The 144,179-nt window shown below is 47.8% G+C and overlaps 1 pseudogene; it reads right to left on the minus strand.

Moving 5' to 3' along the window:
* Positions 1-1,079: 1,079 nt before the first annotated feature.
* Positions 1,080-103,925, minus strand: LOC146860724 (uncharacterized; annotated as a pseudogene).
* Between the last annotated feature and the right edge of the window lie 40,254 nt (positions 103,926-144,179).

Consider the following 144,179-nt stretch of genomic DNA (forward strand, 5'->3'; position numbering starts at 1 on the left):
GCAAAATCAGCCCTCCCTTCTAGATGAAAAAACAGATTACAAGACAAGTTAAAAAGACCAAAAACACAGCACCTAAAAGAAATTATTATGCAGTTGCAGGTAGGTAACGTGTCCTTAATTTAACATTAGGTTCTTGAAAATGAGAACAACATTCAAAATTAGCATCCACCGATGAAACTCAAAACGAGACCGGTGAAGTGTCCCTTGTTCAACATCGTGGGCAGATAACACAACCCTGATTGGCACCAAGTTTTTGGAAAAGAGAAGAACGTGCAGATATTGTGCCCGCAACAAGGTATACATCGTAACAGGTAAGATGTCCCTAGTTCGACATTAAGTTCTTAGTAATGACTGGAAGATCAAATAAATTGAAAAATAATAAATAATAATGACATTGGTAGCATCTTATGGCATTTAAGTTTCGCGCTCCCTGATATATTCTCATATGTTATACTATGGTCTGTCCCTTATTAAGATTAGTATTGATACAGAGGCAGTAAAATAGAGCTATGCAAGCTGTCAAAAAACCAGTTTGTTTACATACCCAGTCTGTCAGGGATAGTCCGAGAGAGTTATTAGTATGGGAGTAAATCGTAATCCTGGTAACTCTTACTATTGAAAAAATAATGCCAATGGGCGGATACTGAATGAGAGACGGGTATTTATTGAGATGGTTATATCAGTTGATTCCCAGATGCAAACATTTATTGGAAATCCAAAGGGGATGATATCTACAAGTTCGGCAATTTTTAAAGAGGAAAGAGAGGTACTGACCCTTAGGTCGGAATTTCATCAAAAATCGCAATAGCGTGCATTAAAACCCACAGAAAAACAATATTTGGCGTTTTCCGGATGTGGCATGCGGGAGGGGAAATGACATCTCGATTTAGGCAAATTCAAAAGAAGGGAAATGACCCTAAAGCTGGACCCTCATCATATACTCTCAGTAGCATACATAGAGATCAAATGGAGAGACAACAAAAGAAACAACATTTTAGTGTTTTACCGGGTGTAGCAAGGATACCCATACAGAGAAACGAACCAACATTTTAGCGTTCTCGAATGTAGCAAGGAATACCTTAAATGTTCATTCGGAGGGTTACATCAAATAGGGTAGACTGTGCCCGCTCTTTAAAAAGAAAAGAAAGGAATTAAGAATTCGAATACTTAACGTCTTTCCATCGGCGTCCTCGTGCGCTCGGAGCAATACCTTTGTGGCGGCAATACGTGACTTGTTCTGTCACTGCTTCTCTTCTCCTGGTCTGTTGCACTTCGTTACCGGGTCAAAAATAAATAAAGGGAAAGTCAAAGACAACAAAAGAGGACTAGTGTCAAACCTCTGTCTCATAGTTGGTCACCTGTGTGAGCACTTACAGTTTGGTATCTAATGAGGTCAAAAAGATCATAAATAAAAACTGGAAAATCCTCACGTCAGGCTCTCTGAAATGGCCAAAACCAAGATTTTCAAGCAAACGAACCAAAAATCTGAAAGATATGCTGGTGCACACCAGACCATCGCCAAAACCGAGTCTGGCCATTACTTCTAGCCTCTGGAACTACACACCAGTAACCGGCCATTACCCTTGTGGTTCCTGTTCAGTTTGCCATCTAACTGAAGCTACTAAGACCCTGCAACTATTGCCAGACTTAAAATGGACTATGAGGAGCCACACGAATTGTAACACTACCCACGTGATATATATGATCACCTGCCCATGCAAATTACGTTACATAGGTATGACCTGTCGCAAAGTCAAGATCCGACTCTGCGAACACAAGAGCAACGTTAAGTGCAAGAAAAGTACAACTAAGATGAGTAGTCACTATCTTGAGAAAGGACACACAGTTGATCATCTGCGATGGGTGGTTCTAGAGACACTAACCATGAAGGACGTCAATGCAGAAAACATCTTGTTCGAAAAAGAGCAGAGGTGGGTTTATCGCTTGCGCACACATACTCATGGACTAAATGATAATATCCCGTGGCTGAGCATCAAAAGATGAGCATTTGACAGTAAATATCACAGGGCGTACTTTTTAAGAACAATATTTTTATGACGGAATTCAAAAGCATATTACAGCTGTAGTAGTGATCACCAAACAAACAGTACCACACCCTATACGTGGTCACTATACTACGTTATTTCAAAGTTGGAAAATATCAAATGATGACAATTGACACCTTGTGTGTTAGAATACGACGACACTACTTGTTCTGGCAGGAACACACCAGGATAACGATATTGTGGGATTTTTTCGAATTTCTCTATTATTTCAACCATCCGGGGCTCATCCATTATGAATGAAACAGGATCTCCGCCCACGTCTTTACCCTTTGTTCCATCTCAACCATGACATCAATCTGATTGGTGCAAACAAAGTATTGCCCTACAGAGTACAGCTCCGTAATTACACATCCTCTAATAATTATTGTATTTAAATTAGTGACACTACACCTTACAGCGGATAATCTGAAATTACGAACACTTGCAAAAGGAGATCGTAAAATATTCGGAGTTCTAATCACGTAAACACGACCAACTATGAGACAGAGGTTTGACACTAGTCCTCTTTTGTTGTCTTTGACTTTCCCTTTATTTATTTTTGACCCGGTAACGAAGTGCAACAGACCAGGAGAAGAGAAGCAGTGACAGAACAAGTCACGTATTGCCGCCACAAAGGTATTGCTCCGAGCGCACGAGGACGCCGATGGAAAGACGTTAAGTATTCGAATTCTTAATTCCTTTCTTTTCTTTTTAAAGAGCGGGCACAGTCTACCCTATTTGATGTAACCCTCCGAATGAACATTTAAGGTATTCCTTGCTACATTCGAGAACGCTAAAATGTTGGTTCGTTTCTCTGTATGGGTATCCTTGCTACACCCGGTAAAACACTAAAATGTTGTTTCTTTTGTTGTCTCTCCATTTGATCTCTATGTATGCTACTGAGAGTATATGATGAGGGTCCAGCTTTAGGGTCATTTCCCTTCTTTTGAATTTGCCTAAATCGAGATGTCATTTCCCCTCCCGCATGCCACATCCGGAAAACGCCAAATATTGTTTTTCTGTGGGTTTTAATGCACGCTATTGCGATTTTTGATGAAATTCCGACCTAAGGGTCAGTACCTCTCTTTCCTCTTTAAAAATTGCCGAACTTGTAGATATCATCCCCTTTGGATTTCCAATAAATGTTTGCATCTGGGAATCAACTGCTATAACCATCTCAATAAATACCCGTCTCTCATTCAGTATCCGCCCATTGGCATTATTTTTTCAATAGTAAGAGTTACCAGGATTACGATTTACTCCCATACTAATAACTCTCTCGGACTATCCCTGACAGACTGGGTATGTAAACAAACTGGTTTTTTGACAGCTTGCATAGCTCTATTTTACTGCCTCTGTATCAATACTAATCTTAATAAGGGACAGACCATAGTATAACATATGAGAATATATCAGGGAGCGCGAAACTTAAATGCCATAAGATGCTACCAATGTCATTATTATTATTTATTATTTTTCAATTTATTTGATCTTCCAGTCATTACTAAGAACTTAATGTCGAACTAGGGACATCTTACCTGTTACGATGTATACCTTGTTGCGGGCACAATATCTGCACGTTCTTCTCTTTTCCAAAAACTTGGTGCCAATCAGGGTTGTGTTATCTGCCCACGATGTTGAACAAGGGACACTTCACCGGTCTCGTTTTGAGTTTCATCGGTGGATGCTAATTTTGAATGTTGTTCTCATTTTCAAGAACCTAATGTTAAATTAAGGACACGTTACCTACCTGCAACTGCATAATAATTTCTTTTAGGTGCTGTGTTTTTGGTCTTTTTAACTTGTCTTGTAATCTGTTTTTTCATCTAGAAGGGAGGGCTGATTTTGCCGTAACTGCATTAGAATGAGTATGAACAGGCCAAATCGGCTGTGTTACATGTAATAAGCATTGCCATGTTTATAATTGCTACGACAATTGATGTCTCAAATTTTGAACATCGTGACAACATGCATATAGACTGTAATCTTACATTTTTCTTCCTCTTTTTTTTTTTTTTTTTTTTTTCACCCAATATTTCATTTACAGATATCTGTTCAAATTGAACACAGACATTTTGGTGAAACAACTGTATTCACCTCTTTTCACGAGGAGGATTCCCTACAAATAGAGAGTCTTCAACACATATACTAGGGTCCTGATGAAAGCCTATATGACCCCTCGGGGCATGACAAAAGGCTGAAACATGTCGACCTATTTTTTGGACACATATTGTTAGTGCACTAGACCCTAAATAGTCTGTCCTGTGCACGAAAAATTCTTTTAAACGTATTTGAATCCAGTCTTATTAAAATTATAAACTGGCTCTTTCAAGTCTTTTAACTTTTCCCTATTTTTTCACTCACTGTTTAGCACTTCACTAAAACACCCAACACGGTTCTCTGATCACAACTGAAAAAACCAGAGGAATTACCTCCGGGTGGAGGAAGCATTCATTAACCCGATGATGATGCTGTCACGCTGTTAAGTAGCGGATAATCGAACATACCGCTAGAATTCCACCTGTGAATCAACACGTGATTGAGGGTTTCTTAACAGTACTCTGTACTGTAGCTATTAACCCTGGTTCTTTCAGGACCTGTGATCCACTCTCCATTTGATATTTAAACGTTGAAGATAAAGAAGCTGAGTGGGTCATACCCCTTCTTTCTCCCTCCATTGATTTATACATACCTCTGCGGAGCTGCTGCTGCTCTTCAATGACGCACTTTCAGAAGTTCTTTTGGACACCTGGTTCAGGCCCAACACAGGGGCTCCTGTGGATAGGAACGTGGCCCGATTGCTGAAGGGAGAGATGCAGCCAAGTTCACGATTTGTTGTGGTCTTGACACCGCCGACTCGCTGGGCAGAGCGATTTCCACGACAGTGGCGCTATGCCGTCACGCCTGGCTGAGGACTACTGAGAACACTCTGATGGACATGCCTTTTGATTGCACTAGCTCTTTAAGGACTCGCAGGCTACGGCCAAGTCCCTGGGCCTTTCAGCCACGTGCACTCCTTCGGGCTTCTTCTTTTCGCTTCTTTCGTGGCCAAGGAAGGGGGGTCCAAACAATTTTGTTTCAGAGCCACAGGTCTGCGCAGCAACAGTGTCGGCGCAGCCACAAACGTGGGACCTGCCGAGGTGGGTCACGGGGCCAGCGGGCGGGTCAGTCCACCACCACCCATGCCACCACTGCCTCCAAACCTTCCTAGTCCGGTGTTTCAGGCCCATCAAACACCAGTGGGCGGCAGGATTCGCCATCACCTCCCCCACTGGCGCACCATCACTTCGGACAGGTGGTTTTTACAGATGGTCCGAAGAAGCTACTCCCTCCCCTTCGAGTCTACCCTCCAGCTATGCCACCTCCATTCCACCGCATGTCGGGAGATCACTTGACACTTCTCCAGCAGGAAGTTGTGACCCTCTTGGCCAAGGGGGCAATTGAGCGCGTTCCGACGCCAGAAGTGGGTCGTATTCCCGCTACTTCCTGGTTCCAAAGAAGGACAAGGGCCTGCGGCCTATCTTAGACCTTCGGAACGTCAATCGCTTCCTCCGGAAGGAGGAGTTCAAGATGCTCACACTTGCTCAGGTCTTGTCTGCCCTAGACCCGCAAGACTGGATGGTAGCGTTGGACTTGCAGGACGCTTCCATTCATATCCCCGTCCTGCTGGCCCACTGGCATTACCTGCGGTTCACGATAGGCCACGAGCACTTTCAATTCACCGTGCTCCCTTTTGGCATTACCAGCGCCCCTCGGGTGTTCACGAAAGTGATGGCGGTGGTCGCAGCTCATCTGCACAGATCAGGGGTTTCAGTCTTCCCCCTATCTCAACGACTGGCTGTTAAAGGCGGGCTGGCCCCAGGCAGTCATCTCCCACCTCCAGACTATGACCGGCCTCCTGCATTTGGTGGGGTTCTCCATCAATGTGCCGAAGTCGCACCGGATTCCCTCTCAGAGGCTCCTCTTCATCGGAGCAGTTCTGGATACAGCGCAGTTTTGGGTTTATCCTCCCTAACAGTGAGTCCGGGACATTCGGGCTATGATTCCGATCTTTTGGCCCTGGTCATGGGTTTCGGTCAGGAAGACACTGAGCTGCTGGGCCTCATGGCCTCCTGCATCCTGCTGATCGATCATGCCAGATGGCATATGCGGGCTCTGCAGTGGGACCTGAAGTTCCAGTGGACGCAGCATCAGGGGAACCTGTCCGACTACGTCCTGATCTCAGAGAGCACTGCACAGGACTTGCAGTGGTGACTCATGAACCAGCGTTGGGTCAGCGGCAGATCCCTCTCCCTTCCCCAACGGAGCACACAGTGGTGACGAATGCGTGCCTCCTGGGATGGGGCGGCCACATGGGAGAGGCGGAGATCAGAGGCCTCTGGTCTCCGGCAGAGTTCAGGCTCCATTTCAACCTTTTGGAGCTCAGGGTGATCCTACTTGCACTAAAGGCATTCCTTCCCTCTGTCAAGGGGAGAGTAGTGCAGGTGTTCTCAGACAACACCACCGCCATGGAGTACTGCAACAAGCAGGGTGGGGTGGGGTCATGGACCCTATGTCAGGAGGCTCTGCGTCTCTGGACATGGCTGGAACATCAAGTTATTTCCTTGGTGGTTCAACACCTGGCAGGTTAACTGAACGTCAGGCCAGACGAACTCAGCCGCAGGTGCATGATGGATCATGAATGGTTTCTTCACTCGGAGGTGGAGCAAGGTCTCTTTCAGCAGTGGGGAGAACCTTGGTTAGATCCATTCGCCACCAAAGAGACCATGCAATGTCAGCAGTTCTGCGTGTTGGAGTTTCCAAGGCGACACTCGCTCGGCGACACTGTTCATCATGAGTGGAGTTGCGGTCTATTTTACGCCTTTCCGCCTATATCACTTCTACCCAGAGTGCTGAAGAAGATCAGGCACGACCGGGCCCAAGTCAATCTTGTGGCCCTGGACTGGGCTCGAAGAGTTTGGTATCCCGAGCTACTCAGTATGAGCGTGGATCCCTGATCTGACTGCCTCTTCGGGAGGATCTCCTGTCGCAGCAACAGGAGATGGTCCTCCACCCGAACCTGTCCAGCCTCCACCTCCTTGCGTGGAGATTAAGCGGCAACAGTTGATTCCATTTGACCTGCCTCCTGAAGTCTGTGATATCATTCTGGCAGCCATGCGTCCCTCCACTAAATCTGTATACACCTGTAGGTGGAACAAATTTGTGGCATGGTGCACAGCAAAAGCCCCTCTTTCAGAAGTCCTTTTGTTCCCTCTTTCTTTGGCCCGGCAGGGCTCTGCTCTGGGCACTATTAAGGGCTACCTTTTTGCAATTTTACCCTTTCTCAGGCTCCCTGATCAGCCCTCTCTGTTCAAGTCCCCTGTTGTAAAAAGATTTGTCAAAGGCATTACTCACCTTTTCCCTCCTATTCCTTTTGTGATGCTGCAGTGGGACTTAAATCTCGTTCTTACCTATTTGATGTGCGCTCCCTTTGAGCTGCTGCACAACTGTCCTCTTTGTTTATTGACTTTCAAGACTGCTTTCCTGGTTGGCATCTCCTCCGCTAGGCGTGTGAGTGAGCTCCAGGCTCTTTCTTGTAAACCTCCTTTTCTATCTGTTCATCCGAACAAGGTTGTGCTCCGCACTTTTCCTTCCTTTTTGCCGAAGGTTGTTACTGCCTTGCATATTGGGCAATCTAGCACCTTGCCCACTTTCTTTCCGCCTCCGCACCCTTCCAGAAAGGGAGAGAGGCTCCACCGTCTGGACCCAAAACGTGCACTCTCCTTTTACCTGAATCTCAAACAGTTCCGAGTGGATGACCAGCTCTTTGTTGGCTACGTAGGCGCCAAGAATGGCCGGGCTGTACACAAGAGGACTAGCTCCCGCTGGGTCATCTTGTATATAAAAGCCTGTTATTCTCTGGCTAAAAAGGAGCCTCCGGTGGGTCTGCGCGCCCATTCCACCAGGGCGACAGCAGCTACTACCGCATTGGGACGTGGTGTTCCCTTGCAAGACATCTGTCAGGGAGCCACGTGGGCCTCGCTGCACAGTTTTACTAAGCATTATTGCCTTGACAGCCAAGTCCAGGAGAGACGACTTCATAGGCCTTTCTGTTCTCCGTGACTTTCTGGTGTGATCTTGGTTCGCAGACCCAACACCGGAGTTGGTATCTATTCTAAAGTAAGGAATCTATCACTAACCTGTCTCTTTCAGATGCACAAGTTACTTACCTTTGGTAACGATATATCTGTAAGAGACAATAGTTAATGATACATTCCTTACCGCCTAACTCATCCTCCCCGTTCTGCGAACTGATTTCTAGGGTTAAGGTCATCCCTTTCAGGGCCCTAGTTTTAATGCAACAGTGGTCAGTCTCTTGCATGGCTCTGCGTTCCGGGCGCGGAAAGTTATGTACAGAACTAACATCCGCGCGCAATGACGGCGTCTTAGTAGCTGCCGCGACATCATCCCGGTAATCAGGATGCCTACGACGGACGCGGAGTCGCACAACGCCACCTTCTGAAGCGCAGGGGTACTGCTGACGAAAACTTTCCGGATCCAGTCTGACGCCGGGGGGTAATTCTAAGGTAAGGAATTTATCACTAACTAATGTCTCTTACAGCTATATCGTTACTGAAGGGAAGTAACTTGTGCATTAATCCTAACTTGCGATCTGAATTTGCTATTACTGTATCCCCCACTCCAGGAATGTGAGCAAATGGTATATTCTGTGCATCTAACTTGTAGGAGTACATGAGTGGAAAGCCTTTCTGCAGAGGAGTGTCATTGCAAACAGCATTGACAGCCGTAATGATGTCTGTCTATTCTTGTGCAAGAACGAGTCATTGCTGCGACTGCACTAGTTCGCACTGTTGCTTTTGCAGCTTCATCATCCAATGAATTCCCTGCAACATGTACGCCAACACACTGAAGACTCAATCTGTGGATTATATGAGTCTGTGTAAAGCAATCTTTCAGCTTTGCTACCTGTTCCCAAAGCATGTTGTGCTTTGTCCTTTGATAGGCACCCTTTTAAATCTCGGTATCTATTCTGGCTCAAGTAGTTTAATTATTCATTATAAGATTGGACAGTCAGACGAATCACACACTGAGTATGGGGAGTCCGTAGTTTCCAGTGCCAGTATTAGAGCCCTGAGTTCGGTGTGTAGGTTTTTGCACGATTGAATTGTCCATCCTGCATGCACCCCTTTATAATAGTGCATGCTGATGAATATTGATGCTTTGCCCCCAGGTTGTGCAGGACAGTCCGAATATATGATATAATCCTAATGTTCTAGAGGCATAATTTCATTAGGCAGAGGATATTCTTTTTTTTTTTGTTTGTTTGTTTTTGTTTTTTACATATTGTCCTCATTTATACGATCTTTATGATTATGGCAACCGGGTCATCTCGTAATCCTGCACGAAGTAAACGCCCAGGGAGCCAAGATGAGGCCATGTCATAAAAAAACAGCAAGTTCCATTGAGTTTTGAAACCACAGAGTACCGTCGTAAAGAAACCCGAGAGCTTACTTGATCGTGTTGTTTTAAATCATTGGACGTCCCTCCCCTACCCTACCACTTAGCTCTATCCCAGAGTTCCCAATATTTTGTGCGTTTGCTGTTGCCTCTCAGTTCGTCCAAGTTTCTAAACTTTTTTATTGCTCTGACCCAATCCTCTACTTTAGGAGGTGATGGAAGAATCCAATTTTTACACACCTCACGTCTTGCTAGTAACATAGCAGTAAATAGAAAATGATTCTGATTTTTACCTAAATGAGTGCTAGAATCATCGTTATCTAAAGTGCCAAATATAATAGTGAAAGAGCTTACCTTTATATTAATGTCTTAGACTTTGTCAATGATCTTACCAACTGCGTGCCAGTAGGTGTCGAGGTAAACGCATGAGTAAAACATGTATATCGTTAGCTTTCATCTCGCCGCATTTGGGACACTTTTTTCACCACCTGTGTATTCATCTAGACAATTTTTCAGGTGTCCAGTACGACCTGTGCAAAGTAAAAAGATGATTTTTCCTGAGAGGTGCAAAAACAATAATGTGTCATAAAGTGCAAGGTACTTGCCAATGTTGAAAGTCTTGAGCCGGAAAGGTTTTCTTCCATACGGCGTCGGGTATGTCGAAATCGGCCTCGTTTCCCTCGATCAGGTGCCAGTACCACATCGATACTTCTTTTCGAGTTGAATTTTTCTGTATGTCTTCCTCCAGCTTGCTGCAGGGATCCAGTAATGTAACTTGTTCTCTAGCCCAGCTGGCCATCTGATAGTATTTGAATCTCGATATTTAATTATTAGTTTTTTCCATTAAAACGTCCCAGCGCTTAAGATTCCCATTTTCAAGAAGGTCACCCCACTTTTCTATTCCTGCTTTTTTCAGAGGGCCTGCTAGGGAGTCTTTTAGACATTCTGGTGTACCTGGCGAGTTCCAAATTGGAGCCAAAGGACTATAATACGGAAACTTCCATATTTTCCTTATCTCGAACCAGATTTTATATGCTGATCTTAAAACATTCAGTCCGATCTTTTTGAAGTTTTTAGGGTGGCCGAACTTGTAGAGACATTGGTCATAGTCAGTTACAGCTTTCTAGTAGGCGGGATAGAACTCATGGGCACGAAAAAGAATCCTAATATTTTTTTAATTGAAAAGCTTTGTAGTACATGGTTAAGTCTGGGCTAGCAAATTCCCCCTCCCCCTATTCTTCTTTTGGCAGAGCTTTCTCCAAGCTATTCTTACCCCTTAAGATGCCCAAATAAAGGTATTGATTTTGCTCTGTATCTTTCTTATACCAACTGAATTGAACTCTAGGGGCATTGCATTAAATATGAATGTGAATTTTGTTAAAATGGTAATTTTAATGACATTTGCTCTCCCCATGAAGGTGAGATGTAGGCAGCTCCATGATTTTAACAATTTCCTCATTTTTTTAGTTTTAAGGTCGAGATTAACTTGAGCAGTTTCTTCGATATTTCTTAGGATTTCTATCCCCAAGTATTTGAATTTATTTTTAGATTCTATTAGAGGGGTCGTTATATTCCAGTGCATGACTTCAGTTTTTTATGGTTAATCTGGTAGCCGGAAATCCTCCCGAATTCTAATAAGCTGTTTATGCTAGCAAGAGATTCATTCAGGCTACTCGTATAGATCATTAAGTCGTCGGCATATAACGCCACTTTCAAGACCCAACCATTAAAACTAAAAAGTGTAATATCTTTGGAAGACCTTAACATGTTGGCTAAATGTTCTATATATAGGTTGAAGAGATGTGGGGAGAATGGGCAACCCTGCCTAGTGCCTCATCAAATCTGGAAACCTTTTGATACTCTACCATTTACAAGTATTTTCCCCACCGGGGCTGAGTATATATTCGCTATGACCCTTAAGAAATTCCGCCCTAGATCAAAATGAAGGATAACCTTCTGCAGGTATGTCCAGTTTATGCGGTCAACTGCTTTTGCTGCGCCGAATGTAAAAACCGCAAGGGGGACTTTTTCCTGAGTTACAATATCAATGGCTCCAATGAGTTGGTGCGTAAGCTCGTGTAACTGTCTCCCTCTCATAAAGCCCTTTTGATCTTGGTGGATTACATTTTTAGAGACAGACCCAAGCATTTGTGCCAGAATCTGGGTGAATATTTTATAATCGTTGTTGAGGAGTGATATGGGCCTGTAAGATTCACATTTTAAAGGGTCTTTCCCAGTTTTTAAAATCAGACTGATGGTTGCCTCATTCCATGTTTTTGGGATTGGAGATCCCTCTAGGTAAATAGAATTAAAAAGGTCTATTAATTTAGGGGCCAGTGATTCCTTCAAGACTAGGTAGATCTCATTAGGAATTGCATCAGGCCCAGCCACTTTTCCCCTTTTCAAGCACTTAATTACTTGCAAGACCTCCTCTACCGTGATTGCAGCGTTTAGTGATTTGCGAGAATCGAAGTCCAGCTTTGGAGGTTGTGACATCTTTAAATATGAATCTACCAGGGAAGGTGAAGGGGAGAGATCTTCATCATACAAAAGTTGAAAAAAGTCCATGAAGGCTTCTTCTATATCAGCCCTGTCTTCTACCTCTTCCTTCCCGTTAGCCTTATATATTGTCATAATATTGTTTCTGTTGGACTCAGTTTTGAGTTTCCACGCTAAGAGTTTGCCGCTGTTTTCTCCAAATTCGTAGTTCAATAGGGAACTGGCCTGTCATCTCTTCCATACCCTGTCCTCCAGATAAGAAGCTAATTTTTGTTTCATTTTTATTATATCTTCCTTTATTTTATTCTGGTCTTCCTCGTTGCGAGTGGCCTCCAACCTCACTTGTTTCCCTAATATGTCAGCCTCTAGCTGTGCTAGTTTGTTTTTTCTCTTTGTTCTTGAATGTTGCGAGGCTAATTATGGCTCCTCTGAGAACTACTTTAAATGCGTCCCAAGTTACCATCTTAGAGAGTTCCCCATCGATATTATCTATAAAGTAATTTAGCGTGATAGCACTTAACTTATCTATTACTTGATGGACCAGTAATAATGTACGGTCCAAAGTCCATCTTTTCTCTCCCTGCATGTGGTTTGTGACTAATTCAAGATGTACTAGGGAATGGTCTGAAAGATGAGCAGGCGTATGAGATACCTTAGTAACATTATTGCTTAAGGTCTTATCAATTAGAAAGAAATCAATCCTTGATGCGTGACCGTATTTGTAATTTCTATAAGTAAAATTATTAATCATGTCTCCTTTGACTCTTCAAATGTCAGTTAACCCCAGGTCATCTTTGAATCTATTCAGACATTCTCTCATTTTTGGGAGGTTTAGGGCCCTACCAGGGGGATAACTAGCCTTTTTGGGGTCTATTAAGATAATAAGATCTCCACCTAGTATAATTGGGTAAGACAAAGTTAGCAAGTTACCATAGAGGGATTGAAGGGGGCACTGGGTCATCTGTGTTAGGACCATAGTATCCAACCACCAATAAAGAGATGTCAGCCGACTTTATGTTGGCTATGGCCCACCTACCTCTTGAGTCCACACTTTCCCCCAATAATGTTAAGTTTGCTGTCTTTTTTAAAATAATTGCTACTCCTTTCATATTACAAGCTTGGTTTGTACAAACTCTCTCTCCAACCCATTTTTTGTGTTTTATAATTTTGAGCCACTCTTCTTTAATAAGATGAGTTTCTTGTAATATAATTATGACGCAATTTTTAGATTTAGATACTCAAAAATCTTTTGTCGCCTAGCCTTTGTTCTTAGCCTGTTTACATTCCATGTTACTAACTTAAGATTACTCATCTAGCTAAATGGTTTATTGCTCCGCTTTACACCTTGACCCTGGTTACTAATGATTTTGTATATTGGACTATTATTTTTTTTTATTTTTTCCCGAATGCTCCCCACCCCACACAAAAAAGTGTATGAAGTGCACAAGAGAAAGAATGATACCCCTAAAACCACCCCTACTCCTAACCTGGAGAACCCTAACTGACTTCATTTGGGCAAGTTTGGTTGCCCTATTTGAGGTCCGAAGTTGGGGGCTATTACACCTCATGGCTCTATGAATTTTCCAGTTTGCTACTTTTTACTATGTATTCTCATTTGCTCTAGGAGCGACTCTACTTCTATCGGTTCTCTGATGTTGTAAGTTTTATTGTTACACGCTATTCGTAAGAGAGCTGGAAATTTCAATTGAACAGTTACGCCTTCCGCCCTCAGGTCTTGCATGTATTTACCTAGGGCCCATTGCCTGTCGGCCGTGGCTTTAGAAATATCTGAACGGATTTTGTAGTTGAAACCATCTTTTGAGAGAGTGCCAGATTTCAGGGCCTTATTCAAGATTTGTTCCTTTAAGGAATAGGATTTAAAGTTAACAAGCACTTTTCAAGGGTTTTTCCTATCTTTATTTAGCCTAAAGGAGGCTGAGGATGTTCTTGTTCATATTGCAGAAAGCCTTGTGTTTGCAATGTAGAGTCAAATCTGCATCTGTTGCAGAGACTGAGTTAGCCTATTGTATCAAACGTGGTTGCAGTGCTTTTGGTTTGGCATACTTGCTCATTTGGCAGCCTCGAAGGTCGGTACAGTGGTCACGACAATAATTTGTTTACCCTGAGCCAGTGCTCTCTCCCTCACCACAGCAGTCTGTACTGCTGTATTTTTTCTGTGGGTGCAAAATGCATATCTGAAAGAGACACATTAGTGATAGATTCCTTACCTTAGAATATCCCCAGGCGTCAGACTGGATCCGGAAAGTTTTCGTCAGTAGTACCCCTGCGCGTCGGAAGGTGGCATCGTGCAGCTCTGCGTCTGTCGTAGGCGTCGTGATCACCGGGATGACGTCGCAGCAGCTACTTGGACACCACCCTCGAGCGCTGACGTCAGTTTGTTCTTTTTCTGCACCAGCAAGCGCAGATTCGGTGAGAGCGGTACCCCCAGTCAATTTTTGACTGAGTTTTTGGGGACTTTTTGTCTCTGTTCGCTTGAGTCTTTGACTCCTGGTGTATAGGAATGCCCAGTTTTAAGTCTTGCGAGGCTTGCCTCTGCATGATGTCGGTGACGGACCCGAGTGTCTCTACTGCCTGGGGCGCAAACACGACCCCTCGTCGTGGTCCTGAAAGTTGCTTGAGGCCCGGGAGTCAGCTCCGCGCCATTCAAGGTCCCCATCCCATGGGAGGTCGAGGGAACGGTCGCCGAGTCGCCATCATCATTTGACAAAGTCTTCGCACTCTGGGTCAGTTAAGACGAAGCAACAAGAATTCGAAGAATTGGCATCGCTCTTCGCCTACCCTGTCGCGCGACACGGTTGAGGGTGCGGGTGGTGCCACCCCCGCGGCTCTGGAAAAGCTTAGGCAGTTCCCGACAGCCTACCCGCCTTTCCTGGGTCCGTCAACTCCGGCCCAGCTGCAGGTATTCCTGTCTGCTATGGCCTGCCTTTTTGGCCCGTAGGGCCCCGACGGCATGCCTTCGGGTCTCACTGGCCCTCTTCCTTCGTCGCCGGCCCGGTCGTCGTCGACCGCTCCGGCCTCAGCGCCACAAGACCCCTGTGGATCCATGCCTGGATCACAGCCTATGCCGGTTGGCCTCATACGACCTCCATCGACACCTATGGCGACCAGGTGGGTTTTGCAGATAGTCCGAAGGGGCTACTCCCTCCCCTTCGAGATTACACCTCCAGCCATGCCACCTTCGTACCACTGCATGTCGGGGGATCACTTGGCACTTCTCCAGCAGAAAGTTGCGCCCCTTTTGGCCAAGGGGGCCATCGAGCGTGTTCCAACGCCAGAAGTAGGTTGTGGTTGTTCTTCCCACTACTTCTTGATTCCAAAGAGGGACAAGGGCCAGTGTCCTATCTTAGACCTTCGGAACGTCAATCGCTTCGAGATTCTCACACTTGCTCAGGTCTTGTCTGCCCTAGACCCGCAAGACTGGATGGTAACGTTGGACTTGCAGGACGCTTTCTTTCATATCTCCGTCCTGCCGGCCCACCGGCATTACCTGCGGTTCACGGTAGGCCATGAGCACTTTCAGTTCACAGTGCTCCCTTTTGACCTTACCAGCGCCCCTCGGGTGTTCACGAAAGTGATGGCCGTGGTTGCAGCTCATCTGCGGAGATCAGGGGTTTAAGTCCACCCCCATCTCGATGAACGGTTGTTGAAGGCGGGCTTGCCCCAGGCAGTCGTCTCCCACCTCCAGACTACGGCCGACCGCCTGCATTTGGTGGGATTCTCCATCAATGTGCCGAAGTCGCACCTGATTCCCTCCCAGAGGCTACTCTTCATCGGAGCAGGTTTGGACACGGCACAATTATGGGTTTATCCTCCCGAACAGCGAGTTTGGGACATTTGGGCTATGATTCTGATCTTTCGGCCCTTGTCCTGGGTTTCGGTCAGGCTGACCTTAAGGCTGCTGGGCCTCATGGCCTCCTACATCTTGCTGACAAATCATGCCAGATGGCATATGCGGGCTCTGCAGTGGGACCTGAAGTTCCAGTGGGCACAGCATCAGGGCAACCTGTTAGAGTACGTCCAGATCTCGGAGGGCACTGCACAACAGTTGCAGTGGTGGCTCACAAACCAGCATTGGGTCAGCTGCATATCACTCTCCCTTCCCCAACCGGAGCACACAGTGGTGACGGATGCGTCCCTCCTGGGATGGGGCGGCCACATGGGAGAGGCGGAGATCAGAGGCCTCTGGTCTCCGGCGTAGTCCAGGCTCCATTTCAACCTTCTGGAGCTCTGGGCGATCCTACTTGCACTGAAGGCATTCCTTCCCTCTGTCAAGGGGAGAGTAGTGCAGGTGTTCACAGACAACACCACTGCCATCTGGTACTGAAACTAGCAAGGTGGGGTGGAGTTGTGGACCCTATGTCAGGAGGCTCTGCGTCTCTTGACATGGCTGGAACGTCAAGGCGTTTCCTTGGTGGTTCAACACTTGGCAGGTTCTTTGAACACCAGGGCAGACCAACTCAGCTGCAGATGCATGTTAGATCATGAATGGCGTCTTCACTCGGAAGTGGCGCGGGTCTCTTTCGACAGTGGGAATAGCCTTGGTTAGATCTATTTGCCACCGAAGAGAACGTGCAATGTCAGCAGTTCTGCACGTTGGAATTTCCAAGGCAGCACTCGCTCGAAGACGCTTTTTGTCACGAGTGGAGTAGCGGTCTATTGTACGCCTTTCCACCTATACCACTTCTACCCAGAGTGCTGAAGAAGATCAGGCACGACCAGGCCCAAGTCATTCTTGTGGCCCTGGACTGGGCTCAAAGAGTTTGGTGTCCCGAGTTACTCAGTATGAGCGTGGATCCCCCGATCCGTCTGCCTCTTTGGAAGGATCTTCTGTTGCAGCAGCAGAGAACGGTCCTCCACCTGAACCTGTCCAGCCTCCACCTCCTTGCGTGGAATTTAAGCGGCGACAGTTTATTCCATTTGACTTGCCTCCTGAAGTCTGTGATATCATTCTGGCAGCCAGGCGTTCCTCCACTAAATCGGTACACGACTGCAGGTGGAACAAATGTGTGGCATGGTGCACAGCAAAGGCTGTGGATCCCCTTTCTGCCCCTCTTTCAGAAGTCCTTTTGTTCCTTCTGTCTTTGGCCCGGCAGGGCTCTGCTCTGGACACTATTAAAGGCTACCTTTCTGCAATCTCTTAATACAACATCAACGATGAGGGCTTAGCACTTGTGCACTAGTAACGTTATAAATTATTGTAGTGGTTTGGTGTTGATGCTCTACTCTCAGCGGTCCACCGCTTCAGGCCACTATTTCAAATGACAATTCAAGTGAAAGGAGCGTCTTAGTATCACAAGCTATATCAATCCATAATTCCTAAATGTCCAAAGAACGATCAGCAGGCCAGGTTCCAAATATAAAGAATTTTTTTTTCTCACTTTAATTCCAGTAATTTCAACAAAACATTTTCATGTTCACTATACAACGATCTTGACAGCCTACTATTGTGACTTCTGCCACGCTGTCGAGCATTGTCACTGTTCACTCCCTGCTCAGAAGTAGTGTCCTCAATATCCATGGCATGCCTGACCGTAAGTCCAGCTACCTTCTTTTTGAATTGAGGTTTTGTTGTTTTAGGTTTATCTTCCCATTTAATGATTTAGTCACATGAGCTTTGTGAGTCCTTCGGTTTCACGTGCTCCTCCGATCTGCGCTCTGACCGTCGTCCTCTCTCAGAACATTTATCAGATAACTGCTGAAAGGAACAAGACTAACGTGTATCAGTATCCTGACACATGTCAGGTGGTCTAATATCACGGTTACACAGATTGTAGCGTTTCTAAGAGGCTTCCTGAGGGGGAGACCCACCCAGTGATTTAGTTATGTCTTTGTTTTTCTTATTATCCCACTTCTTCTTTGTGGAAGATTTAGATGCTTCAGCAGAGTTCTACTTTTCAGCATTACTTCCAAAGTATCTACCCAGCGTAGCATAGGTTTCTCCGATAATTTTAGGTAATTTGTGTTCTGTTGTCCAGGAGCATAGGCATTGGCATATAGCCAATGCTGCTAACCCCCCCACTCCCCTGGTACGTAACATATTGCCGGATACGCAGCAAATTTGCCCATCAGTTTCATCTCCAAATCCAGGCCAGGTGCTGTCCTGTGCTCATTTTGAATCTGTTTAAGCACTTCTGGCAAAACAGCTAATGAAGGGGTACTGTGTGTTCTGGTATACAATGCAGCAAAGACTGTATCCCACATGGTGCAGTCTTCCACAGGGGGAGCCATCTCATTGGGCAAGCAAATGTGATAATATTCTGTGTTTTTATTGCGGGCCAGTCAGAGAAAACACTGCTTTAAGCTGACTTGTTTTTCGTTCAATCCAGAACAGAATCTGCTCCTGTCTGGTGGGAACCTTACCTGTTACTGCATTTAGTATTTGTGGGCTGATGCCCGGTGTAGCCAATTGTAGTTGTGCAACTTAAGCAATCCGCACAGGGTTCAGTGCCAATGTTCATATAACTAATTGTCACACATCTGTATATTGTTACTAAGTGCAATTGTGCTGCTGACAAATTATCAACATTAGAATGTGCCATGTAGTCAGCTAAGACTGGCCATGTTGCTCCCTCATAACTGAGGGGACCTAGTCGAACATCTTCTGTTGTGTGTGGTAGCGTGCCATCAAATCAATTTCTGTGTTCTTGGTATGAAAAAAGTATATTTATTTTTTCATGTGGTTTGTATTTATTTGGAACTTCGTCTTGTTTGTATTTGTGAAACAGCCCTGCTGTGTTGTCTGCTGCCAGGAATGTAACCCATGAACAGAACACCTCTGTCCAATATGCTTGTGAGCCTCAACCGCGAAAGTAACATCTCCACCCGTAAGTGTGAGACCATGTTGTAATACTTTCTGAGTAAACTGCATGTCTGCAGTTCTCAGCAATGTTGAGTGTCAGTGTTGTTGTCTCCTGACATAATGGATTACAGAGAGGGTAACACAATTGGAATTAATCCTGTTGAAGTCTTTAAGCTTAAACAACCTGCAGCCAAAATATCGTTTTATGCACTGGCACCTTAAAGGCAGACTTGTTAGCTTTGTTGTGATTGCTCGAGTCATGCTTTTTCGAGAGAAAAGAGCTGGGGTGGCTGGATTCTTTTGTGCTTTTCCGCACTTGGACATGTTGCATGATTCTATATTAGACTGTAGATGGCGCTGCAGCACCGTTAGCGGCCGAATCCTAATTTAGCCCGCACACAACTAAAGCAGCAGCTCACTTTCTGCTTGTAACTCTGGCATGGTAGTGTTTTTTTAACAGAACGCCTGGACTATGAAGGCCTCTAACGCTGGAATGTGGATGTTATGCTCACTTGCACGAATTACCGTTCTTTATTCTCTTAGAGGCTAGAAATGAGTACAGTTCTGTGACGCATGCTCATTAACCTAATAACTCCCATATCTCCCGCTCGGAAAGGGTACAAGCAATATCTAAGGCCAGCCTCCACTACACCAGCAGTGCCCCCCCCCCCCCCCCCCCCCCCAACTCTTTATTCCACGGATTATCCCACTGTGTAGGCAAGTAGGCAACTGGTTTACTGATAAATCAGGGATTTCGACCGCCTGCAGGGTCTCTGAAGGGAGGATATACCCGGACCACGGACAGACGGGTACCAGAGCGGTGATCCTCAGAGGGCGCGAGGCTTGGGGCACAGTCAGTTACATTAAAAACTGGCGCCTCTCAAAGGGCCATAAATCAAAAATTATCAGCCACTACTATACATACCAACATTTTAGAGCAGGCTAGTGTGTTTGATGTATTCCCTATTGACTTAGATTGAAGCAGAGGTGATGGTCGGAATCGGGTCTATTGATATGCAAGGTAACAGACAATCAGCATTTCATTTTTGTCAGTTTAATAACAAAGCGCAAACAAAAACTGCGTTTTTGTATACGCTATGTAAGACTGACATAAATTAAAAGTCGAAGCATGTCTCCCCCTCCAAGAATTAAGGGCAACGTGTTCTGACTCAGGATACCCACTGTACACCCACCATTATTTGGCGGAATGGATATGGCTCATTTGCTACCCTTCGTGTGATACTTGGATTTTTCACAACCTCCGTGACTTCACTGATGTAGCATTGACACCAGCACCCCTGTATATCTGTGTAGCCCAAAAGTGCGAGGCAGGTTATGTAGGCCATGGAGCTAGTGAGACTGCCGACCCCTCTGCTAGTGAGACTGCCCCGGCCCCTCTGCTAGTGAGACTGATGACTCCTCTGCTCGTGAAGAATCATACATAGCAGAATTGTTGGCAGGACTTATTTAGGTCCTATTTAAAACATCTGTGCAACATACCTTATAAAACACATCTGCATAGAGCTTATAAAAGAATGCAGTGCCCTTGTGCTGGACATGTAAACAAGAGAGCCCTTTTCGTCCAGACCACAAAGGCCCAAAGTGCATAAGAATAAACCCCGGGCCGCCCAATAGTTTCTGGTTGCGGCTCAATTTTAGAGCCACTTGGACAATACGTCGATTTCTTTTCATCAAGGACTTTGTCCCTCACACTGAGTGTTACATTCGCGACAGCATGGCCATGATTAACATCATAGAAAACCACCCTTTCAATCCCATTATGGACACTTTGTGTACTTTGGACGTGGAGTCCTTGTACACAAATATCCCCCAAATTGACTCCTTACTAGTGATGGAGACCATTCTCAACAACCGTCCACGCCCCCATGCTGACCCCCCAGTCTTCATACTTCAGCTTTTAGAGATCTGCCACACCAGTAATTTTTTCCTATTCGATGAGCTGTATTATCAACTGGTGAAGGGCACATCAATGGGGGCTGTTTTTGCCCCGACGTAGCGATACTGTATATGGATTCCCTTGAGGAAAAAACGCCTCTTGTCACCTTTTAATCCATTCCACGATGGTATTATTAAGGGGAAGAGATACATAGATGATATTTTCATAATTTGGCAAGATACAGAAACGACCCTGCATTTATTTCTCCACTGGCTTAATAACAATTGCGAGGGCCTCAATTTTACATTGACACACAACAAAGCTTCCATTCCTTGATCTCAATGTCCTTCATAAAGACTGGGTACTAATTACCAGTTTTTTCCGCAAACCTACCAAGCGCAATACATTATTAAGATACAACAGCCACCATCCCCGTGCCCACAGAGACTCTTTACCCTACTCTCAGTTCCTCCGGATTAGGAGGAATTGTTCACTCAAAGAAGATTATTTCCATGAGGCTAAGGTGCTGAGTAACAAACTGACAAGCAGAGGGTATCCACGTAGGCTAGTCTGTAATGCAATGAAAATTGCCTGGTACTATCCTCGAGACGTACTCCTTGAACCAAGAGCAAAACCCTCCAAAAATCGCTTAGTTTGCGTCACAACCTTTTCCCCGGTTTCTAACATTATATGCAAAACCATTATTAAGAATTGGGGGGGGTCTTGAATGCTGGTACACTTAATCTTGAACGTCCGATGTTTGCTTTCAATAAAAATAAAAATATTAAAGACCATCTCATACGTGCAGCCTTACCCAATACCAAGCCCTCAAGCACCCTCAATGAACACCGGGGCCTTGCACCTCTTATTGGGCACGCTAAATGTGGAAACTGCATTGTATGTGACCTTACCATTGAATGTAAAGCATTTGTTTTTGAAAATTCAAAAATCGAACTAAGATCGTTCTCCAATTGCAACACATGCAATGTTGTTTATGCTATTTTATGTCCATGTAACAAAATCTATATTGGGCAAACTACTCAAAAGTTACGCATCAGGATCTGTCAACACCACAGCAGAGTATGCTGCAAGACACAGCATGTCCCCCACCTTGTCGAACATTTTCAGGAAACCGGGCATACTGAGAATGACATATGCTGGACTATTAAAAGTATGGTTAAGCCACCCCCGAGAGGTGGGTACATCGCCAAACTACTCAATAAGGAAGATTTAAAATGGATCCTAAAGACTAACCGCATACACACAGGTCTGTAATGTAATTGTGGTTTGTATGTATAACGCCTGTAACCTTTCATGCAAGTATGACTATCTTTACACCAACGTATATATAGCACTGTGGCCGTGCCTTCCTATTGCTTTTATGTTATTGGTTCTCCACCCTTTTCTGCTGTACGTCTCTATATAAAGCCGCATTTTATGAATTTATCTTGAGGCTTAGGCCTCCCTCTACCTTCCCAAATCTCTATGTATTCTTTTTTCTTAATCTCTTGATATCATTCTTTTCTTTCCCTCTTCTTTTTTCTATTTCCTTATCTCGTTATCTTTCTAATGCTCTCGCTATTAGAGTGGTTTTCAACACTCTATTACTTTGCCAACTTTCTTACCTGCTTAAGATGGCCGCCACCCTTTTTATCCTCCCCAGTCCCTCTTCCATCCATAATTAGAGACCACGTGACTATTTCTGTCCAATCACGTAACACCACCCGCCCTAAAACCCAGCCAGCTAAGGACTCATTATCCCGCATCCTGGAAGCCGGCACACATTGCCTGCCACCTAGGAACCCGGATCAAGGTAAGCACTCTCTCCTCACCTGCGATCTACTGCAACACTTGAAGATACCACCATTCTTGAAGCTTGACCCCTTGCTTTCCTTACAGAAAACCCTCTGTCTGGACTCAGGAGCACGTGGCTGCGGCTCCCTCCCCCATTCTGGAAATATACGCCACCGAGCATTACCCTTCCCATCAATGGATGGGTAAGCAATCCTTTCCTTCATTTATTGCTTTTCAGGTGATTGCTCAACACACTCCTTATTTTTCCCTTGATATATTTAACCTTGTTGCACAGGTCATTATTAGTTAACACTGCACCATCGCCTTTGATGCCCTAAGCGGTCCGGTTTCCCCCAATACATCTCCAATTTATTTTACCTGGTAAGCACCTGTCCGTTCATCCTGCGGCATCCAAGCCAATTTACCCCCTTTTCCTACAGTTCTTCTATTTTTCCTTCTTTAGGTCTTGCTGTTCGCCATCAGCTTTACATCTACCACTATCCACACGGGATTTGCCAACGCGTATGTGTCTCTCTAATGTGTCTATTCACGACCAAGCTTACTGAATGCGTGCGCGCTTATTCTTTCCAGCTGACATCGTAGTTGTCAAGCGCAGAATGGTACTACATTTTTCCTTCCTTCCTTGATTTTTACCTCTACTCGCACTGCCTCCTTCATCCTTGATCATTAAGGAAAATGCTTGGTTGTAATCTGCACGTAGTGCTCCTAAACCTTGATACCTGAAAATGACTAGCCTGTAATTCATTTTAATGTGTGTACCTGAATTGGTGCTCTCTTTTAATTAGTATTTCCTCCCCCCCCCCCTCTCTTTTTTTCTCCCCATTGTATCTCAGTTATTACAGGCAATTGTACACAGGCATGTTTATTTTAAATGTCCTGATGATGATCCATCTATTGTTTATATGGATCGAAACGCCGTCAACACTCTACACACCTTATCCACTGCTCTAATTTGCCATTTAATGGGTAAAGGTGTTTCCTTGCGATTTGTTTGTTACATTGAAAGATTGTGTGTTTAACAAACCTACAGCCTTGCCTGAGCCTTCTGTGTTTCCCATTGTTTGTCCCTCCTGGTCTATTAGGATGCAGGCTTGTGTCTCACTTACAAAAATTGTTTCTGTATTGCTCCTATTTGATTAAAAAATATTAAATATCAGACCTCTCTCCAGCTGGACAAGTTCTACAAATACAGTACTGACTGGGTCTCTATTCATTCTCCCGTTCCTATTGTTTCTCTAGGGACCACTTGTTAGACCTGTCAGCCCTTTGGGTGGTCCCTCCTCATCATTATTTATTTTGTCCCACTTTTGCCTCAAACCCTGTTTGAATTTTTCCTTTTTGGGAACCACCAGACTTTTTAGTGTTGCTGCAGATTCAGGGAGCCATTTTAGCTACCCCTGAAACTTCTGTCTGAGGGCCTGGAGCACAAAATGGTGGCCACCTGTGACATCACCAGCATCCACTGGAACCTACCAGCACCTTCCAGAACATTCCAGAACCCTGTGACAGTTGGAGGCGGTGTAGAATGTTGGGGAGTTAAGAGAGAGAGAGTTGGCAGTTGGAGCTGGCAGTTGGCACCTGACTGGTGAAGAGTGAGCAGCAGAAACTTGAAGGAGGAAGGAGTGAGGCAGCAGGGGTGGAAACTTGTGCCTGGAGTGGGGTCCATAAACCCACCCTTGATACTAGTCCCTACTGACTGAGCCCAGCCTGGAGCCCTGTGTGGGAAGAAGCAAGAAAACCCATCCTAAGGACCTGGACAGCAGGAACAGGCCTTGGAAACAGAGAACAGCAAAATCCTGACCTGGAAACTGGTTTTCCTGGAGTCCGACGTCGAGTAGCCTGAGACCGGGAGCCCGAGGTGGAGAAGCGGCGCCGACTGGAAAGCGGACGTCGTACCCGGAGCCGCCAGAGGTCGAGAGAGGGCACCGTCAGAGGTCGTGAGGAATACCAGAGGTCGAGGAGGAAGTCACCCGAGGTCGAGTGAGCGGCGTCATCGGAGGAGTGAAGTCCGCCCTCCGGAGTCGCCGGAGACCGAGGTGAAGCGTGCCGGAGGTCGGGAGTGGAGATCGCACTCCGGAGTCGCCGGAATCTGAGAGAATCGTGCCGGAGGTCGGGAGTGGAGGTCGCACTCCGGTGTCGCCGGAAACCTAAGGAGAGGAGCACCGGAGGTCGGGAGTGAGGATCGCACTCCGGAGCCGCCGGAAGTCGACATCGAGTTAAGGCCGGCCGACGTCATCGAATCCGAGGTCGCCATCGGACCGGAGCCGCCCGAAGTCGACATCGAGTAAAGACTGCCCGACGCCATCGAATCGGAGGTCGAGATCGAGCCGAGGCCGCCGACATCGATCCGGAACCGCCTACCGGCGTCGTCAGGAACTGACATTGTGCCGAGGCCGCCGACATCGAACCGGAACCGCCTCACGGCGTCGACACGACTCCACCGGTGTCGGAGCATCAGAAAAAGGGCAGTAAGTGGAGTAGAGGGCGCCGAAGGCCCTGTGGAGACCTGAGAGACTGCTCTAAGGGGCTAGGGAGGTGCTGGAACCAACCTGACTGTGCCAGGGGTGAGCTGGGACTAATCTAGAGAGGTTGTGTGGAGAGAGAGAGCCAGGTCTCTGGTATTCCCCCCCTTGATCTACCTCAGTTTAGGCCTCAGCCTTGTCCAAGCCAGGGAGTAGACACCCTCAAGCCTTCCACATCCCCACAAGCTGTGCCTGGGCCAAATCAGCCCTTAGGAATTCAAATGTGATCTGATTCTATGAGTGTCACTGTCAGCTTTTAAGTATTTATTAGGGGCACTGTATTTATTGTATTTAACCTATTTATTGATTCACTGTATTTATTGATGCACAATATTTATTGGTTTACAGTATTTATTGCCTCAGAATATTTAATTGCCTGTATGTATTGCACTTATATTTATGCCTTCTTTATTTATGATCACCCCTATTTATTGAATCATTAAGCCAGTATTTATTTGACCTGCACTATTTAAAGTTTGTATATTGTGATTGTTATTTATTTATCCAATCAGCAACTAAGAGAAAAAGAAGATAAAGAAAGATATTTTCATAATTTTTACGGTGTAGAGTCGTTTTTGGAACGGATGCACGCATGGTTATTGTTTGGGTATGTCGTATGCTTAGCACGGAGCCTGATTCCTGACCACTCGAGCCAAGCTACCACAGTGTGTCCGGAAGACCACCACCACCCTTCCAGTGTGGGTGTGGTTTTCCAACATTAATTGGTGTTCAGTGGTGGGATAGAGCTGTGCCTACGTATACTCAACAATAACTGTGGGTAGTCCATAGGCCTACACCGGGAGTTTTCTCAAAGCGGCCTTCCTAATTGTGGGTTTTTGTTTTTTCCAAATTTACTCTGGTGGTGGGAGGAGGTATTATATAAGGTACCCCCCTGCATAGTTACTGCACAAAACCTGTCCTCTAACCTGAGTGGGCGAGATGGAGTTTGTACTAGAAAATCTAGAAACGTACACTGTGGCCCAACTCAGGGAGTTTTGCCAGCGGGAGGGGGTGTACTGTCCCCCAGGAGCAAAGAAGGGTGCACTCCAAACCAGCTTAAGGGCTTGGGGGGAGGCACGACGGGAAAGCAAGGCTGAGGAGGAAGACAGGGATGGAGAGCCTGACACCGAGGGGGCTGAGATGTACCAACCTGAGGTGGGGAACCTGTCAGCGGGGCCCAGAACCATTTCCAGGAAGGGCAGCAGTGCCTCTAGCGGTGGCTTGTCTGAAGTGGAGTTAACAGACCGGAGGGAGAAAAGACAGCTCACATGGGACTTAGCAAGGCTGGAGAAGGAGAAGGAGGAGCAGAGGATGGCCCATGAATTACGACTGAAAGAAATAGATCTTCAGATCCTGAGAATCGGGGCACAACCTGTTCCTAATGGTGGCAGCCAAACCCAAGAGATCACCAGGGAACCTAAACCCTACCTGCCAAAGGACATAGTAGCTAGCTATGGGGTTGGTGACGACATCGCCAAGTGGCTAGCGGCCTATGAGGTCTCGTTGAGGGCCCATGGGGTTCCAGAGAAGTACTGGGGAGGGGGATTGTACAAGTACATGCCTCCAGCTGGTAGGGATGCTTTATTGGCCCTCGAAGAGGATGAGCAGACCCACTACCCCACCATGAAACTGGCGCTCATAAGGAAGTTTGGACTAACACCCGAAAAGTACAGACAGAAGTTCAGGGGTAGTCACAAACTGAGCACACAGAATTGGGTGGACTTCCTGGACTATGCAAAGAAGGCACTGGAAGGTTGGATTCAGGGCAGTGAAGTGAGGAACTACGAGGGGTTGTTTGACCTAGTACTGAAGGAACACCTGCTCGAGAAATGTTTCCCTGAACTGCGGCAACACCTGGTGGATAGCAAGCTGACCAGTCCCCGGAAGCTTGCTGAGGAGGCGGACATTTGGGCTAGTACCCGGGTGTCCACAAGGGGGACTGGAGGGGATACTCAAAAGGCCGGACAGGGCGCCCCCCAGAAGAACGAGGGAGGGGAAAAGAAGGAGTTCTCCAAAGGCCCCCAAAATAACTTCCAAGGGAAGGGAACAGGATTCACCCCTAGGGCTAACCCATCCAGAAACCCTAATCCTGGCCAGAGTCAGCAGCCAAGGGTTGTCCATTGCTATGAGTGCGGTGGCGTTGGACACTATAAAGGAGATCCGAAGTGCTTGAAACGACCACCCCCTCCCACTGGAGGAAAGACCCCCGGAGTAGCTAGTGTAGTGCTCGGGGAGGAGATGCCCTTAACTAAGGGAAGGGAGTGGGCGGGTGTCACTTTAGTGTCCCTGGGAGAACGGGAGATGGTTCCTAAGATCCAGGTGCCCGCAAATACCGCAAAGTATGGGCAGTGGGTCACCATCAACGGCCAAAGAGGGGAGGCTCTGAGAGACACAGGAGCCAGTATGACTATGGTGCGTAGTCAACTGGTGTCTCCAGAGCAGGTAATTCCCAATGTACTCCACCCAGCCGCGATGGCTGACGGCAGAACAGGCCACTATCCAGTGGCTGAGGTTCCCTTTGAATGGGGGGGGGGGGGTTGCAGGTTCACTTCGAGTTGCCGTAAGCCCTGCCGTGCCAGTCGATTGTCTGCTGGGGAATGACATGGAGCACAACGCTTGGAAGGAGGTGGAATACCGGACTCACACGGAGATGCTGGGTACACCTGATTGGGCCTGTGTTAGCACAAGGTCCGCGACTACCCGAAGAGGGAGTTCATTTCGGCTGGAGCCTGGAACAAAGGCCCAGCCAGCTGCCAGTCAAGGGAAGAACCGAGGACAGGAGGAGCCTGCCTCGGCGTCCCCACCCCGTAGGACGGATAGGCCACCGGAGGTGGTGGACCAGGAGTCTGCGGTGGGGGACGTTACCAACCTGGAGGACCTACCCATCCCGGCCGAGTGGCACGTGGAGGGAGGCCCGTCCAGGGAGGAATTCTGCCAGGGCCAGAGGGAGTGCCCTACCCTTGAGGGGCTGAGGCGACAGGCCGAAGCCCAGGCAGCAGGGAACGTTGAAGGGAACTACAGTGTTTACTGGGAGGATGGCCTCCTCTACAGTGAACCCAAGGCACCCCTACATGGATCGTCACGAGCCTTGGTAGTCCCTCAACGTTATCGAGCCTTCCTTCTGGAGTTGGCTCACGAGATACCATTGGCAGGACACCTGGGGCAAGACAAGACCTTCGCCCGTCTTGTCCCACACTTTTATTGGCCTCAGATGAAAGTGTCGTCCGATACCTACTGCCGGACATGTGTGTCTTGCCAAGCCAGTGGGAAAACAGGGGTGAAGCTGAAAGCTCCCCTGGAACCACTTCCTGTCGTTAGCACCCCCTTTGAAAGGGTGGGCATCGACATTGTGGGTCCGTTAGATCCGCCAACGTCAGCTGGTCACAGGTTTATCCTGGTTCTGGTGGATCATGCCACACGGTACCCAGAGGCAATACCTCTGAGGACCATAACAGCACCTGTTGTGGCTAGGGCCCTGATGGGAATCTTTACCCGAGTGGGTTTTCCCAAGGAAGTTGTGTCCGACAGGGGGACCAACTTCATGTCAGCGTATATGCGGGCAATGTGGAAGGAGTGTGGAGTGACATACCGGTTCACCACTCCTTACCACCCCCAGACAAATGGTCTGGTGGAGAGGTTTAACAAAAACTTGAAGGGCATGATCAGAAGTCTGCCTGAAAGCCTGCGGAGGAAATGGGACGTCCTCCTACCCTGTTTACTTTGTTCCTACAGGGAAGTGCCACAGAAGGGAGTGGGCTTCAGCCCCTTCGAGCTTCTGTATGGGCACCCTGTACGTGGACCTCTCAACCTGGTGAGAGACGGATGGGAAAGAACTCCCAGAAAGCTTCCCCAGGATGTGGTGAGCTACATGCTGGCCTTCCGGAGCCAAATGGCTAAGTTGTGGAAGCAAGCTTCTGACAACTTGGAAGCCAGCCAAGCAGTGATGAAGGCGTGGTATGACCACAATGCTCACCCGGTGGAGTTGGAGCCTGGCCAGAAGGTGTGGGTGATCGAACCGGGAGAGCTTAGTGCCCTCCAGGATCGCTGGTCAGGACCCTTTGAGGTGTTGGAGAAGAAGGGTAAGGCTACCTACTTGTTGGACCTGAAGACCCCTCGTCAGCCCCTGCGGGTGCTGCATGCCAACCGCCTCAAACCCCACCACGAGAGGCCCGAAGTCATCTTGATGATGGTGACTGACGGAGGAGAGGACGTGGAAAGCGAGCCTCTCCCTGATCTGTTTGCGTCTCAAGAGAAGGATGGGTCGGTGGAGGGAGTGATTCTCTCCCCATCTCTAACTCCTGAACAGCAGGAGGACTGTCGCCAGGTCTTGGGGCAGTACTCCTCGTTGTTCTCCCTTGTCCCGGGTAGGACTCACCTGTGCGTCCATGACGTGGACACAGGAGACAGCCCACCTGTGAAGTCCAAGATCTACCGGATGTCAGACAAGGTGAAGGCCAGCATTCATAGTGAAGTCACTAAGATGCTGGAGCTAGGAGTGATCGAACCTTCTAGCAGCCCCTGGTCCAGTCCGGTGGTGTTAGTACCAAAAGCTGCACCACCGGGTGCCCAACCAGAACTGAGGTTCTGTGTGGACTATCGGGGACTGAATTCAGTGACCAAAACTGATGCTCATCTGATCCCTAGGGCGGATGAATTGATTGACCGGCTGGGAGCTGCCCAATATCTAAGTACCTTTGACCTTACTTCTGGGTACTGGCAGATCTCTTTGACTGATGGAGCAAGGGAAAGGTCAGCCTTCTCCACGCCCAATGGCCACTACCAGTTCTGTGTGATGCCCTTTGGGCTCAAGAACGCACCTGCCACGTTTCAGCGCCTGGTAAACCAGATCCTCACCGGAATGGAGAGTTTCTCTGCTGCTTATCTGGATGACATAGCCGTCTTCAGTAACAGCTGGGAGGATCACTTGCGTCACCTGCAATCTGTTCTCCAGGCCCTGAGACAAGCTGGATTGACGATCAAGGCCAGCAAGTGCCAGATCGGGCAGGGGTCGGTAGTGTACCTTGGACACTTGGTGGGTAGGGGAGCGGTGCAACCCCTCCAGGCGAAGATCGAGGCCATCATGGCCTGGGAACCCCCCAAGACACAGACTGAGGTCCGAGCATTTTTGGGCCTCACGGGATACTACCGCCGCTTCGTGAAGGGGTACGGTACCATCGTAGCCCCCCTCACGGAGCTCACGTCCAAGAAACAACCTCGACGGGTAGTCTGGACGGAGGCTTGTCAGCAAGCCTTTGAGAGATTGAAGAAAGCCATGTGCGAGGCCCCGGTCTTAAGGGCCCCAGACTTTTCCAAGGAGTTCATTGTCCAGACAGATGCATCAGAACATGGCATTGGGGCAGTGTTATCGCAACTCAACGAAGAGGGTCTGGATCAACCCGTGGTCTTCCTATCCCGGAGACTACTTCCCAGGGAACAGAAGTGGAGTGCAATAGAGCGTGAAGCCTTTGCAGTGGTATGGGCTCTGAAGAAGTTGCGGCCATACCTGTTTGGCTCGCACTTCCTAGTTCAGACCGACCACAGACCCCTTCGTTGGCTGATGCAAATGAAGGGGGAGAATCCCAAGTTGTTGAGGTGGTCTATTTCCCTACAGGGAATGGACTTTCAGGTGGAACATCGGCCTGGAGTGGACCACGCCAATGCAGACGGTCTCTCAAGGTATTTCCGCCTTAGTGATGAGAACTCCCAAGGGGTTGGGTAGCTCTCCCCACTTTCAGCTGGGGGGGACGCGTGTTAGACCTGTCAGCCCTTTGGGTGGTCCCTCCTCATCATTATTTATTTTGTCCCACTTTTGCCTCAAACCCTGTTTGAATTTTTCCTTTTTGGGAACCACCAGACTTTTTAGTGTTGCTGCAGATTCAGGGAGCCATTTTAGCTACCCCTGAAACTTCTGTCTGAGGGCCTGGAGCACAAAATGGTGGCCACCTGTGACATCACCAGCATCCACTGGAACCTACCAGCACCTTCCAGAACATTCCAGAACCCTGTGACAGTTGGAGGCGGTTTAGAATGTTGGGGAGTTGAGAGAGAGTTGGCAGTTGGAGCTGGCTGTTGGCACCTGACTGGTGAAGAGTGAGCAGCAGAAACTTGAAGGAGGAAGGAGTGAGGCAGCAGGGGTGGAAACTTGTGCCTGGAGTGGGGTCCATAAACCCACCCTTGATACTAGTCCCTACTGACTGAGCTCAGCCTGGAGCCCTGTGTGGGAAGAAGCAAGAAAACCCATCCTAAGGACCTGGACAGCAGGAACAGGCCTTGGAAACAGAGAACAGCAAAATCCTGACCTGGAAACTGGTTTTCCTGGAGTCCGACGTCGAGTAGCCTGAGACCGGGAGCCCGAGGTGGAGAAGCGGCGCCGACTGGAAAGCGGACGTCGTACCCGGAGCCGCCAGAGGTCGAGAGAGGGCGCCGTCAGAGGTCGTGAGGAATACCAGAGGTCGAGGAGGAAGTCACCCGAGGTCGAGTGAGCGGCGTCATCGGAGGAGTGAAGTCCGCCCTCCGGAGTCGCCGGAGACCGAGGTGAAGCGTGCCGGAGGTCGGGAGTGGAGATCGCACTCCGGAGTCGCCGGAATCTGAGAGAATCGTGCCGGAGGTCGGGAGTGGAGGTCGCACTCCGGAGTCGCCGGAAACCTAAGGAGAGGAGCACCGGAGGTCGGGAGTGAGGATCGCACTCCGGAGCCGCCGGAAGTCGACATCGAGTTAAGGCCGGCCGACGTCATCGAATCCGAGGTCGCCATCGGACCGGAGCCGCCCGAAGTCGACATCGAGTAAAGACTGCCCGACGCCATCGAATCGGAGGTCGAGATCGAGCCGAGGCCGCCGACATCGATCCGGAACCGCCTACCGGCGTCGTCAGGAACTGACATTGTGCCGAGGCCGCCGACATCGAACCGGAACCGCCTCACGGCGTCGACACGACTCCAGCGGTGTCGGAGCATCAGAAAAAGGGCAGTAAGTGGAGTAGAGGGCGCCTAAGGCCCTGTGGAGACCTGAGAGACTGCTCTAAGGGGCTAGGGAGGTGCTGGAACCAACCTGACTGTGCCAGGGGTGAGCTGGGACTAATCTAGAGAGGTTGTGTGGAGAGAGAGAGCCAGGTCTCTGGTATTCCCCCCTTGATCTACCTCAGTTTAGGCCTCAGCCTTGTCCAAGCCAGGGAGTAGACACCCTCAAGCCTTCCACATCCCCACAAGCTGTGCCTGGGCCAAATCAGCCCTTAGGAATTCAAATGTGATCTGATTCTATGAGTGTCACTGTCAGCTTTTAAGTATTTATTAGGGGCACTGTATTTATTGTATTTAACCTATTTATTGATTCACTGTATTTATTGATGCACAATATTTATTGGTTTACAGTATTTATTGCCTCAGAATATTTAATTGCCTGTATGTATTGCACTTATATTTATGCCTTCTTTATTTATGATCACCCCTATTTATTGAATCATTAAGCCAGTATTTATTTGACCTGCACTATTTAAAGTTTGTATATTGTGATTGTTATTTATTTATCCAATCAGCAACTAAGAGAAAAAGAAGATAAAGAAAGATATTTTCATAATTTTTACGGTGTAGAGTCGTTTTTGGAACGGATGCACGCATGGTTATTGTTTGGGTATGTCGTATGCTTAGCACGGAGCCTGATTCCTGACCACTCGAGCCAAGCTACCACAGTGTGTCCGGAAGACCACCACCACCCTTCCAGTGTGGGTGTGGTTTTCCAACACCACTGTTCTCAAAAATACCCTTTCATGACTCTAGCATTGGACATAGTATTAGTAGTTTGGATGGTTTACTTGGCTGGCATAGTTAAGCAGTACTGTGTTGTAATTACAATTACTTAGCTGGTTTATCCCAGAAGTTAATAGAGTTGCAGTGTTAAAATAGATAGTTGGAGTGACAAGAAATGTGAGAATGGCCTATGATATAGGTAAATCGGGTGATGGCATTAAAACAAATGTTCAATGTAGCTGCCGTGAAGAAGAAAGGTGGCATCTGGACTCACTGGGACAGGTCCTCACCTTGACCCGGCATATTCCATCTAAATAACTCAAGATATGAAGACCAGAACCTCTCATAAACCCCAGGGAAAAGAGAGGTGACTCACTCAAGGGAGTCCCAGGATGGAAGCTTAATCTCCCAGCAAAGGAATGTCAAGGGAGCGCCTTGTGTGGTGGGGAGCTGTGAGGCGAAGTGAACTGAGATTCACCAGAGGTGCCCTCACCCTAACACCCAGGTTCCAGCTGTAACATCCAGCTGCCAGACCACAGAAGGCCGAAGTCATTTGTAAGCAGATATAAAGGTCTGTTTCCGCCGCCAGGCTTCTCCCATGCTGCAAGTGAAAGGACTTACTGAGTGCAGCCTGCTAAGGAGCGAGTCCATAAAAATATTGAAAGGTATTTTCAGGCTGCTTCAGCCAGGGCCTTCGGTTTTCTGGTACAGGGGCAGTGAGGCGAACCCTTCACTCATAAATGAGATGCAAGACAGCTTCATGAAATCACCCCATTGAGCAGGCTATGCTCAAGGGCAGAAGGGACCAGAACAGAGTCACTGCCGCAGAAGTGACCCTATTTTTGCCGGTGGTATAGTCCAAGTGTTGGAAAACGAGGCAGCATCTGTGAGGCCTGCACAAATAACATGACCACATTCGTCCTTCACTGGGAACCAAACACCCAATTGTAGCGCCTGACACTCCGAGGGTAGCGTTGCAGAGCAGTCTGAGGCTTACTCCAGGGAGGTGGTGTGGGCTAGTAATTGCCATTTGCAGGTGCACAAAAATAACACTCAATAATTGTTTGTCCAGTCTGTACTTTGCTTTATAAAAGTAAGAGTACATTTATTAAACACACACACTACTCAATACTATGCACCAATTTACAAATATACATAAGCTGTTGGAATTACTTTGTGACATTGCATAATATATCCACCCCTCCCGGGGGGGGGGGGGGTGGGAGGGGGGTCTAGTACCACCACTCCCATGTATGCACATCAACTTGCCCCCAATGCAGATGGTTGAACATATCCTGGAGCGAGGGCCCTGCGCACTGGCACCATCCCAGTGGCGACCCACCCCATTACCTCAACAAGCATTAAAAAGGGGTACACCTGCCTTGGTGACGCATGACCCTGACTGAGCATCTCCTACGGACCATAAAGTATGCACCTCTATATCTTAAGGGCTAGCAGTCTGGGGTCTTCACCTAAGCGCAGCAGCAAGAATCCATGTTTACGCACACTTTAGAATGACAGTACTCATCACCTTGGTTGATCATTTGAATGCATTGCAATTACAGCCCCTAAAGGCATCACAGATGAAATCACAGGATTACGCATATACAGCCAGACACCCTAGCAGGACTGTCTAGCAACATAACCCCACTTGGCTTATGACATCTCCTTACACATGTGACATACAGTCCCTTCAAAAGAAGTACTCCTGGCAACTACACTTCTCCTGCAGTATGCCTCTTCACTTTAAAAGGAATCACAGGTAAAAGCATGGGATTACATAAATACAGCCAGACCCCCTAGCAGGAAGGTACAGCAACATAAGTCCATTTAGCTTAACATTACCTTACACAGGTACTTCACTTTACACATGTGACTTTCAGTCCACCTAAAAAGAAATAACCACTAGTAAATGCATTTCGGTGCAATTACACCACTTCACCTCCAGGGGATGCACTTCTCCACACATCCCCAAGTCAGCCCTTCACTTCATGATGCACTTCTCCACACATCCTCAGCTGTAGAACAAAAGTTCCAGCCTAGAAGGTGTTTAAATGCTAGCTGAGCCCTTGAGGGGTAGTTTCCTTTAGGTCCCCATGACACTGAGGGTGGGACTTTTCTTTGTGCTAGGGGAGGGGGAGAGACTGCGCTTCTCCAGCAGCTCCCCCCAGCACCTTTTCACAAGTGAGGGTGACCCCCCCCCCCCTCCTCTGGGGGCCACAAAGCACCAAAATGGCAGATTTTCAAATGCCTGGCAAGGCATTATGGGGCGCTTCATGCTCCTCTTTACCAGCCCCAGCCACTGGGAACACTCTTCCCCCACCTTCGGGGTCTCTGAGAGGGTGGATTTATGAGGGAGTTGTCTTCACTGGCTCCCTGCGCCAGCCTTTTGCCTGGCTCTCCTCCTTGGCCTCTCTTCTCCCTGCGCAGAGGCCACTGCTCCTGCACACCAGTCCTGGGCTCTTCTTCTGGTGCTGTTAGGGTCCTGGGGGCAGTCAGGTGGTCTCTCCTTCCAACTACCCATTGCGCTAGGCTCCAGCACCTTCAGCCTCAGCCACTTGGAACACTCTCCTCTGCCCTCGGGGTCTCTGAGAGGGTGGATTCAGCAGGGAGCTGTCTTCACTAGCTCCCTGCGCGAGCCTTTCGCCCGGCTCTCCTCCGTGGCCTCTCTTCTTCCTGCGCAGAGGCCACTGCTCCTGCGCACCGGTCCTGGGCTCTTCTTCTGGTGCTGTTAGGGTCCTGGGGGCAGTCAGGGGGTCTCTCCTTCCAACTGCCCATTGCACCAGGCTCCAGCACCTTCAGCCTCAGCAGACCACACCCCAGAGGGAGCTTCTCTTCCTGGGCAAGCACTTTTTAAAAGTTGAGTAGGGGGCTGGCAGGAAGTCTGTTGGTCCTATCAAACAGCGACACATCACGTCCCTGCCCCTGCTCCCTCCTTCTTGTCCAGCCTCTGGGTTTGTTCAAAATGGCGTTGTCCAGTGTGTGTGGCCACATGTCTCGGAAGCCCCTTCCGCCCACGCTGCCTTCCCTCCTTGGTGCAGCCTGGTGCCTGGCACCCAGCGACAGCGGTTGATGGATCAGGCTCCCCTAAGCCAATCACAACACTGCAATGAAGCGTTGATTGGCTGAGCACTGTGGTTCGGCGCTCAAATGGGGAATGGGAGCATGGGCATGATCTCCACCCAGGATGTAATGCAGCCAGCCTGGGTGGAGAACATGCAAAATGTGCATGAATGTTTGGCTGGCCGTAGAGGGCCGGCCAAACATTCATGCGCACTTAGGAGGGTATCATCATTCCTTCCCCCTGCGCAGTCTACCCCCACCCACAAAACTGCCCCCGCACAGAAAAATAAAATGTTAATAGCATTGCGTTATCACTTTCTTTTTCCTTTTTTGCCATGCTGAAAGGCAGTGGGGCGACGCTCCTCCACCTTAGCGGAGAAGCCGCCCCTGACTGCTCCCATAAGTAGAGAAAACTGCCCCCACCTTTCCTGTGGAATGCAGAGATCCAAATTCAGGCGCACCGACCCCTAAATTTGCAGGTAGATCCGCACATCTTTTTTACAAAAATTCTCTGCTGATTTTAAAGATCCTGACAAAGTTAAAGCCTCAAAAATGATTCATAGTGCAATCATGCATGGCAAACACCCTGAACACTGAGTGCTGTGGACCCCGGGGGCCGGTTTAGGGTCTTGCCATGTCACCAAAGCATACGTGCAGGACTAAAGGCCACATCCAGCGGGTTCTTTTGTATGGGCCGCTACAGTGCCTGGCTTCCGGCCACAGGCCATGCCCTTCAGTCACCACCACTACTGCGCACCGATGTGTGTTCTCACCTGTGAATTCATCAGTGAAGACATTTGAGGTGTCACTCAAGTTCTGTTGTACTGTGTTGCATCGCTGTAGCAGCAGCACCCTGCATGCATTACACACTGCCTACATTATTGCACTTAGACTGTTTTTTAGGAAAGTACCTAGTTCTTTATGTCGTGCAGAAGTTGTTTGCTATGGACATGCCCCGATTGACTGTATCTCGGCTATAGGCAATTGCTGTAGCATATATGCATCGGGGTGTGTTTCTGGCATCGGCAGTTGTGCTATGCATCCGCAGACGACCTACATTCTCGTCCCTTCAAGTTATTCTTGATGTGAACAGACCTCTTGTTTTACTCTTCAGTGGTTGCTACAGGCAACTGTGGTCCACTTGTGTTTAGTTTGTAGGCAGTTTACAATGGCATGGACAGAGTGACCGAGGTCTTTCTTATCCTATGCGGCTGCTAGATGTCATGTGTAATTGGTACAGGCATGCACTGCCACGCTTACCTGTTGGTGGTTTTCCCCGTGTGGACTGGGCCTTGCAATACTGCTGCACCTCCTGAAGCCACCCGTTTGTGTGAAGCAACAGGCAGGCTCTGCGTGGAACTAGGCTAACATATTGACTTTGCCATTTGTAATGCTATGTCAACATTGACCCTGTCATCCACACTGCGCTGTTATTTGTATTTGCAGAGTCAACAGAGCGTGCAAGGTGGGGGCTGAGGAGACGTGGTTCAGAGAAGGGGGGGGGGGGTGGGAATGGACGAGAACGGGGAAAAGGCTAAAATCTGATGGGCGAGGGCCCTGGGACAATCAAGGGCCCAGACCATCAGCAGTGTTGAGGCCCTCCCGGTCCTCAGTCTCCTCCAACACTGTGCACCCTATTCTGGGTTAGCGATTCCCTGGCAGCCATGTGTACCTCTGTTTCCTGCCCCATCCCCCCGCTGCAGCCACAAAGCTTGGGTTTTGGTGCAACTTTCTTTTTTAATCATGACTCTATTTCCTGAGTCCATCTTCTTTCATGGGACTTCTGTTCTTGGTGTTCTTCACTTGTACCCACTGAACGTTCATATATGTAACTTATGATTGGTAAAGGTAAGGTCCAGCAGTCTTAGTGGTCTGAGATGTGACCGCGCAATATGGAGTTTTTTTTACAAAGCCTGGCCACCTGGCACCAGTGCCATCGATGGAGGGAGCTGCTGTGGAGGGGTGTAGTGCAGCAGGAAAATACTGTCTTTGTCTGTGGGGTCATTGAGGCTTCAGGGGTTATGTGTCAGATCCAGCGCTGTGGGGAGAAAACTTGAGGGTGCAAGAGGAGTGTTCTAGTTGGGGACAGTGGAGCTGTTGTGGTGTTGGGGTGCAGTGGTTCTGGGAGATGCACTGTGGGGTGTGTGTAGCAGGGACCACTGGGACAGAGATGCCAGGGTTAGGGGAAAGGTGATGCAAAGATGTTTAACTGCCAATGAGCATTCACCCCCGGTTTTGGGGTCAATTCCTTTGTTTATGGTCCCTCTATTTGTTTTGTTTTTATGATGGTGAGACAGGGCAGGACAGGTGTATGCTGGTTAATTGGAACGTGAGTGTGAAAGGAACACAGAGGCCGCTCTCATAATAGCTAAGTGTTCATTGATTAAAACTCTTCACCACTGTTCAATAAATTGGTGAGAAAATTCACACTCCATCCATTTGAACATTCCATGTTCTAGCCTTCAGGTAATTCCATATTCTGTCTTCTAGGTATGTGATAAAGTGCTCATACTCGGAGGTTTCACACTGCTGTGTGACAATCCTAGGTAGAGGAGTCCACTGAACCTAGCCTTCTGTAGATGTACCTACAAAGGGTCAGGATCTGGGCAAAGAATCTCAAAGCATTCGTGTGAAAACAGTAAAAGCTCTGCTACACTCAAATTGGAATTGTAGAACTAGTCTATTTGCTTGTGTTGTTTGAAGAAGTCTTGATAGTAGATGAAGTCTTAATTTGTATTTTATAAATGTTGGTGCCAAGCTAAAAATGCCTCTATGGGCAACGAAGTAAGCTTTAAAGGCAAACTTCTGCTCTACAGGCTGCGAATGAAGCACTTGCAGATGATCGTGGCAAATGTGGTAAAATTTGATAGCCTGTTACCAGTCTTGACGCTTCTTCTGTGAAACGTTTGCAGCTGTGTCGTGAGTTCCATTGCAGGTCTAAGATGTGGGGAATTGCCACAATCAATAATAGAGCTAACCCTGGTCGCTGTACCCTTGCTTCAGAATTCAAAGAAAATGCAATTTTTCTCCTAGTCCTTAGGTGGTAGAAATAAAACATACCAGATGAGTTCATATAAGGACCCAACAAGAGTGAATTAAGATCAAAAGAAAAATGTCTAACTTGCTGTACTGAAAAAGGGCCTTTCTCAGCTGACTAAAACGGAAACAACCGCAAGTCTTTCCTCCCGGCACCAATAATTCTGCCTCATGCAAATTCAAATTTAGTCAGTAGCATCTTGTCTACCTATGAGTAGAGAACAAACAGGCTTGAAAATGCAAGACCTTCACAGCTAGATCTCCTCTAAACCTCAAGACAATCTGGGTGTCATCAGCGTACATACTGAAGAACTCCTCCAGCAACAGACGATATTCATTAAGCAAGAAGAGTTTGAGGGTAAAGCTTGAGACCCCACAGTCAATGATTTGAATAGAGGAAGGTAATGACAGGACAGCCACAGCTTGAGTCAATTCTCTGCGATAGTAACCTATCCTGTCCATGGCTGTCCACAATAGCCCCATTTCCTAGAGATACTCCGGGAAGATGATGTGGTCGATGGTGTCAAAAGCAGATCAAAAGTCCTATAAGTCAAAGACTAGACACCGCTGGCAACTGTCGCATTGTATTTATCATTTCTGTTGTAATAGAGGCCTTGGAACATCCCATGGGGATTTCCACACTCGACCGATCATGGAATTATCAAATAAGCTGATCAAGACCAGGGAAGTACTCATTCCATTGAGGAATTACACATTGGCCAACCAGTGAATACGGCACTCCACACACCACTGATCTACCATCCCCACGAAGATAGTCGCTATGTCACAATAAGTACTTGCCATGCATTCTCAGGTAAGTTCTGTCCATAGAATGAGATTTTATTATTGACAACCAAGGACCAGAACCGGTCACCGCAATCTCTAGGCGTTTCAGGACGAAGCAAGTCCCCTGCGCTGCCACAGGACCAGCACCAGTCCCCAGACCGCAAACTGCTCCGGAACCCTTGCAGAAAAGCCAGAGTCTGTCTCCAAAGCGGGGCAGCCACAACCCACGGGCCTTCTTCGAGCTCAGCAGCGTCGAAGCTCTGTGTGATCAGTGTCTGCCCTGGGAAGTAAGGAACCTTGATTGATTGGATACATTCCTGTTGCGTAAAAGATCAACAATGTTCTCTGCCAGAATAACTGTTCCTCCCTCCACGTGATGCTTCCGTCCTTTGTTCTAAAACAAACCCCTGCCGGGTTGGGTGCCTTGGACTCACCCTTATCGAGCGATCTGTAGGCTTTAGCCTTCTATCAGTAAGCAAGGGCAGTTCAGTTGGCGAAGCTGCGCTACAGGAGACGACTATTCGTTGATTCCACTAATGATTTGCAACAACCACATGCAGCGCAGCGCAGCGCAGCGCATGGAGGCTCTGTTTGGTCTCCGTTTCTGTCCGTCCTCACTCTTAAGGGTACCACATTGCCACTTTTAGCATCCACATTTCAGCTTCTTTCTCTCGCTAAGGTCTAAGGTCAAATTCCGAGCAGGAGCCCTCAGCCTGATCCCTCCTCCCAGCCAAGCCGAGTCTCTTCATGCACCACGGCTCAGCTGGCGCCTAGAAACGGGAGGACAAGGGCTCAGGCACTGATTTCTTTCATGCTCTTGTTTGAATAAATACAACGGCTAATCCAGCACGTGCCCAAAAGGCTGCAGACACCCCAGGGCCGGTGCAAAGCTGCTAACTCTGCTCTCGAGAGCTCCCTTAATCTCCCCTTGAACCAGGAAGTGCAGCGGATCCAGGAAAACCAATCTCCACCGGCTGCTGATGCGTGTCCCACTCACCGCCGCCTGCCGCGACGCCCTTGCACACGTGCCCTCCTGTGGCAGTATTTACTTTGGGCACCTCTGGTTTCTCAAGGACACCCTTTGAGTACTGTTTGAAGGCTAACCGCACGTGTTCTGGGAATTTTACCAGAGCCTGCGGTCTAGCAGTTTAAGGAAGGCAGGATTTCCCCAGGCCTTGTGGTCTATTAACAAGGCGGGCTTTTTCACGCCCATGGCGCTTTGGTGGCCTACACAGTAGGCTGGTTCACACCATACCCTGTGTTCGTGCACTATTTAATGAATGCCTTTTCTTAACAGGCAGTAATATATGGCAAAACGAGCCCCCACCCATACATTTTAAGATGCCACTAAAACGTGTTTTGAGCTGACCTCCTCGCTGATATAAAACAGGCCCTAAGTCAAGTAGAGGTCCATCTAGGAGTGCACAGTGCGTGCTGCATCTTGGACCAGTGGCTACGGGGGTGTAAACCACATGCAGGGTTGGGCCGTTTTTCACCACGCCCTGTCATCACGGAGCATATAATGATGGCGGATCTCAGGAAGTCAGGCAATCACAGAACCCGTAAGGAAGGAATGCTGGTCCTCTTTAGACATGTAATCCTGTCTTGTAAATCCGTGGCTAGATCTCACCATGCTACCCTGTGGGCGCGCAGCATTTAAACGGGGGCGGCTCTGATTATGCCCTGCAGTCCAGGTGAGAACACGTCAGGCTGGCTTTACTACGCCCTGTAAGCAGGGCTGTCCCAAAGGTTACATCAAATGGCGTTGCACCAGAAGGAGAAGGTACCAGTGTCTATTGCCGCACAGGTTCAGGTCTCATTCCTATCTTTGATTCCTCTTCTAGGCCACGCTGCCGTACACTGGTCTCTTTCTTTCTGGGGAATGCTGTACGTTGCTCTATCCACAGACCTGTGAGAATATACTCCACCTCTACATGCTGCCATTTTAGGGAGTTCACACCACACATAAGGCTGACATTTTGTGGTGAGAACACTTACTTCCTCGTTCGTGCCTTTGCCCGTGGTTGCCATTTTGTGGGTATCCCTGCCTGATGGTTGATACATGCACCTGGGTGTTTATACTGTGTTGTTTAATGAAATGTAGGCTGATTTCCAATATTTTGGGGGAATTGAGTACGTTGTTGTGAACGAGAGCCCTAAGGCTCTTTCCGCCCACTCTCTAAGCCAAGGTGTTTGGGGGACATGAGGTTGAAGGGCATTAGTACCAAGAAATCCCGAACCCTTCACTATCACATAACACTGATGATGGATGAGAGCCCAGAGGGCATCTCTTTTCTTTTTCCTCTGCGAGTTCCTTCTGTTTTTAACATTTTCTACCTCATGGTCTTTGCACCAAAGATCTCCCAGGTGTAATTTCTAAGGCGAGACCAGGCAAAGTTAGACTCTGCCTGGGTGAGGAGCAAACAAAGACCGCTTCCTTTCATTTGTCCAGAGACTCCACCTGATAATTAGTGAGCCCCTGATTGGTGGCAGTACCAAATGGAAGTGATTGGGGTAGGAGCCTTTGTCTTGTACCATTCTAGGTGCAGACTACTAATTCCCTTATATTCCGTGTGGCCACTCGTATGCCAACCTTCTTTCCCTACACTGTGTGCGCGAATGTGTATATACAAAATGGTGCCTCTCCACTCTTGTTTCTATGGTTTCTTCAGAACTCTGGAAGTGCTACTTCTGACAAAGGATGGGGAACTTAACAACTGTGGGGATCGAGAGAGGAAGAGGGAAAACTGGGATATGTTGTGGCCATAGAGAGCCAGAGAACTCAATTTTTCTACTAACTGTATCGACCTGATGCTAAACTGATAAAGTACAATGTTCTAGGTGATAAAATAACAATGAATAAACATATTTAAAAAAGGAAGAATTACTTCTATGTTTCATTCTCCCGCATCCTTGCTCAGGAAGAGGCTGTTCTGTAACATATCTGGATCGTGGGTGGATTGATGGCGCCGTGATCATGGAGACCAGTGGTTCTGATTTGCCAGCATGAGGATAGTCCAAAAATATTTTTTTCTCCTTTTTATAGCCTGTCAACAGATTGTTTAGTCTTACCATGTTCCCTAATGTCGGTATCCCTGTCCAGCCCTCCTGAACTATGACCAGCCCTCCAGGAAGCTGGTGACATCAACTTTGTCAGTGGAATATGTGCATTAGTGCTTCTCAAAATGTGGAGCTGTATACTTCCCAGCTGGGACCAAATTGAGGTGAAACTGTGGCGAAAGGAGTGGCTGCATAACTTGCTGAAGTGCTGCCTGGAGAGGCAGAAGAACCCTAAGTAGGAGCGGACCTCAAAGGTGCAAGACGGCCTGCGGGCTCTGCCCCAGAGACTGCAGCACAGCCTGAGGAAAGGACAAGCAAACGTGCGACAACAGAGGAATAGATCCAGCTTCTCAAAAGAGAACTTTGGAGACAACAAAGAACATTGCGTTGTGCAGCTCTTGAGTAATGGACATCGGTGTTAGGCTCAGTAGTGAACCTGCCTGTCAGACTCCCCCCTTCCCCTCCCCCTGCCCCTAGGGTGTTGAAACCGTCCAAAAGTAGACCGAAGTCTTTAGGGAGCAACTAGTGAACACAATGCGGTCAGTGGGCTTTGAATATTTCAGGGTAGGCCTTAAGATCTTCAAATGGCATTCTGGGACCCATATCATGCAGGCATTGAAATATTTAGACCATAACAGGACAGATTTCTCTCTATTAGCCCCTGAAGTTCATCTGGCAGTCCCAATCGTGAACGGTGAGCAATGGAAGGACCTGGGGTACCCAAGGCAAAATGGTGTCCACTGCCTACTGCCAAATAGTATATGTCTAGCACCAATCCCAGTCGGGGAACTATCGGTTATTTGTGCCTGCACTTGAAAACCTGGATCCACGCTCTCTGAGCTACCTTGACCTAATGAAAACTGAGACTGTGGGGATAGACTATGCAAACACCTCTTTCATTTGAGTATGCTTTCATTGTCTACAAATAACCATAAACACAGTAGTGAACCCGAAGTCCCAAGTTCCTTTGAGAAGTGTTAAAAACAGCCATGCGGTTCCAGTTTAGTCTCCATGGCAAAACACTGGAACATGTTTGGATCATATTTCCCCAACGCAAGTGATGTGCACTTTGGGTTCTCCCCTTTGTGATAAGTATTACCTGCTTTTCCTTTCTATGGTGGAAGACACAGGGCTTCATTTAAAGGGTTTTTGGTGATAGTGCACCCACTGACATCTATTTACAGATACAACACCCATTTTTTTCCCTATAAACTATATTCCTGAGCTTGTGGGAGTTTGTCTTCAGTGAGTGGGGATCACTGTTATCTTTTCCGGTTCACGACTGCTATTCTTTTCGACGACAGTCGCGAGCTGGAAGGTAAAGAGATGGTTCTAATGCTGTTAAGCTGCTAGGCCTGTGGTGGGAGGGCAACCGGCATAGGTTGCAGTCAGCTGAGGCTGTGCCATCGAGAATCAAGCCCTTCCCAACCACATTATGCCAGGAAATGATGCAATGGGGGCATGCGGCATCCATTGTTACCCCTCTCCCCTATCTCTCTATGAGCCATATATTTTTCAGTGAAACACTGGCTGGACAGTCTTCTATACCGAGTGTGATAATGGTGTTACACTCTATCCAAACACAAACATCTAAGTAAGTCTTTACTACTCGACCACCGGTACCACTGGAAAGCCATGAAACTAAGGAAGTCTTGTTTAACCATTGCAAGAAACAGTTTACTGGTCCATGGGACAGTGAGGAGGCACACAACTAAGAAACAGTGATGCTATTCAGTACTCCCACTAAACCCATGACCTAAAAAAATGCCACACCAGGAGGCAACTCTGTGCGCCGCCCGCTATACAACAGTTTGGTTGTAGGTCCTCCCTGTACTCAATCAGTATCCTTTATCAGACACTCAATCAATCAAATCAATCAGGTGTTTGTTAAGCGCGACTACTCACCCGTATTGGGTCTCAAGGCGCTGGGAGAAAGTGGGGGTGCAGGTTCCAGTCCATCAAGGAGGGGGTCTGTCGAAGAGCCAGGTTTGAGGTTTCTCACGAAGATGGGGAGCGATGTCTGTCTGAGGAGGAGCGGAAGGGCGTTCCAGGCTCTGGCAGCGTGGAAGGAGAAGGAGCGGCCTTCTGATCTGGTCTTTCTGGTGCAGGGGACCACGAAGTAGGAGAGCTGGGCTGATCATAGGGTCCTTTGGGGTGCGTGGAATTTGAGTCTGCTGTTCAGGTATGCTGGTCCGGTGTCGTGGAGGGCATTGTGTGCGTGGGTGAGAATCTTGTAGGTGATTCTAGCCTCGATGGGGAGCCAGTGGAGTATGCCCAGGTGCTGGGAGATGTGGCAGTGTCTTGGTAGGTTGAGGACCAGTCTTGCGGCGGCATTCTGGATGTTTTGTAGCTTGCAGGTGAGGTTTTTGTTTATTCCGGCATAGAGTGTGTTGCCGTAGTCGAGTCTGCTGGTGACGAGGGCGCGGGTGACGGTCTTTCTGTGCTCGAGGGGGATCCATTTGGAGGTCTTGCGTAGTAGGCGGAGGGTGTGGAAGCAGACACTGGGCCCATGGACTCTCTCCTTGGCCATGCTCCATGTTGTGATCTATGAAGGAGTCAGAGAGGTATCCACCAACCTCATCTATAGGGCTGCTCCCAGTAAGCAACTTGATCTCACATTCTGTCTAATCACCTCATCCTTAATCTAGATTTCAGTGGCAGCCATTGGGAATTCCCCAATCTTCTTGCCCAAGGTTAACAACTGATGATACAGACAACAGTGGCCCAATCAGAAAAGAATAGAAAGATAACTATGAATCAAGGAGGGCTAAATTATTCAATAGCTTCAAACAATGTATACAAAAAACATCTCCGAATCAATCAATAGATATGGGGTCAAGGCAGGAAAACAGAATAAATCATAGAAATTTGTACACACACATGTATATTAAATCCCAAATATTTTTTTGTTACATTTTTAGGTTAACAACTGTCAGCTTTTTGACCCTTTTAGAAAACTTGCCTGCAGCTCACTGTTGTCATACTTGCTGCTTAGTGAAGTGAGACAAATACCATCTACATTGACAGCCTACAGACCTGCTGAGTGTTGTGTGGAACCTTAATGAGGACATCATATTCCTCTCAACAGACCTCCGACAAAGGCAAGACATGGTTAGCCCTGTGGTGTGGTCCATCAATGATTTCGACCTAGTCACCCACTCAGGAGTCATTGCTCACTGTTTGCCCAACTAGAAAAGTAGATGATGTATCTTGGGGGGTTATTGTATATCTGGGACAGTTGTCCCCACAGCAAAACCAGCCACCTGTGGACCTCCCTTGGGCATCCTTGGGACCCATGACCATTTCACGCTGGCACATTTTCACAGTCCGCTGTGGGAATACGGATGGCTTTGAGGAGTTATTTGAATTTTCAGCCTACATTTTACATATCTGTTTAGCCGCATCGTGGATCACAAGGACCGCAGGGGCGTATTTCACCATCACCCTTGAAGCATACCAAGCAGCGATGAACCCTACAAAGTATAATCTTATAAAATGTACAGGAAAGCCACGCGCCTGAGCCCTGCTACAGCTCCAAACAGATCATACGAGGTACAAGGAAAGTTATCATTCTGAAATCTGGTGCTTGATAAACTGAAGACCTCAGTTCTGGAAGCAGCGACAATAAGGCGAGGACAGTTGGGAAGCTGAGAAGACAATGTGCACAAAAGTCCCCGAGTTCAATATTGTGAAACAGGGTAGTGCTCACCAAAAGCAAAAATCCTGAACAGCAAAGTCTTGGACCAAGAAATCCACAGGCTTCCAGGAATTTGCAACAGGGAGTTATCCAAATCAGCAAGAGAACTCGAAGAGCATTCCATATAAGAAAGCTACGGCCCAGAAGGCGAAATAACAAACCTAAAGAAAAAAGACCTGATCAGAAAGAATTTAGGAAACGTAGCCCGATTTACAGTTTGCAGACGAGTACGCTGTCACAAATGAGATGGATAGTCCACCTTATTACGAGTGCAATATATCATAAGTTTTCTATTGTATTATAATGCACTTGTAATAAGACGAATGGACTACGAGCTCGTATGTGACAGAGTATCCATCCGCCAAGCTGTAAATGAGACTCAAGCAAGCTGAGATCTGACACAAAAGCACTGAACAGGAAGTGTTGTGGAATAAGGGGCTGTTCTTTTATAGTGAACCGGGACTGACTTCTGGAATGTTTACTCCATGCATCTGCTTTTAGAACATGTAATTAGCTACCTGGCCTCGTTTCATGGTCAATGAGCGCAGAGGCTGCAGAGAAATGTGGTTCGCTACCTATGGAGGACTGACTAGGGCTGTTGCCGTTGCATCCTGACTGGTCTTCTTGCCTGCTGATAGCAAAAGCCTCGTGGAGCAGTGGGCCAAGGAAGCACATGGGCCAGGGTAAACAGATCTAAATGCTCACATTTGGTGTCAGTAGCTGCCTGCTCTATTCGAAGGCTAATTTGAGCCAGTGTCTGCTGGAGCTCAGCACTGGCACTTAAGACAGTCCACCACATAGTGGCACTGGTTGTCTATTTTGGTGTTGTGCACATCCACAGTGCTTACTAATTCAATAAACATTAAAAACTGATAATATCAGCAGTCCAGGACATTTTTAAAATGTATTTCTTTGGGTGGACTGGAATAGTCTAAAGTGTCACACTTGTAGGAGTGTGATGGTTAGTAGTTTTGTTGGTACTGGCACTGGAAGCGCTTCAGGGCCCATGGCTGGTGCAAGCTGTGGTGGCCTTCTCAGAAAGGCCCTGACACTTATAGTTCTACAAATAATGCACAGCTCTATTCCTTCTGGTTCATCCTGTTTGCAAACACTCAGCAGACACTGCTATTGCCTTGGGGGTCTTCCATGTATGAGTCAACCAGGCGCCAGTTCAGCTCTGTTGTATCTGTGTCTTGAAGGCTGTTTTAAAAAAAGTTATCAGTGCTTGAAGAAAGAATGAAAATCTCAAATGTCATTTATGAGTTGCCAGAGGTCACTACTATGTTCCCTCAGCCATAGATTACTGCCAAATGTTTGGATATTCCTACCCACCATACAACCAATCATTTAACACCAGAATTTGTGAAGCCCTGTAGGGAAGGTGAAGGTTGGCCACACCCATGCCCCATCATATGTTTACTGGGTGCATTTGTTAAATGCAATTTGCAGGGCCTGATTCGCTCATAGCTGTTAGGCCCAACTTTGGGCACAAAGGGAAGTTTTGTAGCATGTCGAGAAACCTCTGCAAGCCCATCAATTTGAAATAAGATGCTCTGTGTTGAGTAAAAGATTGGCTCACCTACTTAGGTCTTTCTATGTCTTGCCTAACAGTAGAGTGAGATTAAAGCTCCATGTGAGACCTGGTTCTAGGGGAAAATGGATGTCCCAGTATTGAAAGCTAAGCCTGTGCACAGTGATGCAGGACTGCCACTCTGTAAGCGCCCTATCTCTATTAAGCTAGACCAGCAGATATTTTGACCTATTGACCATAAGGCCCGAGGCTTCAGTGTTCAATTTCAAGATGTGATCAGCTGGGGCCCTGTGACTTGGGGTCAGCTCATAAATAGGAGCACATCATCGGTATAGAATGCAGTTCGGTCCTCCAGTTCACCATTTCATCGAAACCCGCACACCTGGGCATCGACCCTAAACCACACTGCCAGTGGTTCTATTGCTAGGGCAAAAAGGAGTAGTGACAAAGGGCACCCTTGGATTGGGAATGGAGATGATAGGGTACTGTTTATTTTCACCTGTGAATGGAGTCACACATATACGGTATAATGAAAAACACAAAGCAGGGTCCAACTCCCATGTGTATCAGTATTCTTTTAAGGAAAGACTAGTCAAGAGAGTCACATGCTTTTTCAGAGTTTATTTTATGTTCTGTTATCTGCAATTGTAAAGTGCATTATAACCCGTGAGGGTATCTTGGCATTGAGCAGTTGTGTGTGCTTACCCCTCCCTAGGGTAGATTGGTTAATTGAAAAGCCAGGTCTTGAGCTGCAGAATTCAAGAAAAGAGGAAGCAACTCTGATGTGGATTTGGAGGTCATTCCTTGCTTTAGAAGTGATATTAGAGGAGACCCTTCTACCTAATCTGGTTCTGTGTATGCGTGGTATATGTGCGAGTAGGAATTCAGCAGAGCGGAGGAGTCTGGTTCGTTGGTGGAAGGAGATGCGACTGTTCAGGTAGGTGGGGGCTAAGTTGTGTAATGGCTTGAATGTGTGTCTGAGGAGTTTGAAATAAGGGTGTTTCTTTATCTGAAGACAGTGTAGCTTCCTGAGGTATGGGATGAGGTGAGTTCTGTGTTGGAGGTTGAGGATGTCTGGCTTCTGAGGTCTGGATTTGTAGTCTTCTGGTGAATTGCTTGGTGATCACAGCATAGTGTATTCCTGTAGCACAACTTGCTGGTGACTATGGTGTGATTTGTTTTTCTGGTGTTGCTTGGGAGCCATTTGAAGTTCTTACTCAGCATCTAAGAGGTGTAGAAGCAGGATGCAGTGCTGGTGTTGACTTGTGCTCTCATGTCCATGAGGGCACTAAGGCCTGTGAGCAAATGGTGCTGTGCCAGGGATATGCGTACCCTTTGAATGCAGTGTTAGGTGCTGAGGTGGAGGATAAATCTGCATTGGTCCGGGTAAAACAGTGAAATCATCACCTGCAAGAGCCGATTGGCCAGGACTATGCCATGGATCTTGCTTTCTACATTTATAAGCGATATTTTGTACAGGAGGTAGGGCAAAGGCCAGAGGTGCGTCCAGGTTAATGAATGTCCATAATTGTGGCGAAGTTTAGTTCGGGGGGGAGGGGGGCATGTACAACCCTTCTCTACAGCTTCTTGGTACATGAGTAATAGGTGAGAGGACTGACTAAATTTTACTATAATACTTAAGGGGAACTCATCTGGTCACCAGTGTTTTACCTGGCTTCATGTCATTAATGGCTGCCTCAAAGCTTTCAACCCTAATAAGTTGCTTCAAGCCGTCTCCATTTAGCGCACTCAGGGGCATATTCTCAAGGACCTATCGCCGCGTTAATGGCACTTTATCGCAGCCAAAATTGCTATAAATGTATCACCCCATTCACAAGCTGGTGCTAACAGCCCATAGCACCAGTTTACCTGCGATAGCAGCCGCAAAAACACATCGCCACAGATGACACAGGCAACTATCGCTAATGAGATGCAGAGTAGGCGTTCCCGTGCAAAAAGCAGCGACAACACCACTCCACAACATTCTCAACAACCAGCCAGATCGGTGAAAAGACCACAAAACATGCGATAAGGCCCGTTAGCAGCAGAAAATTAACACTGGTGTAAAGTCGGACGGCAGCCTGCACCACAAAAGGGAGCCCAGCCCAGAGCCACGCCTGAAGAACAACAGATGCCATGGAGCCACTGAACATGCGTGCCGGACACCCAAGAGGGCCGCAACACCCACCGCCACCACCCCCAGGACCCCCCCTCCCCAGCACCCCTCCCCGGCCAAAGACATGCCACATCAACTACACGGAATCATGTACCAAATAATCCGTCTGATGTCCCACAATCACATCTGGTGACATGCATGTGTCGTCACAAAAATGAGCATCACACATTCACCTTCGAAGCAACAAATGAACATTTAATAAAATAAACACAGAACAGAGATGATGACACAAGGCGGCTCCCCTTGGGACAATCATTGGGCACAGCCTGCAAGACAAAAATCATGATACGAAGGTGTGTCCTGCGCACATCAAGGGACAGAGAGAGAGCGTCTGACAGAGAGGGGGAGAGTGAAATAGACAGACAGAGTGGGGGAGAGAGATATAGACGGACAGAGAGGGGGAGAGAGAGAGAAAAAAAGAAGAGGGGCAGGGAGAGAGAGTGCTGACACTGCGCACCCAGGCCAAACTGCTCACCTGCTGCCACCGGTGTATCTCCAACCACATGCTGGTATGTAGTGCAGTTCATCAGGTCCCACATCTGAGACAGACCGCCATCTGAAACAGAGTCCAGATACATGAATGGCACAGTACATACAATTGCACAAGACATCATCGCCTGACCGCCCCTGCGCACCCAGGCAGATGCAATCCAGCCCCTCCCGCTGCCCAGCGGTGCATGCCCGCCTCTGCGCACCCAGGCAGATGCAACCCAGCGCCTCCCACCGCCCAGCGGTGCATGCCCGCCCCTGCACACCTTCCGCCACCGGCGGCTAGAAAAGAGGGCCCACCACGTGCCGCTGCAAGCAACAAGCCCCAAGCCCGGGGCCCGCGGACATGGCACCCTCCACATCCTGCAGCCCTGTTCCACAGGCCACCAGGTCTCACTTTTGATGCTGGGTCTTGATTTTGCCATGGCCGAGGACATATTAGTGCACAGGGCATCATCGCAGGCTGCACACCCGCTCAGCCCTTGAGGTGCCACTAACTCTGAGACCCGCGAGGCCATGCCACGTGGCGGTAGGCCCCCACTGTCTGCTGGCTCAGGCCTACACTGCGGTCCAGCAGGGTACACAAAACCTGATCAGGCCGGACCGCCGGGAAGGGGCATCATCGCAGGCTGCACACCCGCTCAGCACTTACGGTGCCCCTACCTCAGTGCACCGAAAGTCACTGTCCCGTGGTGGCCGCAGTGTATCAGGTGCCACCAAGTCTGTGCCCCGCAAGTCATGGACACTCTATGATTGGGTATCGTGGTGCGGACGCTATCATGTCACCTCCGGGCCTGCAGAATGTGATGTCGCAGGCCCCTGGACCCCCATGCCTACATGCACACCACACGGATACACCCCGAGAGAGGTTGTAAATGGCGTCGAGCACGTGCACCCGGCCCTTTTTTATTGGCAGGGTCACATGTGCTGTGACGCGTGTGCTGGATGGGTGTGGTGTGGGTGTACACCAGCTGTGAGGGAGTGGCTCTGGCATGCTGACAACTAGACCTGTGAGCAGCAGATCCCTACAGGGGAGACCTGGGACATCTAGCGTTGTTGTCCCCCCTGTAAGCATAAGCAGAGTGGGCTGGCCTGGCGTATGCCAGTCCAGCGTAAGAGTTTATAAATGACCCCGGGGCTCTGGGCGTTGTTCTGTCCGTTACAAGGAAGTAACAAATGCGTGTGTTGCTGTTGTTGCGCCGGCGCCACCCTCATAACATTCGGCAGTCCAACGAAATGAGCCACATTGACGTAAGAGGAATTCACTGACCCTACATTTGTCCATACTACCACACTTGAAAGACCATAGACACAACACATCTGTGATTCGGAATGTTTAATGCACATTCAGTGGAGTGTTGCATCTGGAGCAGTACAGGGCCATGCAAAGCCCACTTTACACTGTTGGCCAGTGGAGGACCAGCCAGAGTCCTTCAGGGAATGACAAGTCCAAAGGAAGAGGAAGCGTTCAGTCCGCAGTCTGATAGCTGTGTCTTTGGCGATCAAACAGAATATGGCAGTCCATTGCGAGGTACAAGATGAGTGTCACAGAGTGCATCGGGGGACAGTGGAAGGTGATGATGCAGAGGGCAGAACCAAGCTGAAACCGGCTATATGGCAGAGATGAATGCTACAGTTTTCTCCGTACCAGTAAGGTGGTTTCATCCACATGTTCGTTCTCTGTTGTCTCATGTGCCTCACGTGTGGGTGGTGCTGGACGTTCGCCAGCACTGTGTGGCAGTGACACGTCAGGGGCCGGAGGTGGAATGTCTGCCGCACTGTGTGGCACTGACACTTCAGGGGGCGGAGATGTGGATGTAGTGGTAGTAGCAGCATGCAGCGGCGCCAGGCCTTGTGGCAGCAATGCCATGAGGATGGTTTTGAGGTTATTGTGGAACCCTGCTACCTCTCGCTGGTGTGCAGCCGTGGAAGCCGCTCTTTGCAAATTGGCCCGCTCCATGGTCTCCATGAGCCTCCGCATGTGTCCCAACTCCAGGGTGAGCTCGCTGGAGCCACTCTGACTAGACAGTCGTTCTTGTCTCAGAGTCAGCACTCTGGCGATGTCAGCCATGGTTTTTTGGAGAGCATGAAGCGGACTGTGGTTGTCCATTAGGGACTGTGAGTGGTCCCTGATGGGACTTAGACACCCACGTGTGGCCTTTAGTTTGTCTGCATTCGGTCGAAGCCCACCCGCACCTGTTCAGCCAGCTGCTCCTGGCATCCCAACACACGGCGTTGGAAGGCCATGTGTTCTTCGTGGGGGTCCTGGGAGGCAGCGGTGGTGGTGGGTGCTGCCTGCTGTGTGGTCTGTGCAGGGGGTGGAGTGTCTTGGAGGGTGTCGGAGTCGAAGCTGTGGTGGTCCTCTTCATCATCGGAGAAGAGAGGTTCGGGCTGCTCTGCAGGAGGTGTTGATTGTCCTTCTGCAATGTGAAGGGGAGATGCAGTTTGACAATGTGTTCACATGTGTGTTGTCGGATTGTACATGTTCACATACAGACTGCATGACTTTGTACATCATGGCTGTTTTGGAGGGGCTGCTTATTTGCTGCGGGACAGTGGACATTTCAACAACATCGCGGATGTGTGTTTAAATTTGTACATTGTCTACTCACATTTCCCTGCAATGCCACTTGTGATTGGCCAGTGTCTACACCCAGTAGGCACCAGTTGTGTCCTGTGTTCTGTTGTGGACGTGTTGCGGTTTGTGCCACTTTGTTGTCAGTGTTGATGTGCTATGTATGTTATGTGTGTGTGCTGCATGGGGGGTGGACCCTGCTGCTCTGTTTTGCTGCCCCTTATCCCTTTCATGCGGTGTGCCTTTGACTTCTGTGCTTGTACAGTGCTGACATGTAGCATACTTGGGTACATTGTTCTCTTGGTGGGAGTTGGGGTCTGGGGCATGGTTTGTCCGCAGATGTGCTCAGCTCAATTGTGCATGTGCGCCAATGTGCCCATCTCCCCCCGTTCCCCCTAGTCCCTTGTCGTTACTCACCCTGGTGCTGTTGTGAACGGTCATGTTGTGCAGTGTCCAGTCCCCCGACTCCAGCCACCGTCTCCCCACTGATGACTGTGGACACCATTTCCTCCATGTCGTCCAGCTCCTCCTGTGGCGCAGGACTCCCACCTCCAGTCTGCATTGCTGCCTTCCGGTTGTTGGCGAGTTTCAGCTTTGTTTTGCACTTGATGTCATTTCAGCGCCTCTTGACCTCTTCCATTGTCCTCTTCAGCACTCCGACTGCATTCACCTTGTACACAATGGACTGCCATAGTACATTTTTTGTTGCCAATGACACAGTGGAGGTGACGAACAGTTGTTGATGGTGTTCTACTACCTCCATTATCAGGATCCTGTTTTCCTGCGGACTGAACCTTTTCTTCCTACTCTTCTTCTCACTGCCCTTCTCTGACCCAGAGGTCCCAGGCAGGTCCTCCGGGGTGCTTGTGGGGTTCTGGTTCTCCACCGTACTTGCTCCGGCAACATCCATTGTGCTTGGCTGTTGTTTGGCATTTGTTTGTAAGTTTTTTTTCTACTTTTATGGTGATTTTTCCCGCCTGACGAGTGTGAATTGCAGGCCTGTAGCTGGTTTTCGCTGATTTTTGTATCGCGATTATCCTCATGGCAGCTTTTTTTGCGTTCGCGTTTTGCATTTTTGCGGCGTGGCGATGATTTTAACGAGGTCAGTTGACGCGTTATCTGGGGAATATCGCATGGTGTCGCAGTGTTGAGAATGCTTCGTTAATAGGGCGTAATTTTCCCGCGATAGACTGCGATGGTCAAGGTTGAGTTAAGTAACTTTTGCGATGGGTATTACACGGTCTTGAGAATATCCCCCTCAGGGTCATCAGGGGGAGATAGTCAATAAGAGGGGAGGCATGCTCCCGTATGGAGCACTCTTATCCTGCATACAGGGATTGGTAGTTCGAGGCAAAGACAAATGTGATGCTTTGGACATTTAATGCTTCCCTTTCACCCTAAGTATACTAGGGAAGACCACTGAGTCAATGGTGAGTTCAAAATAACCTTTTTACACTTGCAATAGAAATTGTGAGCATTGCACGTTAACTAGACACCAAGCATTCATATGCCATATTTGGTAACAGCTCTCCATCGGAGCCCTGTTTTTAATTGAGATTGGGAATGATCTAAAATTCCACAAGGTACGATATTTGCTGCCGTCGTTCCCAGCATGTCTGCGCAGGATGAAATAAGAAATCAATTCTAGACATGGCTTTATGTACAGCTGAGATGTGGGTGTATTCCATAACTTGGGGCTGCCATATTTACCATGCATCGCACAACCTCAGGAAAATGTCCATTCGGGCAGCACAGTCAACCCCTTTAATTTCGTCACCTTGGCCCAGTCAAGTCTAGCGTGGGGGTCTAAAAGATCATTGAAGTCCCCTCGATTAATGGTTATATCTTGGGTAATCCCAGGATACCTGGTCAGAGGTCATCAAGAGTGGGTTTACATAGTTGTTGTGGGAGGTTTGCACTGAGAAGGTTGTGTTACTTTTCTTCCAGCTAGCCCTCTATCAACACATATCTTCTGCATGCATCAGTGATGACCTGAGAGCCAACGAAGGGGGAACTTTTGTGCAACAGGTTGGTGGTGTACCTAGAACGCTTAGTGTGATCAGTGTGGAATACAAAATCTACCTGGAAGGGGCATTGCTGGCCAAGGAGATTACTTTCCTGCAAAAAGAGTACAGCTGTGGCGTGGTAAACGTGAGAACCGCCCCTCCTTAATGTGATTATTAAGGCTGTTAATATTCCATGACATCATGGCAAAGGGAGTCATGTGGATTGTAATGACTGGTAAGGCCTGTGCGCTCTATTCATGGATGCTAGGACCAAATGCAATAACGGTAGAGTGCATATTCCTGTACCAGCGTTACCATGAGTGATGTATCTTGGAAAGTGAGAGCACTGTAGATATAAACTAGACCTAAACTTACAACCAACTGGTCTGTTATCCCCAGCCCATCCCTGAACTGCCCACCACCCCACACTTCCCCCCCAGAAGCATCTGTTGCCCTAACAATCCCCATGTTTAGTGTTTACAACTCAATTAACAATTGGCAAAGACTAGAAACCACCCTAAAAATGCAATATATGAGGATACTATGTTGTTGACTTGGCATCTTGTATAGACTTGTGAGTGAGGGTAGAAAACGTAATGTTCGGCCTTCCCACAGAGACGGCTCATCCAGGCCCAGTGGCTTCCTCCAGGTGGGATTGCAGGCCCAGATGAGCTCTGTGGAAGAGCCCTTCCATTTGTTGCTCAGTTCGCAGGCGGCTACTATCTGTTTAGGTCTCGCCTGACCCAGCGCATGCGCTGGTCTGGCGAGACTTATTGAGAGGGCTCCAAAAAGTGCTACCAGGCCAGCCTAGAGCTACAGTGCATGTGTGCGCGCGCGCGCGCCGCGCTTTACCGTGATTACTTTCACTTTCGCGCCCGCTTTGCATAGCCAATAGGTCTCGCTTTTGGGACCTTATAAGTATTTAGTTATGCAACTGTTGCATGGCTAAACACTTATAAGGTCCCAAAAGCGAGACCTATTGGCCATGCCAATGCTTGTTTTCTTTTGTTCTCATGTTGTGCACGTCTTCCTGTTTTGAGGGGAATGTTTGAGCTTTAGCTCTTTCCTTTTGACTGTCCAGTCCCTTGCAGCCTCAGGAGATTTGAAGTAGGAGCTAGAGTTTTAGATCACTTTAAGCCTGGCTGAGAACATAAGCGTATACTTAAGGTTCATCATTCAGAGAATCTGTTTAACTTCCTCAAAGGACTTTCTTTGCTTTTGAACTAGGCAGGTATAGTCAGGAGAAACCTCTCAGGAGATGCGCCCTACACTTCCTCTTGAAAGACAATGAAGAAGAGGTTGTTCCTCCGTGCCCTGTTCTCAGTATCTTCTGCTTGTTCTTCTAAGATTTCGGACACGGTGAGGTGTGACAGAGGATTGCAGCTCTGTAACTGCTTCTTCCAGTGCTGCCATGTGTCCTTCTGTTTTGGAGATCTTGTCTTTTACGCTGCGTAGGTCTTCTCAGAGGAGGAGTGTTGCGTCCGCTCCTACCTCCCCTATTCTTGTTTCATGAGCCATGTGGGAAGCTTGTATTGCTTGTGATATGGTGCCAGTGTCTGACGAACTGAGAGGTTCGTCTGATTCGGGACTGATGCATTTGTTAGTTTCGGGACCTCTGTCAGCGGAAAGATAAATTGTCGATTTTGGTTTGCGCTCGTGAGGAAGGGGCAGGTCAGTCTCTTTCCATGGTTGTTGTCCTGATAAATACTGGTGTACCTGCAACAAATACAGCACTCTCCTCTGTCAACGGGGTGTCCAGAGGTAGGGGATCTCTGTCCCACAGGTGCCTCAGGGAGTTCCCCAAGCAGTGAGCACTCCTCCCGGGCCTCAGGGGGTGACGGCTTGCACAGGTTGGTTGGATTGAGGGTGTGCTATCAGGGTCTCTAGGCAGCGATCTGGATCAGGGTTATCACACAAGTAAGGGTAAGAGTAGGGCATCACAAGTTTCACAAAGAAAGGGAAAGAAATGCTCTCTGCATTTTAAAATCCAGGGAGCAGATGTGGAACTATCCTTACAAATGCACTGTATGCCAGAACCGAAAATCTTACCAATGCTTGTTTTAAGGCTTCAGAAGGTCAAAAAATAAATATGGGTCTTAAATGCTTGAAAGTAATCATTCTGGAACCATGTGGACTAGATGAATCGCTGTCAGGCTGAACATTTACTCACTCAAATGCATCTACAATCTGTGTAAACCTCTGACAGAAAGTAGATTAAGATTTTTAAGTCTATTTGCTGCCCAAAGGTGTTAAAAATATCGTAATCGAGACATTAATTAATATGTGGGGTTTGTATGTATAAAGCGCTTACTAAATTTGAAAGTAACATATCTGCTCCCGCTGTGGCAAGCCCCGCAGGGTTAAGGAAGTCCAAGACCCGGCTTACTTCAAAGCAGGTGATCAATAATCTAGAACTTGGAATGTGTTGAGTGTTTTGCTGCTTTCTATCTACTCTGTCGGATGAGAGCTCGAACAAGTGCTTGGGGATGACTGCAGAGATGTGCAGCAATGAGCCAGGATTCAGGAGTCCTGCAGAGGATGCGCCTCACTCCCTCTAAGATGCAGGCAGGCCCCTTGGGCTGCTTCTTCTTCTTTCCCAGCAATCTTCTGCTAATGAGGGGTGTGCTCAAGCTAACCAAGCTTCGAAGCCTGGGGTTGGTTTTCAGTGCAGTTCAAAAAGGACTAGGGGGCATATCAACAAGGGCTTTATCTCTGCTTTTTTGGCTTTAAAACCCAAAAAAGGAGAGATCAAACTAGCGCCCTATCAACAACAGGGTGCTAACATGCAAATTTGCATGTTAGCACCCTTTTACTCTACGCTTCCCCTTGCATCTCTAATGAGATGCAAAGGGGGCGTTCCAGAGTAAATTAATAGGAGAAATGTCGCTAAGCGACATTTCTCCTATTATCAAGAATGTCGCTAACCCTGTTAGAGACAAAAAAAGCAGCGCTAACCGCGGTTAACGCTGCTTTTTTACGTCTGGTATTTTTCAGACTTAGCCATGATATCCTATGGAAGGAGGATATCATGGCTAAGTTTGCCTGTCCCTATCAACAAGGTAACGTGAGATTATCGCTGGGTTTCCAGCGATAATCTCACGTTAGCCTGTTAGCGTGAGGATTTTTATCGCTATTGAGATAAGCGTTGCTAATAGCACGCTATCTCAGCGATAAAAATTCACGCTAGCCGGCGATAATTATCCTAGCGCTAAGTGCGCTTAGAGATAATTATCGCCGGTTGTTCTTGATATGCCCCTAAGGTCTTTATGTTATGACTGAGTTTAGAGTTCACAGTCGGGGATGGGATTCAGTGCAGCAACCTAGTCTAGCATAACACACTTGGGCCTACATTTACTGATGTAAATTGGTGCTTTGAAACACAAAGAGCTGTGGTTATCATTTTTGCCTCAAACTATTTTGCAATGAAAGTTAGTCTAAGTGCAATGCGGGGTCAGAACAGGACAGACATTCATTGGTTTTCACATAAAGCTAGATCAACTAATTTGTGTGACGACCTAATGTCAAATGAAACCAGATGCAAACAAGGAGCAAGCACAATATTGTGCAATATTCCTACACTTAAAATGAAAACCACAAGATTATAGAAACTTACATGGCTTACCTTGTGCTGAAAGTTGATGGTGGGTCCAGTTATGCGACCACCAATCAGGTATTTACCACTGGCCCGCCTTGGAGAGTTCTCCATTGTGCATAATAGGGTTACAGTTCCTCATGATATCCAAGGAACTCTGATTTGTCCCAAATCAGACATCAGTAAAGGAGAAAAGAAAGATTAAGTAAATATTATATTGCCACTTTCAGGCTGTGTGAATGATAGGACCTCAATGTGAAAGAGAAGCAATTCATGTAACAAACTTAAGCTAAGTCAGTAGGTCTTGCCTGTATAATGAGAGTGCCAAGCTATTGGCTTTGCCAATGTTTGTCTGAACAGTATTGTTCATAAAAAGTAAAAGAAAAAACCCAAATGCATGTTATGCTATCCCAAAACAGTATATTGGATTCAATATTTTCATTCCTTATCTATGGTACGGTTTATTTTTCAAATACGTTTCACTCAGGGAATTCTGAAATAATTTAAAAAGAATAAGGAAGTGTCACAATATAAGGGGACTCATTTACTTATACAGGATTCAGCCATTTGGTCGTCTATAGTAGCCAAGTGAGCAGATTTATGGACCTCCAGGTGAAGTGTCATGCTACGTACACCTTCTGCCGCAGATGCCAGCTGAGTGAGTGCAGCAGATGGCTCTTCTCCCAGTGCCATAAAAGGCTTTGTATGCCAAAGCTTGTGCTTCCATACAATATGTAGACATTGAACAAAAACTACCCTGAATATCGACTCTTCAGCCATATTCCAGCAATAGTATTCCTGGTGCAGTGCTTGTACAGATAGGAGGGTGGGAGCAACACAGCACAGGGAGGCGAGTATTTGGAAGGGGGAAACAGCACACGAGGGAGAGAGATAGAGAACACATGCATTTTCATGAAGTACTGAAAAAGGAAAAAAGTAGGTTCCCTAAATGAGAGCAGTGGAACGATACATGCCAGCCAGTCAAATGGATTGGAAAGAGAATATGCTGCTGGGAAGAGACAAACACAAGAAGAGGAAGGCAAGCCATCAAATAAGAATCAAGCAAATTACAGTGACTATCAGCCAACAAATGGTAAGCAATGGATGGGGGGGTAAGTCCACTGTAAGTTCACAATCGGTATTTGGCAACCAGACAGCTTGCGTAGTCTGGTATGCAAGACTTAACAAGCATTGGCATAGCCAATAGGTCTCGCCTTTGGGACCTTATGTGTTTAGCCAGAACTTTTGGATATGTTGTAGAGCATTGTGGCTGCTGTGCATTATGTTGAGAAATTATAATAAAAAGTGTTAAGCATTTTTGTTACCTTTATACAAACGAAGACGACATTATATATAACTGAAACACCTGATAAAATAAAGATTTTAACATAAAAAATGTCTTCTAGTTTTTTTGTACTTGTAATTATGTGTTACTGAGTGGAATGTGGAGTGCATTTATGTTGCATTGAGTAGAGTGTAATTATGTGGCGTGTAACTTTGTCGCACTGAGTGGTATTTTGTGTATTGTATTTATGTTGCATTGAGTATATTATAATTATGTGGTGTCTAATTATGTGCCATAGTGGTATTATGTGGAGTGTATTTATGTTGCATTGAATAGAGTGTAAATATGTGACGTGTAATTATGTGGTATTGAGTGGTATTATGTTGAGTCCATTTATGTTGCATTGAGTACAGTGTCAATATGTGGCATTTAATTATGTGGCACTGAGTGGTATTTTGTTGAGTATTTATGTTGCATTGAGTAGAGTGTAAATATGTGGCGTGTAATTATGTGGCACTGAGTGGTATATGGAGTGTATTTATGTTGCATTGAGTAGAGTGTAATTATGTGGCACTGAGTGGTACTATGTGGAGTGCATTTAAGTTGCATTGAGTAGAGTATAATTATGTGGCTTGTAATTATGTGGTACTGAGTTGTATGTGGCATGTATTTATGTTGCATTGAGTTGAGGGTAATTATGTGGCGTTTACCTATGTCATACTGAGTGGTATTATGTGGAGTGCATTTATGTTGCATTGAGTACAGTGTAATTATGTGGCATCTATTTATGTGGCACAGTGTTATTATGTGGAGTGTATTTATGTTGCATTGAATAGAGTGTAATTATGTGACGTGTAATTATGTGGTACTGAGTGGTATTATGTGGAGTGTTACTCACATTACTCGAGACATACAAGTAAATTAACTGTGCCAATTGGGTGACAGCCAAGGTTACCATGTTTAAAGGAGAGAGCACAAGCACTTTTGTACTGGCTAGCAGAGATAGTGTGCAGCGTCCTAAAGCCAGCGAAAACGATATCACCAAAAACAGGAGATAGGGAGGCAAAAAGTTGGGGGAAAGCACAGCAAGGATGCAGGTCCAAGAGAAGACTTCTGATAGGAGGCTACAAGGTGGAGAGGGAAGCCTCCTCGTGCAGAGATGCATGACCTGAGAGCCCCAATGAGGAAGGTCTTCCATCAGTTTTGGGGCTCATCTAGCCCTGTTAATCATACGTTATATGGGAATCCTGTAGAACAGAAGACATAGCAACGCACGGAGGGCTGTATCCACGCTGGGCACCCAATGCTCCAAGGACCATCAATCAGGGGCTTCTAACCACAGGGGAGAGTGTGTGAGAGTGGTGTGGGGCAGCCGGCGGGGTTAAGAGTATAACGGAAATGGTTAAAAAACCGCAAGAAGGTTATGGGCAGTAATAAAGGGTTAAGGGAAATTGTTATATTTATGGGTCTTCGGGTAATGGACCTTTCACCCAGGGTGCACAGGGGCTCATCTAGCGGAGGTCCCCACTCAAGAGTAGCTTTCCTCCTTGACGCGCATTTGTACGGATGGGTGCATTGGTGATAAAGCCACCAAGGGACGAAGGTCTGTAGAGGTCAGCGGGAACGGCTTAATGGCTGATTTAGGGTGGGGGCGGGGTTAAAAAGGCAGGCAGTGACTGGCATTGTCGTGGCACAGACCGTTGTTGCCCCCCGAATGTGTGAGCCCGGGCTAAGACAATCCCAGGTTGGCGACAGTCTTAAGGCAGAGGCAACTGAGTACTCAACAGGCCTCTAAAAGACCTATTACCAGTGACCGGGGCTTTGTTGTGTTTTTTCACCCCTCCTCTGTGCTTATGTCGGGTAGAAGTAGCACCCTCCCGCCGATTGTGAAGGGAGACGGTTTCTCGGATGGCTGGAGGCTCACGGGGGAGGGTGCTGGTGGCGAGGGTTAGAGGGAGACGTAGGAGCGCCACAGCGGGGGAAGGGGCAGCATTGAGGTTTAGTTACAAGTTGGGGGGGGGGGTGAGATGGGAAGGGGGCGTGGCCAGCCAGGAGATAGAATTTGTAGATAAGGGGAACAGGGGGGGGGGGGAGGACTGGCTATCAGCGAGTGGGCCAGTTCCTCAATCTGGTCTGTGTTATGTTATTATGTTATGTTATTAATTACTTGTAGCGCGCACGTTCACCGAGAGGTTTCATGGCGCTGGCAATAGCGTGTGCTGGGACCTTGACAGAATTACAAGTGGGCCTGTGCAAACAGCCACGTTTTGAGCATTTTCCTAAAGCACAAGAGGTTATATAAAGTGGGGGCCACTCGGCCCCCACGCCCACATAGCGGTGCGGCGCCCCCCCACCCCCGGCCTTTCGGTGTTGGGGGTGTGTCGCGGGGCGATGACGCGCGCGGCGCGCCCCCAACACCGATAGGTTGTTGTCTTCCCAGAGTCTGACCCGGAAGCAGACATTCGGCTTCCGGGGCAGGGAGGCGGGACGATCGGGGTGCGGGCCCCCAGTGCATCGGCAGCCGCCTTTATAAGGCACGGGGAGCAGGGGGGGCGCCCTCTTCCTCCTGGCTCGCTCCCCGCGTCTGCTGTGTGCCCCACACTCGGGGCGGATTAATTATTTCCTTTGTTGGTTGCAGGTTGCACGACGGAGTTCTAAACCGGAGGGTGATCAGGAAAATCTGGCTGCGGGCGTTTTTTCGGTTCGGTGGTGAGGCGCGTGCACACCGGAGGAGTGGAGCGAACGGAGGAAGGTCTCTGTCAGCTGTTTAAGAACGCGCCGGATATCTTTCACGGAGCGCTGAAGGTGCAGAGACGGGGGGGAGCGTCGAGTGCTGGTAAAGCGACTGGTAAGGTGTGGGAGCTGGTGCCGGTGGAGCGGAGAGATAGGCGGCAGGCAAGTGACTGTAACGATTAATTTAACTGGTGGCTGCTTGGTTTGCGAAGCAGGATACAGCAGGGCAGCCACTGGAGGGGAGACCAAATAGTAAAGCTGGATTTCTCATTTGTTTGAAGTGTTTTCACCCGTCAAGTGCTCCTAGTATATTGGTGTCTGCTTGGTTTGTGCTGGCTGCGAAGCAGGTTGCAGCAGGGCAGCCACCGGAGGGGAGACAAAATAGTAAATGCTTGCTTTACAATTGGTTTGAAGTGTTTTTTGGGTGTTTTCTCCCGACCAGTGCTCATAGGCTGCTGGTATTTGAACAATTAACCCAGTTTCGAAGTGATTCATGATTATTGCTGTGAATTGTGGATCTGGAGAAGGGGATTGATTTTGCAAAGTGTTTGTCCAGGCTAGTAATATTTTGTTTTTCGCAGGAAGCTTGACTCTGGTGCTGCTTTCCGGTTGCGGACAACAGAACACGGCAGAGCACAGCAACGGGCTGAGGACACACGGGTCTTCGGTGGTAAGGGGAGTGATGCGGGCCTGCATTTCATTGCTTCTGGAGGGCCGCGGGGCTTGAGACCTTCCTACAAGGGGTTTGGCGCTCGCCCACACGCTAAGACTAGCTTGGTGTGTTTTGCGGTCACAGTTGCATGGTGCTTACGGCCATCTTCACATCCTACATCTAAAAAAGGTATAATCACCGGTGTTTGGCTAGGTCTAGTTTGCATTACGATTGTCGCAATATGCCGGGGGCACGAGTTAATAGGAGTTCCCGCATGGAGCAAATGATGCAGGCTATGATGCGCAGGATGACGGCGATTGATAGGCGCTTGGGTAAGGTGGATGAGTTGGGTAGGAATGTGGCAGAGATTAATCAGAGGCTGGACGGGCCTCCGGGTCCACAAGGCAGGCCAAAAAGAATAGTCAACCCACCACGGCCCAGAGGTGAGTTTGTCACCCCTCCTAAGAGGGGCAAGTCTAAGAAAACTGCGCGCACAACGCCCAAGAATACAGCGGAGGGGGAGGATCTGCCAGGGGGAGCGCCTAAGGAGATTCCCGTTCTGCCCCCAGTGGCACCGGCGGGGCCAGCTCCGCTTATACCAGCTCTGCCACTCGCCCCTGTCGGGGTCATTCCCCCTGCCACCCCCGTGAACATTGCCCCCGTTGGGGTCCCAACCCCCCCGAATAATGTTGTCCCGGTGGAATTGGCATCACAGATAGCCGCTGTTTTGCCCTGGTTACAGTTGGGGGGGGGGGGGTATTACCATCCTCTCAGGATCATTCAGCAGAAGCATTGAAACTGGTTGAGTAGATTAAGTTGGCCAGGGCGGGGGAAGGGGCACCATTGGCACCACTTGCTTCCCCAACAGGTTCCACCAGCGGGCAGACGGCGAAAAAGGATGGGGCGACGTCACAGGGGATTGACAATGGTAAGGAGGTGGCTTTGCCATTACTTAAAGATGGTGCTATACCGTCAAGGAAGGAGAATTTGGGTCAACATGTGTCTCAGGCAGTGAAAGAGATGATTTGGGCGGGCAAATATATTAACATTTTCTCCTTGCTGCTCGACAATAGGGAACTGGAATACGCCAAGTCACAAAAGAAATGGATGTTGCCCAGTGAATGGAGAACAGAGTTGGTTAAGTTCAGGGTTGAGGAGACATTTGTTAACTGGATGAGGGCCTTTTCTGTGTTTAGTGCCATTACAGCTGAAAAGTCGCCCAATTTACAGGCAGAAATGGCCTGCTACCAGAGCAGGATTGCCATGTGGAGCGAGACACAAGTGGGGAATGGGTGGAAGGAGTATGACATTTCATTCAGGAAGGCTAAGGAATTCAATCCCTCTCTAGCATGGGATGTGGTGGATTCCTTGCCGTGGTACAATCAGATTTCTGGGGGGGCAGCAGTGATGGGGGCAACCGGTTCACAGAAAGTATACCCGGCCAAGCCGCAACAGCCCTTTCGGCATGCGCAAGGAAGTGAGGTACCAGGAAAGGGTAAGGGTTGGGGGGATAAAAAGGGCGTATGTTGGGATTTCAATAAACGGTCCTGCACTAGGGCAGCGGGCACATGTAAGTTCAAACACGCCTGTTCCTTGTGCGGGCACCCCTCACACCCAGAGACCTCCTGCAGATTTAAGGGTGGCAACCAGGGCTCCAGGGGGAGAAGGAAACCTGAATAGACTAGAGGAGGGTTTAGTGTCGCACACTCCCATCGATGTCATGGCTATGATTCCCTGGCTGAACAGATACCCGGATCACGCTGCGGCTAAATTACTTCAGGAGGGATTTTCTTGGGGTTTCAGGATACCGGCGGGAGGGTACACAGGTAGGACTGAGTGCAGGAACCAACTGTCTGTAAAGCATAACCCAGGGGTAGTGGCTGCAAAAATTGAAAAAGAATTACGCCTGGGTAGGTTAGCAGGACCTTTTGACGAGGTGCCAGTGCCCAACTTTGTTTTCTCCCCACTTGGTGTGGTCCCTAAGAAAGAGAAAGGCGAATATAGACTCAGTCATAATCTCTCAGCCCCAAGGGGGGCTTCCTTGAATGATGCCATAGATGAGAATGTCTGCAGTTTAAAATATGCCTCTTTTGATCACGCGGTAGTGTTGCTTAGGGGCCTGGGTCCAGGGGCTTTGATGGCCAAGTCTGATATAGAGTCTGCATTTCGTCTTCTCCCCGTGCATCAGGGGGATCACCACCTTTTGGGGTTCAAGTTTGATGGGAAGTATTACATGGACAAATGCATGCCCATGGGTTGTTCAATCTCATGTGCCTATTTTGAGACGTTCAGTGACTTCTTGGAATGGGTAATGAGGCAGGCAACCGGGCATCAGCAGTTCATGCACTACCTGGATGACTTTCTCTTCCTGGGTGAGGCGGGGTCTCAGAAGTGTGCACGGGCATTGGAGGAATTTTGCGTGCTCATGCGGGCTTTTGGGGTCCCGCTGGCGCCGGGGAAGACAGTGGGGCCAGCTACTTGCTTAGAATTTCTGGGCATTGAAATAGACTCTGTGGAGGGTCTTTTCAGGCTCCCAAAGGAGAAGGTATGTAAATTCAAGGCGGCATTAAGCGCGTGCCTGGCCAAGGAGAAGGTTTCGTTACAACAGCTTCAGGAAACAGTGGGCCAGTTGAATTTCGCGTTGAGGGTGATACCTATGGCTCGCCCCTTTCCTCGCTCAATTGCGCAGGCTATGAGGGGCCTGCGAGAAAAACACCACCGCACTAGACTATCGCTTGAGGTACGCCAGGACATGCGGATATGGATGGCATTCCTGGAGGACTTCAACGGCAGGGTTGTGTGGTCCGGCCCCCCCATTACTTCAGCAGAGTTAGGTTTATGGACTGACGCTGCTGGGAGTGTTGGGTTTGGTGCCATCCTTGGGAACAAGTGGGTCTCCCACAGGTGGCCGGACGAATGGGTGTTCAGTGAGTTGACAACCAACATTGGTTTTCTGGAGCTGTTCCCCATTTGTGTTGCATTAATGGTCTGGCCTGACCTCCTGCGTAACAAATCGGTAATATTCTGGTCAGACAACATGACGGTGGTGGAGTGCATCAATCAGCAAGCGGCACGCTGTAAGTTCATACTCCGCCTCTTGAAGGAGATTGTGTTGAGATGCTTGCTATTGAATGTTGTATTTAGGGCAAAACATGTACCAGGTGTCCTTAATAATGCAGCTGATGCACTCTCTCGCCAAAAAATGCAGGTATTCAGGGAACATCTTCCAACAGCAGAGCCTACACCGACTCATTTCCCGTCGGCACTCTGGCAGATTGGTGCCCCAAATTACCGGACCTCGTGGCTGCTAGCTTAGCTCCCAAGACACGGACAGCTTATGAAGGGGCGTTTGGTTCATATTGCACTTTCCTGGGGCGCGACTGGGAATCCAAATGGGCTCTGGAAAATAGCTTTACGGATTATCTGGGTAGTTTGCATCACGAGGGTTGCTCAGTGGCCACAGCTAACAGGCATAGGGCAGCTGTCTCCTTTTACGCACAGGCGAAGTGGGTGAAAGATCCGACTAACAACTTTGCGGTGCGGAAGGGTCTGAGGGGTTGGCGCCGCTTATAGGGCAGCACGGCTGACACTAGGAAACCAATAGGTTTGGAGAGGATGACGGCATTACTGCCTCCATTACATGGCGTCTGTAGCTCGGGCTGGGAGATACAATTGTTTAAGGCAGCGTTTACATTAGCCTTTTATGGGGCGTTGAGGCTGAGCGAGTTGGTGGCAGCCTCTAAGGCAGATAGGCAGGGGGGTATCCAATTCCTGAACACAACAATTCAGGGAGACACATTGTGGGTGACGATTAGGAGATCGAAAACTGATCAGGAGTCCCGGGGGGAGACTGTGGTACTGCACAGGGCAAGGGCCAATCCTTGCTGCCCGGTACACCACGTGGAGACTTTCATCAAGCAGCGAGGTGCACTGTTGGGTGGGCCACTTCTATTACACGCGGACGGCACCTCTTTAACCAAATATCAGTTCAGAAGAGTCATGGAGTTGACTATTGCCTGGGTGGGCCTTGACCCGAAGGAATTTGGCACACACTCCTTTAGGATAGGTGCAGACACTGAGGCAATCGCAAGGGGTTTACATGTTAACAGTGTTAGAAGAATTGGGAGATGGTCACCCAATTCCAATTGCTACAGACGGTATGTGCGGGTACACATGTTGTAAAGTACCTAGGGTATTACTGACATCGGGTTTTTCTTTTCTGGTTTTGCAGTTCCTTCGCTCTGTGACGCAGGCGGAGAGCTCGCTTCGAGTCATCAGCAGGATTCATCGGCGACTCATCGAGGTGTGAACAGTCAGGAACACAGGACGCGGTCAGGCAGGGTTTGGATTGTTGGTCATTCTTATGTCAATTGTGCTAAAACTGTCTTTTTTGCAGGCAAGGGTAGAAGGGAGCTAGAGCACGAAGGTTGGTCCATCTCTTTCTTTGGGAGGGGGGGTCTCTGCCTCAGTCAGTTTAGGGGATTCTTTGCTGAGTTGGTCGCCCAACATACAGCCCCACCGGCGGTGGTGATTCTTCATCTGGGGGGGAATGACCTTGCTGGACTGGGTAGGAGGGTCCTCCTGGAAGAGATCATTTCAGCAGCGGGTTGGATAAGGAGGGTGTGCCCTGATTGCACGGTAGTCTGGTCTCAGCTGATACCGCGGCTGCAGTGGCGTGGGGGTGAGTCTGTCAGGGCATTGAATCACTCGGTAAAGAGGATCAATACCAAGTTAGAAAAACTTTTCCGAAACTCTCACTTACAGACCATCCCTCATGGGGCTATTTGGGGGGAGGATTTGTACTTACAGGATGGGGTCCAGTTGACGGAGGCTGGGAATAGAATATGGTGCGATAATATCCTAGCTTGGTTGAAGGGCTCTCTGAGGTAAGGATGACCTTTAGGCAGGAGTTGTGGGGGGGCCAGATCGTCGGGAAACAATGCTGGCCTGTGGCGGTAAGGTCATGATCGGTGAGCAGCAATTTAAGGTCCTAAGGGGGGCGTCACCATCCACGGAGGGGGCGGCCCAGGGGGAGGGGCCACTGGTCCCTCCTAGAACTTCAGGGGCAGGAATATCCGCTAGCTGCTAAAAATGCGGGGGAGGGAGTCACGCTTTCCTTAGGCTGGTAGCCACCCCGCACATACACCATGACGTCAGCATACGACGCAAAGTGTAAGGGCCCTCCTTGTTGGTTAAATGGAGTTCATGATGCAGACGGGGTAGGCGGTCCCCTGTCGCGCATGCGCACCTCTAGGTAAGGGCGTGGTTAGTAGGACTTGACACCGGTTAGCGACCTTGCCGTCCGGCCAGATATGTTAGAATGCAAAATTCAGGCAGGATGTTAGATTCGGATAGGAAACACGCTGTATTAGACGTTTGTTAAAGTTAGCCTTTGATATTTGTCTACGATCCTGTAAATCTAATGTCGTGAATTTTGCTTATTCTTGCATAACTGAAGTAATGTTGATATTCATCTTTTTATTGTTTTATATGGCCGGGGGGTCCCTGACCCCCCGCCTTCCAAAGATAAATTTGCTTCTGTCAATTCGTCAAGGTGGTGTGGAAAGCTGGGAGGGGAGGGTAGCCAGTCACGGACCATGTTGCAGGATCGAATTTCTAACGGAAAGGAGTTCCAAAGTCTGGGGGCCAGCGTAGCAAACCTGCAGCCATCCTGACGTTGTAGCTTAAAAGACGGGGTGACCAGGAGTTGGAGGTTAGCGGAGCGAAGATTGCGGGAAGGGGTGTACCTGGTTAGCAGGTGATTGATACATTTGGGACTGCGGCCGTGAAGAGACTTAAAAATGATGCAGGCCGTCTTGAATGATGTGCGTTGGGGGATCGGGAGCCAGTGAAGATTTTTTAACAGGGGTCTGGCAGATTGCCATCTAGGTTGCTGATGGATCAGTCTGGCTGCCTGGTTCTGGACCAGTTGGAGGCGTTTGCATAGAAAGAGTGGTAGACCCAGGTAAATAATGATTTGATTTGATTTATCTATTTGTATAGCGCGCGATTGCCCGAGGGCGTCTTGGCGCTGAGATATACCACTGGGTCTGATGATGTTGACTACAGATGTGTGGAGAAAAGCCATGTTTTGACTTCCTTTCTGAAGGATTTCAGGGATGGGCTAGTTTTTATGTCTAGTGGTAGTTGGTTCCATATTTTTGCTGTACCAGGAAGCTTCTTCCGCCCCAGTTAGTTTTCCGAAATCTAGGGACCCTGATGCATTTCGTTTGGCTGGATCTGAGTAATCTGTTTGGCTCATATAGTTGCAGATGTGATTTTAGAAATTGTGATCCAATTCCGTTTAGTGCTTTGTATGTTAAGCATAATGATTTAAAATGTATCCTACTTACAATTGGTAGCCAGTGCAGATTTTTTAGTTTATGGCTTACTTGTTCGAACTTTGGTATTCCTAGTATCAACCTGGCTGCTGCATTCTGCAGGCGTTGTAGTTTAAGTAGGATTTTCTTCCTTGCTCCGGCGTATAAGCCGTTCCCGTAATCCAATCTGGACAAGGCTAATGCTGTCACCACTGTCTTGCGTGAATCATACGGTAGGTACGGTAGAATCTTTTTGATCATTTTTAGAATGTACCAGAGTGACGAAGCTAGTTTACTGGCTTGAGCGTCGAAAGAAAGGTTAGTGTCTAACATAATCCCTAGGTTTTTTACCTTTTCTGACGGCTCTGGGCATCTTCCCATATCTTTAGGCCACCATATGGGGGACCATATGTTTGTATCTCTTCCTAGTATCATGACTTCGCTCTTGTCCCCGTTTAACTTTAAGCAATTCATTTTCATCCATTGACTGATTTTTGTCATGCAGATTTGAAATTTTTCTGCTGTGTCCTGTACCTCCTTGCTTATTGACACCACAATTTGGGTGTCGTCAGCGTAGGATATAGGAGTGAAGCCGTTGTTCCTTATTATTTGTGCAAGTGGAGCTACATATAAATTAAAAAGAGTAGGGCTCATTGATGAGCCCTGCGGGACTCCGCATGGTAGATTGAACAGCTTGGATTTCGCTTCTCCTAATTCTACTGAGAAAGTTCTATTCTCTAGGTAGGAGCCTGTGAGAGCGCATGCTGTATCATGTATGTATGCTGTTTTTAATCGTGTAATAAGGATTTCGTGGCTGACCGTGTCGAAGGCCGCCGATAAGTCGAGTAATATCAAGGCGGCCTTCGATCCATTGTCCATTATTTGCCTAAGCTCCTCCACTGCTGTGATCAGGGCAGTCTCCGTCCCATGTTCTACCCGGAAACCGAACTGGGAGTGATCCAGCCAATCTCCGTCCGTCAAATGTTGGGATCGCTGTTTATTTAGCAGTTTCTCCATGATTTTTGCGGCAAAGGGGATCCTGGCTATGGGTCTATAATTGCTGGGATTTTCGCAATCTAGGTTGGGTTTTTTCAGAAGTGGCCTGATAGATATCATCTTCCAGTCATCTGGGAAGATATTGGTGTTGATAATTTTGGAGAATAATTTTTCCAGTACTAGGCTTAGTTGTATGGAACAAACCTGCATTATTTTGGGTGGACAAGGGTCCGTTGGGCTGCCTGAGTTGGTAGTGTAGATCTCTTTCTCAATCTGTTCGGCTGTAGGTGGTGTAAATCTAAAAACTGATTGATCTTGTTGAGTTGGTAGCTGTGATGTGTCCCCTTCTATTGTCTCAGTGTTCTGATTTTTGAAGGAATCGTACACTGATGAAACTTTATTCACGAAGTATTCTCCTAGTATGTTGCAGAAGTCTGATGAAAGTGCTTCTGGGTTGTTGTTTTCGAACTTTGATAGTTTTTTGACAGTATCAAAGAGGGTTTTGCTGGAGTTTTTTGACTCGTTGATCTTTTTAACGAAGTATTTACTTTTTTCTGCTATTATTAGTTTTTTGTAGCTGTTTAGGGTATCTTTGTATTCTTGTCTGAGTTGGGTATCGTAATTAGTTCTCCATTTTTTCTCGGCTCTTCTACAAGTTTGTTTTTGTGTTTTTAAAGCTTCTGAGAACCAGGGTTGTGATGGGGTTTTTCTTTTAAGCGTAGCCTTTTTTTGTGGGACTGTTAGATCGACTGCCTTCTCTATCCATTCATTAAATTGTTTGCAGGCTATATTACTGTTGTCGTCTAATGTAGGCTGGGATATTTGGAGTTTTTCTATAAATGCTTGGTTGTCAATTTTAGACCAGTCACGGTAGGTTACTTGTTTAATATGCTCCACCGGTCTTCTAGTGTCCTCTTTAATTTCCAGTGTGAATCTTACTAGTTTGTGGTCTGACCATGGGATTGAGAGAGTGTCAATTTTGTTTAAACTCTGACATGATGTGAAAATACCATCTATCGTATGTCCGGCATTGTGGGTACCTAATAGAACTTTCTGTTTCAGGTCGAAGTTTGCCATTGCATCAATGAATGCTGCTATTTTAGGGTCTGAATTTTTCTCTAGATGCAGATTGAAATCACCTAAGATGGTATAGTCTGGACATGACACACTAGATTCAAGAAATGGACTTAACAAGTCTATTAAGGGAGTTTTTGCACTAGGTGGTCTATATATTAGTATTCCATTAAATGTGTAATTGTTTGTAATTTTTATTTGGAAGGTTAATGTTTCGCAGTCTGGGGTGCTACCTTTATGTGAGGTTTTAGTTCTAAGACCTTCCTTCGCTATGATTGCTAACCCTCCTCCCCGTTTTATTTTTCTGTCAGCTCTGTAGAAAGAGTATCCCTCCGGGATCGCTAAGGCCAGATCAGCATCTGATGCCTCATCTGCCCATGTTTCGGTAATGAATAATATATCAATGTTTTGTTCATCTATTAGTACGGCTGTTTGAGTATTATGTTTGACCAATGACCTAGCATTAATTAAACCTGTTTTCAAAATATGGTTTCTATATCTTGGAGTCTCGGTTTTATCCATATTTTTAACGGGAAGAAAGTCGAATGTGAGTGGGCAAGACAGACATTTCTTACCTTCTTTGTGTGGCTCTATTTGAGCGCATGTGATGTTTGGTCTCAGCCCTCGAAGTTCCTGGCTGGAGTATTTCCACTGTATTTTGTCGGGGTTATTTTGAATAGGGGATATGGCCCTGGGCCCGGTCTTGGCGCGGACGGGCGCAGACGGGCTTGCCTTAGGCGCGCCTTCGGCACGCCATCGCCGCGCCCGCTGCGCGCGTCCGCTGCGCGCGTCCGCTGCGTGTTTGTGGAGGGCACATTTTCTAGTGGGATGGGAGGGGGCGTGGCCTGCCTCGGTGGGCGTGGCTTGTACTCGCTCCGATTTTGGCGCCAAGAACTCCGACCCGCCGCAGCCCTGAGATCGGCAGCGCGGGGAGTTCTTAACAGGTGAGGTGGGGGAGTGTTCTGGGGTATTGTGCAACAGCTTTAAAAAGCGATTTTCAGTTAAAAGCTATCTTTTAAAAACAGTGCAACCCTTTATCAAAACACAACAATTTTAAAAGTAATCTTTAAAATCAAATTACATCTCCCGGCTATCTTGCCTCAGGAGTGGTAATCTCTGACAGCGGCGTGTGTTCCTCTCGCTCTTAAGGTCTAGCGAAGGGGGCGTGGCCTGCGTCGGTGGGCGTGGCTTGTACTTGCTCCGATTTTGGCGCCAAGAACTTCGACCCGCCGCAGCCCTGAGATCGGCAGCGCGGGGAGTTCTTAACAGGTGAGGTGGGGGAGTGTTCTGGGGTATTGTGCAACAGCTTTAAAAAGCGATTTTCAGTTAAAAGCTATCTTTTAAAAACAGTGCAACCCTTTATCAAAACACAACAATTTTAAAAGTAATCTTTAAAATCAAATTACATCTCCCGGCTATCTCGCCTCAGGAGTGGTAATCTCTGACAGCGGCGTGTGTTCCTCTCGCTCTTAAGGTCTAGCGAAGGGGGCGTGGCCTGCGTCGGTTAGCATAATCCAGGTGAGATAGTACTAAGGCTATCACAACCTCAATTAGCGCAGAGTGGGTGAACATGCGACTAATCTTCCTGATCCTGCGTAGCTGGAAGAAGCAGGTCGAGACTACTGTACCTACTTGGGATTTTAAAGATATGTCGTTGTTAATGGTCAGCCCTAGGCTTTTCACCGAGGTGGAAGGAGTGGGGGGGGGAGCCGAATTCTGTGGGCCAATAATGTGGGCCCCAGAGAGTTTGGCTGTTCCCGTTCAAGACTAGCTCAGTCTTGCTGGGGTTCAGCTTCAGGTGGTTTCGGTCCACCCACTGACGGATGTGGAGCATGGTGCCCTGGAATTCCCGAATTGATTCAGGGGAGTTGTCTATCGTGAAGATCAGCTGAAGGTCATCAGCATAGTTAAAAGTGGTCGTTATTTGTTCCTTCAGGGACTGGATCAGGGGTAGCAGATACAAGTTAAACAACAAAGGAGAGAGTGAGGGTCCCTGAGGGACCCCACATGTTGCGGATAGTTTAGGCGCAATAAAAGGGGCTAGGCGTACCGCTTGAGTGAGGCCGCTAAGGAAGGACCTGAGCCAACTGAGGGCTGAGTCACGGATGCCGGCCTGTTCGACACGGTCCATCAAGATGACATGGTCGACCGTGTCAAACACGGCCGAGAGGTCCAGAAGGACCAGAGCCTGAGGGATTCCTTTATCAGCATTACCTCGAAGGGCATCCAGAACTGCTGGAATTACTGACTCAGTAGAGTGAGCAGGGCGGAACCCTGCCTGATGAGGGTCTAAATAGTCAGACTGCTCAACAAAATTAGACAGACAAGCTGCTACATGAGCTTCAAGGATCTTGGACAAATAGGGGAGCAGGGAAATAGGCCTGTAGTTGGCTAGATTCTGGGGTTCTGCACCTGGTGTTTTAAGGAGGGGGACTACGACTGCATGTGGGGGAGGGGTTGCGCCAACAGGCACCGCGGCATGTTGGTGGTGCTTCCCGGCCCTTACCTGGTGGGGCAGCACATAGAGGCTCTCTCTGGGGAGGCTCTCGGCGCGCACCACGAATAGCACTCTGATAGCCTCCGGTCCTGGATTCATTAACATTAACCAGAAACAATAGCACTGTGTTTGCTCGGTCATCCCCCCGATGGGGCAGTGCTTGCAAAGCCTTGTGGCTTCTAGGCGCTAACCCATTCCACTCACCTGGAAGGGAGGTACTTTGAGGCTGCCACGGCCTCCTTACGGTGGATACACTGTGCTCGCCGAGGCAGGCTTCTGGGAGCAGTCAGACGTGTTCTGGAGTTGAGGGAAGGCGTGCACTTGGGATGGGGGGCAGCCCGGATTACGGTGGGTTAGGCCGGTGGAATGATGGGGGGGAGGCGTCGGTCCTCTGCCCTCCAGGATTGCCGGTTTTGGTGTAGCCCTCATGCTTAGGGAGAGGATGCAGGAAGCTGCTCGAGTCATGGACGGGTGTTCAGGGCTCGGTCGTCATGCCCTCGGCCTTTCATCCTTCTGAGGCCGGTGGGATTGGGGCTCACAGGAGGGCGTCGGGCGCGATCTAGGACACTACCGGCAGGGGGGACATGCGGAGTAGTAAAGGCTGGGCCTCGAGGGCGGGAGTGAGTTCACCCCTCTACCCGGGCCTCGTAGGTCACGTTAAGACAGGGAAAGAGGCGCCAAGGTTTGGGTATGGTTGAACGGGAGTATTTTGTTTTCATGGGGTGGCGAGTGCCGTTGCAGCCGCTCTGAGTGAATGCTGTCCTGCGGGCGGGGGTCGCATGGTGAAAGCAGGGGAAGGAGAGAAAAAATAAAAGCAGATGGGGTGGCGGTCCTTGGACAGGAAAGGGGGGGTGGCGAGGCTTGCTGCAGCCTGGGCCTGCAGGTCGTTTAGAAGGTGGTGTGGAAACGGCAAGATAACTATTCAAACTGACCTCGGCCTGTTAAGTATTAGACGTCAATTAGGCCCACATGGTCCTTCCATTCTGCAGTTTCACGGTGTCCCAAAAGATTGATAAAAATATAACAAAAGCCAGAGAAAAGTAAACTACAGGACAATATGCACGGAGTGCTACTGAGGGAGCAACATTATGCTTTAATTTACACTTACCCTGAGGTTCAGGGCTTTGCCTATTTGTATTCATGTGTTAACAACGTGCACCACCATTTATTCATTCCATCCAAAATGCATATGAAAAGGTCCCTGCTTGCACGTCTAAGATTCTTATCTTAGGACTTGATTACTGCTAAATGCTAACCTGTTAAAGTACAAGCGCGGTCGTGAAAGTGAAAGTGACCGCGCTGGGTTAATTAGTAAAGGAATTCGCACCAGGGCCAGTGCAACCACCATCTGTTTCTAATTAAGATAATTGGAAACAGATGGTGGTCGCGCGCGCTCCCGAGGACCCTAGGCCAAGGACTAGAGAAGGCGGGACAGGCACCTGCCTTGAGCCAATTGTGTGCTGCCTTTCTTAGAAAGACACACGCAAAGGCCAATCGCGGGTTAATTTAAAAAAAGTGTGTGTTCAGCGCTCAAAAGCCCTTACTTAATGTCTCGCAGAGCAGCGCATGCGTGCTGGCTCAGGCGAAACCTAAAAAGTACTGCTGGTGACGAGATTATAGGCGAGTGTTACTGAAGACCTCTGTTCTTGGGTTGCTTTGTTTATATGCTAAGGGTGATGGTATTGGGTATTACTTATTTTCGGTGCATGAGGACTTTTGGATAGTAAATTTGTTTTTGTATATCTGAATTTACTATATTCGTGATGAAGTCAATATTATTGTGCAGCATGCATAGCCCAAAAATATGACAAGAATTTATAGCCTGCTTATATAAGAATTGCATAATATATGCGGTTAAGACTAACAAACTGCATGACAACTGCAGAGCAAACCATTATGCAGAACCTAATTACTAACACTTAATGCCAAGGGAGTAGCGTGCTATTAGTCTTAAAGCTGCTCAGTAGAAATTAACCAGATAGTAATTACTCAGGCCATACTATGTGCATAAAGGAGCCTAGAGTCTTTATCGTGGTCCTTGGTGCCACAGAAATGTGTGGGTAGGTTCTCTGGTGCTACAGGGGACTGCCTTCCAAGCGGGGAAAGAGGCTTTGTCTGTGGTTCGTGCAAATGTCATCCAAGACTAGTTTTGGCACGCTGTTCAAGGCTCCATTAGAGAGAAGGAGATACATGTAGTTGAAGGACTTCAAGAGTGTATGGCTATCAGGCCTCGTTTTCATCCTGATTTCAAGCATTCCTCACACAAAACTGTGTTGGATACAAGTAGGCCTGGGACTTCATGTAATCCAGGACTCATGCTCGGGCCTTGGGTTGGTTAGGCCTCGATTTTGCAGCAAGGGTCTATGGGGAGCAGTTATGATGGTTTATTGCAGAAGTAGATCGGTGAAGTAAATAAGATGACTGGCATTTTAAAGTAAGGACTTTTTAAAAAGCAAGCATTGGCTAAGCCAATAGGTCTCGCGTATGCAGCAGCTGTTGACTTTGCCAATATGTTTTAGCCATGTTGTACAGCAGCGTGGCCGCTGTTCAGCATGGTCAAAAGTTAGTTGGGCAAAGGAGAGTGGCATGGAGTGGAGTGTCGTAAAGTGGAGTAGAGTGGAGTGTTATGGAGTGGTGTGGAGTGGCGTAGAGCATTGTGGAGGGAGTAAAGTGTTGTAGAGTGGAAGGGAGTACAGTGTCAGAGTTGAGTAGAGTGTTGTAGCATGGAGTGGCATATGAGTGTCATGGAGTGGTGTAGAGCAGAGGGGAGTGATGTAAAGTGTGTTGCTTTGAGTGGAGTAGAGTATTGTAGAGTAGAGTGGCGTAAAGCAGAGTAGACTGTTGTAGTTTGAAGTAGTGTAGGAGAGTGGAGTGGCATAGAGTGTCATAGAGTGGAGTGCTGTATAGGGGAATAGTGTGGAGTTCTATTGTAAAATAGAATGGAGTAAAGTGGCATAGTGGATGTTGCGCAGCGTGTCATAGAGCTGAGTAGAGTTGTAGAGTGCCATAGAGTGGAGTGGCACAGAGTGTCATATAGTGGAGTAGAGTTTCATGGAGTAGAGTGCCATAGAGTGAGGTATTGTAGAGTGTAGTGTCGTAGAGTGAAGTGTCTAAGAGTGGAGTTGAGTGCCCTGGAGTGAAGTGGCGCAGAGAAGATTGGCGCAGAGTGCAGTGGCGTAGAGTGCATTGGTTTTGAGTAAAGTGGTGTAGAATGGATTGGCGTAGAGTGCAGTGACATAGAGTAGTGTGGCTTAGAGTGAAGTGGTGTTGAAAAGAGTGGTGCAGAGTAGATTGCTGTGGCATGGAGTGCAGTGGCGTAGAGTGCAGTGGCATACAGAAGATTGTTTCAGAGTAGAGTGAAGTGGCGTAAAGTAAAGTGGTAAAGGGTAGAATGCAGTGGCATAGAGTACAGTGGAGTGGAGTGCAGTGGTGTGGAGTGCAGTGGTGTGGAGTGCAGTGGTGTGGAGTGCAGTGGTGTGGAGTGCAGTGGTGTGGAGTGCAGAATAGCTTATAATAGTGGGGAGTGGCATAGGGTGTAGTGGCATAGAGTGTAGTGGCATAGAGTGTAGTGGTGTAGAGGGCTGTAGAGTAGTGTAGATTTGAGTGGTGCTGAGTAGCGTACAGTGGCGTAGCGTAATGTGGTGGAGAATGCATAATTGCAGAGTGTCATAGAGATCAGTGGCATAGAGTAGAGTGGAGCAAGATAGAGTTGTACAGAGTAGAGTGGCGCAGAGAGCAGTGGTACAGAGTAGAAAAGAGTGGTATAGAGTGCAGTGATGTAGAGCACAATGGTGTAGAGTGGCGTAGCATGCTATGGGGTAGAGTGCAGTGTCATAGAGTATAGTGGCACAGAGTAGTTGGCATAGAGTGCAGTGGTGTAGAGTGCATTGGTTTTGAATAAAGTGGTGTTGAGTGCACTGGCGTAGAGTACAGTGGTTTACAGTAGAGTGGCATAGAGCACAGTGGCATGGAGTGGTGCAGTGTAGAGTACAGGGGGTTGCATGCAGTGGCATAGAGTGTTGCAGAGTAGAGTATGGTGGCATAGAGTGCAGTGGTGCAGAGTAGCTGACGTAGAGTACAGTGAACTAGAGTGCATTGGTTTAGAGAAAAGTGGTGTTGAGCGCTTTGGCGTAGAGTGCAGTGGTTTAGAGTAGAGTGGCGTAGGGTGCAGTGGAATAGAGTGGAGTGGCGGGGATTAGAGTACGGTGGTGTAGAGTAAATTATTTCAGAGTAGAGTGAAGTGGCATAGAGTGGAGTGGTGCAGGATGGAGTGGAGTTGTGCAGGGTATACTGCAGTGGCATAGAGTAGTGGCGTAGAGCACAGTGGAGCATAGTGCAGTGGCACAGAGTGAAGTAGGGTGGCGTTGAGTGCAGTGGCATAGAGTGCAGGGGTGTAGAGTAGATTGTTTCAGAGTAGAGTGAAGTGGCGTAGAGTGGAGTGGTGCACGGTAGAGTGGAGTGGTGCAAGGTAGAGTGCAGTGGCAAAGAGTTGTGACGTAGAGTGCAGTGACATAGAGTGCAGTGTTACAGAGTAGAGTGGCATAGAGTGGATTGGTGCAGGGTAAAGTGGAGTGGCCTAGACTGGAGTGGTGTAGACTGCAGCGGTAAAAAGTGCAGTGGTATATAGTAGAGGGGGTAGAGTGCACTGGCATAGACTAGAGTGGTGCAGAGCAGAGAGGCGTAGAGAGATGTGATGTAGAGTGCAGTCTTATAGAGTGCAGTGGTGCACAGTAGGTTAGAGTGGCATTGAGTGTTGTGCTGTAGAATGTAATGGCATGGAATGCAGTGGCATAGAGTAGAATGGCGCAGTGGCGTACACTAGAGTGGTGCAGGATAGAGTGGTGTAGAGTTCAGTGGCAGAGAGTGCAGTGTTGCAGAGTAGAGTGTTGTAGAGTGCAGTGATGTATTATAGAGTGATGCAGAGTGCACTGGTGTAGAGTGCAGTGGAGTAGAGTGGGGCAGAATAAAGTGACAAGAGTGCAATAGTGTATAGTACAATGGCATAGAGTGCAGTGGGGTAGGTAGAGTGTTGAGTCGAGTATAGTGGTGTAAAGTGCAGTGCTGCAGAGTAGATTGGCGTACAGTGTAGTGGCGTAGAGTACAGAGTACAGTGCAGTGGCATAGAGTGCAGTAGTGTACAGTGAATGGTTTTTGCATAAAGTGGTGTAGAGTCCATTGGCAGAGTAGAGTGCAGTGGTGCACAGCAGAGTGGAGTAGCGCCGAGTGGGGTGGAGTGGCAACAAGTGCAGTGGTGTAGAGTAGTTTGTTTCAGAGTGGAGTGGATGGTGCACATTAGAGTACAGTGGCATAGAGTGCAGAGTAGATTAGAGTGGCATCGAGTGGATTGGCATAGAGTGCACTGACGTAGAGTAGAGTGGCACAGAGTAGTGTGCATTTGCGTAGAGTGCAGTGGCCTGGGGTGCAGTGTTGCAGAGAAGAACGGCATGGAGAGAAGTGGCAGAGTGGAGTGGCGCAGAGTGTAGAGTGAAGTGGCGAAGAGTGCAGTGTTGCATAGTAGAGTAGTGTGGGGTATAGTGCATTGGCATAGAGTTGAGTGGTGTAGAGTGGAGTGGTACAGAGTAGAGTGGAGTAGCATTGAGTGGAATATGCATGGTGTGATAGCACACTTCCATTACAGACAGCACATCTTCAAATAAAATCATCATTACATTTGCACAGACATACAGTTTTACTGATAAAAGTATATAGCGCACAAATGATAATGTGTGGAAAAGTCATCACCGATTGTACTGATTTGTTTTCATTGTTTTAAAATATTTGTTTCCACCACTGTTGGAAGGTGGGTTATTGGTAGGGGCAAATGTCGGTCTGCCACTAGCAATAAGGCCACCAACACATAATAGGACCCAGCATAGGTCTTAGAAAATTATTCCTATGCTCAACCCTTGGTAACGTGGCTGCGAGCAGACAGGCTTAATTTCAAAGACAGGTATTTAAAGCATTCAAAAACACCATTTCAGTAAATAATTAAGACACAACACAAAATAAAAATCCAACACCAATTTATAAAAATATGTAATATTTTTATCTTTTAAATGACACCAAAACGAAAAAAATCCACTGTAGGGAACCAGAGTTATGAATTTTTAAGGATTAGTCACTTTCTAGTGCTTAGAAACCAACAGTGCACCTTTTAGTCATTTCGTTTTCTCTGACAGGGACACACCTTTAGAAACGGTTCTGAAGAATATCTCACCACTGTGTAGCCTTCTTCAGTAGGCTAGGTCCAATTAGAACTCCTTCCTGAAGTTCTGCTTGCGGGTTCCAAAGTATCCAACACACAGTCCAAGGTTCTGGAATCTCCAAGAGGGTCCTTGAAAGTGTGAAACTTCAATTCCGCAATCCACTTGAACAAAACCCTTTCAAATCCACTGGCACTCCAGGCTGGGGATTCTTTGTGGGGATGTCCAGGTGAGCTCTATTAACCTGTAGCTTGCAGGGAGTCTACTTCTTAGTCCTTTTGTAGCAAGGTAATCCACAGGGCTGCAGTTTTCAGATGGCTCAGTTTTCAGAGGTCAGGCCTTAGAAGTCTTTGCACAGCAGAACTTCGCAGCAGGGCACGTCTTGCTTCAAGTAAGTTTCAAGCAGCAGATCTGGAGGGCTCTGCCCCTCTCAGATACTTATTCACAATTCTCTGGGTCAAGCCACAGGTCACTTCTGACCAATGAAAGCAGGGTAACTCCTCATAGTTATGACCACATCCGGCAGAGTGTGGCATTATGTTGTCCCAGAGTGCATATTTCTTCCAAATCCATAATGGCTGATTTTCCAGCAAGGAGGTAAGAGCTGGCTAAACACACCCCCTGGGATGGCTTATTTCCATGGACTCTCCCCCTACCATCTGCACATACCTTCCTTAAGCCTAGCCCTGACTCCTGGTCAAGAGTGTCAGAGGGAAACTGACACCCAGGCCTCCCCTCTGCCTTTGAAGAGCATAGTTTACGACTCCACCTCCTGGCCTGGAATAACTATAGACCAGCACACTGCCCTCCCAGCAGAGTGGCCCTTTATCACCTCTTCAAAGCAGCCTGGCTAATCCACTTAACTCTGACCAATCAGGGCAGACCACTGGAAGGCTGAATTTGGAATTACAAACAAGAAAGTCTTATAACTTCTTGTATGTACTCTTTAGGAGGAATTCAACAATATAATATTGTTGGATTTACTACTACCATTCTGGGAAGTCTTTGAATGGTCCGGCTAGTCCTCTCCTTTCACTATTTATTAATCTTTAACTTCCTACCATGTTAACCTATGGGCCATGGGGTTTGCAATGGGGAAAATGACTTGGCTCAGTTTTCTAGCACCAGGGCTTATAAAAACAGATTTTATAAGTATTTCCCTAATCTCTACAGGACCCCCACCCCCTGTGCAACTAAGGGAGACTTTAGGGGTTCTGAATCTGCAGAAATATTGCAGATCGTCCTTAACCAGGTTTTCTAGCATCAAAGTCAAATTTGAACAGCTCTTTACTTTTTAAAAGCAGTCCTGGCAACCAGGGCTGGTTTTAAACTGACCCCAGGCTTCAGCAGAGCACACATGCAAGTGCAGAAAAGCGGCTGGCCTCTAAACTGCCATGCCCCAGGATACTGGGGACCCCTAGGTAGTTTCAATCCCCTGCCCTATTATATAAATCTAATGTGTTCCTTTCAGCTTGGCACTGGCCCTGGGCCTGGTTAGGCAGAGCCCAGGGTCAGTCAGAGTCAGTTACCACCAGTTCCAGTCAGCAAAAAGTTGGGGGGTGCCCAGGGCACAGGATGACTTTGCAACATAGCCCCCCCCCCCCCCCACGAAAGGTGATGGGTTACTAACCTCATCAGCTAAGTGGAAAAACCTGGAAAGTCCATCTGCATTGGCATGGGCAACCCCAGGTCTGTGTTCCACTGTAAAGTCCATTCCCTGTAGGGAAATGGACCACCTTAACAGCTTGGGATTCTCCCCTCTCATCTGCATGAGCCACCGGAGAGGTCTGTGGTCAGTTTGAACACGAAAGTGAGTCCCAAACAAATAGGGTCTGAACTTTTTCAGTGACCACACCACAGCAAAAGCTTCTCTCTCAATGGCACTCCACCTCTGCTCTCTGGGAAGAAGCCTCCTACTAATAAAGGCAACTGGTTGATCAAGGCCCCCTTCATTTAGCTGTGACAACACTGCCCCAATCCCTTGCTCTGAAGCATCTGTCTGAACTACAAACTCTTTTGTATAGTCAGGGGCCAGTAACACTGGTGCTGAACACATAGCAGCTTTCAGAGTGTCAAAAGCCTTCTGACACTCTGGGGTCCAAATCACCTTTTTGGGCCTCTTTTTAGAAGTCAGTTCTGTTAGGGGCCCCACAATGGTCCCGTAATTTTTAACAAACCTTCTATAGTACCCTGTCAGTCCAAGGAATGCCCTGATCTGAGTCTGGGTAACAGGAGCTGTCCAATCCAAAATAGTTTGGATTTTAGCTTGGAGAGGCTGTACATGGCCCCCACCTACCAGGTGGCCCAGGTACACCACAGAACTCTGTCCTATTTGGCACTTGCTTGCCTTAATAGTCAGGCCTGCTTGCTGCATGGCCTGAAGCACTTCCCTTAGGTGGTTTAAGTGATCCCCCCAGGTAGAACTGTATACAGCTATATCATCCAGGTAAGCTACACTGAACTGTTCCAACCCAGACAAGACCCTGTTCACCAACCTTTGGAAGGTGGCAGGTGCATTCTTTAATCCAAAGGGCATTACCTTGAACTGATAATGTCCCTCTGGGGTGGAGAATGCTGACCTCTCCTTTGCTCCATCAGTGAGGGCAATCTGCCAGTAACCTGAAGTCAAATCAAACGTACTCAGGTACTTAGCAGCCCCTAACCTATCAATGAGCTCATCAGCTCTAGGTATAGGGTGAGCGTCAGTCTTTGTGACTGCATTCAAACCTCTGTAGTCCACACAGAACCTTAACTCCTTGGGTCCCCCCTGAGGATTAGGTTTAGGTACCAGCACCACTGGACTGGCCCATGGACTCTCAGACGGTTCAATTACCCCCAGTTCCAGCATCTTAGCAACCTCAGCTTTAATGCTGGCTCTGACATGATCAGACAACCTGTACAGTTTATTTTTGACAGGTAGGCTGTCACCAGTGTCAATGTGGTGCACACACCACTCAGTGATGCCTGGGATCAAAGAGAACAGGCCAGCAAACTGCTCCAGCACCTGCTTACAGTCTCTGTGCTGCTGGTCTGTCAATTTGGGAGAGAGTACAACTCCCTCCACTGACCCATCTTGCACATTAGTGGAGAGGAGGTCGGGCACAGGCTCAGTTTCCTCCTCCACACCCTCATCAGTGACCAGTAACATGGTCATGTCTGCCCTGTCATGGTGGGGTTTCAATCTATTCACATGCAGTACCCTGTGAGGGTTCCTGGGGGTGCCAAGGTCAACCAAATAAGTAATCTCACCCTTCTTTTCTAAGATTGGATAGGGCCCACTCCACTTGTCATGGAGGGCCCTGGGAGCCACAGGCTCCAACACCCACACCAACTGTCCTGGAGTATACTCAGGCATAGTAGCCTTTTGATCATACCAGTGCTCCATGAGCTCCTGGCTGGCCTCCAGTTTCCTGTTTGCCTTGTACATGTACTCTGCCATTCTAGATCTCAGGCCTAGCACATAATCAAGCACATTGTCCTTTGCTTCCTTAAAAGGCTTCTCTAAAGACTCTCTTAGCAGGCTCAATGGCCCCCTCACAGGGTGTCCAAACACCAACTCAAAGGGACTGAAACCAACCCCTTTCTGCGGCACCTCCCTGTAGGCAAACAGTAAGCATGGGAGGAGAACATCCCATCTCCTCCTGAGTTTCTCTGACAACCCATTTATCATGCCCTTCAGGGTTTTGTTGAATCTCTCAACAAGACCATTTCCTTGTGGGTGGTAGGGGGTGGTGAACTTGTAGTTGACACCACACTCATCCCACATAGCAGTCAGATAGCTGGACAGGAAGTTCGTGCCCCTATCTGACACCACCTCTTTTGGAAAACCCACTCTGGTGAACACACCAAGCAGTGCTCTAGCCACAGCAGGAGCATCAATGGTTCTAAGAGGTATGGCTTCAGGGTATCTAGTGGCATGGTCAACTACCACTAAGATATACCTATTCCCTGATGCTGTAGGTGGGTCTAGGGGACCAACAATGTCCATCCCCACCCTTTCAAAAGGAACCCCAACCACTGGCAGTGGTATTAGGGGAGCCTTTGTCTTGCCCCCTGCCTTGCCACTGGCCTGACAGGTGACACAGGAGCTGCAAAACTCCTTTACCTTTTCAGACATAAGGGGCCAGTAGAAATGGTTCACCAACCGGTTCCATGTCTTTGTCTGTCCCAAATGTCCTGCCAAGGGGATATCATGACCTAAAGTCAGGATGAACTCTCTGTACTTCTGGGGCACCACCAACCTCCTGGTGGTCCCCTCCTTGAGGTTTCTGGCCTCAGTATAAAGCAGTCCATCTTCCCAGTAGAGTTTGTGAAACCCACTGTCATCCCCCTCCTCTTGCTTAGAAGCAATCCGCCTCAAGCTCTCAAGGGTGGGACAGTCACGCTGTCCCTGACTGAACTCTTCTTTGGAGGGTCCACCTGCTCCTGTCAGTTCTGCCAAATCTGACAGCTCTGGCAGGGATGGAGTCCCTCCCTCAGAGGCCAGATCCACCCCATCAGGGTTAGATTCTTCCTGCACCTCTGGAGTTCCCTGGGCTGGCTCACCAGGCCCAGTGCCCTTGTCCTTGGATGCTTGGCCCTTTGTTCCAGGGTCCAAGTGTCCAGCCCCTCCCTTCTGGCTAGTCTGTGACCTAGTCACAGCACATACCCACTCAGGGAGCTCCAATATTTTCATATGGAGTCCTTATTTTCATATGGAGTCCTCTCTCCACCTCTGACCACACAGAGGCTTCAAGATCATTGCCCAGTAAACACTGGACTGGGAGCACCCTTGACACAGCTACCTTCATAGGGCCTGTCACACCTCCCCATTCCAAATCAACCACAGCCATAGGATGGAGTTTGATAGTGCTGTCTGCATATGTCACCTGGTGAAACTCACCAGGTAACAACCTTTCTGGAGGCACCAGTTCATCCAGGACCATAGTTACACTAGCCCCAGTGTCTCTGATAGCCTCAACCTCAGCCCCATTCACTTTAGGCCTCTGCCTGTACTTGTCCATGTTTGGAGGTAAGGCAGCAAGGGTTGCAATATTCACCCCACCCAGGGACACTAAGGTTGCTTCCACCACCTGACTACCCCTCTCTGGGGCACCACTCTCCACCCCTACACTGACACTGGCAATCCCTGTGGATGGCCCCTTAGGGGGGAGCTTCTTGGCGCAAACAGCATCTCCCTGTTTGTGCCCTGACTGTTTACAGTCAAAGCACTTACCCACCTTTGAGGGATCAAAGAACCTACCAGGCTTTCCCGGATACTCTCTCCCTTTGAATTTGGGTTGGCTCGGGGCCCCCCCTCCTTGTGCAGGTTTTTGTGGGTCTTTGGAGGACTCTTGGTTTTGACCTTCCTTTCCCTGGGCTTTCCCCTGGGGAGGGACCTGTCCTCCTTTCTTCTGGTCACCCCCCTGGTGCTGAATGGAAACCCGGGTTCTCACCCACTCATCAGCTGCTTCTCCCAGCTCTCTGGGGTCTGTCAGCTTAGAGTCCACTAGATACTGGCGTAACTTCTCTTCTGCGCAATGAGTCAAAATATGTTCTTTCAAAAACAAATTATACAATCCCTCATATGAGCCAACTGTGTTACCAACAATCCAGCCTTCCAGTGCCTTCACTGAAATGTCCACAAAGTCTACCCAAGACTTTGAACTCAATTTCTGGGTGCCTCTAAACTTCGCCCTGTACTGCTCTGGAGTCAGACCAAATCTCTTGACTAAGCATGCCTTCATCTGCTGGTATGATTCTGCATCCTCTCCCTTCAGGGTCAGGAGCCTATCCCTCCCAGCTACTGGAATCAACTCCCACAGGAGTGCACCCCAATACCTAGAGTGGACCCTACTCATTTTAAGGGCCCTCTCAAAAGCTGCTAGCCACTTGTCAATGTCATCCCCCTCAGTGTACTTAGGTACTATGCCCTTGGGAAGTTTAGGTTCAAATCTACCACCCCTGGACATCTCAATATCCTCTTCACTTTCGCTGCCACCATTCCTCTTCTCCTCCTCCCTCTCCCATCTTCTCTTAGCCAGTTCGAATTTCTCCTTCTCCAAGGCAATCAGCTCTAATTGAGCCTGAAGCTGTCTCTCTGCAAGGGACAGTAGTGGTACCTGAGTCAGGGACCCTTCCCCACTCCCACCACCAACTTCATTCACCTGGCTAACACTAGTCACAATGGGAGAGGTCTCATCCTCACCCCTCCCTCGGGTGAGGTTGGGGGGGATCATCCTCCCACCCCCCTTGCGTCTCCTCAGCTACCCCAGCCCAGGCCATTAGGGACTTAAGCAACGTTGTCTTCTTAATCTTGTTGGAAGCAGGCAGCCCCCTGTACCCTAAGATCACCCACTGCAAACTGGGACAGTTTAGCCAGGTCCAGCTCCATGGTTCCCTAGTTTCGGGTCACAAAAAACTAGGCACAACAGACTTAAAACAATTTGGAAAAATCAAAACAATGGATTAAAAACAGTTTAGTCCAAATTCCAAAAATCAAACTCAAAAGTTTTGTTCTAAGACAATTTAGAGGATTTTTATAATCTTAAATCATTCACTGAAAGGTGTACTTTTTAAATGCAAGTCCACATCCCACCGCTGAACACCAAATGTTGGAAGGTGGGTTATTGGCAGGGGCAAATGTCGGTCTGCCACTAGCAATAAGGCCACCAACACATAATAGGACCCAGCATAGGTCTTAGAAAATTATTCCTATGCTCAACCCTTGGTAACGTGGCTGCGAGCAGACAGGCTTAACTTCAAAGACAGGTATGTAAAGCATTCAAAAACACCATTTCAGTAAATAATTAAGACACAACACAAAATAAAAATCCAACACCAATTTATAAAAATATGTAATATTTTTATCTTTTAAATGACACCAAAACGAAAAAATTCCACTGTAGGGAACCAGAGTTATGAATTTTTAAGGATTAGTCACTTTCTAGTGCTTAGAAACCAACAGTGCACCTTTTAGTCATTTCGTTTTCTCTGACAGGGACACACCTTTAGAAACGGTTCTGAAGAATATCTCACCACTGTGTAGCCTTCTTCAGTAGGCTAGGTCCAATTAGAACTCCTTCCTGAAGTTCTGCTTGCGGGTTCCAAAGTATCCAACACACAGTCCAAGGTTCTGGAATCTCCAAGAGGGTCCTTGAAAGTGTGAAACTTCAATTCCGCAATCCACTTGAACAAAACCCTTTCAAATCCACTGGCACTCCAGGCTGGGGATTCTTTGTGGGGATGTCCAGGTGAGCTCTATTAACCTGTAGCTTGCAGGGAGTCTACTTCTTAGTCCTTTTGTAGCAAGGTAATCCACAGGGCTGCAGTTTTCAGATGGCTCAGTTTTCAGAGGTCAGGCCTTAGAAGTCTTTGCACAGCAGAACTTCGCAGCAGGGCACGTCTTGCTTCAAGTAAGTTTCAAGCAGCAGATCTGGAGGGCTCTGCCCCTCTCAGATACTTATTCACAATTCTCTGGGTCAAGCCACAGGTCACTTCTGACCAATGAAAGCAGGGTAACTCCTCATAGTTATGACCACATCCGGCAGAGTGTGGCATTATGTTGTCCCAGAGTGCATCTTTCTTCCAAATCCATAATGGCTGATTTTCCAGCAAGGAGGTAAGAGCTGGCTAAACACACCCCCTGGGATGGCTTATTTCCATGGACTCTCCCCCTACCATCTGCACATACCTTCCTTAAGCCTAGCCCTGACTCCTGGTCAAGAGTGTCAGAGGGAAACTGACACCCAGGCCTCCCCTCTGCCTTTGAAGAGCATAGTTTACGACTCCACCTCCTGGCCTGGAATAACTATAGACCAGCACACTGCCCTCCCAGCAGAGTGGCCCTTTATCACCTCTTCAAAGCAGCCTGGCTAATCCACTTAACTCTGACCAATCAGGGCAGACCACTGGAAGGCTGAATTTGGACTTACAAACAAAGTCTTATAACTTCTTGTATGTACTCTTTAGGAGGAATTCAACAATATAATATTGTTGGATTTACTACTACCATTCTGGGAAGTCTTTGAATGGTCCGGCTAGTCCTCTCCTTTCACTATTTATTAATCTTTAACTTCCTACCATTTTAACCTATGGGCCATGGGGTTTGCAATGGGGAAAATGACTTGGGTCCGTTTTCTAGCACCAGGGCTTATAAAAACAGATTTTATAAGTATTTCCCTAATCTCTACAGGACCCCCACCGCCTGTGCAACTAAGGGAGACTTTAGGGGTTCTGAATCTGCAGAAATATTGCAGATCGTCCTTAACCAGGTTTTCTAACATCAAAGTCAAATTTGAGCAGCTCTTTACTTTTTAAAAGCAGTCCTGGCAACCAGGGCTGGTTTTAAACTGACCCCAGGCTTCAGCAGAGCACACATGCAAGTGCTGAAAAGCGGCTGGCCTCTAAACTGCCATGCCCCAGGATACTGGGGGCCCCTAGGTAGTTTCAATCCCCTGCCCTATTATATAAATCTAATGTGTTCCTTTCAGCTTGGCACTGGCCCTGGGCCTGGTTAGGCAGAGCCCAGGGTCAGTCAGAGTCAGTTACCACCAGTTCCAGTCAGCAAAAAGTTGGGGGGTGCCCAGGGCATAGGATAACTTTGCAACAACCACCTTTCAGAATTACCAAAAATTGTGCTTCATTTGGGCTTTTCTAATTCTAAAAATTCTGCACCGTTAATTTACAGACATTTAAATGTTGTTGTGTACTAGAAATAAAAGAACACATACAGCCTTCCTCAAGCCCTCTGCTAAAGCCAGCATGAGTGTCTCTAAATCCTCTCACTTTGAAGTCAGAGAAAGAAAAGTAAACACCAAGCTCCCTGGAAGACAGAGGTTGCCATTTGACGTGGGCCTTTTGAATGCATAGCAAATGTGACAACATAAGAACAAGATTTAAAGGCCTGTTTACAGAAATCGAGGACTGGTGGACAAAGACAGTAAATAGGGTTTGAGCAAGGGAAGGGATGAACTTCAGCTGGACAGAATAAAACAAATAGAGCCAGAAAATAGAAAGCAATCAAATGTAAGATACAAACCACAAAGTCAATGATAAATAATGGGCGGAATGCATTCCTAAGTCAACTTTCAGAATCTCCCCAAGATGTCGTTTGCAAGATTTCGACCTTATCACTGTAGAATGCATGTGGTGAGAGTGAGTAGTAAAGATGTCAATTCCAGTCTGTCTCACTTAGATTTATTGTGTCTGAATAAATGCATAAAACACACACCTACTAACAAAATTTGGTTATGCAATGTGTTAGGCAAGTACAATTATTAGTCTTTTACTTCTAAAGCAAATTATATTTGAACTCTGACCTCTGTGGAATGATGATTATTCTATGATTTCTGCTATGAACTTTCCTATTTACTGTTATGGTTTAAGCAGGGCTGTCTTAAGAAGGAGGCAGAAGAGTCCTTATGCCACATTCTTTCCAGGACCTTGCGCTCCTTCGGCAACATTTATTTACAGATTTTTATTTGAAAGTTACCTTGCTCTCTTCATTATTCATCATGCAGCTTACATGACTACACCACTAAATGGCGTCAGATAACATGCGTTCTCTTTCCTTATATTTTTTGTTTATTTCTTAGTAGCGGGTGCTCACGACACCTGGCTAAAACGAAAGAAGATTCATTCCATAGGTCTCAACATTAAGTTTGGGCCTTAAGCCTCATAAACAATTCTGACATGCCAGGGCTTAAAGGCTTTTCTAAGATGTATGGTGTCCTGCTATGTTCTATAATGTGTGGAAAAGAATATTGATACTTTAAATGTTTAGCCATTGTTTTCTTGAAATAACTGTTCAATAATTTTAGTACATGTTTTCTCTATTTGGTGCCCTCACTATGCAATGCACAAACCTCTCCATGTGGATATACTATTGATACTTGTAGTGTAGTGCACAGTGGACGCAACCATGTTACCTCAGGCAGTGGGGAAGATCTCGGTCATGTAGCTGTGTTGTCCCCCCCTGGAAGCAGAAGCGGAGTGGGCTGCTCCAACGTACGCCACTCCAGCGTAGGACTATGAATAAATAGACCAGACCCTAGGCGTGGTTCACTTGTGGGAAGACCAATGAGTCAGAACGGCAGCCCTCACCCTGGCACGTGGCAGCTGCCATAACCGCGGGCCTCCTCGACACGGGCCCCCTGCGAACCCAGCGGCACAGCACCGCAGACTTATGTCTGTACCGACTACTGCCTTCGATCTACACTGCGGACAGCAGCGCTCACAATTTAGATGCAGTGACGATTGCAGATGACGCAGTCCAGTTCGCAAGACACGTTGCTTGCAGTGCGGCCCGCCCAGACCAAGCTGTGTGCTTCAGGTGCTACTAACTCACAGCACCATAAGTCATAGCCACACAAGCCGAACCCACATGTGTAACTGTGTCCTGAGTCCTCAATGGCAGCGACCACAGCACCAGACTCTCTTCAATCACCAAGGGGTATTTCCACATGGAAGACCGGCGGCACGTGGTGCCACTGAACCTGTACTACGCAAGGTTTGTTTGGGTCACCAACGTATGCACGTGGCTGTGGACCCTAGCTCACCGCTACCTCTGCCCTACACTGTGGGCGACCGGCGACAAATGGTACCACTAACCGTCTTCAACATAAGCCGATCCCACATGTGGAACTGTGTCCTGAGTCCTGAATGGCAGTGACCCCAACTTCTTGCCAGCGACCACAGCACCAGACTCCCTTTGATTAGTGTGGCGTATTTGCATATTGAAGTCATCAATGTGGAAAGTATTGCCGACGAAAAGATAACACAAAAGATACATTTTACACATACTGTCGATTTCCCTTTCCACGTCCAGTAATTTCCAACAGTTTTATGTCAGCAATGAGACATACCATCACTCAAAAATCACCCAAAAATACTTATAATTTAAAAAGAACAGAAGCATCAAAGTACAATAATGATTACAATACGGAGATTTTGAAGATGTGAAATGCAAATATGAACATACAATATGATGCACATAACTCAATTGCTGTTTCTCACTATGTCACGTCATATATTACCAACTCTGAGAAGACAGAATTGAAAGAAATGTGGGAAGAAATTTCACAGGAGAAGACACTTAGGAAAACAATTTACAGCTTCAGTTTGAAGATACTTTCACATCGAGAAATTGGATCTACCAATGTTCGGATCGATAGTCATCTGCAAGTTTATATTCAAAATCAACAGGAACCATCTGGATAAGTCTAGGTTTTCCTGCGGCACGAAATCGAGTTTTAATATAGATGTTATAAAACAAATTTGTGATGATATAGACTTACGTTTCTTTGCTAGTCAAGAGAACTGTACAGAAAATAACAGTTGGATATGTCTAGGTGTTGATCAACAAATGGAAGATAATACTGTTGTGAAGTTTGAAAAAGAAATAACAAAGTTTAAAGTAGTTTCTGGTGAAAATCCCAACTATGTTTATATTTATTGCCGACATACTCATTAACAAATTCAAACTAGGAATGTTGATGTACTACCACTAACCCTGTTCAACACAAGTTGATCCCACATGTGTAACTGTGTCCTGAGTCCTGAATGGCAGTCACCCCAAGTCTGTGGCAGTGACCACAGCACCACACTCCCTTCGATCACTGAGGCATATTTCGATATGCAAAGCCAGCGACACGTAGTCCCACTAACCCTCTTTAACACAAGCCAATCCCACATATGTAACTGTGTCCTAAATGGCAGTGACCCCAAGTCCGTGGCAGCAACTTCAGCAGCATACTCTTTGATCAGTTAAACATATTTCCATATGCAACGGCGGCGACATGTGGTGCCATTAACTCTGTTCAACACAAGCTGATCCCACATGTGTAACTGTGTCCTGAATGGCAGTGACCCCAACTCCGTACCACCACACTCCCTTTGATCAACGATGGGTATTTCCATATGCAACAACAGACTCCATTAGGCAAGTAAGTATCACAGTCCTACACCCTACATATTATCCTTTTAGTATCCTTGCTTCAAGAACTTTTTTTAATATCAGTTATAGCTTTACTACAATGACCAAATTAATCTTCAAATGAAAACTAAAATGGAATAGAAGTCTACACTGCAGGAAGTACAGCTCGCAATTCCATTTTTAAATGCTAATTTCTAAGAACAAGATTGTACTCAGAAAATACAACACTTCGTCAGTGTATTCTATACTTATTTCATCTTTTCATTATACGCCTACACTGCACTCACTAGGGCTCCCAATGGAAATTATTTCTTCATTCATTAACTACAGAGTCCACCAGGCAAGTAACTATTACAGGCCTCAAATCTACATAATATCCTTTTAGTATCCTTTCTTCTTGAACATTTTTTATATCAGTTATACCTTTAGTACAATCACCAAATTCATTTTCAAGTACAAACGAACACTCAGCAGTCTACACTGCGGGCAGCAGACCTCGCAATTTGAATTTTGGACATGTGGTGCCAACTAACACTGTCCAACACAAGCCGATCCCACATGTGTAACTGTGTCCTGAGTCCTGAATGGCAGTGACCCCAAGTCCATGGCAGCCACCACAGCAGCAAACCCTCTTTTATCAGTTAGACATATTTCCATATGCAGTGACCCAAAACTTCATGGCAGCGACCACACCACCACACTCCCTTCGATTAGTGAGGAGTATTTTCATATTGAAGGCTGGCGACAAGTTGTGCCACTGAAACTGCACTACGGAGGCCGGTGAGGCCACCAACGTATGCACGTGGCTGTGGGCCCTTGCTCACCGCTACCTCCGGCATACACTACGATCAGCAGGCCTCACAATTCAGATATAGTTGTGATTCCACATGACGCAGTCCTATAGCCAAGACACATTGCTCCCAGTGCGGCCCATCCACACCAAGCATCATCACGGGCTCATACACTCTCAATACTTCTGGTGCCACTAACCCTCTTTAACAGAAGCCGATCCCACATGTGTAACTGTGTCCTGAGTCCTGAATGGCAGTGACCCCAAGTCCGAGGCAGCAACCACACAACATACTCCCTTCGATTTGTGAGGCATATTTTGATATGCAAGGCCGGCGACACGTAGTCCCACTAACCCTCTTTAACACAAACCAATCCCACATGTGTAACTGTGTCCTGAATCCTGAATGGCAGTCACCCCAACTTCGTGGCAGCGCCCACAGCGTGAGACTCCCTTCAGTCTTATTTGTTGTTCTTTTCACATTTTTTTATATGTAAATCTCTACTTGTCTAAGACTCTTCTTTGTCCAACCGCACAGAGACACTTCCGGGCCCAAGAAGGTTGTTGGGGGTATGATGGTAATGTGGGAAGAGGGTGCGTTACCTGCTGATGTGGGGAGAGGCAGCGTCAAAGGGGTATCTATCACAGAAAGAACTCCGATATGTTTTCACAAATACCTTGGACAAATGCCAGCTGACGGACTGAATCACAAAATGATTTTTCAATACTTATGTAGTGTGAGTTATGAACAGTTCGCACCCAGGCTCGCAGAGGGACAGCTGCGGCCCGTCCACTCCACTCACAGATGCAGTACTACGAGCCGTCCGCGCCATTGTAGCTATCCCTGCCCTGTTCCGTCGTATGCCACGCCACGCCACTCAGATTACGTTCCGACGATGGCCCCACATACCTACCTGTCACAGGCGTACTCGCTGTTCCTTTGCAGGTCAGTGGTCTAGTTCTCCACATCTCCCGCCCACTCCCTGAGGGCAGCTTTACCCACACACCACACCCATCCAGCACATGCGTCACAGGCCATGTGACCATGCAAATATAATAGATCGACAATGTCATATCCTTTATTGCCGGTGCTGACTAGAAGCCGGACGCTCCACGTGTCTCAACCATAAAGAGTCTTCCAAAACTTGCGCAGAAGGTTACTCGCACCCTAATCTGTATAGCCCTCGGGGGCCTACCATCCCCTTGGCGCGGACTTCAGATGCACAGAGTTAGTGCCACCCGAAGCTCATATGGCCATCAGGGGCCTACCACCACGTGGCACAAACTTAACTTCCATAGGCTTAGCGGCCCCAAAAGCTGATGTGGTCTCCGCCATTGATGACTCAGGACTCCGCAACATGTGTGAGATCTGCCGGGCCATGGAGAAGATGATGTGGTCTCCGCCATTCATGACTCAGGACTCAGCGACATCTGTGCGATCCGCCAAGCACCTGATGTGGTCTCCGCCATTCATTACTCAGGACTCAGAGACATATCTGGGATGAGATTTGACGGGGACGTGGAGTGCCCACTGCTGCGCACTCCGGTGGCACCAGGTAATTATTTGCTCATGGATGCGCAGGGGCGGCAGTGTCTCTCTCTCTTTCTCTCTCTCTCTTCCCCCCTCTCTCTCTCCCCCTCTCTCCCTCCCCCCTCTCTCTCTCCCCCTCTCGCCCCCATCTCTCTCTGTCTCTCTCTCTCTTCCTTATTTTCCTTCTATCTCGCTAACTCTCTCTCTTCCTTCTCCCTTTCTCACTCCCTTTCTTGCCTTCCCTCTCTTTTCTCTCTGGCTTTTTTTTTTCTTCTCTTTTTCTCTATGTCTCCCTCCTTTGATATGCGCATTACACACGTCCTTATTTTGTGCTTTATTTTCCAGGCTCTGTCGTCCACATCCATGGTCCCCACAGCAGTTTTCCACCTTGTTATTTTGTATTTTTTTTATATACATTTTGTTTATTACTTTATCGTTGATATATGTTAATAAAAAAATAAAGTTTGGAAAAAAAAATTAATAACGTTTCTGGTTGTTTTCTTAACTGCTGTGTAACTCTTTCTAGTTCTTATTACTGTTATTTTATGAAGTCCACCATGGTCCTAAATTTTGGAGAACTTATCGCGGGAATACTGGTGATGTCTGCAGTTTCCACCAACTTCTGAATAGTGTGTTAGATTTATCGCAACTTTACTTCCATTAAAGTGCTGATAATGAAATGCAGACTAGCCGTTCCCGTGCAAAAAGACACGAGGTGCAATTTTGCGAATTTTTCTAAATACTAAAATCCTGTATTGAATTGCACAGACGTAGTGGCTGCACTCACAGTGTACACACAAAATCATTTACGAAACCTCATTGTATTTATATTGATTGGGAATCGAGCGTCAGGTGCTGGATCTTGACGAGATACACTGCCCAGTTCGTATATTCTCCTGCACATGCAAAAAATCACATCACAACTTTTACACCAACTGCATTGCGAAACAAATTCCGGCGATAAGCCATGTTAGCACCAGGGATTTTACACCTGCTATCTGATGGTGTTAAGCAGGACGACTACCTGCACCATGAAAGAGAACACAGCCAAGAGCCACACCAGAACACCCACAGGTGCCATAGAATAAATGAGCATGATACAGGGATACCCATGAGGGCCACAAGACTCTTTGGAACAACTCCGTGACCGCCAACACCCCTCAAACCCACATCTGAGCAAGTGTGTCCCTCTGGTCATTGTGTTAGCATGATAGGCACCAGCCCTGCAACATCACAGTGTGCTATCACCTCAACGTTGGCAGTGAGCCTGGACATGTAGCTATTCACGCATCCTCCTGCATGCACAACTGGCGTGTGCTGGTCCGAAGTACACAGGTCAGTGCAGAGGTGTGCCTATCCGACAACGGGAACGGAGTGTCTCGGACATCTCCGTGTACAGGAAGTGCGGTAAGTGTGTCTCGGTGTTCTGGTGTGGCCTACCACAAGGGCCGCAGCAGTCGATGTTGTAAAGTGGCATGCACCACCTCCAAACGGCACTGTGATGGTGTAGTTGGAATGCAGCAGCACATGCGCAAATAGGCATTACAATGGTGTGCCGTACGAGTACACGAGATACAACAGCGCACCGTACAAAAGTGTGGGAGCTTGTGGGAGGGAGGAGCAACTGTTTGCAATGTAACAGACAGTGAACTCACCCATGTACCACGTGCTGGGCATCTCATCCATGATGACCACGGTCGCAGACATCCCACAACACCAACGACCCGCCTTTGTACACATCCTCTATGAATGCAGCGTGGTTTTCACTTCTATGCTCGTTCACTGGTGTGATGTTGGCAAGTTGTGTGACTTGTGCTCCTTGTTGGTGTGTTTCATTTTGGCCATTGTTTGTCTATACTTGTGCTATACTTAATTGTGCATGTCTGCCATTCTGCCCATCTCCCCCCGTCCCCCCACTCCTTGTTTCTTCCTCTTCCTGGTGCTGTTCTGTCTATAATTTTGTTGCTCCACACATAAATACATGTGAAGAACAAATTAGAATAGTTCCTTGATTCTTTTAGGTTTCAAAACTTCTCTCTCTTGGTTTCTTTTTAATTTTCCATATAAACAGTTTTTTTAAATATTCAACAACACATATAAGTCAGAAGTGCAACGTATTCTATCAACACACTTTCTAGAACATTCTACAACACGTGCAGGTTAAAAGTTCATCAATCTTTTTTAACTTAACCATATTTTTTTGCAACATTTTCTCGAACATTCAACGGCACGTGCAGGTAAAAAGTTCACGATTGTTTTAAGTTCGAACAGTGCCTTACAAATGCAAGTAGCAGGTGTGGTTGAATTGACAACTTTTAGCCTATGATATGTACTCCACGTTGAAACTGCTTTTTCTTAACCTATCACAAAGATGCTTTTTCACAAAACGAATGTGCACCCTACTATTTTTTTAAAAAGAATGCTTTTCGTCTCCCAATCACATATCGTTTTGTATGGCAATAAAAAGTAGTTCCCCATCTTTAAACACATCTCTTATTCTACCAAGGAACTGCATGAGCTACAGACATCTTTCCATACCTTCCAGCCATACCTTCAAAATGCGAGTGTGGATCATAGGACATAGCGATATTTTCTGGTGCAAGAGGTATGCAGAACAGAGACGTATTGACTTTGACCTAGGTTTACAAAATGTGGACATTAAATGGTTTGCACAGAGAGGATTGAAGTGGCACCAATTGTTACCTTTGGTTAAAACCTGTTTGCATCTCCAACACCCTGACCTCATGATTGTGCACTGTGGTGGAAACGACCTAGGCACATTGACTGGGGTAGGTTTGGAAATGCTTATGAAGGACACCTTTGGACAATTGATGTTACTTTTCCCTCAAACTGTCTTTGTATATTCCAATATATGCCAAAGACAGAAGTGGAAATGGTCAAAACTATTTTGTCCTCAGATTGAAAAATCTAGGAAGAAACTCAACAAAGCTGTGTCTGCATACCTCAGAGACCACAAAATGGGGTCCATCTACAACAACATACGTTTTGATATCTACAGAAGTGATGGAGTACACTTCACAGATCACGGAAATAGCTGTGCATCCGCACTTATATGTAGCTCCAACTAATCAACACAAGGGCTCTTTTTAGAGCCACCCTATAACTGACAACTTAGGCCCGCTATTTTAGAGCCAGGTAACGGCAACTCCCGGACCCTCACCAAGATGTATTCTCCACACAGCTGTGACGCAGCGGCCAGACCATCTGACTTTGCAGCACAGAGCTCTTGCTTTGATCACCACCTCTACTCCCCCATAGGTGTGAGTAGTTTGTGCTTTACAAATACCGTATTGATTTACCTTTGCACTCCCTGTAGAACACCACCTAAGCACCATATACAAGTTGGACAAGTGTGGCACAGCGCCCAGAGCACATGACTTCACAGCATAGCAAACACAGGCTCACGGTTTCATACCCGAGTCCAGCAGCAGCTCAATTTAGCAGCATGACACTCTAGGCAATACCTCACTTAATTTCCGTACCCAGCACTTACAGACCAGTAGGGGTCAGTAGTTCACCGGTTTTCCTCCGAGTCCGTCAGCAGCTCAGCTTATGCCCCCAGTGCCATCAGACCCGTAAGAGTGAGTAGTTTGCACTTTACAAATACCAAATTGATTTGATACACGCAAATTTAACTTCGCACTCCCTTTATAGCACCCCCTAAGCACCATGAACAAGTTACAATGTTCGAAACAAAAGTTCCTCCGAGTAGGTATAACTACATACTGACACTACTTCTACAAATGTGGCACAGCGGCCAGCGCACATGACTTAATATCATATGACACACTATTTGGACTCACGCTTTCATCCCCGAGTCCGGCAGAAGCTCAGCCTAGCACCATCAGACTGTACACAATACCTCACATATTTTCCGTACCCCAGGACTTTCAGACCATTACGGGTCAGTAGTTCGTCCTAGTAGGTATAAACACATGCTGACACTACTTCCACAGTAGTGCCACGGCACATGACTTCACAGCATAAGACACACAATTTGGGCTCACGCTTTAATCCCCGACTCCCGCACCAGCTCACCTTAGCAGCATCAGACTCTAGGCAATACCTCACTTAATTTCCATAGCCCAGCACTTTCACACTGCTAGGGATGAATACTTCGCTTCACACCCCGTCTTAAGCACACCTTAAACACCCCACAGAGGTTACAGTGCTCCTACCCTCCTCTTTCCCACTTTTTTTTAACCTTTTTTCCCCTTGCTCGCTTCGACGGAATCACAAAATGGCGGCCAACACTTCCTAGTTGCAACCGCTCACAGCGCTCACAACCAATAAGCAGCAATCTCATGCTCGTAACGCCTCAGCCAATCAGATGGCAGAATTCCCAAATATCGATATCTGTAAATTTTGATATTTCTCAAAAACTACTGAACGGATATACACCATATACAAAAGCATGCTTTCTAGACCAAGACCCTTCTCCCTGCCAAATTTGGGGTAATTCCGTTCACCCGTTCGACCTGTAGCCTTGTCTAAAGTTTCCTATGGAAATTAACATGGAGAAAACACGTTTTGGGACCCCCCTTTTTTCTCGGCCCCCCCCTTGATGAATCACATAGGAGCTGATATAAACAAAGAACTAGTTTGGAAACTTTCATGAAGATTCATCAAACGACGTCAAAGTTATGAGCAAAACAAAAAATGCTCTTCCTATGGAAACTTGGTCCTAACTATAACTACCTACTGGCAACCGCCAGTAGGTAATATATATATATATATTCACTGAAAAAACCATAGGTTTCACACACGTTATAGTTAGGAATTAGCATTTAAAAAACCTTGCAAATTCACTTAAAAAACCATAGGTTTCACACATGTTATAGTTAGGTGGATATTTCACTCGTAAAAAAACAATGAAATTCCCCCGTTATAGTTACTTCAGATAACTATAACTCGCGCGCCCGCAATCCTCTGCTCATGACGTCACATATTACATCACTCATGACATGGTCAGTGGCATCACTTTTGACATCACTAATGACATCATCCTTGTGATAGAGTGGCGGTCGCGCGAGTTATAGTTATCTGAAGTAACTATAACGGGGGAATTTCATTGGTTTTTTACGAGTGAAATATCCACCTAACTATAACATGTGTGAAACCTATGGTTTTTTAAGTGAATTTGCAAGGTTTTTTAAATGCTAATTCCTAACTATAACGTGTGTGAAACCTATGGTTTTTTCAGTGAATTTGTATGGTTTTTTTAAATGCTAAGTTATGTATGTATTTTTTTTTTATATATATTTATTTTTCAATAAACTACATATATATATATATTTTTTAATGGTTTTTCACCGTGCGCGCGATTTTAAAAAAAAATGTAACTGTTTTTTTCTGCCTTCGGGGTCCTTCAGGGACCCCCTGACAAAGGCTAGGGGGTCAGGAACTCTCTACCCTGCCCCCTTTTCACGTTCGCCACCTTCCTTTTCCACTCTCGTACTGAAAACAAACAAAATGGCGGCCGACACTTCCTGATTTTGCAGGCAGGGAAAAGTACTGTGTCCCAGGGGTAGGCTCCACGGGACACAGATAAAGAGCTTTCCCTGGGGGATTGGGTTCCTGGGGCCTTGGAAGGCTCGGTGATGGGGGCCGCCCACCCCCTTCCCCTCTTATGATTGTTTGGCCCCAGGTAATAGGGGTTCCTGATACCCATCTAACCGCTCAGGGTGGGAGCTGCATGCCCCTCCACATATATAGACCTACATATATATATAGGGCCCCTTACATTAGTTTTCTACCTTAACCTCAGGACAGGGGAGTAAGTCCCCCGAGTCCTGTAATGGCTGGCTGCAACATTTTTCCTCATGTTGCACGCAGCCAATTAGAGTCTTGCTCCTGCAGGAGCAAGCAAGATTACCCAAGGTAAAAAAGCCCACTTAGCTAATCAGAAGGCTCTATTCTTTAAGACTGAGTTCAAGGGACTGAACCACTGCCCAGATATACAAATATTTTTGACAATATTTCAAAAACTGCTCAACAGATTTACTCTAAATGACAAAAAATCATGCTTTCTGGACCAAGATCTAGCTTTCTGACAAATTAGTTGTGATTCCATTCAGCAGTTTTTACGGTAGTGCTGTTAAATAACGTACTTACTTACTGGGTATAGGCCATCAACCAGGACTCTCCAGCCACCTCTGTCCTGAGCATTTCTTTCAATCTGACTCCAGGTGTAACCCATCTGCTTGCATTCAGCCTTGAGGCCTCGGCGCCAGAGGTTTCTTGACCATCCTCTTTTCATTTTCCCTTGAGGATTCCAGGTCAGGGCTTGTTTCATGGTGCTTGATGCAGGCTTGATGAGGGTGTGACCTATCCAGCCCCAGAGTTTTGTCATGATTTCTTCATGAGCATGGAGTAGGAAAGTCTGCTGCCATGGGATGTTTTTGATGATGGTGTTTGGCCAGCGGATTTGGAGGATTTTCCTCAGGCAGGTGTTGATGAAGGTCTGGACTTTGTTGGTTGTGGTCACTGCTATCCTCCAAGTTTTTTCTCCATGCAGAAGGACTAATTTTATGCCAGTGTTAAAAAGTCTGATCTTGGTTTGGCAGTGTTAAGTCCTTGGAGCTCCAGATCTTCTTTAGCTTTAGGAAGGCAGCCCTTGCTTTGCTGATTCTTGCCTTGACGTTGGCATCTGTGCTGCCCTGCTTGTCTATGACACTACCCTGGTAGTTGAACGCCTCAATCTCTTTCAGTGCATCTGCTGTAAAAGTGACTGCAGTTGTGCTGTAAGTGTTAGCCTTCATGATCTTGGTTTTTGCCCTGTGAATGTTGAGGCCAAGCTGTGCTGATGTGGCTGCCACCTTGTTGGTCTTCTCTTACATCTGCAGATGGGTATGGGACAGTAGGGCCAGGCCATCTGCAAAGTCCAGGTCATTGAGCTGGGTCCAAGGTGTCCACTGGATCCCACTGCTCCTTGCTGTGGAAGTCTTTATGATCCAGTCTATGGCCAGCGGGAAGAGAAAAGGCGAGAGCAAACAACCCTGGCAGACTCCGGGTCCTCACTCGGAAGGCTTCTGTGCGTTGTCCTCCATGGACTATCCTGCAGGTCATTCCCCCGTAAGAGTCTGTGATGAATCTTGCCAGTTTATCTGGCACACCATAGTGGCAGAGGAGTTTCCAAAGGGTCTCTCTGTCCATGCTGTCAAATGCCATCTCATAGTCAATACAGTTGCCATAAAGGGGGGAGTTCCATTTCATCGACTGCTCAATGATGATGCACAATGTTGCAATCTGGTCTGTATAGGAGCTGTCTTTGCAGAAGCCATCTTGCTGATCTCACAACTTAGTGTCAACTTGTTCCTTCATTCTGTTTAGGATGACTCTGTTGAGCACTTTGCCTGGGGTTGATAGAAGAGTTATTCCTTTGTAGTTTGTACAATTACTCAGGTCACCCTTCTTGGGGATCTTGATAAGATATCACACCTTCCAGTCTGACTGCACCTTTTCACCTTCCATGACCCTTCCAAACACTGGGTAGAGCACGTCTATTGATGTTTCAATATCTACCTTCAGTGCCTCTGCAGGAATGTTGTCGGGACCTGCTCACCTGCTATTTCTCAGATGTTTGCTGGCTTACCGTATTTCTTCCTTGGTTGGTCTTCTGCACTTGATTGGCAAGACCTTTTCAGCTGGCTGTATGTCTGAAGGAGACTGTAGCACGGGCTGGTTCAGCAATTTTTCAAAGCGCACCACCCATCTTCATTGTTGGCCTTCATTGCCCATGATTGTCTTTCCAGCTTTATCTTTAATAGGTCTTTCTGGCTTACTATATATGCTGTTGAGGTTTCTTGTTATGTTTTAGAGTTCTTTAAAGTTTCCATGGCTTGCTGCAACCTGGGATTCTGTGGCAAGGCCATCAGTGAATCTGCGCTTGTTTGCTCTTAAGCTTCTCTTTGCTTCCTTGTATGTTTTGGTGTATTCGCCTTGAGCTTTTGCTTTTTGTGCTCCTGTTTGGCTGATGTTGACTGCAGCTTTCTTTTCCTTTCTCTCTTGGATTTTGCAAAGAGTCTCGGTGGAGAACCATTCTTTATGCTGGTGTTTCTTGAACGCCCAGTAACTCCTGGCAGGTTGATGTCACTGTTTCTTTGATCTACTCCCATTGACTTTCTACTGGTCTCTGTCATTCTCCAGTTGCTGCAGGACTTGAAACTTGTTACTGAGCGTGACTGAGTATTCACTACATTTTGAGCATCCTTGAGGAGGGTGGTGTTATATCGTTGGTGTTGGTTTGTCGGTTCCATCCATGATTTCTTCAGCTTTAGCCTAGCCATGACAAGGTAATGGTCCGACGCCACATCCGCTCTTGTCATCACTCGCACATCCTGCAGGGACCTCTGGAACTTCTTGGCAATGCAGACATGGGTGATCTGGTTCTCTGTTGAATGGTCTGGTGACACCCACCAGACCATTGTCTAGTGGTTTATTCTTTTGTGTGGGAACACACTACGGCCTATCACCAGACTGTTCAGGGCACAGAGATCTGCAAGCCTTTCACTATTCTTGTTCATGTTGCCAAGGCCATGGTTTGCCCAATACATCTTTGAAACCGTGTTGTTGGTTTCAATCTTGGCATTGAGGTCCCACATCAGTATGGTGATATCTATCTCAAGGCATTTCTCTAGGATGAACTGGAGTCTGTTGTGAAACTTTTGTGTTCCCTCTTCTTTGCTGTCATTTGTCATAGCACTGGATAACATTTATGTTGATTGACTTTTCTTTGTGTGGAATATCACTGTGATGATTCTGGAACCTTGAGCTTCCCATCCAATCAGGGCTCTGTTGCTGCTGGTGTTAGCATCAGTGCTACTCCCTTAGTCTGTGGAGCGTTCTCTTCCACCTGTCCAGAATACAGCAAAATTCCTCCTGGAGCCAGTCTTTTATTTCCAGACTATGTCCATCTGGTCTCACTGATGCCAAGCAGGGCAAGTTTGTATTTTTTCATCTCTGCTGCCCCTTGGGCTGTCTTACCTGTCTCGTACATGGTCCTAATGTTCCATGTCCTAATGGTGATGGTCTTGATAGAAAGCAGGTGGATTGGCTTTGCAGCTTCCATGGATCTCTGGCTCTCACCACAAGACGTCATAGCTCTCTGTGAAGGAGATTCCTCTCTCCCCAAGGCAGGGATATCTTTTGGCCTTCTAGTTTACGTTTCTGTAGATAGGATTTTTTTACATGGTGGAGTAGGTTAGCCACACGCAAAGCCCTCCTCCGTTCACCGCTGGGCTTGGGACCAGCCATGGCGGAGTTGCTGTTAAAAAAAAGTCTTTGTAAAATGCATGGGGATTTTCCATTTCGGGACCCCTTTTTTCTCAGCCCTTGCATGACCGATCACCCTGAAACTTTCTGTGCACAATCTGAACAAACTGAAGCACTTGTATGGAAGGTTTAATGACGATTCATCAAAGTGTGACAATGTTATTAGCAAAACAAAATTCCTCGGATTGTTGATTGGCAATAACTTTGCTCAATTTGACAAATCTCCATGAAACATTGCAGACCTATTCCTCTTTTCTACATTGGCTGGTGATGCAAAGTTTTGTGGTGATTAGTTAAGGGAATGCAAAGTAAAAATGGGGGGTCAATAAGCACATTTTTCCACAAATGCATTTTCCATACACTTTTTTGAAAGACGTAGTGGCAAAATGGCTGAACAGATTTTCATGAAATTTTGTAGGAATATAGATTATTGTGTGGAAAGGGGCCTTTTTGTTATTAGATCTAAATTGGTTCAGTAGTTTTTAAGTAATAAGGGACAACATTTTAGTGATATATAATGGGCCAGGGTATACTGCGGTACCTTTGCTGTATGCAGGGGAACCTGGCGATGATGAAACACAATGTGATAGGTTAATGAAAACCCTTTCAAAATGAAAAGACAGCCATATTGTTTCAACCACATTTTGCCTTTGTTCTGTGTCTGAATGTGAAATATAGGTTATTACTTTTGTTTAAATGTAGAAGAAGAAAGGAGGCAGACTCTGTAAAGGAGGGAAAACTAGTTCTATTGACTGATATATTGTTATTTAAATGTATGGAGTACCACAGTAATCTCATGAAAGCATCTGGAAAGTAAAAAAAGAACTTATGTATGAATACAAGGTAGAGGGAGAACCTGATTCTGTTTCAAACCTGTTTCACCAATCCATGTCATGTCAACTCTTTTCAAATAAATCATTTTCAACATCTACTTTCTTGGTATGCTCTCTGGTCCAAAAAAATTAAACTGTGCCCAAAAAGCCAAATCCTAACCATCTTGCACATATACCGACATACAAGAATGAGGAACACAGAGGCAGATAAGCAAATATATAAAGAGTTAGATTACTGGCCATTAGGAAAGTACATAACCTCAACAACTCAATTTTGAAAGGAGGACAATTATTGGCTTAAAAAGAATTTGGGCTGATAATCTAGCCCAATACTACCCAAAACCATATGAGGTAAGAAAATAAACTAGTATATAGCATTGAAGTTTATCAAGTATTAGACAGGCATTTGAAACACACATTTCTGGTCACATGACAATGAAACCCAATAGAAATATAGATGTGAAATAAAATTAGGAAGTAAAGGATCAGGTGACTAGTTATTAACACACAGAGTGCTATAAAAAAGCCTAATTTAACTAGATAACACCAACAACTATAGAGACTCTGCTAACTGTTGGATTTCTTCTTCAAAGACGTTAGAGAGATTGAAATTATACTTCATCACCTCTATCTGTACACACGCCACTTCACTGCAAAACATGCCATTTCCTCTGAATCTCCACTCCATTGCCACCCCACCCTATGACATGCCACTCCACTCTATGCCTCTCCACTCTAAGACACTGTATGACATGCCACTTTATGAGACGCCTTTCCACTCTATTGTACGACATGCCACTCCACTCTACAACACTCGACTCCACTCTATGACACGTAACTCCACTCCACTCTACAACGTGCCATGCCTCTCTATGACATGTCACTCCAGTCTCTGACAGGCCACTCCACTCTACGACACTCCATTCCACTCTACAACACTAAACTCCACTCTATGACACTACACGCCACGCCACCCCACTCCACTCATTCACACGCCACTCTACTTCATGCCACCATAATCTATGCCATTCCATTGTAAGATACTCTGACACGCCACTCTATGACATGCCATGCCCTCCACTCTACTGTATGCCAAGCCTCTCCTCTCTATGCCTCTTCAGTCTACAACACCATACCCCACTCAATGCCCCTTTACTCTACGTCACTCAATGATACACCTCTCCACTCAATGTCATGCCATTGCACTTCATGAAATGCCACTCCATTCTACCATAATTCACACAAAAGATGAGGGGTGAGGGTAACGGACTCACCTACTCCGGGCCCCCAGGCAATACTTTTATCCACCAGAAGGAGTAGGGAGTAATATAAAAATATCTTTGTCTAGTGGTGGCACGTGCTGTGTGTCTTAATACCGCCCTCACCCACACAATTGTTTGACATGCTTCATCATAGGGCTGCTACCAAACACCCCCGCGCAGCCAATGCCTGGGGTGGAACAATAGGGTAGGGGAAGACAAACGCAACAAAAAAGAGAAAAAATGATTCCAAAAGTGACTGGGATCACCGGAAGTGAAAGTGCAGTGTATATTAAAACTAGCTCGGAGGTGTCGCAGTGCCTATACTTTAATCCTGGACCCTATGGCCAGGGTTAAAAACGTGAAGGATGGTGGTGATTGGGAGATATAATGTGCTCCTAACACCCCTCCTTACTGCCTTGTTGTCGACATGTTTTGACTGTGTATCTGTGCCCCTTGGTTTTGGGTCACGCCGGCATTCTTCAGGACTCTGCCAATCCCACTATATCTGAATATCTCCCTCACTTCGAATCTAGATAAGAGGGTGTCAGAACCTCTAGTTCTGGTCCTGAGGTAATCCCTCGAATATGATCGTGGATGTACGAGTTTACCCTATACCATGTTAAAAAATGGCGGGAGACATGGAGAGACCCCCTGTAGTCACACTTACATCAAGGGTGGTACTCCTCCCGTCAACTGCTTGCCTGCTCTTGCCGTGTAGGTATCTCCATTCTACCACACACCGCTCCACTCTACCTCAAGCCTCTCCTCTCTACACCACTTTACTTTACAACATTCTACTCCACTTAATGCCACTCTACTCACTGCCACTCCACTGTACGACATGCCACTCCACTCTATGCCACTCCACTATACAACATGACACTCCGCTCTATGCCACGCCACGCCACATGTCAATGAAAAACAGTAGATAACTAGAAAATAAATAAAATTAAGAAGTGAAGCATTATGTGATTGGTTATTAACATAAAGAGGGCTATAAACAAAGCCCAATATGACTAGATAACACCAGCAACCATAGAGACTCTTCTGACTGTTTGTAGGAATCTGGCTTTGTATATACTATACCAAAGTAAGGTATAGTGTGCACAGAGTCCATTGGAACACCAAAGGTAGGCAGAGGTAAAATTAGATACAACCTTACTCTCTATTTGTGGTAGTGTGGTCGAGCAGTAAGGCAGTATCAGAGGACAGTGTTAAGCATTTGTTGTACACACTCAGTCAGCAAATTAATTCACACACTCAAAGACTGAACTTCAGACCAATTGTTTTCGTATAAAAATATTCTTTTAGTTATTTTATTTCTAGAACCAAGCAAGCCTGGCCCAGGTAAGCAATACATACTTTACAGTAGTAAATGCTGATTGTAATACAGTTCAATTGCAACTGTAAATGTACTATGGTTTGACTTACAGTATTGTTTCAGAGAAATGCAATGATTTGTAAATACAGTACATAGACTTGAATGGGATTTTCTGTAAAATACCAGGTAATTTACTTTTTGGATTACTTTTCTTACTCACAGTAGTATGCCTGGATACTACTCTGGGACATTTTCTGCAAACAGGTAAGCAAAATCGTTTTTGTTAATCGGTACAATTTTAAAGAATTTCTTTTGGTTTTTAAAGTCCACACTTAGAAACTTTTCCAACAGTCACTGTTATGTTAAAATCTGGTTTGCGATGTCAACATAATCGGCGCCATCTTGTCCCCTCTCAGGCCCGTATGCACACTTAAGCAGTAGCCATTTTGAAAGCGCCATGGCCCCTCTGCCCCTTGCCGATCGCCAGCGCGTCCCTCAGGTGCTGCAAACATCCCCCGCGCGCCGGCCACCCCCGCTCTCTCATACATGGGCCATAAACCCTCTCCTTCTGCGCGACCCTGCCATGAAACCTCATCCCGCGCCTGACCAACACCTCCTTTTATCCCATGCATGGTCATCCATCCTTTTGATAACCCCTTCCTCTGCGCCTGATTGTCCGAACCGACCCCAGGCTATCACCTAGCCCTGCGGATGCAGTTTATTGCCCCCACTGTAAGGGAAACACCTCACATCAAAGGGATTACAGTAGATCAAGGCCCCCACCCCCAGAGACCCGACCAGTCGCACACACCCCCGGGAATTGGTGGAATGTCCACCTGTGTGATAGCCATCTCTTACTGTGGGTGGGGTGGAGACTTCCACTGTAGATATGTGTAGGAACAAGCTTGAAGTGGGGATTCCAAGGATGCCTTTCCGTACATCAAAGTCTTAACAAGAATGTGTCATCTGTAATAAAGCAATAAACCTGTGTATAAGAGGCCAGGCCTCAGAGATATGGTCAGAGCACCTCGAGAAGATTCCCTGTGGGTCTGATCTGATATGTTCTCCTCCGGAGAGAATAAACCTTTGTTTCCTGCCTTCCAGTCTTCAGCGTCTGCCTCTTTTGTTGGTTAATCATCGAATGGTATAAGAGGCGATTACCGCCGGGCAATACTTGAAAGGTTGCCGACTGAAAATGCCGCTACCATTTAACAATTGGCGTCCCAAGCGTGGGGCCCATCAGCGACACGTGGATCCAGTGGGAGAGGTCCTGACGACAAAGTGAACGACTGCAACGATCGGGAAGAGCTCCTGCCTGATAGACCCTCGTCTGGCAGCCGATCATCCGAACTTCACTGGTTCCGAACAGACCTCTCTCGAGTGATCTACGGTCCTGACTGGGAACCATCAGGAGAGCCGCGGCAAATACGGAGAGTAGAGGACGATCGGGCGCTGAAGGCGGAAGACGAGAAACTGTCCATGCGGTCCGGGTAAGGTCGTGTAACACGACGAATTGCGAAACGATTGATTGATTGAAAATACTAGTATTGCTTATTTGATTGTTCTTTTTGAGATATTCGCTGTCTACAAATGGTGAAGAGTAGAAATACTCTCTCTCCCTTTGCAGATAGTGAAGGGTAGGTAACGCAGACTTTTGTCCCCGTTGTAACCCGTCGTGCCTATTTTTTTCTCCCCACTGATTGATTGTCCGAACATTGATTGTTTTGAAGAATATTGGTTCTTTGAGATATTCTCTGTTTGCAAATAACGAAGAATAGAAATATTCTGTCTAGTCTTTGCAAATAGTGAAGGGTAGGTAACGCAGACTTTTGTCCCCGTTGTAACCCGTTGTGCCTATCTCTTTCTCACTATTTGATTGATTGATTGTCCGAACACTGGTTGTTCGATATTGGTTCTTTGGAGGTATTCTCTACTTGCAAATAACGTAGAATAGAGATATTCTATCTAGTCTTTGCAAGCAGTGAAAAGATAGGTAGTGCAGACTTTTGTCCCCGTTGTAACCCGTCATGCCTATCTTCTCCCCACTGATTGGTAGTTGGTTATGCCCGGACCGCTTATTAGAGATGAACCATCCAGCTCCACTGGAGGGCACCCCTAATAAGGACATCTTTACTAAATATGGGTTAGTCGCTGTAGCTTATAGCAAACTAGGGCATAAAAAAATCGCTATAGAGAAACAAAAAGAATCGAGCAAGACCAGTAGGCCACTGATGGGATCCTTTTTGACCCTGCAAAAATAAGAAACACTAGGAAATAGCCCTTTGCGAAAAATATGAAACTAGGGGAAGGAGCCAAGCTCACGGTCGAGATGGCCACGAGGTAACTCGGCTCCGTCGCTTTCGCTGCCTAAACATGTCTGCCCTACCACCCACCCCGCCCAATAAAAACGACAAAACCCTACACAAATGAAAGTCTGCTGATACCCACCACCGGCGTCGCCGAACTGGGCTAGATCGCGCACAATTGGGCTATGTCTTTTTCTGGTTATGCAGTAACATCCTTGTGCTCGTTGCCAGATTACAAATATGTACAACACTCCAACAAAGTAGTATGATTAAAACGCTTTAATAAACTTGTAGGTATAGGCAACACTCCAACAGGGTAAACACGTTTTTAAACAACTATTCACATGACAGCCTGCTGCGACATCCATCCCAAATCATTCATGTCCGCGTGACACAGTCCTCGCCCCTCCTTCCTGGAAGTAGCAACATTGGGCTGCTTTGGGCGGTCTTTTAGTTGGCTTTGGGCTATAACAGGCCTGCAAAATCCATCGGCCTGTGAGGCGGCATCAGTGACGGTCCGTTGTGCGAAGAGGCCGGAGGCAACACGATGCGCCGATACCCGGACAGCATCGAGGTGGTGTCCAGCAAGTTGTTGTGCCTGCCTGGCCGTCCTACAATGCAGCACCGAAAGACGGCGTGGGGTGCCCTGGGGGGAGGCGACGCTTACGGGCCTCCCCAGGTGGAGGCTCCTCAGTTGCAGTAGAGCACCCCTTAGCGTTTCCCCCGCCGGCCAGCTGCAGCAGGATAGCCATTAAACGTCTCACCTGCCGAACGACCACCCAGGCGGAGGTTCCTTTCTGCACCAAGGTTCCACTAGCGCCCCACCCAAGAAGTGGGCCCCCGCAGTTGGTTGGTCGGGGGACCCACTCCGGTGGCTGTGGTGAAGAGCTGCTGCTGCCACTAGACACTCAAAATGGCGGTCGGCTCTCCGGATTCGGGCCTGGTCCACTAAGATGGCTCTGGGCTACCTTGGAACTCGGAAGCTTGCCTGCTCGGGCGTGGGCCCCACCCTTGAAAACGTCCTCTCAGCTTTGCAGATTTTGCGGGAGTCATTGGCCCTCGACTCCCGCGGACTTCCGGTAGGGGCAACCGCCACTATTGCTCGATCATTCCACATTAACTTGTCTTTGCCCCGGGCGGCAGCCATCTTGTCCCCGTTTGGTGCCATGAGAGAGACTGATTCAGGGTGTCGGCAGAGAGACACGCCTGCTGTCCCGCCCTAAGAAAGGACTACGGCGTTGCTGCGAGATGGTGGTGTCGTCATGCTGATGCAAGCTTCTGTTTGAATTATCAGGAGACACTGTAGACTACCGACTCGAATCAGTTCCGGTGGAACCTCAGCATGACCCGGTAGGAACAAAAACTGTGCTTTCCCCACCTTCGAGTCACGGTTCGTGCTGTCTCTTCTTTCTGTTAGCATTAATGAAAATTCTCGAACTGCCGAAAGGGATTCTGGTCCGGCCGCTAGTTAGTGGAAAGACTTAGACTGTACCCTGGACCCACCCGACCTCGCCCCAAAATGGCACCGATGTAGGAGGGGCCTACAACTCCTTATGGCGTTCCAAGTTACTTGGCATTGATGTTAAGGGATATACGGTCTTTTTTTTTTTGCACATGACGGGCGGGGAACGAGGAGGATACTGACTGGGCATGCGAACAACCTTATTTTATGCTGGTCTTCTCATTATTGATTATTTTTATTTTTGCGTTAAGGTAGTGTTGCTCATGATACTCGACGCCTCTTGCACCGTGGCCGGCCTATACGGTTGTAGGCCCGTATTTGTATATTGACATTTTCACAATAAAGGGTTTTCGAAGGAATTATGGAATCAGCGTCATAACAATCGCCTAGGTTGGTAAGGTTTTTTTTTTAATAACGGCTGTCATTCCCCAAACGATAGAAGACAGATAATGCAGACCCCTTTTCCTGAATTTTGGATTGGTGAAAATTTGTATCCATCACACCTGTCTTTTTCCAGAGTTGTTAGAAAATGGTTGACTGTAACTTAAGGTATCTGCCAAATGTAAGGTATGGTATTTTGTCCCATAATATACGACTAATTGAGAAACAAATGCACGAAGAGGGAACTCGAATTCAGGGACAAATAAAATAAAGCGTTTTTGGTATGGTAGAAAGGAGGGATATAGTACGATGCAAAAAGGATAGTCAAGATCTGTGGTATCATACGTTCCTGCAGCTAGTCTGGTACGTGGTAAGTAGAACTTTTTCGTGTTTATGCACGCTGATGTGCTTTGAATGCTGCCCCCCCACCTTCTTTTCTTCTCTGTAGGTTACATCGGAGTTCCGACTGAAGAATGGAGTGGACATGGACCGCACCGTGCTCCTTGTAGGGAAAGACATAGACAAGCGCTGTGAGATGGTGCGTGGAGTGCAGACCATTACTGAGAAAGTGATAAACTGTATGGTATGACTGTGCGTACGTGCCCTGATGGTACGGTATGAATGTGTATGTATTGCATATGCCTGGGTCGCTGAAGAGAACGTCTTTTGTATGACTGAAATGCTTGTCTACCGATCAAGGGGATGGGAAAATAAACCCGAATATGGTAACTCCTCGTTTGAAGGAAGGACTCTCCCTCTCCCGGGAGCTAGTAAATTGGAGGGTGACCTACACCAGAAACTTGAAGGGTCATTCCCGTACGACGAACCCGACTCCAACTGATAACCCAAATGTATCACCAGTGAGTCGATTCGTTTGCGGACTAAATAAGAGGAGTTAAGAATACCCCAGGTCGGGACTCATCCAAACCCCCCCCCCCCCCCCCCTCAGCCCAGAAGTTAGGGATACTGGCATGTTTTCGATTCACCACTTCATCTTCCATCCACTTAGAAAATAAGAGTTGTACCATTGAACGTCCGGCCGATACCGCTCCTCTGCCTCAGTCTGGATCACCGCCTGCCCAGGGGTTGGAAGGCTCCACCGTGAGTATAAGCACGACTGGACTAATGTCCGACCGGAAAAAGAGGAGTGAGTATTTATTTTATTTTTTTAAATGAGACCTCCAATAAATTGCCCAGAAAGGGAGGGGAGTAAAGAGTCCGACCCCCCCTCCCCCCCCAAATGAATTACGGATGATACCGAAAATAGCCCTGTGTCTTCGTCTTAGGTTTCTGTGCTCGATGTATGTACCGTTACACCCTATTCGGTATTTGTGTGTACGTGAACGCTGAATTTATGTTTTCCCCCAGCTTGTGTTCCTGGACGTAAAACTGACTCGTGCTGCTCTATGTTGTGTGTACACCAAGTAGCCTATTATCGTGCACGTTTCTCTCTCTCTCTCTCTCTCTCTCGTTTTATGTCGTACGTGTACCAAATAGCCTACTTGGTGCGCACGTCTCTCTCTCTCTCTCTCTCTCTCTCTCTCTCTCTCTCTCTCTCTCTCTCTCTCTCTCTCTCTCACTCTTCCTCGCTGAAAGCTCCCTTGCCCTCTTTTGAATAGATGACGAAACAGTACGTCCTCAGTATATGTATAATTGGCCTAAACACGATGGTGTTCGAACAAATTGACAGAAGCAAAACGACCGTAGTTTACCACACTACTACCTCTCCTTTCTGTAAAATGATGGAACTTAATTGGCTGAGAAAGAAAGGACAGGTAAGACGACTGATGTCTCCCAATCTGGCCCTTATCACGGGAACTATTTGTCAGTGGTTTTTGTTTTAGAGCTCTAACGACTCCACCTCCATCGCTCAAAATCGCCCCGCCCAAGTGCACAGAAATAGAACGTCTAAGCACCCCGTCCTTCCAGAATAGTCCCAGTTCTGTACTAGCCGTCCCAGGATATTTTGAACAATACAGCTGAGGACTTTATTTTCTGAAGATACATCGCCTAAACTGATAAGGGTTGTCTCCAGCAAGAAAAATGTTTAACTTGTGTTCCTCCCCGAAACAGATACTTGTGAGCCTATGACAGTGGCACCTCGCACTTTTTCATACACTTAGCAGTCCCTGGAGAAAAATATGGATAGACAGGGCTTGTGTTAGAAGAACGAGTCTCTACCGGGGAAGCCGGTTCGAATTTTGCTAGATCAGGAAGTTATTGAGTGTCAGACTTCTTGTAACACTTACAAGGTACAGGAATGAACACATAGCAGACCTAATGATGGAAATTTGCAAGAACACTCACAAACCTGCATCACAGCAATGATTAAAGAGTTAATAGACTTCCACCATAGAGCGACCGATAAACGTTTCCCCGACCACTTGGGGTTGGGAGAGAGAGAATGAAGTATGTAAATGTCTTCCCAACCAGTTCTCTAAGATCTTGTTTCTTGTACTCATTCAAAGATAACACGTGGTCATCGGAGAAGAGGGGTCGGACGTGACGCACAGCCTGGCTGTGGATCATGGAACATCTATGGCCTCGACCAAGGGGGAGCCACGGAGCAAAAAGAGGCAGGACGAGGCACCATTCTCAGCATGGAAAGCGATAAAAAGAAGGGCTATCCCGAAGCCCCCTGCTCACTGATCAGCTCGTGCCTGAAGTCCCAGCCCGTCGAGCCCGATTGATGGGCTCAGTGCTAAAAGATTCTGCTCTCCTTGGTCTGCTTTTTGATCCGATCCCACTCCACTCCCTCTTCCCTCGGCCTCCCAAGGCACGTCCCTAATCCCCCCCCTCTTTTCCATATGGGATTTTGAACTTGACTTGACGAAAAAGGAACGAAATGCGGGTACCCCGTCTCAAGGTACCTATGATAAGATCAGTTAAGGAACAGGCCAAAACAGGACTGTGATCCGAGAGCAAAGAGTGGTCACACCCTGCAACGTGAAAACCTGGATTTGAGCTGGACCTTAGCTCCACCGCCGGTGCTCAACAGTGCCTACGAAAGAAGAAGAACAATGAGAGCTTACCAGTGATGGCTCGCGGTAATAGGACACTGGAAAGAAGAACTCCCTTGTGGACATTACCACCCCCCCCTTCTCTGACTGTAACTCATGTTGAGTCGAAATTCCTCTCCCAACCACCTTTGAATTGACTATCCTCCAATCAAGTTCCCAAGGTCTTTTATCGGTCACTTCCAACTGCACACTAATAGTTAAGAAACATTAACTTAGTATAAATGACAATTGTATAGCATTAGCCGTACACATGACTATGTTGTTTAGTTTGATCCACACGAAGTCTAGGCCTTAAGTAATGTGCGTAATATTCCTTGTTTTATCAGACCACTTTTTACGGTATCATGTTTGTGTTTAAGCGAGCTTCCCTCCACCTATCTCCGGGTCTGACATATGACGCAGCTGATGTAACTCTGTATGCGCTACCTCCTCGCTTATCACATCAACTACATGTAATTATGTACAATTGTGTCAGATTATTCCTGTCTGTCCTGAGACTCTGTACTTTGAAACAGGAACGCATGAAAGCATTTACGATGTCGTGGCTAAGAATTTAACGAAGATGGATGTCGGCTAGACAAGCTGGCTAGATATGTTGAAAAGGGAGGACTGTTAAAATCTGGTTTGCGATGTCAACATAATCGGCGCCATCTTGTCCCCTCTCAGGCCCGTACGCTCACTTAAGCAGTAGCCATTTTGAAAGCGCCATGGCCCCTCTGCCCCTTGCCGATCGCCAGCGCGTCCCTCAGGCGCTGCAAACATCCCCCGCGCGCCGGCCACCCCCGCTCTCTCATACATGGGCCATAAACCCTCTCCTTCCGCGCGACCCTGCCATGAAACCTCATCCCGCGCCTGACCAACACCTCCTTTTATCCCATGCATGGTCATCCATCCTTTTGATAACCCCTTCCTCTGCGCCTGATTGTCCGAACCGACCCCAGGCTATCACCTAGCCCTGCGGATGCAGTTTATTGCCCCCACTGTAAGGGAAACACCTCACATCAGAGGGATTACAGTAGATCAAGGCCCCCACCCCCTGAGACCCGACCAGTCGCACACACCCCCGGGAATTGGCGGAATGTCCACCTGTGTGATAGCCATCTCTTACTGTGGGTGGGGTGGAGACTTCCACTGTAGATATGTGTAGGAACAAGCTTGAAGTGGGGATTCCAAGGATGCCTTTCCGTACATCAAAGTCTTAACAAGAATGTGTCACGTGTAATAAAGCAATAAACCTGTGTATAAGAGGCCAGGCCTCAGAGATGTGGTCAGAGCACCTCGAGAAGATTTCCTGTGGGTCTGATCTGATGTGTTCTCCTCCGGAGAGAATAAACCTTTGTTTCCTGCCTTCCAGTCTTCAGCGCCTGCCTCTTTTGTTGGTTAATCATCGAATGGTATAAGAGGCGATTACCGCCGGGCAATACTTGAAAGGTTGCCGACTGAAAATGCCGCTACCATTTAACAGTTATCCTATGGAGGAAAATATGCTTATCAGTTTTGAGGTAAGTATATGGTAGTGGGAGTTGAGGATCTGGTGGTAGACTCAGGGGTCCCCCAGGGTCAGGGATGACTCTCGTTACACCATCAGTGGCACTAGGGAGGTCGGGTGCAGAGTGTTGAGGCCCAATGTTATCCAATCGGGGATAGGGGGCCTCCAGTTGGTGGCTGCTGATGAGCAGGCCACTTGGCCGTGGAACAAAGCTCCTGGACTTTAACTCACGGCAAATGGGGAAACAATTTAGCACCAAAGGTGCACCCTCAATGGCACTAGGGTGGCCGGGTGCAGGGTGCTGTTTCGGCATTGCGTGCCCTGTTCTTTTCAATGGGGATTTTTAGTTTTACATTTTTAGCTGCAGGCTTGGTCCAGGAAGACTTCCGGGAGGAACCAACAGCTGGGCAGGTAAGTTGGATGGCTCGGGATGTAGGTGCACCTCGGGTTCTTTTCTCCAGGGCGCAGGGCGGCTGGATGCGGGGGTGTCTTTTGAGGTCAGATTTCACCTTACTGGGCCACTCACGGTTGGAGGGTTCTCCGTGCAGAGACTCTAAGGGTGGCACTATAAGTGCTGCAGCCCTTAGAGGTCTTCCCTGGTCACAGTGCCCTGGGTTTCTGAAAAAGAGAAAAGGTCCAGGGATCCTGGTACTGGATATTGATTCCTACAATTGGTAGAGGAACTTTTACTTTAGGCTCTGGGCCTATCCAACCTCGTGTTGAACAAGTAGAACAAAAGCTATAAGCATATGTTCCTCTCTGATAAAACGGTGTATTTTTTTAGACAACAGCATAATTCCTTTTCCGAAACATAATAATCTAATTTGGTTCGAATGAAGATGGTTCTTTTTATTTTCATTTATTGCTTTATCAATCCATTTCACTCATTAGATGTTTTTCTAGATAGTTGGTACAGAAGAAAACAGCGGACACGTGTTTTGCCCTATATGGCAAATCGAGCCAGGGCTTTCTCAAGGCTGTGGAGAAACGAGATTCAATAATTCTGTGTCACTATACCGTGAGCCCTCACAGAGATAGCACCAGGCGTAGTGTTCAAGTGAGCAGTGAATGTGGATAAGATTCGTATTTGTTTAATACTTAGAAAAAGATAATTAAAAAAAATAAAAATGATGTATGTGACAAGTGTAAGAGAGTTTGAAGAGAGACAGTCCCAAGCCATTTATACATGCATAGGCTATGAGAAGGGAAGAAGAAAGAGCGAGAGTCAAAGTGGTGCTAGCAGACGTTTGTCTCCAACATATTTAATCTAAGTCCCAGTGAAGCAAAAGAACAAGGATATAGGTGAAATAATAAGGGGGCCGATTCACAGAACGAACTTAAGACTAAATCCTAAACTTACTACTTTTGGTATTCACAGAAGTTAGGATTTTGTCCTAAGTTTGTCTTAAGACAAACTTAAGACAGACTTGAGACAAATTTAAGACAAAATCCTAACTTAAGTCTGTCTTAAGTTTGTCTTAAGTCTGTCTTAAGTCTGTCTTAAGTTTCTCTTAAGTCTGTCTTAAGTTTGTCTTAAGACAAACTTAAGACAAAATCCTAACTTCTGTGAATACCAAAAGTAGTAAGTTTAGGATTTTGTCTTACGTTAGTTCTGTGAATCGGGCCCCCGATCCTTATTTTTTGTTTGGAGGTTATTGTTATGGAGGTGGGAAGGAGCTTCTCTCAAGAAATATCTGGAACATAATCTTATTCCAAGAGGTGTGCAGATTTTAATATTTCCCCCCCCCCCCCCCCCCATAGAGACCACGGCTCCAGAAAAATTACAACTTTGGGAGAACAGTCTCCGTACAACTTCAAATAACATGCTACGTCAGCTAATAGATATAGCTCAAGAAGAATTTGAAAAAAATAGATCAGAAGTTGATGCATTATCAAAAAGAATTGAGGAGGCAAACTGGGGTGAAACTACAACAAAAAATTATGAAATCTTAAACAAAATTTTAAAGGACTTTGAAGAAAATAAAATTCATTTTATATTTTTTTAAATTATCCTTTTCTAAGGATTAAACAAATATGAATCTTATCCACATTCACTGATCATTTGAACACTACGCCTGGTGCTATCTCTGTGAGGGCTCACGGTATAGTGACACTGAATTATTGAATCTTGTTTCTCCACAGCCTTGAGAAAGCCCTGGCTCGATTTGCTATATAGGGCGAAACACGTGCCGGCTGTTTTCTTCTGTAACAACTATCTATAAAAACATCTAATGAGTGAAATGGATTAATAAAGCAATAAATTAAAATAAAAAGAACCATCTTCATTCAATCCGAATTGGATTATTGTGCTATGTTTCAGAAAAAGAATTATGCTGTTGTCTGAAAAACACACAGTTTTATTAGAGAGGGACATATGCTTATACCTTTTCTTCTACAGTGCCCTGGGTACCTGTGGTACCATTTACCAGGGGCTGACCTGTGGCCAGAGATGTCAATTAGGTTAGTTTTGGGGAAAGAACACAGGCCCTGGAAACCTGATTGGCAGGGACCCAGGGCACATCAAATAAAAGTGCATCAGTTGTCTGGCAAAAAGTGGGGGGGTTACTGCAATTAGAAACCCACTTTCCTACACTGTTGGAAAGCAATATAGCTATATTTCTTCTTCAGAGAGATTGAAAATTATACTTCACCACTTCTTTTTCCACAAATGTCACTCCACTGTAAGACATGCCACTCCACTCTGAATCTCCACTATACTGCCACTCCACTCTAATGTTCGACATGCCTCTCCTCTCCACGCCACTCCACTCTACAACACTCTGCTCCACTCTATGCCCCTCCATTCTATGCTACTCTGACATGCCACTCCACTTCATTCTGCAACACACCACTCCACTTTATGACGTGCCACTCTACGATACTCCACTCTACAACACGCCACTCCACGACTTGCCAATCCACTCTACGACTTGCCACTCCCCTATATGTCCCTCCATTCTAAGACACTCTCACACACACCGCTCCATGGCACACCACTCCACTCTACTGTATGACACGCTTCTCCTCTCTATGCCACTCCACTCCACAACACTCTACTTCACTTTATGCCCCTCAACTCTGAGACACTCTGACATGCCACTCCACTCTATTAAACACCATTCCATACTACTACACGCTGCTCCACTCTACGACACTCCACTCTTTGCCATTCCACTCTACGACACGCCACTCCACTCTACGACACGCCACTCCACTCTACAACACGCCACTCCACTCTACAACACGCCACTCCACTCTACAACATGCCACTCCACTCTACAACTCCCCACTCCACTCTACGACACCCCACTCCACTCTATGACATGCCACTCCACTCTACGACATGCCACTCCACTCTATGACATGCCACTCCACTCTACACCCCTTCATTCTAAGACACTACGACATGTCACTCTGCAATGTACCACTTCACTCCATGCTACGACAAGCCACACCACTCTACTCTACAACACCACTCCACACCATTCTACTCCACTATCTCTACACAACTCAACACCGGTTTGCTTTGACACATTACTCCACTCTATACCAGTATACTCCACTACTCCACTGTGTACAACTCCACTCCATGCCACTCTGCTCTATGACAATCTATGCCACTCCACTTTACCAAACTCTACAACACTCTCATTCACTGTCCTCCCCTCCACTCCACAACACTCCACTGTATGCCCCTCCACTCTACAACACTCCATTCTATGCCACAACACTATATGCCATTCTACTCCACTCTAGGCTGCTCCACTCTACCCCACAACACTATATGCCATTCTACTCCACTCTACAACACTCTAATCCACTCTACGACATTTTACTCGACAACATTCCACTCGACACTCCACTTGACACTCCGCTGTACAACACTCCACTCTACGACATGCCACTCCCCTCTACGAAAAGCCACTCCAATCTACGCCCCCCCACTTTGATACCATATGATGCACCACTCTATGACACACCACTCCACTGTACCCTACGAAACACCCCGCTCCTCTATGACCTACAACTACACTCTACGACATTACGAAACTCCCTCTGTGCCACTCCATGACACTTTGCTCCACTCTTCTCTGACACACTACTCCACTCTATGCCATTCTACACTACTCCACTATACCCCACTCTACAACACTCTACCACACTCTATGACACGATACTCCACTGTATGGGACTCCACTCTACGACACTCTAGTCAACTCTCCCACACTCTGCTACACTCCATTCTACAACACTCCACAACACTTCGCTGTATGACACTCCACTCTACGGCACTCTTCTCTACTCCACTCCACTATATGCCACAACACTCTATGCCACGACACCCTACGCCACTCTACTCCTCTCTATGCCACTCCATTCTACTACACTCAATGTCACTCAACGGCTGTCCACTCGATGAAACTCCACCCAAAAACACTCCACTCTATGACAGTGTACTCCAAGCTAAATACAATCATATATCACTGCAGTAGTCTATTATAAACTTACCATCTTGCATGATGCCATTACAAGGCACATGTTTAACTTACCTCCCACTTTACGTTTTATCTCTATATTAATTACAATGTTGTATTTCTAATACCTAAAAAAATGGTTAATATTAATACAAGCTCTTTATTGGTTGCAATATTAGGTTAGTTCTGATAAGACCCTTTTTATCATCTTTTTTTTTTAAAAATTCTGCCAGTTTTCTTTTTTTTCAAAGGTCAGCATGACCAACCAACAAAAAAAGTCTTAACGCAAAACAGGAGGACAACGAAGGAGAAAAGAGCTAAGGCTGCTGAGGTGGACACTGGTGAGCCATGTCAAACTTCTAGTGGATAGCTACATCTCTCTCTCCCACAACAACCACAATATAGCACAGAAGACAGTATGTGGCATACTGCTCTATAATTTGTTTATTCTACCTCAACAAATCTACTGAGCCCACGGTACCAGGAGCACGTACTGATGCAGGAACAGATGCAACCTGTGGTGGGGGAGGTAGTGGTGGAGCTGAAGATGTCGAAGGTAGTACAGGGGGGGACAGCTGCGGCTGGTGGTGGTGGAGGTCCTGTTGATGCAGAAAAAGGTAAAGGTGTTGCAAAAGCTGAAGAAGTGGCCCCTGCCAATTTTCCTGCTTCGGCTGCTTCCAACTCCTTCTGACCCTTTCTTTTGGCCCGCACCGACCTGGTAGAATGGATTGCCTGCAGGTGTTTCCTCATTCCTGTCATTCAAAATTAGTACTGTTTTATGCTCCCACTGGAAATTACTTTGTAGCATAGGTTGCAGGTTACCAGGTTGGAATGTATCTTTTTCTCTCCCAGTGGCAATAAGAAAACCCCCCACACAGTTGAATCCTTGAGCTTCAGCCTCCGCTCCACCTGCTGTTCCTCCTCTTGCATCCTCAGCTCCATTTCTTCCTCTTCCAGTAGGACAGATTTTCTTTTTGAACCATTGCAGTTCCCGTCTTTGAAAGACCACAAGCTTCCCTTTTGAAGGAAGGGGTGTACACTTCCTGTTTCCTACAATGGACATAGGGGCATATTCACAAGCCCCTATTGCCACCACAACGTCACTTTCAGTGACGTTGTGGTGGCGATAGGGGCTTCGTCTTATTCACAAGGCAGCGTTAAGCCATTTAATGTGGCTTAACGCTGCCTTGTGAATAGGCCCCCTTTCATGCTGTGTTTAACGTAAAAGGGGCGTGCAGTGGGTGTTGTGGTGGGCGTTTCACCGCAACACCCATTGATATTTACGCTGCCCCCTATTCAGAAGGGCAGCGTAAATAGAATCTAATTCCAAACTTATGACCAGGAAAACCCTGGTCTTAAGCAACACGAGGAGAAATGCTGTATTTCTCCTCAGTTTTGCATTTCACATGTGCTGCCTTGTGCAGCACACATGAAAAATGCAAGATGCAATGGTTTGTTTATGTACAGGAAGGTGTCCCTTCCTGTACATAAACAAACCTTTTTAAAAAAATTCTGTTTTGTAACTTACATGTGTTCTGCATGAAGCAGCACACATGTAACTTACAAACTGGCATTTTAGGTATGTTTATGTGCAGGAAGGGTTACCTTCCTGTACATAAACAAACCTCCCTGCTTGCAGACACCCTTGCACTCTGGAGCAAGGGTGCCTGCATTGACGCTAAGTTGTGAAATTTAGCGCCATCACAGGGGGAGAAGCAAGGCTGCACCATGTCCTTGTGAATATGGTGCAGCCTTGCTTTTCCGAAGTGGTGGAGAGAGGCGTTAAGTCAAGAAGGCTAACGCCTCTCTCCGCCCCTTCCTTGTGAATATCCCCCATAGTTCCAGGCCAATTAATTGCTGTTTAACAAAAGCAAAAGTACCACAGTAGTATCTCAATACTATTGCGGTACCAATATAATTCACAAACATAACCTATAGTTTCAATATTAACATATATATGATTAAAAACATAATTGGTATGAAACCCAAAAAACATAATTTAACTATAAATGTTTGGTGTGAATAGCATTTTTTTAAATGCACAGAAGTACGACAAAATTACTGCTGTACCCAAACAAAATTATAACATAATAAAGACAATTATAGTATTAAAAACCACTTTAAAAACAGACTTACAAATTCAATAAAAAACCAAAGGTTTAGGATTAGTTATAGTTCGGAAAACTTCATTTATTATTTCTATGGAAAACAACTTAAACTGCACAAACCATAGAAATTACTAAGTTGTAGCTATAACTTTATAGTTCTAATTTAAAATGATAATTTATGCCACGCCCTAAAATTACCATAACTCAGCACATCTAAACAGTCTTGTCAACTCACTAGCCAGGTCACATTACCTACAACTTGCGCCTTCCCCATGCACTGCTTACACCCTATCATATTACTTCACTTTTAGCATGTTTCCCCATAGCATTCATAAGAACATTCATGACATCTAAAATGACACCAGTTATAAGAAGGCTTTGCATGGTAGAGGGCTGAGTTACAGTTAATTTAGTCTGGCTTGTGAGTTGTCTGCTCGGAGGTGCGTAAATTCTAGCAATTTTAGGGTGGTGCATAAAATCGAACTTTAAGGTATAAATATAAAGTTATAGCTATAACAGTAATTTCTAAGGTTTGTGTAGTATAAGTTATATATATATATAATGTTGCATTTTTATATTGACACTGGCCAAGGGAATTGGAGTGTTTTACATGAGCACCAGGTCACGTTACAAAAAGTCAGATTAAACAACCAACAAAAAAAATCAGTAGTTTGTTATTTGCCCAGAACCCTGCCAAAAACTTGAATTTGACTCCCCAGGTGCCAAGTTGCCAGCGATGGCCGTTAGGCCATATAAATATTTCAGAGATGTTTTACGTCATGGCTACAACCCGTAGGCAAAGTCAATAGGCCCTGAAGGCGAGAGTTATTGGCGTTGCCAATGCTTGTTTCTTTCCTTAGCAATTGTTGAATTCAGAGCCACAGCTTCATATGTGATTATGTTCCCAGATATGTATGATATATTTTATTAGCTTGCATAATTCCTTATATTGTACATGCCCTATGAAGTAGCAATTTTCATTTTGTTGGAACAAATGATTTAATTAGAATTGGAGAATGATAAAAGGAGTGTGTGCTGAATTCTCGTGAGCATGGCCTCATGTAAGTCCAGGTAACTTCCCTTCTTGTTTTCATGGAACATGTATCTGGCGGGCCACCACAACCCGCCTCTCCCAACAGACTGACTGACTATTCTGCGCCCTCATTCGCCCCCTGTGCTCTCTCCCTACGCTTCCTCACACGAGACATCGGGGGTCACATCCGAAGGGTCCACCTGAGACCAGCGTCCATCAAAAACCTAATTACCCTAGGCGTCTTGGGCGGTAAATTGCCGGATCCGGTTATCATTAAAAAGAGGGGAGTTGGATCCCTCCCCTGTTAATATCTGCTGATGCTGCGCGCAGTCTTCATAAAGCAGATGGATGCCTTCAATTAGCGTCGCGCTCGGGGTGTCGAGCGGAATTCGCGCCATTACTCACTGGAAATGAGATCAGGGGCTCACTGGGTACACCCTGCGCAGCAACGGAGGCACGCAGCCCGTGGTGGCTTCGGTGTATGAGAAGCGTGGTGTGCGTGTGGGGTTCCGGGACTCTCAGTACAGTGGCTTAGAAGGCGCACCGAGCCCTAATGCAAGTAAAACAAGCATTTGCAATGCAATAGGTCTCGCATTTACGCGAGTTTGAGCTATTGACATTGTAAATGACAATGCCTTTTATTTTTGTTTTCCTTTTAAAGACATAAATAAAAGGCATTGTCATTTACAATGCCAATAACTTAAACTCACGTACATGCGAGACCTATTGCCTTGCAAATGCTTGTTTCTGTATTGGCATTGATAATAATTAATTGTGGTAATATTGCTTAAGCTAAGGGACTCTTGCACTCAGTGGACCGAAGAGGTGTTTACGAGTGAACTTAGGAAATACAAAAAAGGCTTAATAATGACCACTAGTTTACGAGGAGACAGACAGCCCCACAAGAAACCCTACAGAACTGGAAATTAAAAGAAATAATTTGAAAATGGGATGGGGAGGAAGGGTGACATTACAGACGCCCCTGTGTGATTTGAAGTCACTAGGAGGGGGTGACAGTGGGCCAAATTGGAATATCGAGAAACTACAGTAGGACTATGAACTTGCAACTTGCCTACTCTTGCCACATAATTTACTCAAACCCTAGTGCCGCGTAATTAATTCCTCCCCTGCTGCATAAGTCCAGTATCCTTGAGGATCCTCCATGTTACTAGCACAGAGGGACATGCAGCACCAGGGGGCAGTACCAAGTATCGTTACTAGATGTCCCTGTAAAGCCTGATGCAACTCGACCTACCAGAACTAAGGCCGGGGGACTAATTTAGTAGTTTCATCCAACGTAACACAGCAAATGAAGCGCTTCGATAAGCGTTAATATTAAGGGGGTCTTTGTAAAATATATATTGGCAGTGAACAAGTGCTAAGCTGGAAGCCTTTTAGAATATGTGAGGTAAGGGGCAGGGGATAGTAACATTTTAATTCTACGTTCCCATCAATTTTCAGTTTAGAAAGTGGAATGAAATTGTTCTTTCGTGAATGAATCCCACCTCGTCTCCTTGCAGCACAGCCGCAGGTACTTTCCTGTATATTAACCCGGTTCTCATTGGTGAACATAAGGGTGTGTCAAAAAACGACTCCGCTAGTCATACAGCGGTAATAATGGACATGTAGCGCACACCTGAAAGTGGTGCCTCCAGGCGCTTGAATAACAGATGCTAATGTTAAGTAATTTTGTTGCATTCATTGGCTTTGAAATAATGACGGGCCTTGTGAGCTCTGCCCAGGCTCGTATGAGGCGGGATAGGTCCTTTTCTGTGCCGGACGGGTTTGTGAGTTGTCCGAAGGGACTAGGCTGATGGGGAGCGGCAAGACATTGTTTCTTCAGCCAAGTGACTGTCACAACAAGCTCTCGCCATTGCGCAAAATCAGCCGCTTGTTTAGCCAAATGAAAAAAAAATAGTACCTGCCGACTAATTGAAGGAGACAGTATAACGCAGCAAGTAAAAGATCCAGTCCTGATGGTCGGTCTCAAAAGGAGACAGGGAGGTAACAAGGAGGGACTAAGAACCCTCATTATCAATCGGAAGCCAGCATTTACCATGGACGATAACGCTAGCCAATGAAAAATATGGGCGGGGCTCCCACACCACTTCTAAAAAGTACCCTAATACAGCATGCCTCGCAAAGCGAACAGCGCATGCGCTGCAACGGTAGGCTTGACCTAAAAAAGCACAACCAGCGTTTGAGTGGTAAAAATGCAACCATAATGGGGCACCTCTGGTCTCCTTAGACAGCAGGTGGCACTAAACATGCCAAAATCTTGATAGTTACGCAGGAGTGTCGCCCCACTGGTCAGAGTCAGTAACAGAAAAATAAAATGATATTAAAACAATAATATTTTATTTTTCTGTGAGGAGCTCTAGCTGACTGTGCGAGCGTGCGGGTCGGAGCCAGGCCATAAGAGACAGGAGTGGGCACATAGAAGTGCTCATGTAAGTTTGTGCGACCGTCCCAGGCCGGCCAAACAGACATGCACACTTCTATTTCTCCAACCCAACTGTGTTCACAGCCCTGTTGGAGAAAAGCCAGTGGCTCCCAGGCAGTGTCTGATGGCAGAGCAGGCTGCTCAGACCAATCCTGGTGCTGCTCTCATAGAAGAAGAGCAGTGTCTGGATTGGTTGGGCAGCCTGTGGCTTCCCAGAGACTGCTGGAAATGAAGTACCAAGGCTGCCGTCGGCATCGGGGAAAGCCAGAGGTAGGTTTTTAAAATATTTTATTCTAACCCTCAATCCCCCCCACCTTCAAAGTGAGGCGCCCGCCACTTTTATGTTCAATTCTTGAAATGGAAATTTAGAAGTGCAAGAAATCTTGTAGCAGAGTACCTATTTGCTGCTGAGAAGTGCCAGTACTCTCCCAATAAAAGCATTGGAGCAGTGCTGAGAAGAGCAGGTACAATCCCTTCGAAATTAAAGGAGTGCAGATACTGAGAACCTGATAGCACCTGCCCATTTAAAGCACCGGTCACGCCCCTGTCACGATGTTTGAGGGTAAAGAAGGCAATGTGTGAAGGCCAGGGAGTTACAATGGGACTGTTAACAGGACACTGTTACACATGTAGAACGGGTAAATGTGCCTGAGAATCCCACAGCATATGTGGCATACAGTCAAGGATTTCAATTCAGCAAAATGCCAGGGATGGCATAAGTGATACCTCATGCCTTTGGTCACCTGATGATATCAAAAGGAATGACATCATATGATCTTTGCGCCAGATGGTAGCACCAGAAGGTATTCCACACAACGTTTGACCCTGATGATAGTCGAATGGAAGTTATTGAATTCAGTAGAAACATACAATGCGTGCATGTATAATAATGTCACAGGTGTAATGTAAGCCACTGCGACACAGGGGAAGGGGGACAACCCTTCAGGAGCCCCCCAATCCTTCAAGAGGGCCCCATCCCAACCCAAGGCCAATGAATATCTAAGAGTTGTGGGGAAACTCAGGGACCCCTCTTCTCATTTTACAAGGGTGGGGCTCATCATTTTACGTAACACTACTTCAAAAAATTAAAACAGCAGGTAAGTCTAGGTTATATCCAGATAAAGATTTGTAATATTATTATTAATAATAATGATAATCAAAACATCTTTGCTTAAAACAGCGGAATGTTGCAATCTAAAAGCTTCTTTCGGTCAATGTGCAGAGACACAGCTGTAGGACTCAAAAACATGTGGCATGGCAGGTGTTAATTACTTTCTGCATTTTGGTCTTGGGTATGTGCTTAGACTGAATAAGAGTACAGAGATAGGTTATGTTGATATTATTTTTATTTAGGAAAAACAATCTCCTAAAAGAAGATGTTTACCAGCTACGTCATCGTAATTATAAGGAAAATGAAACAAGCAAGTCTTTTCTGTGCTGGATATAATACTCTTAGGGGCATATCATCAAGGGCTGGTGACATAATTATCGCCGCTTTTGCAGCTGTTTTCGGCCGAAAAGTGGCGATAATTATATCGCATTATTTGCAAGGACACGCTAGCGCGTGTTTCCTTGTTTCAGCTCCCGTGTTGTTCACGCCTCGCTTTGCATCTCTGGCATCTAATGAGATGCAAAGGAGGCGTGCCTGACAAAACACCATGGGAAAATATCGCTACCCCAGATTTGTAATATCAACAAGGGGTAGCGAAATTTTTAATTCCGTTAACTATGCCTTAACGCAGGAATTTAACGTCTGCTAAATTCTGACTAAGGCAAAGCTAACATGGGAGGTGGATTATGGTGATACGACCACAGGGTCGTATCACCAAGACTATCTCTGTTTTGGGTGCAACATCGCTGGTTTTCCAGCGATGTTGGCCCATTTCCCTGGAATATTATCGCCCTGGAGTAACGCGTTGTTAATAATGCGTTACCAGGGTGATAAATTCCTGCGATAGACTGCGATAAATGAACAAGCACTAAGCGTGCTTTGTGTTTATTTATCGCCGTCCTAGTAAATATGCCCCTTAGTTCTTCTTTTGAGATGACTATCATGGTAAACAAAGCTGTTACTTTCCAGGAACTTTTTTGTGTGGTCACTGTCTTCTACCATTCAAGTGCTAGCACAGCGGGAACTATTTATTGAATTGCATTGCAGCAGGTGAATATTTTCATTACGATTTGAAAGTCCAGACACATGTAATGTAATGTACTCTACGATGTGAAGTCGATCCTGCTGAATACCGTCGTCATAAGTTTTTGATGCAGTAAAAATATATTTTTTAAATCAATTCATTAAGAACAGCTATAGTCTATTAGGCATGTTTGTTTACAGTGCCATTAGTTGCACTTATTATATGAGGAAAAGCGGCCTGCTCACTTTGGAACATGGGGAACTAGATATTAATCCTGGCTGTGACGCAAAATTCTGTGATTCTACGCAAATTACTTAATCTCCCTGTACTTTAAAAATGTGTAACATAGTCTGGTTCCGTTGCAAAGCAATCTAATGTCCTTGGGCCAGGTTCGTACTATAAAAAAAACTGCATACGAAGGGGCATATTTCAAGATAATGATGCAGTGCAGCAAAGTAAGCCATCTTGCTGCACCAAGCTGCGTCATTAGGAAAATGCAGGTATGCGTTGTAGTTACAAAAATACAATGGATCCCTGTGCTTTCCTCTGCGCTGGCGCACAATGGGCTGCCTAGCTCCAACGCAGGCACTCTTGCACTAAAGTGCAAGGTTGCCTGCGTGGCAGGGATGGTTGTTTTTGTGCAGGAAGGGACACCTTCCTGCACCAAAGCAATCATTGATTGAGTTTTCCATATCGAAAGAGGTAAAAAACTAGGAGAAATAAATGCATTTACCCTTGTTAAGCCACTTTTACACCTCCCCTGGGGACGTGTTAGAATCTGATGCATTCCCAGGTTTACGAAACCTTGTAAATCTGGGAATGCGTCAGAATCCACGGGTGTTGCATGGGAACGCCCACAGCAAATCCCATGGAACGGCCCTTTCACGGGGAATAATGCGTGAAAGGGGGCCATCTTTACAAGGCCATGAAGAGCCACGCAGGGTTGCTTTGCGTGGCCTTGTAAATATGGGCCAGCACACTGTGCCACTGGAGCGTCAAAAAAGGTGGTACTCAGATGGTGCAAGGGGCTTGTAAATATGCCCCGAAATCCTTTGAGGCTTTGGTGCCAACTGCCCCCCTGTCAAAGGAAATGCCTTTATCTGGCCTTGTGTTTCATAATTTATGGGTAGAGAAGACGTGACTGCTGGAACTTGTATGCCTACACCTTTGCCGGCAAAAGCAAAGCCACATGTCCCATCCTACCAGGTGGTGTTTCCAGATTGCTGACATAGATAACGATATTCTTTGCTCTTGGCCTCAATTTTCCTGTTAAATTAATTTGATTGAATATTCTTGTAGTCTACAAGTAACTGTCCATCTGCACTGTGTGTGTCCGTTAATGTGTACTTGCCATGGCGCTGAAAATGATTAAGTACTTATTGCTCTCTCATTAGGCTAATCACTTGTAATTTCTTGAAACATCAATTATATAACGTGTATTTTTCACAGCATCAATATTGTTTCTTTCCGTGATTAAGTCATTGTTATAACAGTGCTCGTGTACTTTCAAATAATGGGTCGGAAGATTGATGTTTTTGTGTTACTTGCAGTGTTCAATGCCTTTCCCATCCTGTGGCTAGATAGCGCGATGGAAGTTTTCACCCCTAGTGTCAGCTTTCTACAGCCTCCAATTTTCTGGCTATGGTTAGGGGAGGACATATAGTTGAGATAGTAGGAATGGTACAGAAAGTAAACAAGTCTCATAGACACCTACGGTTTAATAACTCACCCGCTTAGGTCTGTGTGACAGTCAGCCAGGGGCGCTTTAAGCCCATTACCTCTCCCCTCTCTTTGGCCTTCTGGAAGTGATGAGGGGTAGTCACGTGGGTGTTCCTTTCAGCTATCTTCCTGCCTCCTGCTCTCTCTCTAGAGTCTTCTAGGTCCCCTGCAAGTGGGGATGGTGAGGATCAGGAAGCGCATCACAAGAGGGAGTGTTAGAAGGGACAGCCTCAGGGAAGGACAGAATATGTACCTGACCACCCTGCGCCCCACCTTTTCTGGGAGAAGTAGCCGAGCACTGGCAGTAGACCCCCTCAGGGCTAGGTCCCGTACCTAAGATCGTACACGCTGATTTAGCACCATGCAACACAGAGACACCACACCGTAGATTCTGAAGTACGTATGCTTTATCTAGAAATATCAGGATCTTTATGATCCGCAGAGGCGTATGTACAAGTAGAGCAAGGGCTCACAAAGTTTTGGTTGGCGTAAGGGTAGCGGGACAGTCTTAGGATCGGGGTCAATGCGGGAGCGTCTCCGGCGCACGGCTCTCAATCCTCGAGCCGGGGGATACGAGACGATCTTTGGGGCCCAGTCGGACCAGAATGTCTCTTGAGTGCGACCAGATCTGCAGGGCTCGAGTAAGGGTGTCGGAGGTCGGACAATCTTCCAGGAGCCGCGAGACGCTCAGCGGGGCTCAGAGTTCCCAAGGGTGCAAGGTGAGCCGCGACCACGTCAGCAGGGCTCGGATGTTTCTAGGCAGAAGTCCGTCTCTGCCAGGTGGAGCCGCGACGCTGTCTGCAGGGCTCACCGAGGTTCCAAGAGTTCCGTCGGATTTTGGGACGATGTTCTTCAGCCGCGACCACGTCAGCAGGGCTAGTTTCGTTCCAGGATTCAACTGCCGAGGGTCCCAGAGCGCCCCTTGTTATAGGGTGACTCCTCTTTGATGTCCGGAGTCCTCACGGGCAGGGGTCTTGGCGCCTGGGGGTCGTTTGTTGGGGGTTCCTGCCACGCGGCCCTTTGATCTTTTCAAAGCGGGGTCGGGAGGGATCCCAGACACGCAGCAGGCATGGAGCCAGCCCACAGGGTGGCCGGAGGGGCGATCGAAACTATCTCTTGGGAGGAGGCCAGGTGTGAATGAAACTACTCCTCCCTCTCCTGCTCACCAGGAGCTCTCTCTCCCCCCAGCCGGCATGGCGCGACTAGGCCGGGGTTGCGCTTGGGTCGAGGGCGGCCATCTGGGGTGCTGGGCCGGGTCACTGGAGGCCGCGAGGCCGATGGAAGGGGAAGGGTGCCCGGTGTCGAGAAGATGGAGTGGAGGAATTGGGTAGCCCCGGGTTCTGGGTCGGGTAGGCTACGTTAGTCAGGGTCGTGTGGGGTGTAGAGGTTAGTCTGGTGTCGCTACGGGTCTGGATGGGCCACGCCACGAGGCCGGGTCCAACATGCGTCCCCCCCCCCCCAGCTGAAGGCTGGAGAGAACTACCCATCCTCTTGGGGGTTCTCTTCGCTGAAGCGGAAGAATCGGGAGAGGCCGTCAGCGTTGGCGTGGTCGGTGCCAGGGCGATGCTCTACTGTGAAGTCCATCCCCTGAAGGGAGATGGACCATCGTAGCAATTTGGGGTTCTCTCCCCTCATCTGCATGAGCCACCGTAAAGGTCGATGATCCGTCTGGACTCGGAAGTGGGTTCCGAAGAGGTAGGGTCGCAGTTTCTTTAGAGCCCAGACTACGGCGAACGCCTCGCGTTCAATGGTGCTCCATTGTTGCTCTCGGGGCAGTAACCTTCGGCTAATGAAGGTCACGGGCTGATCTAGGCCCTTCTCATTGAGCTGGGATAGGACGGCTCCAATGCCATGCTCGGAAGCATCCGTTTTTACCACAAACTCTTTGGAGTAATCGGGGGCTTGGAGCACAGGGGCTGTACACATGGCGAGTTTCAGGGCGTCGAACGCCTCCTGGCAGGCAGGGGTCCACTGCACCTTTTTAGGTTGTCTTTTGGACGTGAGCTCCGTGAGGGGTCCTCCGAGGCTGCCGTAACCTTGGATGAACCTCCGGTAGTAACCAGTGAGGCCCAGAAAGGCGCGGACTTCGGTTTGGGTGGTTGGTGGGTCCCAGGCCAGGATGGCGTCAATCTTAGGTTGGAGGGGGGCGACCTGCTCGCTGCCGACCTGGTGCCCCAGGTAGACCACCGATCCTTGCCCAATCTGGCATTTGCTGGCTTTCACTGTGAGGCCAGCTTGGCGCAGGGCCCTCAAGACCCTCCGGAGGTGCTGGAGGTGCTCACCCCATTCGGAACTGAATACCGTAATATCGTCCAGATAGGCGGCGCTAAACTCTTCCAGCCCAGCCAGGACTCTATTCACCAGTCTCTGAAAGGTGGCCGGGGCATTTTTCATCCCGAATGGCATCACTCTGAAGCGATAGTGCCCATCCGGGGTGGAGAAGGCGGACCGCTCCTTGGCGCCTTCCGTGAGTGCAATTTGCCAGTATCCGCAGGTCAAATCGAAGGTGCTGAGAAAATAAGCAGACCCAAGGCGGTCAATGAGCTCATCTGCGCGGGGGAGAGGGTGAGCGTCGGCTCGGGTGAGCGTCGGCTCGGGTGACCGCATTGAGCCCCCGGTAGTCCACGCAGAACCGTAGTTCGGGGGCAACACCAGGGGCAGCTGCTTTCGGGACTAGTACCACCGGGCTGGCCCAAGGACTGTCTGTGGGCTCGATCACCCCTAGATATAACAACTTCGATACCTCCGCCAGGATGCAGGCCCGGACTCGGTCGGGGACGCGGTAGGCTCGGTGCCCTACCGGTGGGCTGTCTCCAGTGTCCACGTCATGGACGCACCAGTCGGTGACCTTGGGGACGAGGGAGAACAGGTCAGAGAACTGGCCCAAGAGCCGGCGGCAGTCCTCGTGTTGTTGGGGTGTGAGGGAGGGGGAGAGGATGACCCCCTCCACGGAGCCGTCCTTTTCTTTGGCCCGCAGGAGGTCAGGAAGAGGCTCCGTTTCCTCTTCCGCCCCGTCGTCTGTGGCCAGGAGCAAGCTCAACTCCATCCGCACGAAGTGAGGCTTGAGGCGGTTCACGTGGAGGACCAGAAGGGGATTCCGAGGGGACTGGACGTCCACCACGTATGTCACCTGACTTTTTCGTTCAACCACTTTGAAGGGCCTGGTCCATTTGTCTTGGAGGGCGCACAGCTTTACTGGGGCCATCACCCAGACCTGCTGGCCGGGCTGAAACTCGACCAGCGTGGCATTCTGGTCGTACCAGCGCTTCATTTCTTCCTGGCTCGCGTCGAGGTTGGCCTCGGCCAGCTCTCGGAACTTCCGAGTCTGGTTCCTGAGAGCCAACAGGTATCGAGACACATCCTGCGGGCGGTCCCAGAGTACCGTCTCCCATCCCTCTTTGACCAGGCTCAGGGGACCTCTGACTGGGTGCCCATACAGTAATTCAAATGGGCTGAACCCCAAGGACTTCTGAGGGACTTCCCTGTAGGCGAACAGGAGGCAGGGGAGAAGGGCGTCCCACTTACGCCGCAGGGGCTCCTCGAGACCCATGATCATTCCCTTCAGAGTCCGGTTAAACCGCTCCACTAGGCCATTGCCTTGGGGATGGTAAGGGGTAGTGAATTTATAAGATACTCCACATTGTTGCCACAGGGATCTCATATATTTTGAGATAAAATTGGTGCCTCGGTCGCTCACGACCTCTCGGGGGAACCCTACCCGGGAGAAGATCCCCATTAAGGCCCGGCCCACCACGGGGGCCGTGACGGTGCGGAGGGGGATGGCCTCCGGGTATAGTGTGGCATGGTCCACTAGGACGAGGATAAAGCGGTGACCCTGGGCGGTCTCGGGATCCAGGGGCCCCACGATGTCAATTCCGACCTGCTCGAAGAGGGTACTGATGACTGGGAAGGGTTGGAGGGAAGCCTTGCACTTCCCTCCACTTTTACCACTGGCCTGGCACGTGGGGCAGGACTTGCAATGGCCCTCTACGTGGGCCCGCATTTTTGGCCAATAAAAGTGCGTTACTAGGCGGTGGTAGGTCTTGTCCTGGCCCAAGTGACCGGCCAGGGGTACATCATGGGCCAAGCCCAGAAGGAAGTCTCGAAAGCGTAGGGGTACCACCAGCACCCGGGCTGACCCTAGCTCAGCAGACCGCTGTTCGCTGTACAGGAGGTAATTCTCCTAATACAATAAGTGGGTCCCCGTTTGGTCGCCCGCAGCTTGGGCTGCGGCCTGCTGCCGGGGTCTGACCAGGGAAGGACAGGTCGCTTGTTCTCGGCAGAACTCCTCTCGGGAGGGGCCCCCTTCGTGGCGCCACTGGGCCAACTCGGGAAGATCACCTAACTCCGTGATCTGCGCGTGGTCGGGCTGGATGAGTCCGTCGTCGGCGAGGGGCTCTCCTCCTGGGGATAGGGCGTGAGGTTCAACAGGGTCGTCTCCGGCTTGGTCAACGGAGGTGGTGCTGGGGGCTTCGTCCTCGACTCCCCCGCGGGGGGGTAGTCGGGCCGCCATGGATCGGGTGGTTGCGCACACCCATTCTGGTAGACCCATCATCCCGAGGTGGGTCTTGCGCTCGACCTGTCTCCAGGGGGAACTTTCCAGGTCGTTTCCCAGGAGGCAGTCTACAGGTTGTGCGGTTCGGACAGCCACCCGCAATGTTCCTGTTACTCCCCCCCATTCGAATGGTACCAAGGCCACCTTATACAAACTCTCAGTGTTGTCGGAAGCTATCACAGGGCAAAAGACATTTGGGATGATCTGGTCCGCCTGGACGAAGTGGCTGAGGACACCAGTGATGCTCGCCCCGGTGTCGCGAAGGGCCTCCACCGGGTGGCCGTTAACCTTTACGAGCTGGCGGTACTTCTTGGTGTTTGCGGGTAGGGGTGCCCCGGGAATCATATCTCGGTCCCTTAGAGAGACTAGGGCCATGGCTGCAGGTTCCCATCCCTCGGGGTCCTCAAACTCCTCCCCTAGGGTTACGGTGGCCATTTGTCGGGCTGGGGGAGCTGTCGTGGGGGGTTTCTGGGCCATGGGGCACTGAGGGTCGCTGGCGTAATGCCCTAGCCGTTGATAGCGGAAACATGTGATATTCACCCAGGGTCCTTGTCTGCCTGGGGTGGCGGTACTGCCTGGCGGAGGAGCTGGGAACCCCGGGGGTGGGTTCCTCGGGGGGCTACGCGGGGGCCTCGATGGGAACTCCCTCTGCTTCCCTTGATTTCTCCCCCCTCTCTGATGGGGAGGTCCTTGATGGCTGCGGGGGTAGTCTCCTACGGGGTTCCGGGGGACCCGGGTGTTTACCCAGCGATCTGCTTCGATGGCCAGCTTCCTCGGGTCTGCGAGCTTGCTGTCGAGCAGGTGCTGGCGTAGTTCTACAAAACAGTTTGTGGACAAGTGTTCCCAGGCAATGAGGTCGGTCAATTCTTCGAAGGTGGTTACCTTGCTGCCCTTGATCCACCATTCCAGCGCTCGGCTGTAAAAGTTTACGTATTCCACCCAGGTGGTGCCTGGGATCTTTCGGCAGTCCCGGAACCGCTGCCGATACATTTCGGGGGTGAGGCCATATTTCGTGAGGAGGGCCTCCTTCATGTGGCTGTAGGATGTTTGCACAGAGGCTGGTAGGTCGAGGAGGGTGTCCCGTCCTTCGCTCAGGAATCGCCCCCACAACCCGGCCCCCCAGTCCTTCTGTGGGACACGGTGGGAGGTCATGGCTACCTCGTAGGCTTTGAACCACTGCTGGATGTCATCATTTCGATAGTACTCTTTGACCACATCCTTAGGGATGTGGACTTTCGGTTCCCCCAGGGGTGCGGGTCCTTGGCCCCCCGGGGGTCGAGCTCCTTCGCTCCTTGCTCGGAACTCTATTGCTTTCAAGCTGCGCTCGTGCCCCAGCTGAAGTTTTTTTTCCTTGTGCTCCCGTAGCAACCTCTTTTCTTCTAGCTCTCCTTGTAGTTGTTCCACCGCTAGCCTCTTTTCGGCTAGCCTTATCTCGCCTTCTATTTTCGGTTTGGCCATTTCCAGTTCATGACTTCGGTCCCTTTCCCTGTCTATGACGTCTTCTGGGGACCAGCCCCCATCCGCTGCGTTGCTTTGTGCCTGGGGGTTATTGTTTGTTCTCGAAGTTCCTGAGCTCGTCCAGCCGCTCTGTCTCCTCACCGACTTCGTCCAGTCGGGGAAGGGAGGCTCCGGACTCCACTAAGGCTTTCAGGGCTTGTTGCATGTCTTCCTTGGTGTTCAGACCAGGGGTAGCGATCTTCCGTTGTTTGCAAAATTGTTTCAGCTCCTTGTGTGTGTATTCTTCTAACCGCTGTACACAAAACGTAGCACTCGCGTCGGTTTCAGCGGTGCTCATGGTGGTTTCTTCTGCCGTCTTTGTTCGGTAGTGCGTCAGCCGTTCGCTGTACGATCTCTAGATTGTGGGCTCGGATCCCGTCGCTTGCCACCAATGTTAGAAGGGCCAGCCTCAGGGAAGGACAGAATATGTACCTGACCACCCTGCGCCCCACCTTTTCCCGGAGAAGTAGCCGAGCACTGGCAGGAGACCCCCTCAGGGCTGGGTCCCGTACCTAAGATCGTACACGCTGATTTAGCACCATGCAACACAGAGACACCACACTGTAGATTCTGAAGTACGTATGCTTTATCTAGAAATATCAGGATCTTTATGATCCGCAGAGGCGTATGTACAAGTAGAGCAAGGGCTCACAAAGTCTCGGTTGGGGTAGGGGTAGCGGGACAGTCTTAGGATCTGGGTCAATGCGGGAGCGTATCCGGCACACGGCTCTCAATCCTCGAGCCGGGGGATACGAGACGATCTTTGGGGCCCAGCCGGACCAGAATGTCTCTTGAGTGCGACCAAATCTGCAGGGCTCGAGTAAGGGTGTCGGAGGTTGGACAATCTTCCAGGAGCCGCGAGTCGCTCAGCAGGGCTCAGAGTTCTCAAGGGTGCAAGGTGAGCCGCGACCAAGTCAGCAGGGCTCGGATGTTTCGAGGCAGAAGTCCGTCTCTGCCAGGTGGAGCCGCGACGCTGTCTGCAGGGCTCACCGAGGTTCCAAGAGTTCCGTCGGATTTTGGGAGGATGTTCTTCAGCCGCGACCACGTCAGCAGGGCTCGTTTCGTTCCAGGATTCAACTGCCGAGGGTCCCAGAGCGCCCCTTGTTATAGGGTGACTCCTCTTTGATGTCCGGAGTCCTCACGGGCAGGGGTCTTAGCGCCTGGGGGTCGTTTGTTGGGGGTTCCTGCCACGCGGCCCTTTGATCCTTTCAAAGCGGGGTCGGGAGGGATCCCAGACACACAGCAAGCGTGGAGCCAGCCCTCAGGGTGGCCGGAGGGGCGATCGAAACTATCTCTTGGGAGGAGGCCAGGTGTGAATGAAACTACTCCTCCCTCTCCTGCTCACCAGGAGCTCTCTCTCCCCCCAGCCGGCATGGCGCGACTAGGCCGGGGTTGCGCTTGGGTCGAGGGCGGCCATCTGGGGTGCTGGGCCGGGTCACTGGAGGCCGCGAGGCCGATGGAAGGGGAAGGGTGCCCGGTGTCGGGAAGATGGAGGGGAGGACGTGGGTAGCCCCGGGTTCTGGGTCGGGTAGGCTACGTTAGTCAGGGTCGTGTGGAGTGTAGAGGTTAGTCTGGTGTCACTACGGGTCTGGATGGGCCACGCCACGAGGCCGGGTCCAACAGGGAGGTTTTGCCATTGGCTGGTATCAGTGGAAGGATCTGCTATTTAGTTCAGCACCAATTTGGCGTCTGCCTTTTTCTTCCCTCCATCACAGCCCTGCAGAACCCTCTGAAGCTATGCTGCCATGCTACCCTCCTCTGGGGTTGAGTTAGGGCTGACTTGAGGGGCCTCTAAGCCTTGTGGCCTAGTTTTCTAGCTCCTAATCACCCAATAACCTCAGATACACCTGACTTTGCCTGGGAGGGGGAGAGTGAACTCTGTTTATGGGGTACAAGATACTATCTCCCTTGCTAGTGCTTAACACACAAAGGTATCCTATAGCCCTATTTTTGATCCGTAGAAATTAGAGCAGAATAGAACCCACGAGAAACTCTTGGGCATACTTACAAGGGGATATCGCCACCAGAAAGTCTTTTTTAATGCTGCCTTGTAAATAAAACCCCTTTTCATGCTTCATTTAGCGTGAAAGGGGCGTGCAATGGGTGTTGTAGTGAACATTCTGCTGCAACACTCATTGCTTTTTGATGCAGCCCCATATTTACAAGGCTGGGGCAGCAACAAAAACTAAGACCAGGGAGTACCTGGTCTTAGACTGGTGATACAAGGAGTAAATATTAATTTCTCTTCGTCTTTCCATGTGTGCAGCATTCTGCAGCACACATAGAAAGAGCAAATCGCCTTTCAAGATTGTTTATGTGCAGGAAGGTGACCCTTCCTGCAAATAAACAATTGCCCCTGGAGCCCAGGCACCCTTGCAACATGGCACAAGGGTGTTTGCGCTGGCTCTAGGCAGCTTTATTAGTGCCAGCACTTGGGGAAATACAGGGGTGCACCATATTTATTTTAAATATGGTGCATCCCTGCATTTTAAAACTCTCAGAGTGCGGTGTTACCGATTTTGGTGTAACACAGCGCTCTGACATTTTGTTGTAAATATCCCCCTCTTCTTAGTTGTTTTCTAGACCTTCACCTACTCTATTAGTTGCATGATTCATCATCAGGTCCCATCCTGGGCCCTATAAACCAGGCAGGGCTCGACCATATTCCAGGAAGCGCTTTTAAAATTACATAACCATGTTTGTAGAATAAAAATACCTAATAGACACCCCAGTTTTCCTTTAACCCCTCCTGTGAGTCGGATGCCCGGGAGCCATCCGACACAGAAGTGGTCCTGTGCGTCGGACAGCTCCCGTGCGTCCGCCGCCATGGCCATGACCCAGGGAATCCCTCTGGTGCGGGCAACAGAGGCATTCCCTTTAATCCCCAAGAGCCTCGGGAGTTGGGGGAAGAGCTTCCCCAGCTCCCGAGGCCCCCTCCTGGTTTCCCTGAAATGACGATCAGTGCGCACGTCGCGCTGACGTAGTTCCAGTGAAACTGAAATGAGCCAAGAGGCTCATTTCAGTTTCCCTTTCTACATGCTCAGGTGGCTATCTCAGCCCCCTGAGCACATAGAAAGTCAGGAGAGGTATCGTTGGAAAGAGGAGGGCGATCCCCAAGCAGGGATCCACCCACTAGGCACCAGGGAGGGGGGAGCGGCACCTTGGGCAAGGGCCTTTGCTCCCCCCCATATTAATTTGGGCATATTTAGTCTTTCTGGCAGTGGCCCCCAATCTGCCCCCCCGGGGGGGGGCAGAAAGCCCACTAGATACCAGGGATTGTTTTTCCATTATAATTAGGGGTGGAGGCTGCCCAAAATGGGCATGCAAATGACCCCACCCCCAGCCACAATTCGACAGTCTTTCTGCCCTCCAGGGGGGGGGGCAGATAGCCCACTAGATACAAGGGATTTCAAAATAAATTATAATTAGGGGTGGGGGCTGCCTAATATGGGCATGCCAATCCCCCCACCCTCCCTGCCGCAAAGGTACAGTCTTTCTGCCCGCCCTGGGGGCAGATCGGGACAGTAGCCCCCAATCTGCCCCCCAGGGGTCAGAAATCCCACTAGACACCAGTGTTTTCCCCCCGATGAATTTAGGTCTTTCTGCCCCCCCAGGGGGACAGAAAGCACCCGAGATGCAAGGGATTCTTTTTTTTATAGGCCTGGGGTGGGGGCTGCCAAGAATGGGCATGCAAATGCCCCTCCCCACCGCCCAAAGAAAAAAAAAGACTTTCTGCCCCCCCAGGAGGCAGATGGGGGCAATAGCCCCTGATCTGCCCCCCAGAGGGGGCAGAAAGCCCACTAACCGCCAGGGATTTGTTTTTTTATATAGGTAGGGGTGGGGGCTGCCCAGAATGGACATGTCAATGCCCCCACCCACAAAAAAAGGCTACAGTCCTTCTGCACCCCCCTGGGAGGCAGATGGGGCAATAGCACCTTATCTGCACCCCCCGGGGGGGGGGGGGCAGAAAGCCCACCAGCCACCATGGATTTTTTTTCTCTCCAAAGTGCAGGGTGGGGGCTGCCAAGAATGGACATGCCAATGCCGCCACCAATCCCAAAAAGATGCCACAGTCTTTCTGCCCCTTCCAGGAGGCAAATGGGGGCCGTAGCCCCTGATCTGCCCCCCGCGGGGGCGGAAAGCCCACTATGCGCCAGCGAAGATGCTGGATTTTTTTATACGCAGGGGTGGGGGCTGACCAAAATGGGCACCCCAAAGCCCCTGACCCCCCAAAAGAATAGCCACAGTCTTTCTGCCCGCCTCGGGGGCATATCGGGGCAATAGCCCCTGATTTCCCCCCTCCCCAGGGCGGCAGAAAGCCCACTAGGCACAGACTTTTTTTTCGGAATGTGCCTACCTGTGGATTTTGGGTCCTAGCGCAGCCGGCACCTAGGGAAACATAGCAAACCTATATATTTTTTAAAACTAGACACTGAGGGAAATCCAGGATGGGGTGACTTGTGTGGCTCTCACTAGGTTCTGTTACCCAGAATCCCTTGCAAACCTCGAACTTAGTTAAAAAAATCACATTTTCCTCACATTTCTGTGATGGAAAGTTCTGGGATCTGCATACATCCACAAACTTCCACCCACCACGTATTCCCCAAAGTCATCAGAGAAAAGTGGTACCTCACTTGTGTGGGTAGGCCTAGTGCCCGCGACAGGAATCGGCCCAAAACACAATGTGGATACACCACATTTTTACAGTGAAAGCTGACAGTTATTTTTGCAAAGTGCCTAGTTGTAGATTTTGAACCCTAGCTCTGCCGGCAGCTAGGGAAACCTAGCAAACCTATACATTTTTAATAACTAGACACCCGGGGAAACCCAGGATGGGGTGACTTGTCTGGCTCCCACCAGGTTCTGTTACCCAGAATCCCTTGAAAACCTCAAACTTCGTAAAAAAGAAAAACACATTTTCCTCATATTTATGTGATGGAAAGTGCTGGAATCTGCATGGGACCACAAACTTCCACCCACCCCGCATTCTCCAAAGTCTCCCGACAAAAATGGTACCTCACTTGTGTGGGTAGACCTAGTTCCAGCGACAAGACACAGCTCAAAACGCAACATGGACACCACATTTTCACATTGAAAACTGACCCATGTTTTGAAAAGTGCCTAGCTGTATATTTTGAACCCTAGCTTTGCCGGCACCTAGGAAAACCTAGCAAACCTATGCATTGTTGAAAACTAGACACCCAGGGGAATCCAGGATGGGGTGATTTGTCTGTCTGGCTCTCATCAGGTTCTGTTACCCAGAATCCCTTGCAAACCTCAAACTTTGAAAAAAACAAACACATTTTCCTCACATTTTTGTGGTGGAAAGTTCTGGAATCTGCGTGGATTCACAAAATTCCACCCACCCCGCAATCCCCAAAGTCTCCCGAGAAAAATGGTACCTCACTTGTGTGGTTAGGCCTAGTGCCCGCGACAGGAAACGGCCCAAAACGCAACCTGGACACACCACATTTTCACAGTGAAAACGGACCCTAACTGTAGATTTTGAACCCTAGCTCTGCCGGCACCTAGGGAAACCTAGCAAACCTATACATTTTTGAAAGCTAGACACCCAGAGGAATCCAGGATGGGGTGACTTGTCTGGCTCTCGTCAGGTTCTGTTACCCAGAATCCCTTGCAAACCTCAAAATTTGTCATGAAAAAACACATTTTCCTCACATTTCTGTGGTGGAAAGTTCTGGAATGTGTGTGTATCCACAAAATTCCACCGACCCCCAATTCCCCAAAGTATTCCGAGAAAAATGGTACCTAACTTGTGTGGGTGGGTCAAGTACCCGCGACAGGCAAGGGCCCAAAACCTATTGAGGCGACATCAAAATGACCTATCACAAAATCCCCCAACGTTTTCCTACCCAGAATGCCCTGCAAACTCAAATTTAGCTGAAAAAAATCACTTTTTTCTCAAATTTCTGTGTGGAAAAGTTCGAGAATCTACATGGACCCACAAATTTCATACCACCCAGCGTTCCCCTAGGTCTCCCGATAAAAATGATACCTCACTCGTGTGGGTGGGTCAAGTACCCGCGACAGGCAAGGGCCCAAAACGTATTGCAGAGACATCAAAATGATCTATCACAAAACATCCCGGTTCAGCAAGGGGGGACACCTGGGTTTTTGGCCCCATGCTCGCCGGCCATCTTGGGAAACTACCAAGCCCACACATTTCTGAAAACTAGACACCCGGGGGAGTCCAGCGAGGTATGGCTTGCATGGATCCCCCAACGTTTTCCTACCTAGAATGACATGCAAACCTCAAATTTAGGTGAAAAACCGCATTTTCCACAGATTGTGTGGGTGGGGCAAGGGCCTGTGACTGGGAAGAGCCCAAAACATAGGAAATAAGGGTATAGCACCGAGAATTCTAAGCGCCACATTAAAAAAAATATGTTTTTAGCCAATTCTGCATTGGACACCCACACAAGTGAGGTATCATTTTACTCGGCACACTAAGGAGAACGCTGTGGGGTAGGACATTTGTGCCGGCATGGTGATTCCACATAAAAATATGTGGAAAATATGTTTTTTTCAGGTAAATTTGAGGTTTGCAGGGGATTCTGGGTAGGGAAACGTTGGGGGATCCATGCAAGCTATACCTCATTGGGCTCGCCAGGGGGCCTAGTTTTCAGAAATGTGTGGGTTTGGTAGGTTTCCCTAGATGGTGGCGAGCCCGGGGCCAAAGAACCAGGTGCCCCCCCCAAACCAGGTAGTTTTGTTATAGGTAATTTTGAAGTCTTTTTTTGTGTCAGCCCGGTGATCATACAACTTCCCCACACAGGAATGTGAGAAAAAATTTATTTTTTCAAACACATTTTGAGGTTTGCAGGGGATTCTGGGTAGGGAAATGTTGGGGGACCCAAGCAAGCCATACCTTGACTTCCCCGGGTGTCTAGTTTTCAGAAATGTGTAGGTTTGGTAGGTTTCCCTAGATGGCCGCCGAGCCCGGGGCCAAAAACCCAGGTGACCCCCCTTGCAAAACCAGGTTGTTTTGTGATAGGTCATTTTGATGTCGCCTCAATCGGTTTTGGGCCCTTGCCTGTCGCAGGTACTTGACCCACCCACACAAGTGAGATACCATTTTTATCCGGAGACTTGGAGAAATGCTTGTAGAAGGAAATTTGTGGATCCACGCAGATTCCAGAACTTTCCAACACAGAAATGTGAGAAAAAAGTTATTTTTTCTGCTAAATCTGAGGTTTGCAGGGGATTCTGGGTAGGGAAATGTTGGGGGGACACATGCAAGCGATACCTTGCTGGACTTCCCCGGGTGTCTAGTCTTCAGAAATATATGGGTTTGGTAGGTTTCCCTAGATGGCCGCCGAGCCCGGGGCCAAAAACTCCTGGGACCCCCCTTGCAAAACCAGGTTGTTTTGTGATAGGTAATTTTGATATCGCCTCCATAGGTTTTGGGCCCTTGCCTGTCGCAGGTACTTGACCCACCCATACAAGAGAGGTACCATTTTTCTCGGAAGACTTTGGGGAATGCGGGGTGGGTGGAATTTTGTGGATCCACACACATTCCCGAACTTTCCACCACAGAAATGTGAGGAAAATGTGTTTTTCTTGACTAATTTTGAGGTTTGCAAGGGATTCTGGGTAACAGAACCTGGTGAGAGCCAGACAAGTCACCCTTCCTGGACTCCCCTGGGTGTCTAGTTTTAAAAAATGTATAGGTTTGCTAGGCTTACTGTTGTGATCTCTGTAGAAAGACACCTGGAGCCAGGAGGTATTCTTAAGCCATCTTTATTCAGTCTCCAGTTCAGGTTACATCTGTCTCTACTCCAGCCAGCCTAGTGTGGTACCAGCCCCACCAGGAGCAGCCTCCCTAGCTGCTCAGCCCATCTACAACTGCCAACACTCATCCACTCAGACACCCAGGCATTCCATGCATCACAGGCACACCAACATTCTATGACCATCTCACGCTCTGGCTGAGCAGCTAGTGGCAGCAGTGCTGGACTACAATGTTATTCAATTAAGTAGGATATAACATTATCCCTTTTTCTTCAACGAAAACGAAACTT

The sequence above is a fragment of the Triturus cristatus genome, chromosome 3_1, assembly GCF_964204655.1.
Source record: "Triturus cristatus chromosome 3_1, aTriCri1.1, whole genome shotgun sequence".
NCBI lineage: Eukaryota > Metazoa > Chordata > Amphibia > Caudata > Salamandridae > Triturus > Triturus cristatus.